Consider the following 143,994-nt stretch of genomic DNA (forward strand, 5'->3'; position numbering starts at 1 on the left):
TACCAGTGTTGACTGGAATTGTGCATTTTCGGTGGTGAATTGAAGCACTCTTCCAGAATCGGAAACACTCGGTGCTATAAAGCGACCAAATATTATCTTTTGATCGAATCTGTGCGTGATCTATCCAGACAGGATAGAATAACATTTATTTGTTGTGATTGGTAATTTTCTTGCATCCTTTATCAACTCCCTTATTTATTGTAATTTAGATTTGATTAATTAAACAATTATTGGTTGGATAGTTGAGTGGTTATATTTATTTAGGTAACAATCTACATTTAAATTTATGATGAATTATAGAACCGTCATTTTACCCAATTACTTCGTTTTGGTTTCAAACGGGCAATGGCGCGTATCTAACCCACCGAATCAGCCGTCCATCAGTCCAAACCTTATTTTGGGTCTTACATATTGTGCAAGCATGCCGCCACCGAAAAACTCTTTTCAATTTTCTAAAGTTCAAAACCCAGAAGAAAGTAATCCCGATGTAGGTGGTGTCTAACCTCCTAAGATTGTTGACTTAGATTCAACCCAAAGTAGTTTTCTGATGACGAATGGGATAACACAGTCCAAATCCCTGTTTTTGCAACACCCAGTTACAGTAACTATGCAACGAACAACAGGAAAACTAATCATAACATTTATATAACTGACCACGCACTTAACGTTGATATATTCGAACCTTGCAAACCATCGCAAGTATGTTTAACAGCACACAATTCTCCCCGAATTATGAAGAAGCCGAAATTAACCACAAACCTTGGAAATAAACGTCTGAAAATGTTACCCATACGTCAGGTACAAATAGTAATCTGAATTGTAGATGGTCACTTGGTCGCACACATAGACCTGATAGCCTTCTTGGTCCGGCTCCCAATATGTTCAATATGCTTTAATCAGATGTTATATCCAATAGCAAGGAGAAGACATTTTTTGTAATTCCGTCGGCTATTATGCCGGCCACAGCAAACATTTCAGATTGTGACAAAGTTGTTGAATCTATTTCCCTTCATAACACAACTCTTACCTTAGCCAATCCTACGAGTATTCATGGAACTACCAATTGCGATTTATACTCTAACCTGCTTCACCATGATAACTCTGAGTTTCTTATTCTTTCGTTCAATTTCCGTTCTCTGTCCAATAAAACTACTCATCTTAGAATCCTTTTACTCCTTGTAAGTCCAACCAATGTGCTTATTACGGAAACGTGGTGCAATTCATCTATATCCGATCACTCCTTGAATGAAGATGATTATGTTTTCTTTAGAACCGGTCGATGTTATGGAATAGGAGGCAGTACAATTATCTATGTCACTTCAGACACTCAAGCGTGCAAATTTGAGGACAAATCCCTTGATGCTATAGACGACTTCACGTGGGTTACTGTAAACTGTGGATCCCAAAATTATTTACTGGTGGGATGCATATATAGACCACGTCGTGCGGATACTAAGTTTGACAGATTACTAACAAACATCTTTTCCATTGCTTCTCAACAGCCACATACTTTTAAAATCATCGGAGGTGACTTTAATCTGCCAAAAGTTACATGGGGTTCGACTCCGATACCAGGTCAATATAACAAGCTACTTGAAACACTAGAAATTTGTGGTTGGGTTCAACAGATCCGAAAACCGACCAGGGGAATAATGTACTTGATATATTGTTTGCAATCAAGACAGAATCTATTTCAGTGCATACCAATCATGAGTATTTTATGAGTGATCATAGAGTTGTATTGAGTTTTATCCATTATTTAAGCACTATACAGTTGAACTCTCAAGCTGAAATAATGTACCAAAGAACACAGTTTTGTCAAAAAGCCTCGAAACGAACTGGAACTTCCGTTCGATGTTTACCATGTGAAACTTATTTCACCACAAATAATGTTGACATTGCGCTTTCTGATTTATACCACAACCTGATATATTGCCTTGACTGCACTGCTCCAGTTATTGGCCATGTGGCTTATAATGCTAATAGGGGCCAGAATACTTCCAAAACTTTTAAAAGAAAGCTGAAGAAATTAAAACGCCTCAACCACGAGCACAATGACGTGTATGCACTTCAGAGTATACTTAAATTAATAGACAGAAATGCTTCATCTAAACGCAAAAGGCCTACGTATTAAAAGCCCAGAATTATCAATACTTCTGCCTTTTAAATCCCGTGTGAAGTCAAATTTTCTCGGCACGACTAAATTCTTCATAGTTAACGGAAGCATTGTTGATGACCCTAATATTTTAAGCGAACAATTCAGTAGGCACTTCTCGCAATGCTACAAAACTAGAGCTTACAGCTCTATCATTACATTTCCAATGCTGACATCCAGACACCTATGGAAAATTGATTTTATACCCTCCAATATTAAGCAGGCCATAACTGCCCAGAAAACGTTTTATGATGGTGGACCTGACGGGATCCCTTCACCGTTTGTGTAATATGGGAGTAAAGAAATCCCACTATTTCGGTTGAAAGTTTTCAACCTATCCATGGAATATCGAACCTATCCATGTGTATGGAAAACATCTCTTATCACCCGTAACTTCAGAACGGGATCACGTACTGATATTATTAACTATAGGCCAATTAATTTGACATCCGTCCTCTCAAGAACCATGGAAAAAATCATCCACAAACAGCTATTATCATTTTTACTTTCAGCTAGTCTGATTAGCCCATCCCAACACGGGTTTATGAATAAACACTAATGCTTTATATCGTACACGATATTTTCTGATCAAATTACCCAGAGAAGAGATGTTGGTCAGTCAGTGATAATTCTGTACTTCGATTTTAGTAAGGCTTTAGACAGACTCACACAAACTTCTTCTAAATCTTTCTTCATTTGGTATACAGGATCCCCATTTATTTTGGCTCAACTCTTTTTTAGAAGAACGTAGCCAAATCGTTCGCTTTGGATCTTGCTACTCTAAACCTGTGAATGTAACATATGGGGTTATACAAGGAAGTGTGATTGGTCCATTACTCTTTCTCCTTTTCATTATTGATGCCTCTCCCCTCTTTCAGTATCATAAGTTTTTCCTTTTTACCGATGACTTAAAAGCGGTTCATTCATTCTCTTCTCCCACGAAAGAAAGCTATATTTCAGCGGTAATCCAAGAAGGAATAAACACGTTTTACGAGGGTATTGCCCCGCAGAATTCGCCACTTAATGTTGACAAAAGTGGATTTATTCACATTGACCGCTGCCTTTACTTAAATCTGACTATACATAAACATACACTCAAACCCCTCAACACTGTTCGTGACTTGGGTTTAAGATATAGCATTAGTTTGAACTTTTCCGTGCCCATCGCATCTCAAGTATCCAAAGTTAGAAAGTTCAGTAGAATCATAATGATAAACTTCAATAATATCGAGTCGTGATTATTATTATTATTATTATACAGAAAATGTATCCCACCCATTCTTCAATATGGTGTTTTAGTTTACAGTAATTGCAGGCATAATGACCTAACTAAAATTGAAGGTGTTCGAAGAAGGTTCATCAAAGCTGTTTTGGGATATTCCGACAACAAGGACTATGACCAAAGATGTCAAGAACTGAAATCAGAACCTCTCTGTATCAGGTGTATCAAATTAAACTGTTTCTTTATGTACTAGCTTATTAACGATATTAACTACTCTTCGGTATCCACCCCTTCATACCCTATGATATCATTCCACAATCTACTCAGTAAGAAAAATATTTTAGCGATTCCAAGAACCTACACAAACTTACGTCAGAATGTTTTCGTTATTCGCTACTCAACCACGTGGAACAGACTGTCAGTGAACCTCCAATGTAGTGAAACTACAACCCTGTTCAGAAGTCTACTTGATGATTTTCTTTCCGAAAGTGGATTGTGTCACCAATTGAGTATCAATGTGCTCAGTAATGATTCGTACAAACAATGTCCGACATCTATCTAATTGACTGAATAGCAAAGTGTAGCCTTTAAACCTTCCACGTCTATTTTTTTGTTTACTTTTTATTTATCTCAATATATGAAGTCTTCTTATATTCTTGCTTATAATTACTACGGTTGCAAATATAATCATTGGTCCCTCAACACAATAGCTATTTCATGTAATGAGTACCCGATATGAATTTAAATAAAGCAAGAACAAATATTGATGCAGAATAGTATTAATTCACAGTATCTTGAGGTTTCTCGTCAGCTGCTTGCAAACAAATATGTATTAGAATTTTACATTTATATAACAGATAGTGTGAAACAATTGACATAAATGAATGTAAATAATTGGGATGAAAAAGGTTCACAATAATAATTATATATATAAATATATAAGAACAGGTCAGAGGCGAATTGGTGCTAGAATTAAGGAAACAATTCAGGATGGGTGGTAGATAACCCTAAAAGCTTTATTCAGTTCAACTTGATGACCTGTGTTTGCCATATCCCATCAAATTTGCCACATGGTTTACGAGTGCACCTTTTGCACATTGCGAAGCCATCGCAATCCATGTTTACAAACCTAACCTTCGCATTCAAAAGAAATTTGAGCAACCACTTTCGCTGCCTTGGCCATCGGTATAAGATTTCCTTCAACAAAACTATTTTTCATACTTCTTCTATTTTGTTTTTTCGCTATTGTTTCTGTTGTTTTTGAACTTTGTAATTTCTCAACATTCATCTCTTGATTCTTACGTAACTACTATTCTACTGACCAACCATTAAAAACTTTGTTCCTTATTTTTTCTTATATTATGCAACGTAGCAACTTTTTGACTTAGTAATTACTTTGAATATCAATAATCCTCTTTCTTCCAATTACTCAATGTTAATTTAAATGTCATTATGTAATTACCACGTAACGTATCCACTCGATGAGTATTATATCATTATTGTAAATCATATATATATTAGTGTAGAGCCATGATAAAAAACTAATTGAAAAGAAATTTCTTCGCTCAATTCGTTCCTTCTGCTTTATTTTCATTCCCTTATTTTCTCCCTTTTCTTCTTTGAAGTCAACTCACTATTTTTCTCAGTTACACAGAATCTAGTTTATTATTATTATTCTGTTGTCATTATTATCTTCCTTTTTTCCTCATTTTCAAATAGGCGAATTTCATGCTTACATTACTGAGACTTGTGTATTATCTCATTTTTGAGGTGAGGTGATATATATGGCTTCGTAAAAGAAACTTAAACAGCTGCAAACGACAAATCTCGATAATATAATGTGGTTTAGAAATTTGAAGCAGAAGACATGTTCTCACCTTCTACGAAACCAGTACATCTACGCGTTTTGTGAAGAAGCCTTACAAATGCATGTCATATATTTGTCTCGGGCATTTTCGAGGTGAGACCAACCTACTCTGTCGTAAACTTGACAAAGAAAACGTTCATCCGAATTTTTGCCATACGTATTTTAATTTTAACTGTAAATACTTCACTGTAAACTTTACATATATATGAATCTTCACTAAAGGCTATATTAGTTTGTGCAGTTGTAGTGGCATTGAACCCCACCCACACGACCCTTGAACCCGAGCATATAACTACTGAAAAGATTTATGTTCAACAATTGAAACGAATAGAAGGTTAATAGTGGAGAACGCGCGAATATTCATCCCAATCGGATGGCATGGCTCAGCCTCACAGACGTGATCATTCAGTATAGTTGGTTCTGGCTCACAATGAATATATTATACCATTATAAACTTAAATAAGTTCTTTAGAAACTCAAGATGTCATGTTGTTAATTGTTTAGATGCGATGAGCCAATGTAAACAATGATGTCACTTCTACTTAAGATCTTACGGATTAGGCAGTCGTATCATGACACATCTATAATTTTAAGGTTAGGTCTGTTATCATAGTAATGCTAGTAACGAAGTGGATCATAATCCAGCTGTCTTAAGCTTGACTTGATCTGCTAAAACATGGTATTTAAGAAAAAGATTCAAATGCTCTTATCGTCTGAGACAAGTGAAAAAAATAAGATAATGTAATAATTTTCACGACTGTTGAAATCTTTGACGATAGATGGATCAGTTTCTACTGTCATGTGGTTTCAAGACAGTTCTTGGACTGGTTCCATGAAACAACCTATCGTATAGTCATCGAAGCGTACAGTTATGGTTATAATTTTGTGTTCATAATTGTTAGAACGTGCTGGCGCTTTACAGGAGATGACAACAGCACGATAGGGATTTTGGTTATTAAAAGGTGATGTAGCCATGTTGTACAATTAACAACAGACTCAATACAGACTATCTTGTATGTTGCCGTTGAGAGAAAAGTTGACAGAACTCACTTATGCTCCATCAGAAAACAGGCATTCTAAAAAAGTGAGGAAATCGATAGTTAATTTGATAAATCAGTAACAACGCAATTTTAAAGCTTCGGCATAGTTTATACACTCAGCTTCTTTTGAATCAACTGCACCTATACAGTTCTTTGTCCATTCATACCATATTTACACCTTTCTTTGTCCTGCTAGAATGCTCGCGCTTAAAACAAACTTTAATAATAGAAAGTTAGACCAAGTGGTCGTACTTTCACTATTTTACCGCAAATGACACAATTTCAGTGGGCATGAACATTGTCTAATTTACTTCTCGTCCTCTATTTCTCTTATCCTCTTTTCCAGCTCTCATGATATGCCATTAATAACACATATGGAACATGTGACTTTGCCTTGAGCAATCAACAATGCCTGAGATGTTCCATAGGAGTATTAGGTTACGGTTTATAATTCTCAAATTTAAGTGAATTTATAAGGGACTGAGTTGCACTTCGCAACGCCATCTCCATATAGCGCGCCAAATGTCATATTGACAGTACGGATCTTATTAAAATCATTTACATTCATATGTGAGATGTGTTTTCCCCCATATTTTTCCCTCATACCTTATGAAACATCAAACTGAGTAACCCACCACAATGAAGACTGTATCTTTTGTAACAATTTGATCTTGCCCGTAAACTGGCATGCCTCATATGACAGACTGTTATTTCGGAATAAATTATTATTGTTATGATTATAAACATGTCAAAAAGCAGTTAAAAGAAATTGTTTTCACATTGAATATTTGCAGTAAGTTAGCTGACTGGGATCGTCATTTTCCAGCCACAGTTATGATGTACTTAACTAGGACACAATAACATTATTGTCAAGAAGACAAGATGTGATTGAGTTGAATCGTGCGCTAAGTTCTAGATTTGATCCAATGCCGTTATCTGCCACAAGGCGTAGAAGGATTAAGCTGACTGAGCAGTTTACTTCTAAAAGATGGTTTTTTCTGTTACAGCAAGTAGATTTTAAATAATGACGTTAACTCTGATGTCGTATACCAAATAAACAAAACACTTGTGTTGATAAAATTAAACAGAGTCTCTAGGATGTAACATACTATAGCCTTCTGAAGAGATGTTAAGCAAATCGCAGCTTCCGGGGTTATGTAGTATAGGAAGATGTCAGCCTGGTTCACGTTTTTGGTATGTCATACTTAGCAAACAACTAGGATAGTGATGGTAGATCCGAAAAGCCAATCTGAATCTTCTGAAGCGTTTCCAATAAACCTAAGACAAGGTAAACTTGATTTGGTGAATAGTTAAGGGGGTATAACGAGGCCACCTCATTATATCTATTGGGTCGTATACTATATACTAGATGTTGGTAAACAGATACACTGCACTCTGGTAGCCCAGTCTTCTGAAGTTCGAGAAGACCGAAAATGAATATGATGACAATAAAGTGTATTATTCAGGGGTCACAAAGTTAATTGGATATAAGACGATTGGCATTGCAATGATTAAACGGTTAGCACCAGGTGGCACAAGATTATCCAGTGTATTTTTAGGGTGAGCCGTTGGTGAGTGCCGAGGTCGTTTTAAGTTCACGGCCTTCATTTCGGGCGTGATTGTTGCCTACGGCTGATGACGTGGGTGAACTTACAGAGGGACTGCATGAAGTTAACCCTATTACGGAAATATCGACCCAAAAAAGACATAAGATAATTAATTCGTAATTAAAATGTTTAGTTTGGGGTAAGGGCTTGTTTTTGGTTATGGTTAAGACTTAGGTTTTAGTGTTTGATTGAGCGTTATAACTTAAGGGAAATTTAAAAGCAATTTTTAGTTACTAAACCATAAATCATAGTATTCAGATCTTTATCATAACTCTAAAACTTATACGATGTATTCTAATCGTAATTCCAAATTATTAGGCACAAATACTAAATCTAGTTAACAAACCTGAATCATGATCATCGTAATTCGCCCGACCATATTTGCCGTGTGCTGAATGGCGGACTGTATCGATAACCTACCAGATCTCTCTAAATATTTTCTGTAACTAGCTCTTGTAGCTCATTTATACAACATGTACAAGTACTACGAGTTCATTAGTAGGCATATGTTCAGCGTTTCTGACCTGAATGCATGGCTATTTTAAACCTGCTACCAACAGACTTGACTAAGCTGAGCAGGAATTTCAAGCGTCAGATGAGTACAAATTGAAGCTGTCTAGTTACCCTGACTGTGGTAGATCATAACAAACTTTTTTTCATGGAAAAACGAATGATATGGTCATACAAATGTATATTTATCATGATTCGGCTACCTAATCTATAACATCTTGCGTGGAAGCCAAACCATCATCTATACTGACATCAATATGATGTTTAGCGCTTCCGAAGAACACATTCATGCTAGAGACCGTATCGTATATTGGATGTGAATAGGGGTGAGTTACACAAAATGACCACACCTGTAATAGTGAGCCATGACATACCGATCTGTTATTTTCTGTATTCATTATCTCTGACCTTTCCGTGTTAAATGTTGCTGCACAGTGCTAATCACGCCACAGCCTGCAACATTGTGGAGTAGTCAAATCATTTTCCACAAAGATCTTGGAATTTCACACGAAGTATGAATTAGATGTCTCAGTACTGCTTACCGTCAGAATACCGTATTACTTCCTATTTATATCGAGAAACGTTTCGACGTTGGAAATGATCATTTGACGTTTTCACCCTGTCTGATGACAGAAAAAATCCGTATGGCGACTGTAGACTACTAATCTCGGTGATCAGTGTTGATGATGGCGGTTGAATAGATTTGGATGAATACGGTATGACTCCCTAGCCTTCATCAAAGTTACACCTCTACGTTTTTACATGATGAAAATTGCCTTTCTGTAGTATCCAGGTACCGTGAGTGCGTTTATGATCGCACAACATAAATAACGTTATCACAGAATATATTAGTATGAGTAGGTACAAGTAAATGATTGAGACCACTGATGCATGGCCCAGTTCATGGCGTGCAACCAACTGATACGCATTAGTTGTCCCCGACGTTGAAGAAGACCGATGAACTGTTCAACATTCTGAGACTCGACTGTTAGATGATTAGGCTATGGTCCAGAGACATCACTCCGCCCGTACACATGTGCATTTCCTTGCAGTAGCCCAGCATATATTCAGCGAGAAGTATGATACTATCCGCGGATTTCATTTCAAAAGGAGAGTAACTTATATTACGCGTTATTGCAAAACTTAAATAAGTTTAGGAGACATAAACCAACAGTATATTAGTACCCAACTGATTATCCAAAAGTGGAAGTGTCACAATTGTTCCCCATTAGTATCTGTCGACAAACTATCACTGCAGAAAAAACATCATAAATGAATGGACATTCGATTAAGTTGGAGAGGATACAAGGTTACTATAGCACATAAATCCTCCCGGACAATTTCAAACATGCCTTGTACAATTGAATTATTGGCGCTTAAACCCATTTTTGCGTTGTAGTAAATGGTTGGGCGGTATTATTTTGTTATTTGTGGGCCTCATGATGAGGCATTATTTGATTTAGATTATAATTCACCAGGCAAATCAACAGGAGAAAAGGTAGTCTGATTGTTTGCAAACAGCCGCTAAGTGTAGGCAGATGAATGTCTTCATCTAAATCAGTTTATTGCACATGCTGCATTGGATATGGTTGATGATCACCTGTGGTCGAAAGCAGACACATATTTAAAAGTCGTAGACAAATTCAATGAATGGCTGGTTTCTGCCTTCATAACCCCTGGAAGTATCCTTTACAAATACAGTTTTTAAACGTCCGGCGTCGGACGTTTGCACAATTATAGTACTGAATAGCTGTCAGAATATTATCTTATTTAGTCTCTTATGTCACCAAGAGAATCGCAAGGACTAGGGTCCTCATTCAGGTACCAATTTAAATTTCCACGAATTATGAAGTAATGCACTACTGTTAATTACCCATATGTATATAAGATGCAGTTTCCCTGGAATTTAGGTGAAACTATAATTTATGGACGACTTTTGAAAAACGCTAAAATCACATTGAAAATGTTCATTTACCCACTGTGACTAAATGAGGGTTATAAAGCAGTGTGAGAAATTAGAATGATGATTTGCTGTTGATTATTAGGGTTAGGAATTAGCTTTAGAGTTTTCATAACAAAATTACATTAGCTACAATGCTGAAATAATATTTAGCCAAACTAGTAGATGAATTTCGCGCCACAATCCAAGACCTGTTATCCTAAATTCGATTGATCTGTTAATAAATTATGGTCCTGCCGAAACATGTTATCAAAGTAGTAAGAGATTAACAATTGTTTCCCTTTGAATACGTAAGTTTTCTTTGAACTTTTTTTTAGCGAAACGACTTCAATTTAATATAGTGAATTCAGGGCTGTTAGGGTATTGATTGTGTTGGACGATTGTATGATACCAACAACGCGTGACCGGCAATAGCACTTTAAAATACGGCATTGTAATCTGCTCTGAACTGACCTATAGCCTTTACGATGGTATTTCGTCTTCCAAAAAATAATTTTTATCACTAGGCGCATCCGAAAAGTCCCAGATGTTCCTTTCGGGTTAAAGTATTTTCCGAAATCCATGGTTTAATGTTACTTACATCCAGTCTTCTATTTGTTTCCATGTCAGTCAACAGTCTGCGACTCCAACGTATAAAGTAGCTAATTGACTATGCTGAAAGTCATATATGTTAGTGACTAGTTTCTTGTAGAACACTCAGTCGACTTCAGGACAGTTTATTTGAGATCTGGGTTTCAGTAAACCAGAGAATTAGTTCTCTTGAGTGTAGTCAAAATGTTGGAGGTAATCATAGCAAAGATTTTGATCACATGTTCTCTCGCTTCTTTTGTTTATTCCACCTAGTTTCAAGAAATCGACTCAGGGGGGGCTGAATACGGGTCCTTGTTCTTGACTTAAGGTCACACTTCGTGTGTGAAAGCTAGTGATATTATATGATTGCTTGGATCAAAACGGTGTTTAAATATCTGCACCAGTTTTTGAAAACTGAATCCTCTAACCGCTCAGGCATTACTCAACCTAGTTATTGTTGGCTCATCAAATGAGAATACGGTATGTGGAACCATACCTTACGGGTTCAATCACTTATCGGAAATCAGTTTAACGTAGCTAATTGAACTCAGTTCTACCATATTTACCTTGAAAATCATTGAGATATTATTATCAAGTAACCTTATCTTACTCCATAAAGTAGGCTGTTCGCAGGACCTCTACTAGATTTAATCAAAAATAGCAGAAGTAAAGCAGTTGGTAACAATCATTCGGATAGCTGTTGTAGTAATTATGTCTCACTGAAATAAACAGATAACATAATCATTTTCGGCCCAAAGACTACCGTCAAACCATCAATTCTTAACGTTGTATGACTTCAGAGCCACATATTGTCGCATTATTTAGACGTGGCGTATTGTTTCGTTCACATATTTTACAAGTGTCATTTAAACGTTGCAAACCTCAAAGAACAAAGCAGCTTTTATATCAAACAACTTTTTGTCGTTTCCATAATAGTAAAAAAGACATTTGATTTCACAAAGAAAGCATAAGCTTTGTATTCCAAATTTTCGTCATTTTTTATCAATAAAAATTGATTACCCCAGTTATTTGTCATTTACCGTAACTCAAATTAATGTTCAGGACTTCGATTCATTTTACTTCATGATGAGTCGAATGAGAATCGTATAAAGTACTTTTTTCAAGACACATATGAAGCCTACATCAAGGTGAGAATATAATTGTTTAAACTTTCGATTTTGATTTAGTTGGCACTAAATCCATTTTTTAAACGTGAAAAGCCAATAACCTCATCCAGCTTCTCAAAGCGAGTCCAACGGATTGCAAATAAACATTTTGGTTGATATGATTGATAATTTTTCAGTTCATTCTAAGTACATTTTCGTGAGTTCTTATATGTCTGTAGTTCTAAAATTTCTCGGTTAACTACTTATTTCGTACTGTGTCGAAGTTTTTAGATAATGTATGATGTGTGCAGTACAAAGTATGCGAATAATACACTAATAACAATCTTAGTTGCCTTAATTATGCGCTAAATCACTTTTGTGTTGATTCATTTAGTTTTCATGAAGAGCTTGTAAGTCTAATCGTCAACCTTTGGCTTGATAATTTTGAATATATTGAGTATTAGGTAGATTGTAATAACAGAAATATTGATATATTTGCGAAATCTCAGTGAATAGAAGATTGAATTTCTGATGTATCGTGACTTAGTGTATGCCACTTCACAGAATGAATAAATAAATAAACGAGTTAAATTGACACAAGTTCAAATAGTACGAAGGGAGCAAAGCAGAATATCCCTTTTCAAACCAAAATAGGTCTGATCAAGTTAATTTCATGTAGTCTCAATCTGGGTGATTGTGTTGAAGCCACCTGTGTTTACGCTAGTGGGTGTGGGAAATGTGGTGTTTGTAATTTAGAAGAAAAGGGTATTTAAGCATGGATCATGTCAATGAGCAGCCCATAATCTCAAATTTTCCTTAGTCAAAATTTGTAAGACAGCAATGATACGAATGTAAGCAGCGCTTATTTGTGCTTATACCGTTTTAACATTATCATCACATAAGACTCCCTTTTGTGAAAGTATCTAAGGATCATAATTTCCTTTAATGAGATCATCATTTTGTGGCGCTCTAATTAGTCTCTTTGTATGTGGTTGAACTTAGTATGACAATGAACAGTGCTCAGTTGTTTGACTCTTCGATTCCAAATTTTGCTGTCGGTACGAACTGTAGACATAAACTAAGTATTACGTGGAAAAAATGTGTATCTGTCCATTGATCGTAATGACTTCAGGACAACAAGCGAAGATTATTATGAGGAGACTGGTGCACTAGATATTCTATATATAATTTCGAAAAAAGAAGACGTTTTTATGATTATTCGTCGTCGTTGCATAAATGGCTTTGCCACAATTCCATGTGCTATCACGGCTAACTTAGCACTGCATATTATGTCTGCTAATAAACTTGTCACCGGCTACCATGGGACTACATCTCCTTACGATGCTCCACCGCCTTGTGGATCAAACGTTTAGGTCGACGGCTCCGGGTGTGATCCCCTAAGGAAATCACCTGCTTCGGTTTGGCCACCCAGGAAGTATCACAGCCCTCACACACATCAAATTAGATTTGTGTGGCGCACATGTATCTGGTGCCACCTTGTACCAGTATTACTTATTTAGGCCTATTACTCCTCGTGAAGGAGCATAGGCTGCTCACCAGCATTCACCATCCAACCCCGTCCTGGGCAATCCTTACCAGCTCCTTCCAGTTGTTATTCATCTTTTTCACATCTGCTTCTATTTCCCGACGTAATGTGTTCTTGGTCTTCCTCTTTTCCGCTTCCCTCCAGGATTCCAAGTTAGGGCTTGCCTCGTGATGCAGTTTGACGATTTGCGTAGTATATGTCCTATCCATTTCCATCGTCTTTTCCTAATTTCTTCATCATCTGGAAGCTGGTTTGTTCTCTCCCAGAGAAGGCTGTTGCTGATGTTGAGTATCCTGCGTAGACAGCTATTTATAAATACTTGTATCTTCTTGATGATGGTTGTTGTAGTTCTCCAAGTTTCAGCTCCGTACAGTAGAACTGACTGCCTTGACGTTTGTATTGATGATTCTGACTTTGATATTGGTTGAAAGTTGTTTTGAGTTCTATATGTTCTTCAATTGTAGGAATGTGGCCTTTTCTGTGCCAATCCTTGCCTTTACGTCTGCATCTGAACCTCCTTGTTCATCGATGATGCTTCCCAGGTATGTGAAGGGTTCTACATCTTCCAGAGTTTTGCCATCAAGAGTGATTGGATTGTTGTTCTCCGTGTTGAATTTGAGGACCTTGGTTTTCTCCTTGTGTATGTGTATGTTGAGGCCTACTGATGTAGGGACTGCTGCTACACTGGCTGTCTTTATCTGCATTTGTTCATGTGTATGCGATAGGAGGGCTAGGTCATCTGCGAAGTCCAAATCGTCTAATTGATTCTGAGCTGTTCATTGTATTCCGTGTCTTCCCTCAGATGTCGAGGTCCAATGGACCACCGGAAGAAAGAGGAAGGGAGAGAGTAGTCAGCCTTGTCTGACTCCGGTCCATACTTGGAATGCATCTGTCAGCTGTCCTCCATGCACGACCTTGCACTGTAGTCCGTCATATGAGTTCCGGATGATGTTGACAATCTTCTCAGGAACTCCGCAGTATCGAAGAAGTTTCCATAACGCTCTCCTATCTACACTGTCAAATGCCTTTTCATAATCAATGAAGTTGATGTACAGTGACGAGTTCCACTCAATTGATTGTTCGACGATGATCCGTAGTTTCGCAATTTGGTCTGTGCACGATCGATCCTCACGGAATCCAGCTTGTTGATCTCGAAGTTGGGCGTCTACTACGTCTTTCACCCGGTTCGGCAAAACTCTGTTAAAGACTTTCCCTAGTACTCACAGTAGTGTGATGCCTCTGTAGTTTTCACATTTGCTCAGGTCTCCTTTCTTTGGAATCTTGATGAGGTATCCTTCTTTCCAGTCCATCGGCACTTGTTCCTCCTCCCAAATCTTTTTGAATAGAAGGTGGAGTATGTTTGTAGTTACGTCGATGTCTGACTTCAGTGCTTCGGCTGGTATGCTGTCAGGTCCTGCTGCTTTCCCGCTCTTGATTTGTCTGATGGCCATTCTGATTTCTTCCGTCGGTGGTGGACTGACATTTATAAGAAGATCTGTGTGTGGTGCTTCGATGTCCGGTGGATTCATTGGAGCCGGCCTATTCAGGAGTTCCTCGAAGTATTCTACCCATCTGTTCCGCTGTTGATAAATTTCAGTGATCGACCTGCCTTCCTCGTCTTTAACCGGTCTCTCTGGTTTACTATATTTTCCTGCTAGTTTCTTCGTTGTGTCGTAAAGCTGTTTCATATTTCCTTCTCTTGCAGCTTTTTCCGCCGTCGTTGCTAGTTCTTCCACGTACTTCCTATTGTCGGCTCTAATGCTCTTCTTCACTTGCTTGTTTGCTTCTATGTATTCAGCTTGTGCTTGGACTTTCTCTGGTCGTGTTCGGCTGTTGTTAATTGCTGCCTTCCTGTTCTTCCTTTCTTTGATCATGTCCAGTGTTTCTATAGAGATCCACTCCTTATGATGGTGCTTCTTTAGACCCAGAACCTTTTGACACGTTGAAGTTAATCCTTCTTTGATACCTTTCCAGTTGTCCTCCATAGTAGTTTCTTCTTCCTTCAGTAGATCCTGTAAGGCTTGGAACCTGTTGTTGAGAGCCATCTTGAATTCATTGAGTTTGTCAGTGTCTCGAAGGAAGGCTGTATTGAACCTTTGTAGTGCTGTTTGTCCAGTTTTTCTTTAGCTTCAGTTTCAAATTGGCCACAACTAGATGGTGATCTGAAGCTATATCAGCTCCCCTCCTACTTCTCACATCTTCCATTGTCCTTCGGAATTTTTATTGATGCAGATATGATCTATCTGGTTCTCTGTAGTGTGGTCCGGTGAGATCTATGTAGCTTTGTGTATATGTTTGTGTGGAAATATTGTGCCTCCTATGACCAATTTGTTGAATGCACACAGATTTGCAAATCTTTCTCCATTTTCGTTTCTCTCACCCAGTCCATGTCGTCCCATGATATCTTCATATCCGGTGTTGTCTATTCCGACTTTGGCATTTAGATCTCCCATCAGAATGATGAGGTCCTTTCTTGGGCACTTCTCTATGATTGACTGCAGCCGCTCGTAGAATTGACCTTTAATGTCGTCGTTGCTATCATTGGTGGGTGCATAACATTGAATAATATTCATTGTGATCCCCTCCTTCTTTGTTTTGAATGATGCTTTGATGATTCTGGATCCATGAGATTCCCATCCTACAAGTGCATTTCGTGCTACCTTGGACAGCATAAGAGCAACTCCCTGAGTGTGTGGAGCATTTTCCTTTTCGTGACCGGAGTATAGCAGCATCTCCCCCGTATTTAGTCTTTGTTGTCCAGCTTGGGTCCAATGAGTTTCGTTGATTCCCAGTACTGCCAAGTTGTATGTCCCCATTTCCGTTGCTATTTGACTGGTCTTCCCGGTCTCCCACATTGTTCGGACGTTCCATGTACCTATAAAAATTGTTGCTCTGGTTGTTAGAACGGGCATCGGCCTCGTGGCTTTCGAAGGAACTCGGCTTTCACCATGAAGCGTCATAACTCTTCTAAATGAAGACCTTCTAACTTTCAGGGCAGAGTTTAAATGGTTCGAATAATTTTTTTGGTAAGCGTTTTTTAGCGAGTTAGTTTTCTACGGGATGGGGTCGCTAATACCATGCCCAACCCTCCTCCTTTACCCGGGCTTGGCATCGGCAGTAACTCTAGAAGAGCTACAGGCGGAGTTTTGTACCAGTATATATGTGTTCAAATAAATAAATAAAATAAAATTATGAGGAAGGAAAAATTAATATGAACACCGATTTCTAGGCCAAATAGAGATTTTCTGGAGAAAAGTAAACTTAGCACGGAGAACGAGTAAAATCACAGTTTTGATAGCGAAAATCTGCTTCACTGCGACTGATTTCAAACCATTGCAGTGATTGTCTAAGTCCACTGATCATTTTTGTCTCATCCATTTTAAGTAGGAGACTTGAGTCTCACTCATCTTAGGTGGTTATAGCACTACTGGTATGTGTTAGTGAAGGTAAATATGATTAGTCACAAATTGTAACAAACAGGCACTCGGCTTACTGACGGCTAAGTTTGTGATTTCCTTCCAACTTATCTATTTCTGCCTCATGCTCTCCAAAAGTGGTTGCTTGTAATTGTATGGAATAAAGTATGGTCTTGTGTTACTCTGGTTCCCTATTTTTGGTTGTGAATCGGGTATTTGGTACGACGTAATCTAGTTAATTTGTAGCGTATCGTTCGAGTATTCAATCTAACGATGATATAAACTTGGTCAACAGTTTTATTATCGTCGTAATATCTCCTGTGATGGAGAAAAGTATTTTAATTCTCCCGTTACAACAAATTGACGTTGGGATTTTTTAAATGAACCTACCCACTACATTATATTTTTTCATTGTATATGCTCTATCTGTCGAAAGTGGATTCTTTGGAAAAAATGCTAGATCGATTAGGGCTAACTCAAATAAGAATCATTAGTATCCCGGAGAAAACTGGCCTCAATATTGTTAACATCGGGCGAGATTCAAATGTTTCTATATCAGATTCCTATATGTCTAATGATTTAACCATGTCGATTGAAATCCTAAGTCGTTGTGAGAATAATATTTCAAAGGAATCAAATCATGAGCTGATTTTTGATGTTTTTTTTACTAGGTTTTGGGTTCTAATGACTCATTCATGCTTGGTGAAATCCTTTATAGATATAAGGGGAATGTGTCAAGTGAATCAAATTCTAATCAGAACTCATCCTATTTTACTGAATGCCGTTTGTTGTAACGATGCATTTGTTTCTAGTAAAACCGTAATTAAATGTGAGGAACAAGTTCTGAACGAGTTTAAATCTAATTACTGTTCTATCGATTTATTTCCATTGAAGTTTATGATCAGTGTGACAAATATATCCTAAATGAGTCGAATCCTGATCACATATCTAATGTTATTATATCAGATATTGGGTATTCTCACAACCCATGTATGTCGAGTAAAATCCTCAATACTATGATGAACCACAAGGCATATAAAGTGTTTCCTAAGCATTCATAGAACTATTATGCCCGGATGTAATCTTTGAAAAGGCGAAAAAATTAAGTCTAGTTCAAAATTACCTTAACGAGTATGAAGTGAATATACATGTTCCATTTAAATGTCTTGCAGGTCAATCAAACCATGATGAGTCACATAGTGTTATTTAGAGATATAAATGCTAAGTGCTTATCCATGTTATAACTCAAATGATGCTCTAGCGTTTTCTCAGACGAAAGAGAAATATGTATCACATTATGGAATGCCTCGATATCTACGTTCACTACTAAAAACTCACATACAATCGAATTATGAGAAAACAATTTAATATTATCTTTAAGTTGTTTGCTTGCTGATAGTAAATATACAAATCTCATTTGATGATTTAACTTCAATTTTATAAAACTTTTACAAAATACGTAGGATGTTAGTTTGGTCAAAACTTCATTTGTATGTCAAGTTAACAAAGCAGTGATACTATAGCACCTCTCCTACAATTAAGTTTGTCAAGTTCTTCAATTAACTTATTTAACAGACAGTGTTATTCAAACAGTAACAATTTGTCTGTGTCTTTGCATAATTATAGTAATGGTAATAATAATTATTATGTCTGTATGAACATGTGTGTTTGATCACATGTGACAACTTACTCATGTATCCCTCTGTCTAGCTTAAATGTTAGTTACTTTAATCGCTCGATGAGTCGTTAGCTCTCCCAAATATATTTGTGCTTGAATCTTATTAATTAACTTGACTGTTTATTGAACTCTTTTCTGCTCGATCTCGCTTGGTGTGCTTGCGCATTAGTGATATGTGTTATTCAGTAATAAACTAGTCGGCGCTTCGTGCTGCCTTCTGAATCCATACACCGCTGGGATTTATTTAATAACGTTTTCCAGGGTGATTGATATACGTAGCCTAAGAAATTAACTAGAAGCTAATCCACTACAATACAAACTATTTATAGATTTTAGGTATCATTGCTAAGGTTTGGTCTGATAATTTTGAATAAATTGAACATTGGGTAGATTGTTATGAATAAAATTAATATATTTATAATATCTCAATGAGTAGAAAGTTTGGATTTTCTGACGTTTCGTGACTCAATACAAGCCACTTCTTCAGAGAATAAATATGCAAATCAAAATTAATCCAAGAATAAATAGTACAAAGGAACAGTGCAAGAATATTATGTGCGACCAATCAGAAACTGGTCTGAACAAGTTTTATTTTTTCCGTACATTATCGTATAGTGCTTTTTTAATAGTAAGTTTTCCAGTTTTAAAGTAGCCGTTTAAAAATGTAAGTTTTACGTTGCGTGGCGGTCCGAGTGTAATACTTATATGTAAGCCTCCGTATCCGTGCTCAAAATAGATTGTTAAGTGATGAAACAGTGTGATTTGAAAGTTTTCATGGTCCGACTGAACCGTGTATACATTCATGACTCATAAACATAGATGTGTCCTTCAGAAAATGAAACTACATTTCCAACTAACAGCGTACACTCATTTATTAAAATAGAGCCGAATTATGAACATTAGCTTGCCCCGATTAATAATTTACACTTGCCACTTGACTGGTGTCTGATTGGCCCGGTATTTCAGTAATCACTATGCTTCAGAATTTTATTTCATACTCAAAGATTAAAATACAGTATTCATAGAAAGTTTGTAAATTGCAATGACAAACTGTTGAGCTACAGGAATAATATTATCACGATGTAATATACAAATGAAATCAGTGTTTCGTTTGGGATATCTGTTTGCTTTTGTAGGAAGCTGATCACCAGTTAACTCCGCCTGTAGCTCTTCTAGAGTTACTGCCGATGCCAAGCCCGGGTAAAGGAGGAGGGTTGGGCATGGTATTAGCGACCTCATAAGGCATCTTCCCAGTTATATAGAACTTGTTAAGCAATCTGCATATTAAAACCATTTTAATATCACTGGTACTTTTGTATATAATTAGAGACAAAATGAAGACCGAAATTGTTTCTTCACAACACTTATCCATGAATAAGTTATCTATAAGTGGCAATAATACTTTCTCTCTAAGATCTCTCAACTAGTGGGTAAGACATTTAGCCGTGTATCTTATCAGTGCTTTGGATTATAAGCATTTCAGCGAGGCTCTAACTACGTAGGAAAAGTATTAAGGGTCTGTCGCCACAGGACAGAATTCCCGCAATTAATCTATACTTTGAAAGAAACCTTTATTACTGAATACCGTACAAAAATATGTTAACATTCAGAAGTGTCGTCGTCATTCATTCATTACTTACTTACTTACGCCTGTTGCTCCCAATAGAGCATAGGCCGCCGACCACCATTCTCCAACCCACTCTGTCCTGGGCCTTCTTTTCTAGTTCCATCCAATTCTTGTTCATTTTTCTCATGTCTATCTCCATTTCCCGGCGTAATGTGTTCTTTGGTCTTCCTCTTTCCCTTTGACCTTCAGGATTCCATGTGAGGGCTTGTCTTGTGACACAGTTGGGTGCTTTCCTCAATGTGTGTCCTATCCACTTCCAGCGCTTCTTCCTGATTTCTTCCTCCACTGGGATCTGGTTTGTTCTCTCCCACAGTACGTTGTTGCTAATAGTGTCCGGCCAATGGATCTGAAGTATTTTGCGTAGACAATTGTTAATAAACACCTGTATCTTCTGGATGATGGCTTTTGTAGTTCTCCAGGTTTCTGCCCCATACAGTAGAACTGTCTTGACATTTGTATTGAAAATCCTGACCTTGGTGTTGGTTGACAGTTGCTTTGAGTTCCAGATGTTCCTCAGTTGTAAATATGCTGCTCTTGCTTTGCCGATCCGCGCCTTCACATCTGCATCAGATCCACCCTGTTCATCAATGATGCTGCCCAAATATGTAAAGGTTTTTACATCTTCCAAATCTTCTCCGTCAATTGTGATTGGATTAGTGCATTCTGTGTTGTATCGAAGAATCCTGCTTTTCCTTTTGTGTATATTGAGACCTACTGCTGCTGAGGCTGCTGCCACACTGTTCGTCTTCTGCATCTGTTGTTGCGTTTGGGGTAGAAAAGCCAGATCATCCAACTGCATCTTAGATTTCCATTGTATCCCGCGCTTCCCTTCAGGCGTTGACGTCTTCATGATCCAGTCGATCACCAGGAGAAAGAGAAAGGGTGAGAGTAGGCAACCTTGCCTAACACTGGTCTTCACTTCGAACGACTTTGTCAACTGTCCTCCATGCACGATTTTACAGTGTAGTCCATCATAGGAATTCCGTATGATATTGACTATCTTCTGAGGCACGCCGTAGTGTCGAAGAAGTTTCCATAGTGTTGTTCTGTCCACGCTGTCAAATGCCTTTTCGTAGTCAATGAAGTTGATGTAGAGTGATGAATTCCATTCAATTGATTGTTCCACAATTATCCGTAGAGTTGCGATTTGGTCTGTACACGATCTATCCTTACGGAATCCTGCCTGTTGGTCACGAAGTTGGGCGTCTACGTAGTCCTTCATCCTGTTTACCAATACCTTGTTGAAGACTTTTCCCGGTATTGAGAGAAGAGTGATGCCCCTGTAGTTATCACACTTGCTGAGATCGCCTTTCTTCGGTATTTTGATCAGAAGCCCTTCTTTCCAATCTGTTGGTACTTGTTCCTCATCCTATATCTTGCTGGATAGAATGTGGAGTATCCTTGCAGTTGCCGCTACGTCTGCTCTTAATGCCTCTGCTGGGATGTTGTCCGGTCCTGCTGCTTTGCCACTCTTGATTTGTCTGGTGTCCATGCTGATTTCTTCAATTGTTGGTGGGCCAACATTGATTGGGAGGTCCGTGGTTGCTGCTTCGATGTTGGGTGGGTTCAGTGAGGCTGGTCGATTCAAGAGTTCTTTGAAGTGCTCTACCCACCTGTTTCGTTGTTCTTCAATGTTGGTGATTACCTCGCCTTCCTTGCTTTTCACTGGTCGCTCCGGTTTGCGGCGATTTCCAGAGAGTTTCTTTGTCGTGTCATACAATTGTCTCATGTTTCCTTCTCTTGCAGCCTTTTCCGCCGTCGTTGCTAAATCTTCCACATATTTACGTTTGTCGGTTCTGATGCTCCTCTTCACTTGTTTGTTTACTTCTGTGTATTCAGTTTGTGCCTTGGCTTTTTCTGCTCTTGTTCGACTGGTATTGATTGCTGCCTTCTTGTTCCTTCTTTCTTGAATCTTATCCAGTGTACCAACAGTGATCCATTCCTTGTGATGGTGCTTCTTGTGACCCAGGACCTCATGACATGTTGGAGTGATTGCCTCTTTGATCCCCTTCCAGTTGCTCTCCACAGTAGTTCCTTCTCCATTGAGTAGATCATGAAAGGCCTGGAACTTATTGCTGAGGACTATCTTGAATTTGTTGAGTTTGTCAGTATCCTGGAGAAAGGCCGTATTGAACTTTTGTGATACTGTCTGCCCCGTTGTCCAGTGCTTCTTGAGTTTCAATTTCATCTTGGCGACCAGTAAGTGATGATCTGATGCTATATCAGCTCCTCTCTTGGTTCTCACATCTTCCATCGTCCTCCTGAACTTCTTGTTGATGCAAATATGGTCGATTTGGTTCTGCGTAGTGTGATCTGGTGAAGTCCATGTGGTTTTGTGTATGCGTTTATATGGGAATATGGTGCCGCCTATGACCAGCTTATTGAAGGCACATAGGTTTGCAAATCTCTCACCATTTTCGTTTCTTTCTCCCAGTCCGTGTCGTCCCATGATGTCTTCATATCCAGTGTTGTCCGTTCCAACCTTGGCGTTGAAATCTCCCATCAGAATGGTCAGGTCCTTTGTTGGGCACTTCTCGACTATTGACTGCAGCCTATTGTAGAATTGATCTTTAGCGTCTTCATTGTAGTCGTTGGTAGGCGCATAGCATTGGATGATGTTCATTGAAATACCCTGTTTCTTTGTTTTGAACGAGGCTTTGATGATCCTTGGTCCATGAGATTCCCATCCTATAAGCGCATTTTGCGCTTGTTTGGACAGCATCAATGCAACTCCTTGTGTATGTGGTGCATCTTCTTCTTCATGGCCGGAGTATAACAGGAGCTCTCCTGTAGTTAGTCGTTGTTGTCCAACTTGTGTCCAATGTGTTTCACTGATCCCAAGTACCTCTAGGTTGTATCTTCTCATTTCTGCAGCAATCTGGAAGGCTCTTCCGGTGTCCCACATTGTACGAACATTCCATGTACCTAAATAAATGGTCGCTCTGGTTGTCAGAAGGGGCATCGGCCTCGTAACTTCCGAAGGAATTCGGCTTTCATCATGAGGCGTCATAATTCTTCTAAATGAAGATCTTCTGACTCCCAGGGCAGAGTTTAAAAGGTTTGAATAATTTTTTCTGGTTAGCGTTTTTTTAGCGAGTTAGTTTTCTACGGGATGGGGACGCTAATACCATGCCCAACCCTCCTCCTTTATCCGAGCTTAGGACCGGCAGTAGCCCCCGGAGGGACTCCAGGCGGAGTTGTCGTCATTCATACTTGACTAATTTTTGGCTGAAGATGATTTAATTTCATTTCATAATTGATATCTGTTTCTTATTTAATCAGTTGAGCTGGAGACCCTCGATTCACGTAATTTATACGGGTTTCTCAAGTTTCAAAAAGAAGTTGAATAAACATAATTAATAAATATCGGTCTATCGTAACCAAAAGCAATTACAACAGTTTGGCTCGGGATCTCTCAACCGAAGATCTTGCAAATCACAATGACTTCGGATTCAAATATACCAAATAATTAAGATTATCGGTTCAGTACAACTTATAACATTGTTTCATCACTTACTCAGAAATAAATGCATACGTAAAACAGTTGTTAAGGAATGCCTTTAAACATATGTTTGATTACGATTATATATGGAAAGCCGCTATATCTTCTTACCGGAGTAAACAGAATCCATACCCATCAAGTGATAGTGAGTGGTAATTTTGCTCTACAATGTTAATAACTTTCATTCTTACAGTTGCATTCCTATTTGTCATCAAAATAAAAGCCTGTCGAAAAATATCTCGGAAGATTTCACTGTAGTGAAAATTCTCATTTACATATTTAGTAAAAAGACAAATGGAACAAAGAATTTTCTACGTCGATAAGAAGCGTAGATAAACATCCCATAAATCCAATTTTCATCTAAGCCAGCTTAATACCTACAGAATCTTTTCAGTGTTAATTGAGTTATAAGTTCTATCACTAAGTCGTGTACTCTACTTACACCTGTTACTCCCAATGTAGTATAGGCTGCCAACCAGCATTCTCCAACCCATTCTGTCCTGGGCCTTCTTTTCTAGTTTTATCCAATTGTTGTTTATTCTTCCCATGTCTGTCTCCATTCCTCGATGTACTGTGTTCTTTGGTCTTCCTCTTTTCCTTTGGCCTTGAGGACTCCATGTGAGGGCTTGTCTTGTGACGCAGTTGAGTGCTTTCCCCAATGTGTCTTATCCACTTCCAGCGCTTCTTCCTGATTTCTTCCTCCTTCGGGATCTGGTTTGTCCTCTCCCACAATAAGTTGTTTCTGGTAGTGTCTGGCAAACGGATCCGAAGTATTTTGCTTAGACAGCTGTTAATAAACACTTGTATCTTCTGCATGACAGCTTTCGTAGTTCTCCAGGTTTCCGCCCCATACAGTATAACTGTCTTGACATTTGTATTTAAAACTTCGACTTTGTTATTGGTTGATAGTTGTTTTGAGTTCCAGATGTTCTTCATTTGTAAATATCATGCTCTTGCTTTACCGATCCGCGCCTTCACATCTGCATCAGATCCACCGTGTTCACCAACGATGCTGCCTAGATATGTAAAAGCTTTAAAATCTTCCAAATCGTCTCCGTCAAGTTTGGTTTGATTGGTGCATGCTGTATTGCATTGGAGAGTCTTGCTTTTTCCTTTGTGTGTGTTGAGACCTACTGCTACACTGGTCGTCTTCTGAATTTATTGTTGCTTGTGCGATAAAAGAGCCAGATCATCTACGAAGTCTGAGTCGTCCATTTGCATCCTAGTTGTCCACTGTATCCCATGCTTCCCACAGATGTTGACGTCTTCACGATCCAGTCGATCACCAGGAGAAAGAGAAAGGGTGAGAGTAAGCAACCTTGCCTGACACCGGTTTTTACTTCGAACGAGTCCGTCAGCTGTCGTCCATACACGATTTTGCAGTTTAATCCATCATAGGAATTCTGTATGATGTTTACTATCTTCTTAGGCACGCCATAGAGTTGAAGAAGCTTCCATAATGTTGTCCTGTCCACGCTATCAAAAGCTTTTTCGTAGTCAATGAAGTTTATGTAGAGTGATGAATTCCATTCAATTGATTGATCCAGGCGGAGTTACTAAGTCTTGTAACATTCAGCAAATAGTTAATCATATTTACTTTGGAATTCAATTTTCAAAAGTATACAAAAGTGGCAGAGTTGTACGTGTAATAAAAGATGATTTTGAAAGATTTCAATCAACACTAGTTAACTGCTGCTTTGGGTTGTAGCGGCTTCTCTACTGGTACATGCTTACGTGGTTAGAATGTTTAATACAGGCACAATAAATCCACATAGTTGTATACTCATTCTGAATTATGATATAGGACTGAGTATATGACTGTCAAGTGCATTAGTTCAACTCTATTGGTTAACTCGTGCTAAGTTATGTGATTAATTCGAATACCGTACATGTGAATCCTAATATTTATCTGTTTAATTGCCTATCTATCTGTTGATCGTACTCTACCATAACATAACGGTGTGTAAATAATGAAGACATACTGGCTAAGTGATACTCTGGATAGCCTTTATTCATATCGTTACAATGCATATTAGACCAGTCTAATGCAGTGCTGGATTTGTTTTGCCGTAACATACTGAGTATTCTATTGCCCGTGTTATTTCTATTATAATACAGTGCTGACGATTCTAAGTGCCGATGTCAATATAAATCAAATTCGACTTCAAAGATTTGTTAATCCTTTATTATTTCAGTCCAGTTGTGTCCACTCGGTCCTATTATACTTTGATTATTTCATACCACTGTGTTTGCTAGGTAATCCAAACATTTAAATATACACTCACAATCCCTTATATTCTAGTTCTTGTTTATTTCATTTGTCTTCAGTCATCGAGTATGAAGATAACGAAATTAACAGTTGTTTGTTCTAATCTTTGGACAGATAAATAGAAGCAATTTCTTGCGTCATTTTGTATGCATATGTTTTCTCTTTTACCAATTATTCACTGGTAACCTTGATTGATTTTACATGAGTATATATGTGCGTATTTTCTCTTATCACTCACTCTGTTCGTTGCATGTCTTTATTTTGCTTTTTCTGTTTGACTATAAATGTTGAGTCATGTTTGATGTAACCCAGTCGGTTATTCCTGCTACTTTACTCAACATGCATTTCTCTTCATCTCTTGACGTTCACTCACATTATTAAATGTCTGAAATATATGTTCCTCAAATACTTTGTTATTCGACTTTTTACCTCTACGATGTTGATAACCTGAATTGTCGACAGAATAGATACGAAGCAAAAAAAGACATATTTCACTGACATGAATACTGTTCGTACAATAGTGTCAAGAACCTGCGCTGAAGGGTACCTGAATGGATGAAACAAGTAAAAATGGAGCTAAGCGAAGGAACTAGGAACTGGTGACATTTTGACATGGTCCCTAAATGCCCTGGTTCGATCTAAGATGAGGAAATTCAGCTCACCCTCTCGAAATGTTCTCACATGAACACGCGTATACAGCCACTGTCAGGAAAATCTTAACTGACTTTTCGCAGTGAAGGTGTTACTTACAAATTTGTGCGGACAAAAAGCGAATATCCGGCGCTTTAACCGGGTCCGCTAATATGGAGAATCCATCTACGGGAGGGAGAAAACAAGAGAGAGAGCAAGAACAAAAATTGGTGCAGAATAATATGAATTCATTTTATTTCGTCAGGTTCTCATCAGCTGCTTACAACCTAAATTATTTGAAATTCAAAATTATTACAGACATTGACATACTTATACATAAGAGGGTGATTAAGGATGAATAAATGTATCATGGTGTAGCGAAGATTTCGATAGAGTTAATGAGGTCATAAAATTTTGTCTCGAATAAATAGAGTTTGAGAGGGAAAGTTCCGGAACATTGAAATAGTGATTAGAACTCATGAAAATAGATTAATGGTTATAAAGAAAATATGAATTGAAATCAGTCAGTTATGTATGGTGTAATTAAAGAGAGTTGTAGTAATGACGCAACAAATAAATAGAGAAATAAATGAATAAAAAGGGAGGTTATTGTTACCAGGGTAAAAAAAGATTTATAACTGTCTCTTTTTGTATACATATATCTAGTTTTAAACGTTTGATTGCTATTGCTTCGGCAAATTTCAAAAGGTTGGAGTTTGATTGCTTGCTAATCACCTTGAAGGACTTCAGTATATCAACTTCATGTCCTGTGTCGAGGAGATGTCTTGCGATGGCACTGCTGGATGCTTTTAATCCATTTAATCTTAAACTTTTCGGAATATGTTCTTTGAATCGGACGTGGGCTCTCCTTTCTGTTCTACCAATGTAACTGCTTTGGGAGATACATGTAAATTTGTATACACAGTTGGTGGTAACATGAAAAGGATACCTGTCGACCTTCGATTGTGTCAAAGAACATGTTGTTTTGGACAGGACAATAAAGGGAACTATGTGTACGAAATTTCTCAAAATGCGTCTCCCTGCACAGTCATTCAAGTCACTGAATCGCCTGGTAACAATACACTGCAGAATATCGAGAGAAATAATTCGACTTAAGTTTTTTGGTGAATGTCTCAAGTCGTGCCGTTTCCTACGTCAATTCTTAAAGTCTTTACGCTCATTTAAACTTCCGCCTTCTCCTAAAAATCTTCGACGCATCACAAAATCTCACACTGAATCAACAAAGTTACTGATTGAACGTTTGAGGGCAGAAACTAATGCCTTTGATGTATTAATCAACAATCTAAGTATCCGATGTCGCATAAAATTTATCAACTTTTTACAAGATCTGCAGAGCAAAATATGCAAGAAGTTACACGTAACTTTGTCAAAGACTCTGTCAAATGAACACTTATGTTTTGGCTTTCCGGAAAACCCCGAAAAGTTTCTCTATAATCTATCAAAAATGAAGTTGAATGAGATAGAAACAGAAGCCTTGTCACTTGGATTTAAATTTCATATCCCCAAAACACATGCTGACAGAATCGACACAGAAACTCAATTTGAGAATTTATTTGATCAAATTAAAGAGCTGCATCCAGTTAGTGAAGAAAAGAAAGGCTGGTTTAAATTTGAACTAGTCGATATTGCAAACCAATATCTTGTTTTACCTACACTACAGTCTTAGCTTTTATCCAAAGACCACCAAACAGCATTACGAAATATTAAACGAAACGATGATATAATGAAATTACGTTCAGACAAAGGCTCAAGTGTTGTTCTAATGAAGAAAACAGATTATGTCTCTAAGATGAAGTCCATCTTGAATGACCATATGAGATTCAAATTAGAAAAATGTAACAAAGACTTATTTGATTCCATTGAGAAAAGAATCACCAAAGTACTCAGAGATCTTCTGAAAAAGAAGATGATCGACAACTCTACTTACAATAATTCACGAACTCGTGGGTCTCGTTTGCATGTATGGATTACCAAAAATACATAAACAAGGTTATCCTCTTAGACCTATTTTGTCAGTGATCAATTCACCATACCACAATGTTGCACAATGTTTGGCGTCAATGATTAGCCACCTATACACTAAAGGATTCATTTGTATTTGCTGACAGCATGAATCACATAAATGTTGCTGGTAAGTTTATGGTTTCTTTTGATGTAACACCATTGTTTACAAAAATACCACTTCTTGAAACCATAGACATAATTTGTCAACATTCTGACATCCTGGCTATACCAGCACCAGAATTCAAACGACTATTACTCATTTGTACAAAAGATGTTCAGTTCCAGTTCAACGATATCATATACAAACAAACCGACGGTGTAGCAACGGGAAGTCCGTTAGGTCTTGTCCTAGCAGATATTTTCATGGCTAACCTCGAAAGAACCAAACTCAAACGGGCGACTGATGAAATGACGTATTATTCGAGGTATGTTGATGATACCTTCATCGTATGTAATAATCAACAACATGCAATAAATCTGCTAAAGTTTTTCAACGAAGCCCATCCAAATATCCATTTCACTATGGAACATGAAAAAGAAAACAAGTTCCATTTTCTCGATATCGCGTTGAAAAGAAGAAAGGATGGTACAGTTCAACGTTCAGTTTATAAGACATTGAATGGTAGTTATCTCAATTTCAATAGCTTTTGTCCAATCAGCTACAAAAAGACACTGGTCAAAACACTGTTTCACAGAAAAGAAAGAATATGTACTTCCGATACACTAGAAGAGGAAGTAATGAATGTTAAAAAATGTTAAAAGAATAACGGATACCCATTGAAATTTATTGAGAAATATGGCAAACATGAAGATAAAAAACCCAAAGACATTACGGCAAATAAAAAGCCTATTTTTAACCAACTACAATTCAAAGATGACGATGTCAAAGGAGAAAACAATGAGACTAATAACTGCACTGACAAGAACTTATCCTGCAGTAAAATTAATTGTCCTGTCCAAAACAACATGTTCTTTGACACAATCGAAGGTCGACAGGTATCCTTTTCATGTTACCACCAACTGTGTATACAAATTTACATGTATCTCCCAAAGCAGTTACATTGGTAGAACAGAAAGGAGAGCCCACGTCCGATTCAAAGAACATATTCCGAAAAGTTTAAGATTAAATGGATTAAAAGCATCCAGCAGTGCCATCGCAAGACATCTCCTCGACACAGGACATGAAGTTGATATACTGAAGTCCTTCAAGGTGATTAGCAAGCAATCAAACTCCAACCTTTTGAAATTTGCCGAAGCAATAGCAATCAAACGTTTAAAACTAGATATATGTATACAAAAAGAGACAGTTATAAATCTTTTTTTACCCTGGTAACAATAACCTCCCTTTTTATTCATTTATTTCTCTATTTATTTGTTGCGTCATTACTACAACTCTCTTTAATTACACCATACATAACTGACTGATTTCAATTCATATTTTCTTTATAACCATTAATCTATTTTCATGAGTTCTAATCACTATTTCAATGTTCCGGAACTTTCCCTCTCAAACTCTATTTATTCGAGACAAAATTTTATGACCTCATTAACTCTATCGAAATCTTCGCTACACCATGATACATTTATTCATCCTTAATCACCCTCTTATGTATAAGTATGTCAATGTCTGTAATAATTTTGAATTTCAAATAATTTAGGTTGTAAGCAGCTGATGAGAACCTGACGAAATAAAATGAATTCATATTATTCTGCACCAATTTTTGTTCTTGTTCTCTTTCAGATATTAATGGGAACTGTGTGTATGTAATAACGTGTAATCACCAAGGCTGTTCAAAGTGTATCCTGTATAAGATCTATTTGTGTATGTTACTGTATGCATATATTTGCTTGTTTGTGAGAACTTCTACGTGTATTCTTTTTATGCGTCTAAAACGAATAACAAGCATCACAAATTTAGATTTGATAGGAATGAATGAATACCGGAGGTTTCAACGCTCCAGCTTCATTAAAATTCGTTGCTTCTAAAACTCTTAACTGTTGATCATTGAACTGAATTTAAGTGAAATGTTTATCGTGGGTATATATACGCTTCTTACTTGTTAGAAAAACACTTCTTTCTATTTAATAGCTAAATAGTATTAACTTCATAATTACACAGCTTGATACATTAGAGTTTGACTGTACAAATTCCCTGAAGTATCAAATCTTTCAGTATGAGTTTGCTTTTACATGTGGTTTTATATGAGCAAAAGTCTTTCACCATATATGTTCTCTGCTTCAGGATTTTATTGTATGGATTTTAAATGTAAAACTCATACTACATTCCGTATCTACATACAACATTTTCACCCTTTAGTTTGCTTATACTTATTACTATAGTGTCTACGTATTCCAAGTCGTCACCGACTTGTTTATTTCATTGAGGTCTGTGGTAACTCCTTCACCTTTATTTTATATAACATTACATTCTAGCGCTTGTCATATTGTTCCTAATATCTATAATCAAATCTACATACGTTTTGTGAAATAAAACAGTTCAGGTTTCATCACACAATTGTTTCAACAATGTTCATAATATTTTCACTGACTCCATAAAGTGTCGGATATTGATTTCTCGTCAAAAATTATGCGCCGATGTTTTCGTAAATATGAACTAGAATAAGAATAAACAGTTATATATGTTTTGCAAACAGAATCCAAAATAAATCATGGTTGTAGCCTACACAAACAGTTATAAAAGTGAATATATGAAAGAAGGAATTTGCAGTTGATAGAAACTTAGACGTAAGTGAAGCATATTTTGAGTAAGAGAGCATATGTAAACAATTGTGTAGGTGGTACCAAGTTAGTAGCCGATCATCATCTTCAGATGAACCCAGTATGACATTTTGATAAAACAATGAATCTAAGTATTCGGATGAAAATATATGTATTTATGTAGTAAGATAAAAAACAGTTGGTAATGGAATATGCATTAGATCAGAAACATCTAAGAGTAGTGTGATAATATATTTGTAACCAATCATTTACATGGCATTCTTACCGGTATGGTCAGAAGTATGCAACAACGGTTTACATCTGATTTGCAAGACCACTGATTTGTCAAGAAATATTTATAACAGAAACTGCATAAGAATTTACTAACTTTGTATTTGTATGATATATCCGTCTATTAACTTTATAGATGTTGTAAAGTGACAATTGAAATCCGCTTAGTATAATCTCCGACCCTGAACTTCGCATACGTTACGTCTGTATTTAAGATATGTAAGACGATCCATGACTGTACACTGCAAACGTGCTGCTAGAAGAAAGAGAAAGAACTGTGAGTTGTTTGATATAAAAACCGAACAGTTTCTTATCGTTTTCAGTTGGACTGACAAAACATGACAAATGACAAGACAAAACGTGTACCACATGTTGTCAAAGGAATCTGTTGTAGTTAAAATGTCTTCAAGCAAAAGTGCTGCAGTAAATATATAACAAAATGGGATGCGTTTGAATAATGGCTTCCAATTCGATGTAGGAGGCGAGGATGCTTGTTGGGTTCCAAAACGTAATAAAAGAACGTTGTGTTTAAAAACGCTAATAAATTTAAAATTCATCACTAATTATTTTCTACCATTTTTTAATCAAATGCCAGCTGCTTAACCATAGTACAAGAGTATGAGTCAGCAATATAATGGGTTATTTTAACGGAATAGAGAAGCAAGAATAAGATTGGAAGCGTCAGCCTAAATAGTAGCTAGCATAGGAGAAGAACCTTGTAGCGGTAAATGAATCCCCAAAATAAATAGCTCTTTGGGTTTTCGACATTGGATGCTGACCACATGTTTTAATGGACTCACCTAGCTGAAGGCGCTCGGTCATGCATCCGCGCCAGATCACGAGTGGGAACGCCGTGCTCAACATCTACTGCAGTGGCTAGCCAGATTAGATCAGACGATTCTCGAAATATTGATATCACATCAAATATATTTTCCTATCTCCTCGGTTCTGTCTTTTGATTTCTCCTGGTGGGTACGCTTCATATTAGGTGTTACTGGTTAAAGCGTTGTCAAACACTGAGTACCTGTGCCATCTTCATTGATGATCTGGTACACCAAATCCTAAATTGTATCTTCCTTTTTGGGATTCTGTATATCATCGCCTTATCTTAATTCTTTATACATTGTTATATATATATTTTTTCGTGTTTTTGGATATATATATATATATATTTTTCCCTCGTTTATTATCGTACTTCATATTTCATCACGACTGAACAGACACTCAAAGTACTTAAGCTTAGGACTTTGTCCCCACCTTCATTTCAACTAATGCCCTTCTGGCCAGACAACATCAAATCCAGGCTCTGATACGCAGAATCCGACTTCTCCGAGCACGGCGTGATCGAAGCGCGTGCACAAATCCTCGTAGTCAAGGCACTACCGCGCAAATTCAACAAGCATGTAACACCTAGTATGCTTACTAGTGATGTTTCAGGTCCTTATGAAACAACTAAACCACCTATCCTTAAACGCGGAGGTCTAACCGGTTAAACCGACTCCTTAATAACATCGAACTGCAAAACATTTCTGCAACAGACATGGCTCTACCGTAAACATTCAGAAATGCCAAATCGGAACAGACTCTTTAGACTTCCTATGACACTATAGATGCCCAAGGCGTTCGACCCCTTACAACCAAAGTGGTGGCCATTCTGGGTTACCCAAAACCGGTCACCATCAAGCAATTACGCACATTTAAAGGCCTGGTAAGTTTTTATAGACGGTTCGTACTGAAATGTGCGTCACTTATGAAACCGCTAACGGACCAACGTCGTGGAAATGAGCAATCCAGCAATCTGGACGACACCGCGCGAAAAGCGTTCTCCAAAGTTAAGGGACTTATCGCTAAAGCAACAATGCTTGCACATCAGGACACTGAAGCACCCATTAGTATCTCAGTGGACGCATCCGACTCAGCAATCGGAGGAGTCCTACAACAACGGGTTAAACACTCCTGGCAACCATTGGCTTTTTTCTCTAGACGATTGATAGACACTGAATCGAGGTACAGCACATTCGGAAGGGAACTCCTAGCTATGTATTGTGCTGTACGACATTTTCAACACTATATCGAAGGCCGTGAAATCACCCTTTTCACTGACCATAAACCGCTTACCTTCTGTTTAAGCTCTTCTTCAGACAAGTACTCACCTAGTGAGTCTCGACAACTAGACTACATTTCGCAGTTTACTTCAGATATCCAACACATTTCTGGAGCAAACAATGTAGTCACAGACGCCTTGTCTCGAATAACTTCCTTGAACAGTTTCCAAGGAATCGACCTTCTTAAACTCGCCCAGCTGCAAAAAGAAGACTCTAATCTTCAGCACGAGTTATCGTCTACAACACTCAAGCTAGCACCAAACATATGGTAACAGGTAAGGAAACCTTACTTTGTGACACATCTATAGGTAGGGGTCGCCCAATCGTGCCGAAACACTATCGACGCAACGTCTTCAATACGTTGCATAGACTTCCTCATCCAGGTGTTCGTGCAACCATCAAGCTTATAGAATAACGGTTTGCAAACCTGGCATGAATAAAGACGTAAGGGAGTGGGCACGCTGCCAAAAATCTAAGGTTATCAGACACAATAGATGTCCCTTAGGCTCATTCGTTTCGACAATATTCATTTGGATTTGGTAGGACCGTTACCAGATTCAAACGCTTACTATTATAAACACACAATTGTATGGACGAAGAATATTCTTTTCAATAATTTCTCATCAGGTTCTACAATTATAAATCCAGAATAATAATCCATAAAATTGGCCAGATTTAAGGCAAAATACATCATTTGGAAATTGTAATATGTGAATCAGGAATTGTTTGTTATATAAATAAAATCGTTAATGTTGGGATAACTAATATGAAGTGTTAACTTGAATCAGTTTATAAGTGAAATGAAATTGTGAGATAAATTATCAGAATAAATATGGTCAACATCGGGTAGGAGATATATATATATATATATATATATATATATATATATATATATATATATATATATATATATATATATAGAGAGAGAGAGAGAGAGAGAGAGAGAGAATATTGTGATTACAAATCGGAAATTGCGTAATATGTAAAATAATTGGGTCAAATGTAGTAGATTTAGGGGTGTATATTGAATAAATTCCTCAAAAAAGGTTATCAAGTGTAAAGACAATAATAGTAATAATAGGAGTAGTAATAATAATAATAATAATAAGTTTGGGACATAAAATGAACATTAGTCAGATTACGTCACCACATTATAAGATTGATTATAAGCTAGTTGGCCAGGGTAAAAGTAGTGGCTGAACATACTTCTTTTGGATACAAAGCTCTGGCTTTTGATCCGAATAGCAATTGCTTCAGCCGTCTGTAGGATTCGCAGTCTGACGGAATTAGGTAGACTGCTGTTGACACGATAGACTATTGCAAAAGATTGCTCCATGTTGGCTGTATGTCCTGTTTGGACTAAATGGTCTAAGATGGAGCTGTTAACAGTTTTGACAACACCTTTGCTTAATCACACGGGTAGGTGCTCACGAGCCCGAATGTACAAGTTCATAGAACATCTGCCAATATAACTTGCTCCACAGGAGTAGTTGAATTGATAGGTACAGAAGGAGGTGGCTAGTCTAGGTAATTTATCTTTCAACCTCGGAGTGATTATTGGTCGTGTGGAGAATACTAGTTGTAGTTTCGCTGCGTTAAAAGTTCTTTGAATTGATCTACTTAACTTAAGTCTTAACATTTCACTCGGCGCGTCGCCTCTGAATTGTAAGCGTATATATAGAGGCTTTTTATTTACCGTTGGGCATTCTCTACACTGTCTTTTATTGGCTAAGTTTTTATTTATAAATTTCTCTGGATATCCATTTTCTTTCAGGGTTGTAAACAATGTCTTTGTTTCATCTTCAATCGTATCCATAGTGCATATAGTCTTGATAAGGTTCCATTTTTGTTGTAGAGGAACGAAACTGAAAGAGTTAGTATATTGACCCGTCCAGGTCATTTTCCTGTTTATGTTTCTTTTTAGCGATCCATCTTTTCTCCTTGTAAGCAGAACATCTAGGAAGGCTATTTTACCCCCATTTTCTTTCTCACATGTGAATTTTATGGACGGGTGAGCTGTATTGAATTGCTCGAGTGTTCTTATCAAGTCCGTATGCTCGTTACAAAGGATAAATGTATCATCCATATATCGACAGTACAATGAAAACTTATCGATCTCTTGTGCCAGTGGGCCGTTTTCTAGTTTAGAAAGGAAAATGTCTGCCAATATGGGACCCAGGGGTGAACTTAATCTGACTAATGTTCATTTTATGTCCCAAACTTATTATTATTATTATTATTACTACTCCTATTATTTCTATTATTGTCTTTGCACTTGATAACCTTTTTTGAGGAATTTATTCAATATACACCCCTAAATCTACTACATTTGACCCAATTATTTTACATATTACGCAATTTCCGATTTGTAATCACAATATTCTCTCTCTCTCTCTCTCTCTCTATATATATATATATATATATATATATATATATATATATCCTACCCGATGTTGACCATATTTATTCTGATAATTTATCTCACAATTTCATTTCACTTATAAACTGATTCAAGTTAACACTTCATATTAGTTATCCCAACATTAACGATTTTATTTATATAACAAACAATTCCTGATTCACATATTACAATTTCCAAATGATGTATTTTGCCTTAAATCTGGCCAATTTTATGGATTATTATTCTGGATTTATAATTGTAGAATCTGATGAGAAATTATTGAAAAGAATATTCTTCGTTCATACAATTGTGTTTTTAATGTGATGCGAATTTTTCAGCGGATACTGTTATCTTTTATTCCGCGTATACCTTTTCACTCGATGGCCGGACGAATTATCTATCAAAGACATCACTGCTGAGCCAGTTGCTGTCGCCTTCGTCGAATGATTGGTAGCGAACTTGGGCTGCCCTTCAACCATCACTACAGATCATGGACGTCAGTTAGAATCTGAACTTTTCGATTGTCTACCACACTTTTAGGAATCACTCGCTTCCGAACGACCGCCTACCATCCACGAGCAAACGAGTTGGTAGAACGCTTTCACCGACAACTAAAAGCTTCACTATCAGCTGCAAACGTTTCACAGTGGACTGACGCTCTTCCACTCGTCTTACTAGGTGTTCGCAATGCAGTGAATGCTGACATTGGATGCACTGCGGCTCAACTCGTTTATGGAACGACACTTCGACTCCTAGGAGAATTCGTGGATCCTTCATCCTCTTCAATGAACATGGATCTAACATCCTACGCGAACAAGCTTACAAACGCAATGCGTTCAGTTAAACCTGCTTCCACTCGACCTCAATCAACTGATGTTTTCGTTCAACCCGACTTATGATATAGTACACACGTCTTTGTACGTCGAGACTCGCATCGACGACCATTCGAATCAGCATACGAAGGACCTTTCAAAGCTGTTCAACGCGAACCTTAGTACTATATAATCGATAAAAACGGAACCAACGATAGCATCCGACAACCAACACGCTCGATGATACTTCGACAGTATCTGAAAATGAAATTAAAAAAACGCGTTCTGGAAGAAGAGTATGAGTTCCAGAACATTTAAACGACTATTGCACGTAAGACACTAGTTAACATTTTGTTTCATCTCGATTTCCTATGGTATAATATAATATTTAAAAAAATCAATTTTTATAAGTTTATATATATTGTTATTTGGCTAATATGTATATTTTTTTGATTGAGATCATGAACCGATTAATGTTAGACCATCACAATTGAAAACCTGGAAGCACTGGACGGCCGTTTTGTCCTATTGTGGGACTCCTCAGCAGTGCGCATCCACGATCCCGCGAGCGGGATTCGAACCCATGGTCTTCGGTCTCGCGCGCGAACGCTTAACCAACTGGACCACTGAGCCGGCATCCAATGGTGATAGTTTCTAACATCAACCAATCCACGAAATTGCGCGACCAACTTCCAGTGCTTCCAGGTTTTCAATTGTGATGGTCTAACATTAATCGGTTCATGATCTCAATCAAAAACTTAATAATCTCCACAATCCCTATACTAGTAATATGTATATTATAAAAACAATTGTTTTTCAAAAAAATTTCGTAAAAATCGCTTTTACTTTATTTATACTTTTTCGCCCGTTTTGTGTCTTAAAGCGCGTAAGAGTTTATTTCGACATGCACTTACACATTTTTTTCTCTTCCAGGACGGCTGGAAAAGACGATAAAAAGAACGATGAGGTTTACGAGGAACCAAAATTTTGATTGTACATTATTTTCTTACTATATTGTATTTCATGGTCCCTTACAGTGAGGAAAGACGACCAGACGCTGCTAAACCTAGCAAGCTGCCAGAAGAGTGTTTACCAAGGACAAAACTCGTTGGGTTTAAAATTCTGACTGGCTACGTCTTAGGGTCATCACTACACTATTAGGGGGGTGATCTGTAGCGGTAAATAAACCCCCAAAATAAATAGCTCTGTAAGTTTCCAACATTGGATGCTGATCACATTTCAATGGACTAACTTGACTGAAGGAGCTCGGTCATGCATCCGCACCAGATCACGAGTGGGAACGCCGTGCTCAACATCTACTGCAGTGGCTAGCCAGATTAGATCAGACGATTTTCGATATATTGATAGCCTATCAAATATATCCTCGAACCTCCTTGCTTCTGTCTTTTGATATCTCTTCGTGGGTACGATTCATATTAGGTGTTACTGGTTAAAGCGTTGTCAAACACTGAGTACCTGTGCCATCTTCAACCTCATTATGACTGCATGTTTGCCTAATCCTCATTTACAAAGAAATCGAGATGAATCGACTGTTCTGTCACACGAACACGCGCGGATTGAAACTGTTCTCCCTCATTTAATCATGTGACTGGTCTAATCGAATGCTTTATAACAATCTGAAGGGCATAGATGAAACGGAAGACTATGCTTTACTGAAATAATTCAACTATTACGCCTAATGGGTTTGATTTGCATAATTATCTTGAGGTAAACACATGTTGGCTTCCAGGCAAAACTGAGTAATTTATACGAGTTTCTGATCGATGCACCATCAATTCTTTAGTGCAGCCCACAGGATTGGAATCGATTGATAATTATTGACTCACAGTTTTTTTCCTTTGGTGTATGTATATAGGCACACTCCTTCTCGAGCAAGAAAATGGTGATGGCTATCAATGTAGGTGATTTGTGTGGTTTGGTCGAGAACAACTCGAGTTGGGCGAGAAAGACGTGATTTCTTAGCCTTCGTTGAGAACATATCTCGCGGTTTATACTTTACCTGTTTTACAACACTGTTTTGCAAAACAACATTGACATTTTAATTTACTGGTTCGAATAAACACTCTCGATCGACGAAACCACATACTATCATGAATAGGGCGAAACCACCAATCGAATAATACACGTTACTCACTCTCGACCTCGGAGATACTATTTGGAAATTTCAAAAGATCAGCGATCCGCAGGAATGTTTTGACCTGATTGGTGATTTATTTAGGGCTCAGCGACGCTTCACTAGGTCTATAATACTTCTTCATCGGATTCAACTTAAGTTTTAATTTGTAGCACTACTTGCTTTACAAGTAAAGTTGTTAAATAAATGAAATCGATGAAAAGAAACCACGTTTGTGAGGATGTCACAGAAAGTCATTGATTAGGTCTATGTTTTATTATTGCACTGAGTGAGGTTTTTAGTCTTTTCAAACATTTCATCGCATTCACTTTGTTCACCAAGTCCTAACTCGGTTTTGTTGTGTTAGAATTCTGATTAGGCAAAGAAGCGATAAAAACTACATATTTTATTGTCTGTTCTTTAATTCCCTTGTTTTTGTCTGATACCAGGTGCTAGGTCATAATTTAAAAGTTTAATTTAGCGTTTTATAGGTTATCTCAGTACAATGATGAATTCCACCAAGAATTTGAATAGTGAATTTGGAAGAACAACCCCAGCATTGGTGACTGCTTTCCTCGTCCCTAAGCATAAGGAGCCTGGTACGTTAAAAATGCTCTACCCAATAAACATTGATGGATTAAGGTCATCGCCCTCACCATCAATGCCTAATGATCAGTAACTCCACCATCTCCCCTTCTGTTATGTTGGGCTCATTTACGCTCATTTCTGGAAAAAATATTACACCTCACACAATGATCTGTGTTCCACATCCTTTTGAAAAACATTATTTCTATAAGTACCATATTGCAAGCTTATCCGGCATTTACAATTTATGGAGTGTAGGTAAGGCATCGATGAAATGCTATAAATGAATATAATTTAAAGTATGGTATGTCAATCAAAGTATGAGCAATAAGACTGAGAATAACGCACGTTAAATGTTTACCGAAACCGGCGATAAAGTGTGGTAATACAACAGTTTTAATTACAGTAATGGCTGATGAAAATCCGCCTGCAGCTCATCTGGAGTTATTGACGATGCCAAGCCCGGGTAAAGGAGGAGGGTTGGGCATGGGGTTAGCGTCCCCATCCCGTAGAAAACTAACTCGCTAAAAAAACGCTTACCAGAAAAAATAATCCAAACCATTTTAACTCTGCCCTAGGACTTAGAAGGTCTTCATTTAGAAGAATTATGACGCTTCATGGTGAAAGCCGAGTTCCTTCGAAAGCCACGAGGCCGATGCCCGTTCTAACAACCAGAGCAACAATTTTTATAGGTACATGGAACGTCCGAACAATGTGGGAAACCGGGAAGACCAGTCAAATAGCAACGGAAATGGGGACATACAACTTGGCAGTACTGGGAATCAACGAAACTCATTGGACCCAAGCTGGACAACAAAGACTAAATACGGGGGAGATGCTGCTATACTCCGGTCACGAAAAGGAAAATGCTCCACACACTCAGGGAGTTGCTCTTATGCTGTCCAAGGTAGCACGAAATGCACTTGTAGGATGGGAATCTCACGGATCCAGAATCATCAAAGCATCATTCAAAACAAAGAAGGAGGGGATCACAATGAATATTATTCAATGTTATGCACCCACCAATGATAGCAACGACGACATTAAAGGTCAATTCTACGAGCGGCTGCAGTCAATCATAGAGAAGTGCCCAAGAAAGGACCTCATCATTCTGATGGGAGATCTAAATGCCAAAGTCGGAATAGACAACACCGGATATGAAGATATCATGGGACGACATGGACTGGGTGAGAGAAACGAAAATGGAGAAAGATTTGCAAATCTGTGTGCATTCAACAAATTGGTCATAGGAGGCACAATATTTCCACACAAACATATACACAAAGCTACATAGATCTCACCGGACCACACTACAGAGAACCAGATAGATCATATCTGCATCAATAAAAAATTCCGAAGGACAATGGAAGATGTGAGAAGTAGGAGGGGAGCTGATATAGCTTCAGATCACCATCTAGTTGTGGCCAATTTGAAACTGAAGCTAAAGAAAAACTGGACAAACAGCACTACAAAGGTTCAATACAGCCTTCCTTCGAGACACTGACAAACTCAATGAATTCAAGATGGCTCTCAACAACAGGTTCCAAGCCTTACAGGATCTACTGAAGGAAGAAGAAACTACTATGGAGGACAACTGGAAAGGTATCAAAGAAGGATTAACTTCAACGTGTCAAAAGGTTCTGGGTCTAAAGAAGCACCATCATAAGGAGTGGATCTCTATAGAAACACTGGACATGATCAAAGAAAGGAAGAACAGGAAGGCAGCAATTAACAACAGCCGAACACGACCAGAGAAAGTCCAAGCACAAGCTGAATACATAGAAGCAAACAAGCAAGTGAAGAAGAGCATTAGAGCCGACAATAGGAAGTACGTGGAAGAACTAGCAACGACGGCGGAAAAAGCTGCAAGAGAAGGAAATATGAAACAGCTTTACGACACAACGAAGAAACTAGCAGGAAAATATAGTAAACCAGAGAGACCGGTTAAAGACGAGGAAGGCAGGTCGATCACTGAAATTTATCAACAGCGGAACAGATGGGTAGAATACTTCGAGGAACTCCTGAATAGGCCGGCTCCAATGAATCCACCGGACATCGAAGCACCACACACAGATCTTCTTATAAATGTCAGTCCACCACCGACGGAAGAAATCAGAATGGCCATCAGACAAATCAAGAGCGGGAAAGCGGAAAAGAGGAAGGCCAAGAACACCCAGGATGGGGTTGGATGGTGAATGCTGGTGAGCGGCCTATGCTCCTTCACGAGGAGTAACAAGCGTGAGTAAGTAATGGTTAATGAAGTAAAATTATTGGTAAGTTGATATAGTGTACGTAAGTGTAGAAAGCTGATGAGAAACAGATAAGAAGGAACTCATATTGAATTTATGTTCGTGGTACTTTTCTCTCTGTCCCAATCGGTTGATGGGTTGCAAGCGCGGTTATGACTTTTGCTTTGCCACTTATCACGTGTGTTAATCACCAGTCAGAACACGTTTTATATGAATCTAGTACCATGCCGAACCAAAAGCGCGTATACCGGTACGAGCATATTAGATTCAACTCTGAGCCCTTATTGATTCCTCCCGCTCCGTTCTTTCCGTTTGAGGTCAGAACACAATCTCACTCCCCACCGTATGAGTCGTGTATCTCAAACATACGCAGTTTATATACAAGCAAGCCAGACCGCCATACACCATAAAATAGAAAATAAAAAAAACTGTGATTGTGATGGTTTGTAGCTAATAGAATGAAAATAACTCGAGAATAGTAAATCCTGTAATAGTAGCCAATAGGTCAAGTGGAAGTTTATGATAAGAAAAATATAAGTGTAACGGAAAGAGAACGATGAAAACCCCTCTGCAGCTTCTTCGTTGAACAGTATTGTCATTTATTTGTTCCTTCTCCCTGTCGTGTATTTTAACCTTTGTTCCGATCTCGTTTAACCACATCTTTAGTTCTTCAGTCTTCCTCGTCTGAGCCTCTATTATGTGACTTGATTAAAGACTTATCTTTTGTTACCTAAGTTTCTATTGCATGTTGCCGGATTATTGACAGTAAGGTCGTGTTTGACTAAGCTCAAGGTCAAAGCGTGGTACAGTGTGTGACTGTTAACCTTTTGACTGCCTGCTTGCGAGGATTGCTGGAATCCCTGCGGATAGATATTTGATCCCATCTTGTTGGGAATATTTTTATTGATTCTCAGGTATCGAACCCTTCAGTATTAACTGTTTCTTTTATTGTTTAGTGCGTTACTTTGCGTTAGAGAAACTTCTGACTGTCTAGTACAGGCTGTACCGTTCGAGGTATTTTGTACTTTTGATATACTTTGTTCTGTTTTCTAAATTAGAACCGTTTACGTTGAGCACAGAGTTTGTGTTTTGACATAATGTAATACGAGTATCTCAGAAACGCGTTGTTGCTATACAGGGTAACGTAGTCTGGTCTAGTCAAATAAATTTTGGTTAGTCAGTCCGGCTTTCCAACCGAATACTGATTGTTCGATTGCTACAATAATTATAGATAATCTTGCCACCTAATGGTTATGCAGTAAGAATATATGTTTGGTGTTAGTTCATAAATTATTCCTAGGCGTTACCATTCATTTGTTTTTCGTTAGGATACAACGAACTCCATAGGTACAAAGCCATATGTAGTAGGTATTAGTTTGTGAGGTTCTCTTGACAACTCTTCAGGATAGTAATGAGAATCTTTTATAACTAACTGAGCAGTATTGATAGGTTCAGTGGGATATCTGCCTACTTCAAGTGACCATTAATTAGGGGCTTACAGCTTAGAAGACAGATAACTATGCTGTCATTCTCTTGAAACAGAAAACCAGCCAGTATTATTGAACATTTTCTGTTGGAAATGAATGAGTCTGAAATATATCTACATTTGACATGCCAAATAAGGTACAGCAATAAGGGAGGAAACTGAGGACTTTAACTCATGAAGTGACTGATCGTGAACTCAAGCACTAAATCGTCGATAAGAACGGAACCATGGATAATGTCAACCTCGACCAGCTAATATGTACCTACTAAGACGGCGTCCCGTTCTTTGTGAATATTATGCTAAACATCAAAACAATAAAATCCTTGCAACCATGATGCAATCTCGACATTTGCTGACCAAAACGCAATTCTGTTGGTATCTTATAATCGGCCCAAAAGAACTCTCTCTAAAGTATTCTTGGTATTGTGATGTCAGTTGCTATGTCAATCCCACACAATCTGTTCTAGCTTCCGGACAGACCGATTTATTCATCTTCTTGAGTCAAATTTTTACCTCGTCACTTCCCTTACAAACCCTGATTGTTTTTGTGTAAACGTATGTGTACATTTTTCATCTTATTCAACACGTGTCTTTAACTTATTTTTGTCTGACTACAAATATCGATTCACGCTTGGTTAAATCGAGTTGGCTCAGCCGACTTCTCCGACACGCGTCATTTTGCCTTGCTTCGCTCTCCAGTCAATGATTATACGAAATATACATATCCAAAAATCCATTCTCGTATTCGACTTATTTAATTCAGTTATTAAACAACGCGATTGAAGTCGATGATTATATACGAGAATTGGCAACATGTATATTTCGATAACAAGAAGAAAATAATCTATCTATAGTCAGATCTCGGTCTACTAAAATGTTCCCAGAGAACTCCAATGACTACTACAATACATTTTTCAGTTTATTCTTTTGTATCTAGGTTACTGTGTTCAACAGTTGATTGATTGTGTCGTTCTGTTTCATTGCATCGCAAACAAAACAGGACAAAAAATTATTCATTTTACATACGTCCACTTTTGTTAATACACAAAACGAAATCTGTGTATCTTTAAATGCTTGTGTGTAAATTCATACATGTTTTTATAAAAGTCCTTGGTGGGGACGATAGTTCCCCAGGACTCATATTTTGTAATTTTATCTTATCGAATAACTTATCGATTAAATATTTGAATGCCTGTCGATTGATGAACTTATCGACAAAATATTTGAATGCTTGCCGATCGATGAACTTATTGATTAATGTTTAAAAACATTTTACTATGACAATATCGATTGTAAATATCTGTATAAACACGCTTGACTTGTGTACTTGACCTGACTTGATATGTGCTGTTTGTCTGTAGAACACACTTTCTACGCCTCACCCAGACTTCTTGATCGCGTTAGCTGAGTCGGGTACAACAGACCAGAATAGTCTATTGGGATTCTGAATCCCTTGATCCGATCGATAAGTCAGTGTCCTATAATCGGCGGCCTTTGAGTTACAACAGTCATGTAGAGCAACTTTTGCTGTAGGTATCAATATTAAGAATGAACTAAATAGTTTCAGACAAATCAAGCATTGGGTGGAAAGTTATTCATAAAATAATCATATTTCTGCGATATACCAACTAGTAGAATTCTATTATTGTGATATGTCAACGAGCAAGAATTTGCATTCCTGACGTTTCGTTACTTTTGAAAGTCACTTCTGTTCGTTTTTATTTGTCTACCTTGAGGAAGTGATTAACATCAGGTCACGAAACGTCAGAAATTCAAATTCTTGCCCACTGATATATCACATGGGTAGAATTATTTTGCTGTTACTAACCTATGCTGTCTCATGTTACATGGGATATTTGCGCGTCCATACCGGTTGTTTTTTTACACATTTCGCTTGATTACTTGGACAAAAATATATTCAATGAATCCCTTCATTTACTTTTCCTTTTTTTTGAGACTACTGGAAACGAAAAACCGAAATTGGATACCGAACTTTTGATTGCGTTTTTCTATTGTGCACCCCTCGACTACTTAGAGTAGGAAAACACGATCAGACACTAATGGATGATATAAGCTAATAACAGTGTTTACGAACATCAAGCTTCTTGGGTTCAAACCTCTGGTGCGTCAATTCTTGGGTTTTCGCTTATACACTGTAGTGATTGATAAATTCTAAAAACAAAGGACTTTGCAAGCCTCTTACATTAGCTGTGACCTAATTGATCATACTACGTTCTCTCCTAACTTAAGGCTCTTGAGCAGCCACTCTCATTAGATCGGGTTTGCTCAAGACATACTGAAAATCTTCCAGAACAACCACTATGCGTAGGTTGCAACAATGATGATAACCATAAATAACAGTAAGTTACACGGGACAAAACAACTCATAGGCATATGAGAAACACTGTCCTCCGTGGCGTTATTGTATTTGAGAAGCGTCTCCATTTAGGTTACCGCGGTTAGCGTACATTGATTAATCGCTACAGTAGCTTGCTCTTGATACAAGGTTTCCTGATGCAGGAAATTTGGCGAATTGGTTTACATCTTTGCACGATCACCTTGTCTTACCTCTTATGTATGTGGATACTTTGCTTATCAAGGTCGGACTGCAAATAACCAACCTAATTCCGGCTAGTGAGATAGCTGCTGGTTCCGAAGAACTTACTGTCCTGGGCCAAAACTTCTCATTCAAATGACAAATTACCTAAACCCAAAAATACCTTCCAAAGTGACTAGAACTGCCACAGTCGGGTAGCCAGGCCAACGGATACTGTTAATGATAAGTGATGCGAGACTGTACTGAAACAACACAAAGGAAACGTAAAGAAATCGATCAGTTTGTGCAAGCTCAATAAAAGGGTGTGAAATACGAAATATGCAAATCTGTGATTTAGGTTTTAAACGTGTGTATTGTGAACAAAGTGCTTGAAGCCTGTGTTAGCCCTTTTTTAGTAAGCTTCTGAGTGTCTAGTCTTCTCTCGAATATGTCAGCTGAAGGTTCGGAGGCCACTGATCCAGATAGTAGGTTCCATGAATTGATGACTAGGTGTTAAAACTGCACGCCACGAGTACTTAATTAATTCTTGACTTTTGTACTAACTTGATACGTACTCTGCTTTGTCCTGATCTGTTAGGAGGAAAAGTAGGAAAATTCATCTGGTCCGAAACAATTTCTCTGGTCAGCACCTTAAAATCTATGGTGAGACAGTAAGCGAGTTTAGCTCCCCAAACTGCTCTGTATATAGTAGACCCCGGAGTCCTGTAATTGCACCAGTAGATGTTCTCTATATGTTTTCCACGGTAACCGAATCATCTTTTAAGTGGAGGCTTGGTAGCCTGAACTCACTTTTTAAAACTTGGGTTTTTCCAATATTGTGTATAATGTGGCTAACTTATTAGTACCTAACTTGTCAGTGTCCATCATAGGGCCCAATAGTACTCGAACTACTTAGCTGTGACCGCGCCGCAGTTGACAGTAAGCTTAGGACTGTGGCTCATTATTACCCCCAAAGATCATCATGTGGCCGAACATCATGCGTCGAATCCTCTAGGCTGTACCTGTTTACTTTTGTATCCCCCAATGTGCATGTAGACATACATGGCCCCACCGATAGGCATCAGTTGGTTTTTAGACTACCTAGCCAGAGTATCCATGTTCGTTAGATACAAGTTCACTGGCCTACAGGTTAAATGTTAACGCGAGGCCAAACAACCTGGGTTCGAATCTCAAGTGCGGGATGACGAACGGGCTCTGTCTAAGAATCCCACAACAGCACGAAACAACCATCCAGTGCTTCCAGGTTTTTAAAGATGTTCTAACATTGACTGGTTCATGATTTCGGTGGAATATCTAAGTCCGTTTGAAGTTTATATGATATGCGAAAAAACCAGAATACGTATACAGAACATGACTCCAAATTACTCTTTACTTCTTACTCCCGGCCGAACGTCATTCTGAAATAAAGGACATCCTATTAGCTGTCTGGAGATCGGTAACATGGAAACAAAAATACATACATTTTTTCTGTTTCGCAAACTGTATGACACTCGAATTGCATTGTACCAATAGTTCATCCTTATAACACAGAATCCATGTGACACTTCGTCTTCTATGCTGTACCAAACTGCAATCGTATCCTCTCAGTTCATAGATAACTCACCTTGACCAAGTGCCTTACCGACAACCGTGGTGCGATTCGTCTCGAGATTTTAGGGTGTAGTCCATCCGGCCCTGCTGATTTTCCCGTGTCTTAAATGCTACGAGCCTTCAGTTCATCGTCTTGATCAAAGTCCAAGTTAAACAGGCGATTAAGTGACTTTTTGTTTGGGCATAGCTTTTAATTCATAAGAGGTTCTTTGGTGTAATCTGTCCCGAATTATTTCGACATTATTTCTGTTTGGGGATGCACTCCCTGTTGTAACTAGTTTGGTAATTCAGTAGTGAGTAATTGCCCTGCGATTTATTTGCAATAACAGTCTCCGGGTGCTTGCTTGCAGATTAAGCCAACTGCCTTCACATTTTTTCTGATTGTGCTTGCGTACCTGCAGCGCTATATCTTATTTGCTGTGACAGGAATGATGGCGGCTTTTCAACATCTTTCTTAGCATACATCGAGTCTCTCGGTCTATCAAAAGATAGACTTGCTCCTTCTTCTTCTTTGGAACTATAAATGGTTGAGCTACTTGGTTGTATAACTGATGGAAATGAGCCCATGCCTCTCCTATTGACGAACTGGAGTAGACTTCCGAGTTTTTAGTCAAGGCTGCAAGCCAACTGCCTTAGTTTCCATCTTCCATATGTTGGGACGACTCGATGCAACTGCTTGAGGGACCATATAAACCACGAAGCTGAATAAGGTTATCTCATGATACTTCTCCCTATCAGTGGGTTCATCGCCGAATCAGATTATCTGTGTCGATGATTCGGGGCCTACTCGACGTAGACGGTGATGGTCTGCCCAACGTGCTAACGTTGAAATCACGCCTCACGGTCTGTTACAAACTTGGATAACCCATCCGTCGCATTCAGGTACTACGTCTTCTTCGATGACCGCACAGAACAAACGACGTTAATACTGGAACAAATGAGTAAGAGTAGGTAGAGTAGGTAGTGAGAACACTGTTGAACGGTCCAGTACATGGCATGCAATTAACTAGCTTGAATTGTTTGCCTTTGACCTCGAAGGGGACTGGTGGAGTTTTCGACACTCAGAGACTCGGCTGCTGGATGTTTTGGCTGGGGCCCAGTGACCTTTCAGTGCCTCTGCAGGCGGAAGGAACTTGAACTGACTGACTCCGTCACCGTATATGAAGATTAAGTTAAATACAGATGAAGAGTTTCGTGAATTATGCCTGATGATATCTCTAATGTGCTAGAATAGAGGTAGGGCGATTATGGTTTTTAACAATTTTTAAAGGTTTTGTCAATTGTATTTACATATGTTTAGGTATGGCGAAGTCTGGTGGCAATTCAGACGTTGCGCTACTGTCTTATTACAATGAATGACTCCCGTGTGCAGGTTGGGGTAAAGAAACTCCCTATGCACCTACAAGTAACGTCAAAATCACATATTTAATCATTAAAAAGAGTTCCCAAAATCGTTTGCTCATTAAAGGAGGAAAAGTAGTCAATGATGATCGTATGTTTACTGCTGATATATATATTGAAGATGGGGTTATTAGGTATGTTGTCATGTACCTTAATTTTGTGTAGACAAGTAGGTAATCAGCTTTCGATTCCAGGGGGAGTCAGAATCATTGATGCATCAGGAAAGATGGTCATCCCAGGTCTTTCAAATCTTTAAGTATAGTTTATTGTCTCGTTTTTAGGTGGTGTTGATCCTCATACATGCTTTGACTCCTCTTGTTTTGGTTTGAATACATCAGATGATTTTTATTCTGGCACGAGAGCAGCACTTGCTGGTGGAACTACTACAATAAGTCTGTTTGTTTGAAATCATTTATGTTTCAGTCAATTGTATTGTACCTACAAAAATTTCACTTTTGGATATGTATGAAAAGTCCCGTCAAACAGCAGATTCCAAAGCGTGTTGTGACTATGCGATGCACTTTATCTTATCCCAGTTCGACCCCAAAATATCCAAGGAAATGGAACTACTAGTCAAAGAAAAGGGAGTGAATTCTTTTAGGGTTTTTTTGTCAAATACAAACGATATGTTAGTAGACGACGGTGATTTCTTCGAAATCGCTAAGCGGTGTAGAGATCTTGGTGCTGTTCTCCAAGTTCATGCAGAGAATGGAAAATTAGTTAGGATACTAGAGTCGAAAATATACAATGACGGTATTACTGGCCCAGAGGGTTACTTGTATTCACACCCAGAAATGGTTAGTTACGGTCCTGAAATAATTTTATTGTCTTTGTTTAAAATATTTTCGAATAAGAACTCATTGATTATTATTACTCTCTGCTGGGTTTGGCCTTCTATTACCTCTAACATCCTAGCAGCGATATTCTTTTGCCCTCAAATGTCTTGGTACAGCTGATGGCGGGAAAGTCCAATTTCCCTTTCAAATTGCCTAACATGGGCACGCGTATACAACCCCTGCCAGGGAAGTCCTATTCACTGCCTTCTCGTGGCGGAGGTATTGTTTACGAAATTGAAAGAACGAAAAGCAAATGTTCGGTGCACTAACCGGGTGAGTGGATATCGATGATCCATCTAGTTTTCAGTCTTCAGTAATAAGGATAGTAGGTTGATAAACCTGTATTAATCCTGACACACTGCTTTCCATTGAAGGTCCAGCTTCTCCTTGAAAGTATTCACTGATGGGGCTGATACCACTTGTTCGGGTAAGGCGTTCCAATGATTGACTACTTGATGAGAAAAACGGGACCCCACTTTAAGTTTATTAGATCTTGGCTTAAGAACCTTCTCGCTATGACCGCGGAGATTATTAGTGCTGGAGGGAGCAAAAAGATAAGACATATTAACCTTGATTCCAAAACAGTGGTGCTCATAGGTTCCAGGATTCTAGGGAGAAAGTGGTGTGTGAACCTACTGTCGATCATCAGCTACCATGGGACTGCACCTTCTCACGTCGATCCACTACCTTGTGGATTATACCTTTGGGTCTAAGACTCTGGGTGTGGCCCCTTAAGAAAACCACCTGCTTCGGTTTGGGAGACCGGGAAGTATTCCAGCACACGCAAACCGAATGCCGAAGTGTGGCGTATATATATTTGGTGTATCATTGCATCAATATTTATGTGTTTTAGTAAATCAATAAGTGATAAATAACCTTTAATATGCGTTCTGTAACATTGTTTTTTACCGAATTCTCTATGGTTATTTTGCTTAAACACTTCAAAGACAGATTCTTCTTGCCAGTTGTACCAAAACATTTTGGAATGTTTAATTATTTAGCTTTAAGGGGTCGGTAACGTAAGTATTGTGTCGCAATTTATGAACCATAAAGTCGATTTTAGTGTTTATTGAATTATATATAGCAGTCCTGCAAATACTATTGTTGGAAATTTAAAGAAAGAGAATAATTTCGGAGTTTTGTAGAAGTAGTAGGTAACTCTACCATAAAAGAATAATTTAAATTTGTTGATAGGATCTATTGCATTGTAAAGGTGTTTTTGTTTATGTTAGATGGACATGAATGTAGGCTTTACTAGCACTTGATGACGTGTGATAAGTGATAGGCAGCAGCCTTAAAAGTGAGGTCCGCTTGATCCTAAGTATGGTAAATGATGTATTTGAATTAAAGTACTTTCGGGAGCTAGGCTCTTGGTGGTTATTTCACTGTTCCATGCAAAAACACTGCCGTTCGTATTCTGCTAGTAAATTAGTGACTTACTGATTTGTTATATTGTCTAAAACCTTGGTGACTGATGAATAGTATTCTTTCATCCCTTTAGTCATTGCTTTGTTTTTTATTAAACAACAATGTACTTAGATTGTGTTTTAACTATATGTTACAATTAGTTCATTCTGATTCTCAGCTCATCATTTTTATATTATAATGACCAAGCCTAAAAATCGACTGAGTTGTCAAACTTCTGTATACGTTTGACTGATTATATATCTTCTATATAAGCGTTAAATATTTAGACTGGTTTTATCTCTCTTGGAAGGGATTTTGTGTTTAAGAGTTGTAATGTATCTGAGACAAGATTGTCAATCCTTCTGCTTGAGTGATTAGTTTTTCTGCTCGTGATATTTACAAAAATAAACATCTCTTCACTAATATTGCAGAATGCCAACGTTGACCACACCATGCTTTGCAGTATTAACAAAAGATTCGTATGATTATTGATCGTTCATCCGATGACAACTTTCTCTTGACCTATGAGAAATCAGAAGACATAAATCATCAATAAGTATTTGATTTATTTGCTGTGTTTTTGAAGCATATAGGACTATGGAATTGATGTTATTGCTAAAAGATATTTTAGAGCGTTTATTATTTATTTGAACACATAAATATTGGTACAAGAGTGCGCCAAATATATACGCGCCACACAAAACAATGAGAATTCGAAGAGAAAAAAGGTAAGGAGCGTAAAAAAAAGAGAACAATAACGAAGAGATTGGTGTAAGGTAGTGTAGTAATAATAATAGTAATAATGAGGGGACGGAAAGGTACAATCAGAAGAAATCTTTCAGTTAAGGGAGACACAACCACTTTTTATGAAGAAAGTAAAAGAAGGTTACAACAGGATCGCTACTGGCTTCTATTCTGAGCCATATCTGATAACGTCTCTAGCCACTGTGTCGCACCATCTCTCGGACCCCAACCAGGGAGTCGTGAAGGACCGACAGAAGCCAGTCCTTTGCAGCTTTCTTTCATACCACGACACCATGTCATGCACTGACCACCTCTCCGCTTTTTCCAACCAGTCCCAGAGTCGGCAAATAATGCACGACGTGGAATTCTCTGGGACGATATTCGTAGAACATGTCCAAGCCACCGAAGTCGGTGTTTCAAGATGGTGACATCGATTGCATTATCATCTCTGTGCCAGAACACACGATGCCGAACCTCTGCATTACCGACATGCTGTTGCCACTGGATGTCAGCAATCCTTCAGAGACAACGATGATCGAACATAGAGAGTCTTCTAACGTCCTCGACTCGGAGAAGCCAGGTTTCACAAGCATAGAGCAGAACTGCTCTCGCCGACGCGTTGTAGATCCGACATTTTACAGCCAGACTAACATCACGAAGGCGCCAAAGATGGCCCAGATTGGCATAAGCCGCCCTGGCTTTCACTATTCGTGCATTGATCTCATCACTCACACCCCCACCAGCACTTATGCAGCTACCTAGATACACGAACTTCTTGACTACTTCTATCTGCTCACCATCCAGGGTGAGTACAGGATTAGAATGCTGTCAGTCTTGTAGAAGTACTTTGCACTTCGAAGGTGCAAAGCACATGCCATACCTACGGACACTGATTTCCAACTGATTAAGTGCGGATTGCATGTCTTGGGCATTATCGCACAGTAAGACAATATCATCCGCATACTCAAGGTCGAGAATTCTTTCTCCAGGCAACAGATCCACACCACCATTACTTACATCCATCAGAGCTGTTTCCAGAATGTCATCGATGGCAAAGTTGAAGAGGAATGATGAGATTGGGCAACCCTGTCGAACCCCACTGCTCGAATGGAACAATGGAGAGAGGTGGTTGTATGCCCTCACTCTGCCTGAGGTGTTTGTATGTAGGGCTATTACGATGCTAATAAACTTCCAGGCACACCGTTCTTCAATAGACAATCCCACAGAACAGTCCTGTCCAACGAATCGAAGGCAGCCCTGATGTCAAGGAACACTACGATTGTTGGCCTTTGATAAGTATGACGGTGTTCTAACATTTGGCGGAGGGTGAAGATATGATCAATACATCCTCGACCAGAACGAAACCCAGCCTGCTCCTCGCGAGTCAATCTTTCTCGGGTTTTAAACAACCTACGAAGTATGACGGAAGCCAATAGCTTGGACGCAATCGGAAGTAGACTTATCCCACGATAGTTGTTACAGAGACGACGTGAACCCTTTTTAAAGATAGGGACAACTATCAACTCATTCCATAACGTTGGTACACTCTCTAGTTCCCAAATCTTTGTAAACAACGTCGTCAGTTCCTTAGTCAGAAAGTCACCACCATCTTTAAAAAGAGCCGGAGGTAAGTCATCTGGGCCAGGTGATTTGTAGCGCTTGAAGAGTTGGAGTTCCTTGCGGACTTCCGCCTCATTTGGTGGATCAGTCGTCACAAGCCATGGAGGACAGGACAGTCTGACCGATGTTGCCGGAGCAGCAGGCCAGTTGAACTGCCCTTTGAAAAATTCTGCCCATCGTCCAAGACGTCGATGGATGTTAGTGATTGGCATCCCATCATCCTCGTAGATTGTTTCTCTCACACCAGACTTCTTGCTGCCAGTGGCTTGGATGAGTTGGAAGAGCTTCCGGTAATTACCAGATGCAGCTGCTGCTTCCAACTCATTAGCGCGCTCCGACCACTAGGCTTCTCGGTCGTTACGCAAGCTTTGCCCAACTTCATTACGTAACATCCTTCGTTTGTGGTCAAACTCACGGTCACCCGGAGTAGACCGACGGGCTTCAATGAGTTGTAAGGAGCCTGAGGAAGGCCAGTGCTTATAAGCGGGACGTTTCGCGAACCCACAACTGATTGTACCCGCCATTTTCATGGCGTCATGCAATTGCAACCAATGCTCATCTATACTTTTCGGTGGAATGGTAGCTAGCCTAGAAACTAGCTCGGTTCGATACTTACTTGCAACAGAAGTTGCAACCAGCTTGCTAACATCAATCCGTTGGTGGCGGTCACTTCGTTGTCCACTGAAAAGTAAGGTAAGATTGGCGCAGACCAAGGCATGGTCAGAGTCCAGATAGGTACTCCAAAAGGAGCTGCATTCTTGTACACAACCACGCCAGCGGTAGCTGATCGCGATGTGATCAATCTGAGTCCAGGCTTGGGATGCAGAGGGAGGACGCCAGGTGGCACATCGGCGATGACTGTGCCGAAAGTTAGTGCTAGCCAGAAACAGGTTGTGGTCTGTGCACAGTTGCAGTAGACGGTCCTCGTTAACTGACCTGCGACCAACGAGTCCCCATCAGCCACCTAAACGACTCTCTTCTGTGCCTAGACGTCCGACCTGAGCATTCAAGTCTCCGGCTAGTACTACAATATCTGTCGAACGCACTTTCTGGAGAAGAACAGATAACTGGTGGTAAAACTCATCCTTGATTGCATCCGAACTGCAATCTGTCGGGGCATAGGCGGAGATGACGAAAAGACATCGTTTCTCTCGCCGATTTCTTCTCACTTTGATGGAACTTTCTAATCTAACAGAACATAATCGACTGTTAATGGGGATCCAATCGGTTAGTGCTGCCTCACCTCTAGCGCTTAGTGCGACACCAACGCCAGCAAGACCAGACGAAAATGCCACAGGGTCCCTGGATAAACGCACGTAAAACAAGCTTTTCGAAGCGACAGATGGAGAGCGAATTTGTAGTACTTCACCAGAGTCTTGAATACGAGTCTCGGATAGACAGCAAACATCGATATTAAGACTTTCTAAAGACATAGCCAGACCTATCTGTTGTCCAACCTGCATAGGTGTGCGAACGTTGAAGGCAGCCAGTTTGATTGGTGCACGTGGTTTCAGAAAAACTGCTTCAGTACTCATATTCAGTGGTAACATACAATTTTCAACCGGACAGTGACTCGAGAACGTTTAGATAGAGTCGAATTTCCAACAAAGACGAGCCGCTGTATAAGTATAAAAGAGGGTGAATAGTGTGGTAAATAATAATAGTAATAATAATCATTTGATTGTTAGTTGAAGCAAGTAAAGTAGTTTCCATAATTATGGGCAGTTCATCATATTTGTGTGTGGGCTGTGATACTGCCCGGGTGCCTAGACCGAAGCAGGTGGTTATCTTAGGGGGCCACACCCCGAGCCTTTGACCTAAAGGTCTGACCCACAAGGCAGTGGAGCATCGTAAGGAGATGCAGTTCCATGGTAGCCGGTGACCAACGATTGGTTCATACGCCGTTTGTTCCCGCAGGATACTGGAGCCAGCCCATGTGCACTATTGGTTCGGGATCCGGTTAAAGGACCGGACATTCGCTTTTCGTCCTCTCATTTTCGTAAACAACACCCCCGCCACGAGAAGGCAATGAGTAGGACTTCCTTGGCAGAGGCTGTATACGCGTGGCCGTGTGAGAGTATTTCGAGAGGGAGAGCGGACTCTCCCCACTCTCGGCCGTACCAGGGCATTTGGGGGCTTAGAGCGTTTGAATTATTATCATACCACAGTTTTATTTGCTGTTTGTTTCAAACTTAAATCATCGGCTTTATCAAATGAAATGTTTCTATTTATTTTCACAGGCGGAGATTGAAGCTACACATAGAGCGCTTTCTTTAGCTGATGCTGCTGGTTGTCCTCTATATATTCTACAAGTCACTAGTCCGAAAGCAGCAGATCAAATATCAGAAGCTCGTTGGAATGGAAATGTTGTTGTAGGTGAAACACTAGCCGCTGCACTGGGTGCTGATGGTACTCATTATAAGAATAGTTGCTGGCGTCATGCTGCGGGATATATTCTGTCTCCTCCACTAAGAGTTAGTCCGAATACTTCAGATAAGTTGGTGCGTTACGTCTCCACTGGGGTTCTAGAATGTACTGCTAGTGGCCATTGTGCTTTTAAAACTGAACAGAAAGCTTTGGGAAAGGACGATTTTCGAAAAATCCCTCCTGGAGTCAATGGAGTAGAAGATCGAATGTCAGTTGTTTGGGAGAAAGGAGTGGTAATTTGCTGCTATAATTTTATGGAAACCGCTATTAAATTTATCTTCATTTGTTAGATGTCTGGTTTTATAGACCCATGCAAGTTTGTTGCTGTGACTAGTACGAATGCCGCTAAAGTCTTTAATCTCTATCCACAAAAGGGAAGGATCGATGTTGGAAGTGATGCTGATTTGGTTATCTGGGATGGTGATGCAACTCGCACAATATCAGCAAAAAATAACCACGAAAATGTTGACTTCAACATATTTGAAGGTCTCCAGTGCCATGGCGTACCTGTAGTCGTGGTCGCTGCTGGTCGGGTTGTTCTGGAGGACGGAGAACTTAGAGTAACTCAGGGTGCAGGTCGTTTTGTACCGGCTTTACCGTTTTCACCGTATATTTTTGAGCGAACAAAAAGACTGGTGCTGGTTAGTTGTAAATGATTGTAATATATATTTAATTGTTATTAATGTTAGATGCCATCATTAGTATCTTTGGTGAATCCTATCTCATTATGGTTAGGGCTATGTGCAATTTGTTGAGTGGTATTTATGGTTTCGTATGCTGCACACTTTTACATAAGTTTCGGTCAGTTGGTCACAAATCACAGTAGTCCAAGGACATGATATGCCATGATTACGCAGGGCTATCAAATCAAGTGGTCTATCCATGTTGTGGTATTTTTTTCTGGTTGTAGCCATGACTACTCACTGAAAAAGCCAGTATTTTTTAAATTGTCTTGATATAAAATCCTTCGACTGTCATTGGTAAAATCTTTTCAACAAATGTTCCACATCATTAATTCTTATGCTCAAGTAGTTATTTGGTGTATGTAGTGGTTTGTTAACCAACAATTCTGAGCATTTCCTCATTATTATAAGGGTAATTTACTCACTACTATTTTGATAAAACTAAATTTTGTACTCATATGTGAAGCTGTGTATTCGTTTCTTATCATCATGAGAAGCTGATTTGAAAGAATATTTCTTCACTTAAGTCGTATCTCGAATGTCTGAATGAAAATATACAAGTTATTACATTACAACAATCTTTTATTAAGAAGTATTAATTCCATTGTTAAGAAAACCATACACCTTCGGTAATGTTTTAGAATGCAGCATACAGATGTCATATTAAAATGTCTCATGGATTCCTGATACATTATATCTTAGTTTCATCTTTAGTAGATCTACTGTTTTTGTCGGAATCACTTCCATTCAAAGAATTATCTTAACAAAAGACATCTGAATACATAAAGGCTGTGACTGAAAACCGAATATCCAAACATTTACGTCGTTATTAGGTCATAAAAAGATTTGGAAAGTCAATCTTCGCAATTAAGAACTTTCGTCTAAATTTGATCGAATAGTTTCACAGTGTTTGGGCTCCGAGTTAACGCAAGACATTAAAGAGGAAGAATGTACTTGTAAAATCTCAGCGAAAGAATCTGAAATAAATCCAACGTTTCGCTTGGCAATCTGGTCCAGGCTTTTTCAATAGCTTATTGTTGTCCCTTATAAGTTATCCACGGATTATCACGGGTTCCCGTCTCCGGCAGTAAGGCCGTTTGAAGAACAGAGCTAACTTCCCACAAAGGGGCCGTGCGTGACCGGCTTCAAGCAGTTGTCCCTTCGGCTCTGCGGTCATGCTTCCAGGTCGTTAAGACCAAAACTAATCCAACTTCCCTTTTAGGTTTCTCAAGAAATACCCTTCCGCGGTGTGGGCAGCCGGGAAGTGATATCAGCCCTCATACCCGTAACAGCACACGAGACCAAGTTGGTCACAATCAAATCCTTTCTACACCTAATAACTCTGTTATCTCCACGACTGATCCTTCTCACATTTCTTTATCACCTCACGCTGCTAATGCAAACGATTCGAGTACGCGGAACGTTATTCCTGGTCTCCTGAAACCACGCTCTGCACTACATGTAGGAGCTTTTAACGTCCGAACACTGTGCCAAATAGGACAACAGGCTTCCTTAGCTAAGACTTTAGAATCGATGTGCGCTGGGTCTCCGAAACGCAAATAAAGTAACGTCATTCATTTGACCTTACCATATCAAAATAAAGAAATATCTTTATTCACTCTTCGTTTATCTGGAAGCCTTAATGCTGCTTCCCGTAGCCTCGTTGGTGTAGGTATAGCAGTGAGTCCTAGGGCAGAACTAGCTCTCTTAGACTGGATCCCAGTAGACCGTCGTTTATGCGCTCTCCGACTGAACGGAACAATAATGACTCGGGAAGATAGGGACACATCGTTGCCTCTTCATCGTTTCTTCCTTCTCTCCCGTTGACTGCAGCTCAGATGATGTAAAAGATGAGTTCTACAGAAAGCTTTGTGACCTCCTCCAAAAAGTTAGGCGCACTGAAGTAATAGTGGCTGGGGACTTTAATGCTCAAGTAGGTAAACTAAGCGACACCTGGGTGGATCTTATAGCATCGTAACTCAAAGAACAGATAATGGAGACTGTCTCTTACAGCTACGCTCAGATAATCGCCTGTTTCTTGCAAACATTAACTTTAAGCATAAGGAAAAACATCTTTTGACATGGCAACCCCCGAATTAGTCCCAACGTTGGACCCAAATAGATCACATCGCTATCAGCCACCGATGGAGGGGCTCGATAGAAGACTGTCGCTTGTTCTGTAGCACATGCTTAGATTCAGACCATGCTCAAGCGCCTATTTGTTTGTGTCTTACTGGACGTAGGAAAGACGCTGCAAGGAAACCTATTAGGGTTCTACTTAATGGTAGTCAAGCTAAGAATATATTTCAGGAACAAATAGAAAAACAGTTAGGCAGCCATGTAAGTGTTGCTTACCCCGGGGCAGCGTGGAATGACATCCGAAAAGCTGGATCTCAGCAGCATCTACCGCACTAATAGATGCTTGAAAACTCATTCCATATGGCTCTGAACATAACGAAGAGCGGACTCAGCTTAAGCGCAAGCTGACAAGAAGCCTACGCAATGATCGTGAACAGTGGTGGGTAGCGAAAGCAAGAGAGATGGAAAAGGCAGCGGCAATAGGTAATAGCAGACAATTGTTCAGACTCGTTAAGGAAACCGGTACTAGGAACCCGACTGTCAGCGAAACACTCTCAGAGAATGATGGACATATTATACATTCTCAATCCAGGAGATTGGATCGATGGACAGAACACTTTAGGGATCAGTTCAACTGGCTTTCAGCCACACTTCGGTTTCTCACGATCTCCAGTCAACCTGAATGGCAAGTTAATTTAGGTCCTCCGACTCTTTACGAAGTTGGAAAAGCTACAGGAAATCTGAAGCGAGGGAGAGCAGCAGGCCCTGACAGGTTTACTCCTGAGATTTAAGGATGGTGGTCCAATATTAGCAGTGAGATTAACTGAGGTCTTAGGTAGAATTTGGGAACTGGACGCAATCCCATCTGACTGGTCTCAATCACTGATTGTGCCAGTCTATAAGAAAGGACAAAATCCTCTTGTGGCAATCACAGAGGAATCAGTTTGACTAATATAGTGTCTAAAATATTAGCTTTAATAATACATCGATGCCTAACCAAAGCAGACTAGAGAAAACCAGGCTGGTTTCCGACCTGAACGTGGTTGCATAGATCAGATACTAGAACATAGACACACATTCAGATGACTCAAAATCGTAGTATTTCTCGACCTTAAGGCGGCATTCGACTCTGTTGATCGTAAGGTACTATGGCAGTGTTTGTCACTGAAAGGAGTACCAAAGAAGTACATTAACTTATAAAGGCTCTCTACTCGAACACAACTGGTAGAGTGAGAGCTTATTGCGAACTGTCATCAGAATTGATTACCTCAAGTGGTGTTCGTCGGGGCTGTCCACTCTCTCCATTCTTGTTCAACTTTGTCGTCAACGTACTTTTAGAGGCAACACTTTCCTCATCTAAATTTCCAGGGGTTGAACTTCTACCAGAAGATTCACTTGTTGACTTGGAATATGCCGATGACATAGTTCTATTTGGTGAAGATGCCGATAAAATGCAGAGTCTTCTGACCACTCTAAGCAACAATGCAAGCATGTTCGGGATGCGATTCTCGCCCTCGAAATGTAAAATGTTGCTTTAGGATTGGTTTGCTTCGACACCCAAACTAATGATAGGTAGTGAAGTAGTTGAGCATGTCGACCGCTGCAGTTATTCTGGGAGTCTCATCAACCCTTGTGGTCTGGTGTGTGACGAAGTCTCAGCACGGATATAGGAGGCTGAACTAGCTTTTGCCAACTTGCGTCATATATGGCGTAGGCGAGATATCCGTCTATCAACCAAAGGACGGGTTTACTGCGCAGCAGTTCTTTCCGTCCTACTTTATGGCAGTGAAACATGGCCGGTAAGAATAGAGGATATCCGTAGGTTACTAGTATTTGACCATAGGTGTCTTCGAAATATTGCTCGTATATCCTGGGACCATCGAGTAAGTAACGCAGTTGTTAGGAAACTGGTACTAGGTAAGGATGGCAAACCAATTGATGAAGTGGTGAAACTTCATCAGTTGAGATGGCTGGGACACGTGTTACGTATGCCCAACCACCGAGTGTCTCGACGATGTTCAGTGGTATAGGAGTAAGTTGGAAGAAAGCTAGGGGCGGCCAGACCAAAACATGGCACAAGTCCATGAAGTCACTGACAAGTGGACTGAGCCATTTTGGTAGGTGTAGACTACCTGGTTGGGATCCGCGAGACGATAGCAACCGATGTTTAGAGACCATAAATGACATGGCTCAAAATTGTTTGCAATGGTGCAGGTGCATCTACTCTTTGTGTTCTCCCAAATTCTAATCTTCTGAATTCTTCATGTCCTTTTTTCTCTTTCCAAATTTATTTTACTGGATTATACTCCTTGAATAACACCTTCAAACTCTAATGTTTCCCATTACTACTTAAACTTTTACTGCCTCTACCACTGTGGGATTTTAATCGACAATTGTATCTTTGTGTTAATATGGTAAGGCAACTGGAACTGATGTACGTACGTATGAAGTTCTACGTTGTTGACTGACTATCCACTGATTATTTTTTACTAATATTTTCTCTAGATGCGTTCAGTCAAACCTATAATTCGTGATTCGTATACTGGTCCTGTGTCCACAGAATTCACTATTCCAATGAAAGATTCCATCGTCAATAATGGTACAGAAAAAGTCTCAGTGGGGTCTGATGCTGATGGCTTGCGCCCTCGTTCACCTACACGTTCGGGTGGTCGGAATATGCAGGAATCCAGTTTCTCTCTGAGTGGTAGGTTTATTTAGAAAACATTCCACTCATAGAATTATCCTTAAACGTTATTCGTTTCAGTTTTATAACAGGCAAGGAAGTGTAACATTTATGTTGAGCTATTCATGAAACAACTAAAAGTGATTAGGCTGATTGATGGGAGTAAAATTAAAATTTATAGTAATAATTACGAACGGTAAACTACTTAAGAAAGTAATATTTTAAGACTCAGACGGCAAGTTCATGTCGTATTTGGGTATCTCCTTGGCCCAAAAGATTATGATCTAGAACATAGAGTCAGAGATTAGGAAATTCGCAGAATGAACAACTGCGATTCGCTGTTATCTTGATATTGTTCATTCGGGGTGTGAAATTTTATAAGCAGTAAACCGAATATGGTCCATAAATCACTGGGTTATTTGTTGATCTGATGAATAAACTGATCAAGTCCTATGCATATATCCGATTCTAAAAGCTACAATGTAGTCCCATATTAATATGACTCACACGTTAAGTGAATTAATGCTTGATGATCATACAAATCACTAAAATTAGAGTAAGGAACAGTCAAGTAGTTATCTAAAAGCCTGAATACAAAGCTCTTTAACGTGTAATATCGTTGTCACGCATACTATTACTTAGCCTGAAAAGTCTAGCATAAATCCAAATCCTTGACTTGATGGTCGAAATATCAAATACAAACCATCAAGTCACAAATAATTGTTGTAAAGCGTCAATTTATGTTAATACACTATGAAATGTGTGATCAGTCTATCTGCAAACCTTTGAAAAATTACTTGATTCAACTCTATCAATCATAATTTACCATTGTAACTGCAAGGTCCAGTTTGTGACTGACGCCATTGTGTCTAGTAGCACCTTCAAAGAATTAGTGTTATAGGCTGTAATAGTGGGATAGTGAAGTGCATGATGTGATGCTGTTGGCTGAGTTAAACAATTAAGAGCTAGAGATAGCCATGTGAACCGCGTTAGAAACAAGATTCAACTCAGGTTTGTAAAATTTCAATTTCAGTTGAACTAGTGAAATAGCCAAATAAAACCATTAGTCACATATTTAGTGGAATACTATATTACATGCACATATACGACGATTAGAAAGATTGCATTGTAATATCTCTAGTGTTATATATTTTCTAGTCTTTATGGATCAAGTATCGAGTATAAATTATATAGTAGTCTTACAGATGAGAACGTTTCACCATTGGTGATAACTTTGTTGCATGACGTAACAACTCTATTTTATTGTGTAAAACTAAATATAAACATAATTGTACAAAACTAATAGATAACATCTTCGAAAGGAGTTTCTTTGCTGAACCGTCTTCATTTTGTTTAAATAAATATTGGTTACATGGATAATACCATAATGTCAAGACGTTTGAACGGAGAAAATTTTCCTCGACGATTTCGTTTACTACGAACAATTATGTTGTGGTGTGTGCTACTAATGTCGACAGACACAAGTAGTATGTATCATCTATCAAAAGTGATGATTTTAGATTTGGTTGTCCCGCCTGGTGTACTCGTTTACTACAATGTAGCTAACTGAAATATCGAAACTACAAAGATTTAAGACCCATCTACTTTTAGCATACTCACGTTAATGTATGACTAACAAAATATATATGGAAGACTATTGAATAGAGAAAAAGTCTATTTATATTAACTTAAAACTTCAGGCACTAAAATTATGGTTTATTGTCAGTTGATTCAATAAGGAAAATACTCTTTTTTGCTTACATCTGCGACTGCGTATTTAAAGTTGGTGAGGTAACGTTCTGGCTACTTTATTGGTTTTTGGACTTTTCATTTCTTGTGAGGTGTTATATTCGACTTTTGACATCTTTTTAGGCGCTCAGTACGACGACAGTCGTCCGATTCGCACGGGGATTCGAACCAAACAACCTCCGGGTGGGGCGTCAAACGCCTTATGGTAGATATTCATTAATAAGTCCTGTATATCAAAAGTTTGGAGCTCAACATCAGCGACACTACATAATCAACATGTATTTACTGAAATTGTTTAAGATACACCTGGTTCTTTATTATATGTGCTCACAGCCCAAGTTATATGTAGCTTCGTTGAAAAACTTGATCGTTATCCTAGTTATGGTTGTTTATCAATCCAAATATAATACGCTACTTCATAAAAATATTAATTACTAAAGATTTTCTTTTTTTTTCTCCGTGCACTGTTACGAATGTCTTGGTATGATCTGACAAGAAGATACATGCATCGGATTGCATTTACTGAGGCGTCCGTTTAAAATCTGAATAATGTGTCTATTTAGGTGGGTACCAGTCGTGCAACCTCACTCTTGCACGCAAACTAAACTACTTATTTTAAATTCCATCTTAAGACATAATAGGTGCTGACAAAACTATTGTTTATTGTAGACCTAATAAGTTTACAAGCTCCAATGTAAGTGGCGAATAATTTTGTAACTAATATTACAATGAAGCTTCCAAGCCTTGTTCTATACATTTGCGTTTCAAATGGGATTGCAGAAATATTGTCAATGCATATGATAACGTAGACACTTAAAAAGAACAATATATTGGAAATTTCAACCATTCAAAATATCATTATTGTACATAAAATCGGTGGTTCATGTCAGTATTCACATTGATCAGCTAATTAACGGGTAATTGTTCAACATTCATAATATGTATTTAGCGACTATTTTTTAAATGCCGCCATACGACCTTAAAATGCAAAAAGTTGTTTGGCAAAACAATTTCGCTGTCGCTTGTTGATAAGTTTCTCAACTAGATGAAGTAGTCGGAATTTGCAACGTTGAATTGAGACCAACTGAATTTCTTCTGGATTGTGGTGTATTCATTCGAAGGAATACTTCAACATTTGTTATGCAATTATATTCAGATCTACTAATACCTCTAGTTTTAATATCATCATGTTCCACAAGCTAGAAACGGAAAAAGAATACAATAATTTACGAACCATTATTTACGGTTTAGAGCCGTTGTCGGGGGTTAAAAAAAAATTGCCAATGTTATCTGCCAACAATTGGATTAGAACGTATTGAATATTTGATTCACTTCACCAGCCGAATTCAAAAAACTTAATAGCTCTACATCGCTACAGATTCTGATCGTTCTAGTGGTTAAAATTCTCCAGTTTATTCACTAAGTGTAAACCGCCCTGGTTCTTTGCATTGACAAGGTGAAGTCAAGTGACTGACTGTGTTTGGATTGTGAATTCGCGTTTCGGAGACGTAGTATAAATGGTTGGTGCGAGATTCGAGAGCGTTGACTAAGGAAGCGTGACGTCGTATCTGACACAATATTCGAACATTGAAAGCCAGTATATGGTTTGACGCGTGCTGATAGAGATGTATGAGGAGCATTCGTTGTGGGGGTAGGAGGACTAATAAGAGAGAGAGAGAGGATTTATGGTACCTTCAAAAGGTATCACTGCCACCGTGACTTTTCCCGGTTGCGCATACCGTGGAAAGTGTGAGTAATCCTGATGAAGTTGTAATCCTCTCCGATTAGGGCGAGCATGCGTCACTACTTGAAGGTAGGATCGGGTTTAAATGGTAGAACTGTTACAGAAAAGGTCACAGACTATTGATCTGGAGTCGTAAGCGTATACTCCGTCGATAAAAGTAATTGAAGTATAAAAGTAGAGATGACTTGGGAAGTCGATAATTGTAGACGTACAACCTTTGTTTTCTAAATTCCGAATACATAACCTATCAATTATTTAATTCCGCGAACTTGTGTTTGTTTAGTTTAGTTTTTCTACTACTTTTGTTTATTTCTTCTATATATGCTGTTATAAAGTATCGTAACTTAGATACTTTTGAATGCGGTTTTCCATTGAACATATGTCTATGTTCATGTGATTAATTTCATTTTCTCATGTGTACAACTTTCTAATAAATATAATACTAATTAATTAGTAATGTGATTTATATGAGTACAAACTGGTCACCGAAATAAATCTACTGCTTTTGTATATACTCATAAATAGTAGATACAGAACAGAACATTTTGAGTCAATAAAATTATGAAAATTCTATATTGCGTTGATAGATCGTCAAGAAGTGCTTTCCAGTTTTCCGTTATAAAAAAGGCGAATCATATAGAAATAACAATTTAACATTGTACACCCCTTTGAATATTGAAAAATATCATTATGTACAGAAAATAGAATAGAACTTACAGATTCATATGACGGTCTTATTGGATAAACATCAGGTTGAATAATAAGATTTGAAGCTATAAGATTTAACGGTTCAGAGTGAACATCGGTACTCTGCTCTCCATCAGAATGATCTAACTCCATATGGTGTACATCCATTACAGCAGCTATCATGAAAAAATGAGATAAACGTCAAATTATATAAGGAAGTTTAAAAACACCGGAGAACTGATATCAAACTTTCAAATATCTAGTTTATAAAGAACTAAGGTCTTAAGAAAACGCATAGAATACTGCTTGTGAGCATAAAGTTGGTGAGTAGTCTTTGAGAAAATTGAGGTATCTTATGAAAGACATACTCTAAGTATATCCCGATAACACGTCTGAAAATTCCCTTTTCGAATTTTGTCATCTTCAAGAAAATATCATTAGAAATAGGATGAGCCAGTCAGCTACAACGTAGGACCAGGCACATATGTGCATCGGTCCAAGATGCCACAACTCAATAGCACATGATGAACACCGGATTCATAATGTAGCTAATTCAATGGTGGTAATATATAAAAGGATTGTATATGAGGATATAGTACAGGAAAGAAGAATTAGTTCATAGAAAGAAAGGTATAAAGTAATTTTAATCTCATAGTTTAAGGGAAGATAAAGGGCGAATACATCTACACCATTATGATGAATTCTAAGCCATGTCACCCAGTCTCTAGCCATTGTTTACGATAGTCACGCGGACCCCAACCAAGTAGTCTGCATCTAACAACATGCCTCAGACTAGAAGTTGGTGACTTCAAGCACTGGTGCCACGTTTTGGTTTGGCCGCCCCTAACTTTCTTCCAACCATTTCGGACACCAGACAGCATTGCGCGTCGTGATAATCAGTGTTCAGGCATAAGAAACACGTGGCCCAACCATCTCAGTCGATGAAGATTCACAACCTCATCAACTGATTTACTATCATTCCCTAATATCCTGCGTCTAACCTCACCATAACTTACCCGATGATCCCAGCAGATGCGAGCAATATTTCCAAGATATGCGTCGTCAAAAACTAGTAGCCTATGAGTATCTTCTACTCTTAATGGCCACGTTTCACAGCCGTAAAGTAGAACACAACGAACTGCCGCGCAGAAACTGGAATTAATAAGTCAAATGTGAGAAAGACGACACTCTTATCAGCCGAGACGTTTAGAACGATGGACGGAACAGTTTAGCTGGCCTACAGCTACTCTACATCTACCCACAATTCCCAGACAGCGTGAATGGAATATTGAAGTAGGTCCCCCAACTCTGTCTGAAGTTTAAAAGGTATTGTGAATCGCGAGTTGGCTACTCTAAATTCTACTGATTGACAAGCTTCAGATATCCCAGTTCGACCCCAATACTGTTCCCAATCTCCAATATATCAGAACACGAACCGTAGATGAAAAATCGTTTATGGGGTCAGGAGCAGCAGAATAATGATTTACAAACAAATGCATATTTATACAGTTAGGATTACTATAAATATTGACCAACAGAAAGATGACACGTTAAATAATATTGACCAATAGGAAAATGACACGCGAAATAAATATTGATCAGTAGGGAAATGACACCATTTAACGTTCAAGGGTAGAGTTAGACTTAACCGGATAATTGTTTTTGGGATATTTTTCTGAGTATCCCAAAAAAGGTTATAGCTATTCTGAAACGAGAAAGAGCAGCTGGTCCAGATGGAATAGCTCCAGAGGTCTTTAGGGACGGTGGTCCAATTTATCGATTAGGTTGACTAATTTTTTAGCTAAAATCTGGGAGTTGAAATAAAAGACTATTGTATTCATACCTCTAACAGCACTCAAGGAATAGGATGAAGAAAATAGGGAGTTAATATTTCACAAATGATTTATAAATAAAATTAAAAACAGCGGGATGATTCAGCAATTCCTTATAGGTAGACGAGCATAACAAGAAACGAGCGGGAAATATCTGTGATGACGCTTTTAGAAAGATGAATTACTTTTCAGAAAATTATTACCATAAATAGTAGTAAGATTCAACGCTCAAGTAACCAATAAAAAATATTATAGCTTAACTTTCTGTATAAATACATCAACCGTGCACCGAAAGATTACCCATTCAATTTGCAAACTGTAAACTATTAAACACCAAACAAAGATTTTACTTCATGGTAAGTTTTACATTGTCACAGACTGCTAGGTTTGAAGCTATTACGAGTTTACTAAGTATGCGAACGGAACAAAGACTTGTGAACGTAGACCAATAAGCTAGCTATTTGATGCGTCCGAGCCCCGCTAACTAGAGGAAGAAGTCCAAGCCTGGAACGGGAAAGTATATTACGTAGACCAGAAGCACGAGTGGATAGTAACAGACACAAATCAAACGTATATATACAGCATAAAACTATCCTTGGGAAGCGTTGCAAAAATACCATACTAAAAATACATAACGGACCAATAGCGTTAAACAGACAACACAAAAATCATGGAATGTCTCAAAACTTGCTGAAATTAGTGACAGTTTATATTGGTCTATTAACGTTGGAGAAGAGGGAATGTAATATACACTGAGGAATCTTTTTGAATCTATAAGTACTTTGAAAACTTTGCCGAGGTCAATAATACCCTACGAGGAAATATTGGTTTTATTTTATTTTTGTCAATAATAAAGTAGGCATTTCTGAGGAAGGAATAATTCCAATCTTTCTTTGGACTCAGATACATACGTTATAAAAGGTGGAAGTAAAAGCATACTAACTTATGGGTGGACACAATATGTAAAAAATGGCATGATAATATAAATTTGGTCATTTTTATAAACCTATGGTTGAATAAAAATGTCCTAATAAAAATCTGTAGATATTTAAATGAACTAAGACGACAAATGAGGGCGAGATTAGCTACTTGGTTTGAAGTAACAAATGTGTATAATATTACAGTTAATATGGGACTTGCAGTAATCAGAAATAGGTTTCATATTGCTCAGAAGTTAACATAGATATAAGTTGAAGATAATACATTTACAGTTGCAATAAAACATGAGTATTCAAATTTTCATAATGTTTACAAACAAATAAAGAACCTTAACGAAATTAAAAGATATTCAGAGACGTTTTTTATATATATATATATATATATATATATATATATATATATATATATATATATATATATACCAATATTCAAAAAAAGATAATTTCTTAATGAATAAGTAAAATTTAGTCCATATTCCTTCACTATATCAATTAGGACATGGTGCAATGATTTTGAACTTATATCAGGAAACTGAATGGCAAGTAAAAAAAACTAAGCATAATTATTTTAGCCAGTAATCAACTTTACAGGGACTTTCATGAAAATAAATAGTAAAATGAACAACCACAACTTTGTTAGGGCGTTCACAACATTTATAATAGTCACTTGAAGACATGAAGGTAGGAACTAGTCAAGATTGTAAAATCATCGCATCACGTAAACCAGAAAAATCACCGATGAAATTGTACAAATGAAAGGATTCTATCGATAACATTCAATAAAATAATCTAGACATACTTGCTTCATACAAGTACATAGATATAAATATATTTTATAGTAATAGGTTATTAATCTATAAGAAAAAATTTAATTAGTTGAAATGACAGAATCATTCTCTACATAATCACAGTGAAATATATCCAGTAGTTGTTCTATTTTTCGATCTAATTCATTTACGAAGTACGGATTTACGTATTTAGCTTTGGACAAGATATTCTATAGGAGGGCTAGTGATACTACTCAACTTATCAAATCAAAGTAGGTGTCACATAGTTTAACTCTGTAAGCCAATGACATAAAACCGAACCCTATAACCACTTATATTAAGGATATCTAGTAAACTTTATCAAATAAAGGATTATTTACTGACAGGAATATATAAACTTGGTAATTCAGTCATAGAAGTTTTGATTTTTGTCATAACTATATCGTTAATTTGTATGGCACTACTTTACAAACATAGCAAATATGAGTGAACTTTCACTTACCAGCCATTGAATCAGTAAATGAAATATCACCAATTGATGGAGAAACTGGTGGATAACTACAAACAGAATCAATTGTTCTAAAGTCGAATGATTTTTCAGCATTCTCTTCTATTTTAAGTGAAACATTTACATCATTAGTTGTAGGTGTAGAGAATGTTGTTTTATGTAAATCTGGCGTTGATAATTCATTTAATGGAGATAGAGTACTATCAGTAGGTCGAGCAGATGATTCAGTTAATATATTTTGATTATCATGAGTAGAAGATAAAGGACAACGTGGACATAATGTATTTAACAGGGATGCCAGTGTATCATTACTGAACGATGATGATGACATAGAGCATTGATTTGTCTCTGTTGAGACTAACAATAGATCATTCATATTAACATCTGTATTAAAAGAATTTTTAGATAATGAAATAAAAGACATTACATTATTAGATTGTAATGATGATAAATTTGGTGAAGATGATAATAAGCTCGATATGCTATGAACTTGAGGTAACTGATCATTGAAAACAATTGATGTTGTTACCATCGGTTCATTATTCGATACATTAATGGATGACCATAAATTATTAGAATTTGATGGTGTTGAAAGTGTTATTGATTTAGAATGTAGATTATTAACAGATGCTTCATCACCTTTGATTGTTGTCAAAGTTTGATTATCGATTACCTGTAAATTTGATCATATATGTACATATAGATGAATACAGTAAAAATTATTTACCAGTATAGGGTTGTGAAGTTTGTTGAATTTCATTGAAATCATGAATCGATTAATGTTAGATCACAATTGAAAACCTAGAAGCACTGCAGAGCCGTTTCGTTCTAGTATGAGACTCTTTGGTAGTGCATATCCACAATCCCGCACGCGGGACTCGGACCAAGTACCTCCAGTCTCGCGTGGACGCTCAACCTCTAGAACACTGAGCCGGGATCCAATAATTTTAATGTCATATTTCAACAAGTCCACGATATTGAGCAACCAACTTCACGTTCGCACGAAACCGAAGGTACTGAGTTTGAGTCCCGCGTGTGGGATTGTGAATACGCACTACCAAAGAGTCTCATACTAGGATGAAATGGCTGTGCAGTGCTTCTGCGTTTTCAATGGTGGTCTAACATTCATAGGTTCATGACTTCAATGAAATTCAACAATCTACACAATCCTATAATGATAATTATCATGTGCTTAATGGTGGCTGGCTTCGAGAGGTAATTTTCAGTTCTAGTGAGAAGCTATGACCAGTGGAGATCAACTGTGTGAGGTATGACGCAGTTACCCACCGAGGATAATGATCACTTATCAATGTATCTACTGAACAGTTTCTTACTATAAACTGTAATAATACATGATTAGTTAAATGGTACACAGACAACTCAGAAGTTACGAATGGGATGTGCATTTTAAATATCAGCCTCAGTCGTTATTCGAGATATCATACTATCAAACAAGTTAACGATGTCTAATAGTGATTAATCTAAGGCGTAATAATCGATATACAGTTGTCTTACAACTAAAACAGTTCGTGATCAAAATTATATCAAAGTTACTAGTCACTTTCGTGGAACCGAAAACTTCAATATAACATAAAATTCACTTTAAAAGGAACGCTTACCTGAAGTGATTGAACTGACGATTTAGTCGTACAAGGATTTGCTGAAGTATTGTATGATGGAGGTAAATTATTTGAAATAGATGTAATTGTTGATGGTTTTGATTGTAATTCTTTAGTTAGAATCGAATTTTCAGTTAAACGTTTGTTGACTTGTGATATAATACTAGTTCGACGTCGTGCATTAAATGCCTTTAACGATTCTAACGATGAAGTTACAGGTGAATTATTTTCATTCTCAATCATACATGTGGACGTTGAAGGAATAGAACTAGACGATACAAAAGTGCCTGTTAATGGTGTCGATGTTTTTACACTGACTTGAATGGGTACAGTTGATTGTTTCGGTAGTAATGGGATATATGGTCCTTGACTTATTGCTACAGTTGAAGTTACTTGTCGTTCATGGTCTAATTGTCGTTCAACAATAGGAACTTGTATCTAAATACATTAGAAAAAGAAAATATTAGTGCACAAATAGTGAAATCAGGAAGAATTCGAGGGAAACTTAGTGTCTGTGACAATAATACTGCACACAGATCACTATGATTGAAATAAACCCCAAAATTGGAAGTACAGTTCATATACATATGTATAGTGTAAGAATATTTTGGTCATAAATATCAATTTACAAGATAAATACAAATTTCTTCAATGGCTGATTGTTCTGTTTCCTAATATCCATTTATTCGGGTTTGGCGTAAAACCTAGAATTTCGTGAACGGTCATCACTGGATCACAAATTCATGTGATCGATCACACATCATTATAAAAACAGTGAATATGGAATTGACATTGTATGAATTTTAATCTTTGCTGTTAAGTATTTACAGCTTAGTTAAGTTATACAACAATTATATGTAAACATAATGGACTGTTACAAAAGGCATAATAAAACAATGCAATCTTCTGTTACTAGCAGTATCGATCGATGTTAGTAATTCGTGCAGATCGTATTGAATCTAGTGAAGTCCGAACTAAGAACAGATGGATGCCTAATTTACTAGGTAAGTCCAACATGTTGATAGTTTATTGAGTAGTCAATCAGTCAAGTACAACGTAAGACCAGGCATATATATGCATCGGTTCAAGTTGTCACACCTCATTATCACAACAAGGTGAACACAAAATTTATGGAAGCAGTTACTTCAACGGTAGTATTATATATAAATAAAGATTGCATATACGGATACAGGGATAAAGAATTAGTTCGTAGAAAGAAAGGAATAAATTGATTTTAATCTCATGGTTTAATAGAAAACAAAGAGTTTATACACCTACGCCATTGATTCTGAACCATGTCACCCAGACTCAAACCACTGGTTAGGATAGTTGCGTGGACCCCAACCATGTAGTCTGCATCTACCAACATGACTAAGACTAAAAGTTAGTGACTTGAAGGACTGATGCCGCGTTTCGGTTTGACCGTCCATAACTTCCTGTCATTCGTCTCTAATACTAGTCAAAACTTCATTGATAAAACAAGGATTCAAATTGTGTTGTAAAAATCTGCTTATATAATTTGTGGCTTCTGTCAGTTAAGCTTTCACATTAAAAAAACAAGCTTCATACTTAAACTAACTTTTTGTCCAACTGGTTGTTGTAATAAGACTAATTTTGGACTTTGAACTGAAGCTATTGGAGGCTTCATTAAACTATTTGTTGTTAATAATGAAGAAATAATTGGATTTGAAGCTGAAAAGGTGGAATTCAGTTGGAAAATGGATGGCTGTCCATTAATAAGAACCTGTATAGTATTTGGCTGAGAATACATCATAACTGTCGGTTGCTTTGCTGAAATACTGGTAGTCACTGTTGAAGGTTGTTGAGCTGTAACCATAATAGGTAATTCGGATATCTGTGAAAGATGACTTCCAGTTAATGTTTTTGGTAATAATGTTGATGTGCAGCTTTGAGTTGCCGCGACTGTAGCAACTGTTGAGATGTTAACGCTAGGAATAGCTTGAGAAGAATGAAAAGATGTAGGGACTGGCGTGTTGCTTCGAATAGGATGACGAGACTGAAATTGAAGATTACGTTATTTAAATATAACTGAATTACATAAACAAACGAATTAAATTAGATGATGAAATAGGTTAAAACATATCTAAGATTATAATCTAAATCAATTCATACGAAAGTTTGTTGGAGGATGAGTAACTAACTAAAAAAGTTTATTATTAATAAGTTTATTGATGACAGCCGACCATTCAACCAAAACCAGGAGTTAACTTAAGCATTCGTTTTCAAAATCTGAACATTGTGAAGAAATGAAATAATTAATTCTTTTCCACACGTTACTTCATTTTACAAAATAATTCAAAAAGAAAGAGCAGTAACATTATCTTACTACGCTAAATAAATATGGTTTTGCTGGCTTAAATGGACAATCTATTCGTAAAAACTATATAAAACAAGTCAGATATATATGATAATATTTAAAAACATCATTAAGGGCATGGAAATAAGTCAACTTACAACCCAATCACGATGAAGTAAATAATCACTGGCATTCAAATGTAAAAGACGCCTTAAACCATTACTTATACCGTCTCCATCTGGATCTAATGGTGGACATATTAGTAAGTCGGAGTAAGATGAATTCAATTGTTTCTGTAATCCTTTATCTTTAGTGCAGAAAAATTGATATTCAAAACGTATACGGTCTGGACAACCCAAAGACAAATAAATAGTTACCAGTTTAATTTCACGTGCCATCTAACATAATTGAGAAAAAAAGAACTGTATCGCATCTGCAAAACCGAGTCAAATTAGTCAATCAGTGAACAAAATTCATTAAAAAAAAAATAAAAATATTTTAGCATTATCCAAATTACCCATTAAATAACTACACGCATCAATGTTCTAGACCGAGTATTGATGGAAATTTGCTGAATAAGTCGTAAAGAGCGTGTGAACTGAAAACTTGTTATTTTTATTCAGTGTTTTACTCAACGACAAATATAAGTTTTTTAAGTAAAAATGGTCGTTGGATAGCAGTGGAATCCAGGACGCACGTTTCGTCCTATTCGGGACTCGTCAGCTGGATGTGCCTGCATCTCAGAATTGATTTTCACTCCGGGACTCAAAACAATACCAAATGAATCTATGTTTTTAAAATACTGAAATTGGCCAGTGACGTTGTACCTTGAAAATTATGCAACATGAAATCAAATATGCATTTGAAAAGTATTCCGTCTGGTATCATGGTGAGAAAAATTAACTTGGCTTCTTCAAATGAATGAACAAGTTGATCACGTAAAGTGGGGAAGCAATGCAATGTTTAATGCCATATTTTTATGATCGTATATATATTTAAATAAAAGTACTTAGCTATACCAATGACTTATCAAGCAAGTTTACATAGTTTTCTTCTGAATTTAGAATAGTTACTACAACGCCCCCAAATGCCCTGGTACGGCCGAGAGTGGGGAGAGTCCGCTCTCCCTCTCGAAATACTCACACACGGCTACGCGTATACAGCCTCTGCCAAGGAAGTCCTACTCATTGCCTTCTCGTGGCGGGGGTGTTGTTTACAAAAATGAGAGGACGAAAAGCGAATGTCCGGTCCTTTAACCGGATCCCGAACCAATAGTGCACATGGGCTGGCTCCAGTATCCTGCGGGAACAAACGGCGTATGAACCAATCGTTGGTCACCGGCTACCATGGAACTGCATCTCCTTACGATGCTCCACTGCCTTGTGGGTCAGACCTTTAGGTCAAAGGCTCGGGGTGTGGCCCCCTAATATAACCACCAGCTTCGGTCTAGGCACCCGGGCAGTATCACAGCCCACACACAAATATGATGAACTGCCCATAATTATGGAAACTACTTTACTTGCTTCAACTAACAATCAAATGATTATTATTACTATTATTATTTACCACACTATTCACCCTCTTTTATACTTATACAGCGGCTCGTCTTTGTTGGAAATTCGACTCTATCTAAACGTTCTCGAGTCACTGTCCGGTTGAAAATTGTATGTTACCACTGAATATGAGTACTGAAGCAGTTTTTCTGAAACCACGTGCACCAATCAAACTGGCTGCCTTCAACGTTCGCACACCTATGCAGGTTGGACAACAGATAGGTCTGGCTATGTCTTTAGAAAGTCTTAATATCGATGTTTGCTGTCTATCCGAGACTCGTATTCAAGACTCTGGTGAAGTACTACAAATTCGCTCTCCATCTGTCGCTTCGAAAAGCTTGTTTTACGTGCGTTTATCCAGGGACCCTGTGGCATTTTCGTCTGGTCTTGCTGGCGTTGGTGTCGCACTAAGCGCTAGAGGTGAGGCAGCACTAACCGATTGGATCCCCATTAACAGTCGATTATGTTCTGTTAGATTAGAAAGTTCCATCAAAGTGAGAAGAAATCGGCGAGAGAAACGATGTCTTTTCGTCATCTCCGCCTATGCCCCGACAGATTGCAGTTCGGATGCAATCAAGGATGAGTTTTACCACCAGTTATCTGTTCTTCTCCAGAAAGTGCGTTCGACAGATATTGTAGTACTAGCCGGAGACTTGAATGCTCAGGTCGGACGTCTAGGCACAGAAGAGAGTCGTTTAGGTGGCTGATGGGGACTCGTTGGTCGCAGGTCAGTTAACGAGGACCGTCTACTGCAACTGTGCACAGACCACAACCTGTTTCTGGCTAGCACTAACTTTCGGCACAGTCATCGCCGATGTGCCACCTGGCGTCCTCCCTCTGCATCCCAAGCCTGGACTCAGATTGATCACATCGCGATCAGCTACCGCTGGCGTGGTTGTGTACAAGAATGCAGCTCCTTTTGGAGTACCTATCTGGACTCTGACCATGCCTTGGTCTGCGCCAATCTTACCTTACTTTTCAGTGGACAACGAAGTGACCGCCACCAACGGATTGATGTTAGCAAGCTGGTTGTAACTTCTGTTGCTAGTAAGTATCGAACCGAGCTAGTTTCTAGGCTAGCTACCATTCCACCGAAAAGTATAGATGAGCATTGGTTGCAATTGCATGACGCCATGAAAATGGCGGGTACAATCAGTTGTGGGTTCGCGAAACGTCCCGCTTATAAGCACTGGCCTTCCTCAGGCTCCTTACAACTCATTGAAGCCCGTCGGTCTACTCCGGGTGACCGTGAGTTTGACCACAAACGAAGGATGTTACGTAATGAAGTTGGGCAAAGCTTGCGTAACGACCGAGAAGCCTAGTGGTCGGAGCGCGCTAATGAGTTGGAAGCAGTAGCTGCATCTGGTAATTACCGGAAGCTCTTCCAACTCATCCAAGCCACTGGCAGCAAGAAGTCTGGTGTGAGAGAAACAATCTACGAGGATGATGGGATGACAATCACTAACATCCATCGACGTCTTGGACGATGGGCAGAATTTTCAAAGGGCAGTTCAACTGGCCTGCTGCTCCGGCAACATCGGTCAGACTGTCCTGTCCTCCATGGCTTGTGACGACTGATCCACCAAATGAGGCGGAAGTCCGCAAGGAACTCCAACTCTTCAAGCGCTACAAATCACCTGGCCCAGATGACTTACCTCCGGCTCTTTTTAAAGATGGTGGTGACTTTCTGACTAAGGAACTGACGACGTTGTTTACAAAGATTTGGGAACTAGAGAGTGTACCAACGTTATGGAATGAGTTGATAGTTGTCCCTATCTTTAAAAAGGGTTCACGTCGTCTCTGTAACAACTATCGTGGGATAAGTCTACTTCCGATTGCGTCCAAGCTATTGGCTTCCGTCATACTTCGTAGGTTGTTTAAAACCCGAGAAAGATTGACTCGCGAGGAGCAGGCTGGGTTTCGTTCTGGTCGAGGATGTATTGATCATATCTTCACCCTCCGCCAAATGTTAGAACACCGTCATACTTATCAAAGGCCAACAATCGTAGTGTTTCTTGACATCAGGGCTGCCTTCGATTCGTTGGACAGGACTGTTCTGTGGGATTGTCTATTGAAGAACGGTGTGTCCGGGAAGTTTATTAGCATCGTAATAGCCCTACATACAAACGCCTCAGGCAGAGTGAGGACATACAACCACCTATCTCCATTGTTCCATCCGAGCAGTGGGGTTCGACAGGGTTGTCCAATCTCATCATTCCTCTTCAACTTTGCCATCGATGACATTCTGGAAACAGCTCTGATGGATGTAAGTAATGGTGGTGTGGATCTGTTGCCTGGAGAAAGAATTCTCGACCTTGAGTATGCGGATGATATTGTCTTACTGTGCGATAATGCCCAAGACATGCAATCCGCACTTAATCAGTTGGAAATCAGTGTCCGTAGGTATGGCATGTGCTTTGCACCTTCGAAGTGCAAAGTACTTCTACAAGACTGACAGCATTCTAATCCTGTACTCACCCTGGATGGTGAGCAGATAGAAGTAGTCGAGAAGTTCGTGTATCTAGGTAGCTGCATAAGTGCTGGTGGGGGTGTGAGTGATGAGATCAATGCACGAATAGTGAAAGCCAGAGCGGCTTATGCCAATCTGGGCCATCTTTGGCGCAGAGATGATAATGCAATCGATGTCACCATCTTGAAACACCGACTTCGGTGGCTTGGACATGTTCTACGAATATCGTCCCAGAGAATTCCACGTCGTGCATTATTTGCCGACTCTGGGACTGGTTGGAAAAAGCGGAGAGGTGGTCAGTGCATGACATGGTGTCGTGGTATGAAAGAAAGCTGCAAAGGACTGGCTTCTGTCGGTCCTTCACGACTCCCTGGTTGGGGTCCGAGAGATGGTGCGACACAGTGGCTAGAGACGTTATCAGATATGGCTCAGAATAGAAGCCAGTAGCGATCCTGTTGTAACCTTCTTTTACTTTCTTCATAAAAAGTGGTTGTGTCTCCCTTAACTGAAAGATTTCTTCTGATTGTACCTTTCCGTCCCCTCATTATTACTATTATTATTACTACACTACCTTACACCAATCTCTTCGTTATTGTTCTCTTTTTTTTACGCTCCTTACCTTTTTTCTCTTCGAATTCTCATTGTTTTGTGTGGCGCGTATATATTTGGCGCACTCTTGTACCAATATTTATGTGTTCAAATAAATAAATAAATAAATAATAGTTACTTTAACAGACGTTCTTTGCCAATATATCACATCAATCAACTTATTATAACTAACAATTTATATCAAGTAAATTCGTATACTATGTTGATTTTAGTCATTCAATGACAAAATACTGTGGCATTTATACTGCCTAAATGTTAAGATCAAAATGTACAAAACAAGTGAAAAAATATCAAGTATGTATTAGTTAGATTCAGTACTACGCCACTAGAATACTAACTTTAATTCAAATAATTTCTGATAATAATGTGTTAGTGTACAGCAACGGGATTGAAAATAAGCAGACAGTTTTACCTGGGGAACGTTAAATAGATATGTAGTGCGAAATAAAAAAAATACACAAGTGAAGTATTTACAATAAAATTTATTTAAGATAATAATTATTATATGTTGTATAAACAGTGTTGGTCCCAAGTACTAATGATTTTGTGATTTACCCTAATAACTACATATGGATCCTTAATATAGAAATTTATTCTGTAACAATATTCAGATATTATATAATTTATCATTCATTTACTTTACCTTCACTGTGATTAAACAATCCATTATTAATTAAAGGAAATCAAAAAACAAGAAAATATTACAATTTATATTTTAGTGTTATATAAAACTGAAGCTTCTCCAAAAAAATTAATCTACAAATCCTCCCTGCTAAAACAAATTTAAATAATAGATGAAATTGGATTTGTGGTAAATAAATTTATACATTATTCGGTCCATTGTCAAAAGGGAATGAGCGCGAAAGTTACATGTTATTATGATTCAGTATAAATCAATCAGGTACTAAGAGATAAATAAAGTTATGACATAGTAGTCATAAATTAAGCTTTACATTTAGATACTGTAGCTTTTCATGGTCTTTTGATTTATAACTGGTTATTTACTAAATAACTTTTAAATATGTTTATTTTATATAACATTGAAATACGTGTGCAATTGAGTTTGTAAGTAGTAGGAGACCCTTTGATATTGGTTCGGTAAAAATTTATGAGTTATCAATTAACGGTTTATACCAGCATAGACTGATTCATCAATTCATTATCTTATAACAATAAGTAATGGATAGCTATTTGTTATTAGTGGTAATTAATCACAGCAAAGTAGTCCGAAATTACAAGATATTAAATTTGATACTTTACGATCTACTAAAGACGTGTTACATTAATTATCACTGAATTTCCCATCTAATAACACGATAACCGAACAATTAATACTATGAATCTTGATCACTAAGTATATGTTCATTAGTTGAATGACAGGAGCCCACTACCGGTGTTGGGGCTTTTTATCCCCTACTTATATTGAAGAGGGCTTTGTGAATATAGTTTATTCAACTATTTCTCTCTTTGAGAATATGGTTTTATTTTTTATTTGTTTATTCTTTTGTATTTCAATTATTTTGACACACTATGGTATAAGGTGCATTACATGATACTTTAACCAATCAACTAGTTGTAAACAAAGTAGCATCTGACTCCAATCGCCACAGGGCCAAATAACGAGATGAAATTAACAGGATTTGCAGCAAAGAAGTCGAAGTAATAATATCATCTAAGATAGTGAAAAAGGACTACACATACAGTGTACAGTTTGAGTAGAAGGAATGAATTAGTGGGATAAAATACGTACAAAAAGAAATTGAAACTTAAGGCAAATAGTGTAAACAATTAGGTCAATGACACTGATTTTGAACCATATCACGACACTTCTTCATTCATTACGATCATCATGTAGATACTAACTAGGAAGTTTTCACCTACTAATCAACGATTTCATGGGATGATACCATGCCTTGGATTGGAATTAAACATTACCCACCCAGCGGTTTCCCAATATCAGGGCAATGCAGAAATACTGCTAACGTATGTATGTACTGTATGTTCAAAAACCATGTTACTCGATGCTTACACTGAACTCACCTTAAGCTAAATGTACAAAAAATATTGCTTAGCCGATTGTGATTCACGATTACTGCATTATTTTAAATCTAACAATTCGCATGACTAAACCACCGAACGACAGTTGCAAATTAAAATAATAGGTAGGATTCTATAATTCTGGGGAACTAGCTAGATAGAACAAGAATTCCTGAGAGAACAAACAAATACCATTTACAACAAAACCCTAAATAAGCATAATTATACTACCCCACACACCCACCTCACGTGTAACACCAATTGATAATTGTTTCCCAAGATCTCTTAGATCTAACTCAGCATTTGACGTTGATGTAGTAACTGACAAGCCATTAATTGATTCTGAATTTCTGAGATCTGACGTGCGCAATGATGACGATGTTAAGTTTGTTGTCGAATTCGAAGTAACTAAATCTGGAGATTCCACAGGATCGTCATGAACTGCATCTTGTTTTTCTGATAATCAGAGTAAAAATAAAATTAGCTAATGGACAGTTTTAGACACCTATCATCCTGGAAACGTAACCCGGTAAAAATTGGGAAACATGATAAAAATATCTTACTTATGTAAATAAGCGTAGACTTAATGAATTTGAATTTGGTTTGGCGAAAATACAAACTAAATGATAGCCTTATTCAAAGTTATATTTTTGGTACAATGTGGGATTCTCAGTGTAAAATACATTGATCTTAAACAATGGTAAATATTTGAGTGAAAATATTGCGGTAGTGAAGGACACTGAGAAGTCGTACTACCTATATATTGGTCTCATCTAAAGCACTACTGAGAACGAAGGAGCACTAAACAGATGTTATGGAACTCTTCAAATGTATGGATCCACGTTCGAACTGTAGACCTTCAGGTCCCACAGAGAACACTTGAAATTTACATGGATATTTAATTTCCGACATGGTTTGATCGTAAGAATAATGAACAGGGATTAAACATCAAACAAATAAGTCAATACTAACTATCAGGGATTCCCTATTTTTTGCGTAACGGTACGTTTATTATTATGACAGCTAATATTTTATGTGAATATATTACGTTATATAGTTCACTACCAATATTTCTCTAACACACAACTGAGCTATTTCTCTCATGCGGTAGCAATCTTAAGTTCTGTTATTAGAAAGAACAGTTTCGTTATATTAACAGTACTGTTATGAGAAGTCTCTTGGGTAAAAATGCATGAAAAGCACCTTTAAATATCTAGAATTATGTTTTTGATTCGGATACGCATTACAATGTACGACTGAGAGACAGGATTATCAAGAAAGCCATGCGGAAAATTTAGATTTTCTTAACATAGAGGTGACCGGAGACAGATGGTTGAATATTTCAGAAGATCACTTATTATGTACATACAATTATGTGTTCATTCAATAGCTTATTGAAGGTTATTAAATTACAACCTGGTATTAAAATAGAGAATCAGAATCCCAGCCAATGACAATCAAGTTATTATTTAGTGTTGACAAAGTGTAAACTATAATTGATTAAAGAGATTCATCGAAGTTTCATACACACTCTGCCATTTTATCTTAAAGTGTGTTGTGCTGGGACGTTTACGAGAATAGATCACTGCAGACTGAACAACATGTAATCGACCACAACGGAAGAGATAAATCTATTTTTATCATCGTGTCTACCACATGCATATCATTTTATCAGATATTATTCCAAATTATAAATCCAACCACTCAGCTAGTGAGTTAGTGAATGGATGTGCAACAATTCACTTACATCTTAACTAATACAAAACACAGAAAAAGAAACAAAATTCATCGAAATAACAAAGAAAAAATCCCTAGTTTACATAGTTTGTTGTTAGAGATCAACTATCTACAACACAAGAAAATGAAGTCACACAGTTATTGCACACAACACAGTATCCAAGGTTATAATTTACGAAAAGTCTATATATTCTACATACTATTATAATTACCGACAAATTCAATGCTTTAGGTTTAAAAAAATATGTATTTATTTCTTGGAAGGAACGATTAAATTCAGTCTAACTGATGATGGTCGATAAAATGATCAAATTACAATGATAGGGTCCATAATCCAGTATACGTAAAAATTTCTTTTTACCAAGAAGAAAAACAATCATAATTCTAAGATCTTAACACAAGAAATAGCTACCTAATGTTAACATAACTGAGCTGACAAGTCATTGATGCATCACTGTAAAGTATATTAAATTCTTTCAGTTCCGGTTGTTGATGATGATTTGTATTACTATAATCAATTTACATATTACATATTATATCCAAGATAATATTTGAACATTCAAAAATATTTGAAGATTAACTTTCTTAGACTAACACCTAAAAGTACCATAAGACTTACCAATCAGATGGGTCATACAGATCTGACTACAATATTTCAAGCGATCAACAGAAAGAACAATAGATTAGATATTTAATTTGATATTAGTTGACATTTAAAATTTGTTTAAATTTTGAATTATTGAATATATAAGTATGGCTTGCTGATTGCTGCAAATGCCTTATAATGATAATATCAAAGTATTCTAGTCATTTTAACATCAATCATTTAATTATAGATACAAAAATCCTTTAATCTAACTTCATGATGAGCAACTGAGTTGTAGCAATTGCAATGAAACAATGGATATGATTTACAAGTAAATACAATGGTAGATGTTTCAATAGAATTAAAAACTGGATTTATTAGATGAAAATATTTGATACATACAAATCAGGGTTACTCAAAAAAATAGGTATTTCAGTATATACATAATTACGACTTTCAAGAGTAAAACTTGAAAGACAGAAAACCGTAAAAATCAGAATAACTAAATATTTTGAAAATAGTATGGATTATTCTTTCTATGCCAATAAGTTTTTTAAAAACTTGACAACCTTGAATGATTTTCGCACCATAAACTAGAGATAGTATCATTGAATGAAGCAGTGGAAACCGAAGGCCTGAATGAGGATTCAGGAAAATTTTGAAATTCATTGAAAGCAACCTTATAAAGAAAATGCTAATATGAGAAAATAATACTGTATGGTATATGACCAATTCTATGAGAAAATTTCGGAGATTCATTTATGTATTGTTGTATCTGAACTACTTACTTCTACCGAAATGCAAATGTTCCTCAGGTTGATTTTAATCAAAAGCAGATATCACCACGATTAACATTTAAAATAAAGTAACATTGAACTAATGTTTTAACGTATTTTAGCACTATTTACTTGCTAGTACTCATAAAACGTTATTTTTTGACAACGAATTTAAAAGAATTCTGCATTGTAGAGTTGTGTAATGATGATGTGCTATTAGCTCTAATCATTGAGTCTTAGACTAGAACTCTGCTTTATTTACTTCGGTTTAGATAGCTGCATAGTGTCTCTTATTCTCAGATAATTTTGCTCGATTACTCAGAAGTAGCATCTTACCATATCTTGTAACTTAACCAATTATACTTTTTTCTTACCAAAAATGTTTTCTTGAAAGGATTTCACCATCTGTTGGATGACTATATATATATATTAAACAGGTACATTTTTACAAGATCCAAAAGCTTCATTTTTACGATGACTGAATTGGAGCCTACGAGTTAAACTTAAAGTTGTTTTTAAGAATATTCAAATAAAAAGAATTTCTAGAACTAGACAGGACTGGATATATATCTTATTCTATCATGACAATAATAATCCTTTAACATCTGTTACTTGAAATAAAGGATAGACAGATTGATAATATAGAATAATATTAAGTTGAGGACAAGACAAGAAGTTGTTAATACCAATTTCGAATCATTTCACGTAAATTTGGTGATCATATTCTAGCATTTTCGTGATGCGAGGTGAACAGGATTGATAAGGTTACATAAAATTTCCTATATACAAGCCTTCGGACGGTTACTGAGCGAGAAGTTCATTGGGTTAGAAGATGAATTAAAATGCATAAGAACTTTATATATATATATACTATCCGTGAAGAGATTTCATCACCCAACTTCATAAGATTGGTGAGACACTTTGGCTACGTAACTCCTAACCCTTTTAATAATTTATTCTCTAGCTTCACACTCAAAATAATTATAAACCAGTTCTTAAGTCGCATTATGCAACTAAAAAACGAGAAACTTATTTCAAACATTTTAACATTATCAAGGAACGTATTTATTTAACATCATTGCCAGAGTTCTTACCACACACAAAGATAATATCTGTGGATCCTTATTCGATGAGAAAATTCCAAGATGACGAATTACATTCATGGGAAATCAGACGAATAAAATGATATATGTAGGATTAATATCCATAAAGAAGAAAAAATTGTTAAGTGACAACAATTATATAGGTAATTCAGATGAATGGCTATAAGCCGTGACTAGAAAAAACCATCGAAATCAGCTATCTGTAGTGTACTAAGGTAATTTAATTGAATTATCAGAAGACTTTAAAGTCAATTAAGTAGATTGTTGCTTATCGGTTACTGTTTGTCACTACAGTCATACATCAGTAAGTATATTTGCGTGGAGAACAACTACAATCATAATCAAAAAAGTAAAGGTATTTATAAACAATTGTCTAAGCGAGATACTTAATATTTGTTGGACGGATACCATCAGCAACAACCGATTATTGACAGAGAACAAACGAACTTCCAAATGAAGAGGAAATTAGAAAAGACGCTGGATGTAGGTAGGACATATATTGAGGAGATATCATTAAGCTGGATCACGAGGCAAGCCTTAACTAGGAATTCAGAAGAAAAGAGGCAGATCAAGGGACATATTGCGTCGGGGATTGGAGGTAGACATCGAAGGAATGAATAACATTTGGTAATAACTGGAGAGGGAAGCTGAAGACTGAATTTGTTGGAGTCCTAGTCGGGGGCTTATGCTCCACTATGGGTAGCAGGCGTAAGTAAGATATACTAGTGTTTCATAGTCTGAAAACGTGTAGAGGCATGTTACATAGACTCAACTTTATAAAGGCGCCAGGTCCAGTTTTCCTGAATTCTACTGCTACAAACTACATCTAGGTCCTACCAAATTAAGGAAGCAAGGATCTTTGAACCTATGTGGCATGAGCTGATTTACATTTAGTAAGTGTTGGACGAAGACAATGATAAGGCATTACACAGAAAGCAGTAAGTTTACCGAGTATTTAGCAAACTCAACTAACGTAGTTACAACAGTCAAGCATTTGTTTGCCATTACAAAACTACCGCTGTACAAACATTTATGATGACCTTGGAAAAAATCAAATGAAGCTAGAGATTCAGCTTTAATTAAAGATTATGTTGACGTTATTTGATAATCCGTGTACACCATATTACTACAACTGATTCATTTCAATTTTCTGGTTTCATAAAATCTTTTGAGACTATTTAACGTGCCTAGGAACAATAAAATTTAATTTCCATGAAAGCATTATATTTTAGCTTTTTGTTACATAAATTAAAAAACCTAATACCCTGAAACACAAAATCTAGACCTGACGAATCCTAACTGATTTTCTTTGAAAAACTAATTTTAAAACCACCCTTATCACCGTGAATTTAATTAGTACATATCTCAATCACATTTACGTTGTGAATGAATTAATTTTGTTAAGTTTTTTTTAAAAAGTGTGACTGATTTATGCAAATCAAAATATTTCACTTCTTTTCAATACCTTGTTCAACTGTCAGAATGAAATGATTGAATGAATTGTTGAGTGATTATGAAAATCAATAGATAATTTGGTCTCATAATACTTAATTTCAGCTAAATTATTCATGTCTTCAAGAACAAACTATTGATAATTGAGACACAATATTGTTTCGGTGTTTTATTGTTTTATAAGAAATATTCATTTTACTAAATACGTACGTAGTTTATAAAAATGTTAATCAATTTTTGATTAAAGTTTAAAGCAATACATACGGTCCATTAATCACGCTCAAACACTACTACACATGGTAGATTTATTAGCCAAATTCAAGGAAGGTCTTTGAAAGTAATCAACTAGATCCTACAAACTTTACACACTTTAAATGTCATATACTATTAAAATTAGGGTCAAATTTGATTAATTTATGTCAGCTTTTTGTAGTTCAAAAATAAACGGATGATTGTCATCTACAAGTTAAATGAATTACTTTTCAGAAATCCCGACCGTTGTTGCCACCTTAACGTGGTGGTCGGGCTTGCCTATCGTGATGAAGCAACCGAGCTATACTGGCTGGAACAACCGTTCTTCAAGGTCCTACCATGTCAGACAGGTCGGTTGAAGATCGGTAAGAAAAAAAGCAACAAACCTAAGGTCCGAAGGCGAAGTCGTGCTGCTGACTGTACAGAGGTGTGACAGCAGTAAGGTGTTTCCTTCAGACAACCAGCAGCGTGACAGCGATGCTGCCTTCCCACAAGGACGGGTGGGGTTAGAAAAGGTCAACCCTAAAAATGCACACCCCGCATTATCTCACGGATATCCGTCTCCGGCGGTAAGGTCTCAACAAGTACGGAGCTAACACAAAAATTACCCATAAAAAGGTCGTGTGTGACCGACCTCAAGCAGTTGTCCCTTGGGTACTGCGGTCACGCTCCCAGGTCACTAAGGCCACCTCTAATCAAATTTCCTTTTCAGGTACCTCCAGAACAACCCTTCCACGGTGTGGGCAACCGGGAAGTGATAACCGCCCTCATACCTCTAACAGCACTCAAGACCAATGTATTCATAATCAACCTCCCTCTTCAATTCCTATTATTTCTCCTACATCGACTTTCAACACTGAACTTCCTCTTTTGGCTTCCTCCTCAAGTGTCACCATAACCAACGATTCTAGTGCTCAAAATACTGTCTCAGGTCTACTGAAACCTCGCTCCAAACTACACATTGGAGCCTTCAGCGTACGCACTCTATGTCAAATCGGTCAGCAGGCTTCCTTGGCTAGAACCCTAGAATCTCGTACCATTGATGTATGCTGTGTCTCTGAAGCACGCATACAGGATCCCAGTGTGGTCATTCACTTGACCTCACCTCGGCAAAACGGAGAGCAAACGAGATACACCCTCCGTGTATCTGGTGCCCTGACGGCCAGCTCTCGTGAACTGGCAGGAGTAGTCATAGCACTAAGCATGAGGGCGAAACAAGCACTGTTAAAGTGGATCCCCATTAACAGTTGTTTATGTGCTGTTCGGCTAAACGGCTCCGTAAGAACTCGGAAGGATAGGGACACACGTCGTTGCCTTTTCGTCGTTCTTGCCTACGCTCCCACTGACTGCAGCTCAGATGATGTGAAAGATGAATTTTACAGAAAGCTTTCTGAACTTCTTCAGAAAGCTAAACCTTCAGACATAGTACTCGAAGCAGGTAACTTCAATGCCAAGATAGGTAGTTTAAACCGAACAGAAAGGCATTTAGGTGGGTATATTAGTATTCCGGCACAACGAACAGATAATGGTGATCGTCTGCTGCAACTATGCTCAGACAATCGTTTTTTTTAGCAAACACAAATTTTAAGCATAAGGAGAGACATCGTCTAACAAATAGACCATATTGCCATCAGTCATCGTTGGAGAGGGTCGGTACAAGATTGTCGCTCATTCAGGAGTACCTGCTTGGACTCCGACCATGCCCTAATACGGGCACGCATCTGCTTGCGCCTCATTGGACGCAAAAAAGCCACATTAAAAAGACCCATTAGAACTGAATTGAGTTGCGAGAAAACCAAAAGTAGGTTCCACGAACAACTGAGGTCACACTTAGGTAGTTCTGAAAACGAGGCTGACCCAGATGTTGTTTGGAAAGATATACAAACAGCTGTGGAAACAGCAGTGACATTTATCAGTGATTTAAACCACAGGGTTACAAAGAACCAATGAATTTTTTCAAGGTCTATTGCACTGATAGATTCTCGTAAACTCATCCCATCAGGTTCCGAACATAATGAAGAGCGACAACAAATCAGATCTAGGTTAAGCAAAAGTCTAAGAAACGACCGTGAGCAGTGGTGGGCAACGAAAGAAAAAGAAATGGAAAAGGCAGTGGCTATAGGGAACACAAGACAGCTCTATAGACTAATAAAAGAAACTGGAATTAATAAGTCAAGTGTAAGTCAGACTATTTCGGAAAAAGACGACACTCTCATCTGCTCCCAGTCCAGACGTTTAGAACGATGGGTGAAACATTTCAGAGAACAGTTCAGCTGGCCTTCAGCTACTCTACAACTACCCTCCATTCTCAGACAGTGTGAATGGAACATTGAAGTAGGTCCTCCAACTCTAGCAGAAGTTCAAAAGGCTATAGTTAATCTGAAACGAGGAAGGGCAGCTGGTCCAGATGGACTGGCTCCAGAGGTCTTTAAGGATGGTGGTCCAATTTTAGCGATTAGGTTGACTAATATTTTAGCTAAGATCTGGGAGTTAGACGTTATCCCATCTAACTGGTCACAATCACTTATCGTCCCAATATATAAGAAAGGGTTAAAATCATACTTTGACAACCATAGAGGGATTAGTTTAACTAATATACTATCTAAAATACTAGCCTCGATAATTATCAGACGCCTAACTAAGACTCGTGAACTGCAAACACGAGAGAACCAAGCTGGCTTCAGACCTAGTCGTGGCTGCATCGACCACATATTCACCATTCGTCAGGTTCTAGAACATAGGCATACTTATCGGCGTCCGACAATGGTGGTCTTTCTCGACTTGAAAGCAGCATTTGACTCGGTAGACCGCGAGATTCTGTGGCAGTGTCTGTCATTGAAAGGCATACCTCGGAAGTACATAAACCTTGTGAAGGCTCTTTACCCGAACACTACCAAGCGAGTCAGAGCTTATGGCGAACTGTCATCTGCTTTTGCAACCTCAAGTGGTGTCCGTCATGGCTGTCCACTTTCTCCCATTTTTGTTTAACTTGAACATAGACCAATTGATGGAAATAACATTCACGTCTACTGAATTCTCGGGTATTGATCTCCTTCCAGGAGGTCCACTTATCGACTTAGAATACGCAGATGATATAGTCCTGTTTGGTGGAGACGCTGATAAAATACAGAGTTTTTTGGTAGCACTAAGCAACAATGCCAGAATGTTCGGAATGCGCTTCTCTCCTTCTAAATGCAAGCTGCTGCTTCAGGACTGGTCTGCATCAACACATGAACTAAGGATAGGGAGTGAAGTAGTCGAACGCGTTGACAACTTCACTTATCTTGGAAGTCTGATCAGTCCTAATGGGTTGGTGTCTGACAAAATCTCAGCACGGATTCGAAAAGCTCGCTTGGCTTTTGCCAACCTACGTCACCTGTGGCGAAGACGAGATATTCGTCTATCAACAAAGGACGAGTATACTGCGCGGCAGTCCATTCTGTTTTAATTTACGGTAGCGAAACATGGCCATTAATAGTGGAAGACACTCATAAGCTACTAGTATTTGGCCACAGATGCCTTAGAAATATTGCTGGGATCACCGGGTAAGTAATAGTGAGGTTAGAGGCAGGATATTAGGGAATGATGGTAAATCAATTGATGAGGTTGTGAATCTTCATCGACTGAGATGGTTGGGCCACGTGTTACGTATGTCTGAACACCGATTACCACGAAGTTCAATGCTAACCGGTGTTGGAGATGGTTGGAAGAAAGTTAGGGGCGGCCAAACCAAAACGTGGCATCAGTGCTTGAAGTCACTAAATTCTAATCTGATCCATGTTGGTAGATGCAGACTACTTGGTTGGGGTCCGCGTGACTTTCGTAACCAATGGTTGAAGACTCTTGGCGACATGGCTCAGAATCGATCACTATGGCGTAGGTGTATACACTCTCTGTCTTCCCTTAAACTAAGAGATTAAAATCACTTCATATCTTTCTTTCTACTAACTAATTCTTTCTTCCTATAATATATTCTTATATGCAATCTTTCTCCTATATATTACCACCTTTGACCTAACTACTCCTATGAGTCCGGTGTTCATCTTGCTGTGCTAATGAGGTATGGCAACTTGGACCGATGCATGTATGTGCCTGGTCCTACGTTGTAGCTGACTGACTGACTTTTCAAAAATGGTGTACAGTCTAGTTTTCCAATAGCTTTCTCAGACAGTGTATATTACAAGATTCTGTATTCGTTATCTTTCTCCTAAAAACACCTGAAAAACTATGAAGTTACAAAGCAAAGTCAAGTTGAAGTCATATCTAGTCTATGTCAGTGATATATAACAACAGTTTGTATGATTTAACACATTCCTTTAAAAGAAACATATATTTCACTAGCCATTCATAATCTAATAATATTTGAGTGGAATTACCTTTGAAATTTCACAGTAGGCTTGACAAATAAAAAGTTAAAATTCTAAGAAAAAAGATGATACACAGTTTAGTTACTTTAGAATATACCTGTGGGGCATACATTTGACTGCATCCTAGATTTATGGAGTTTGGTATCCATTCGATCTAAATAAGCACGTAATCCAATGTCTCCTGAACGAATTCGCGCCACTTCTTGTATGCGAATGGCACCATCGATAGCTTGACTATAGCATAAGTTGAGCATAACCGATGGGACTGTGGATTCGTGGACGGCTGGGAAACCAAGAAGTGTTCTCTAAAAGGGGTAAATACAATCACCGAACTTTTACATCCAACAAAGAAAGAATTCCATGTTTTAAAATCCCTTATCTCATGCAGTACGTTGTCACAATTGGTGCGTTTACAAACACTAAAGCGTGGTTTGAATCCAGACATAATATTAGAAGGTAGAGTATATATATATATATATATATATATATATATATATATATATATATATATATATATATATATATATATATATATATATTATTGGTAAATAATCACGTTAAGGTCAATTCGAATTCATGGTTGAATAAACGAATGAGAATTTTAAATGGTAAGATTGTTAGCTACACAAAATTGAAGGTGATACTCGACAGTCAATATAGGATCAACGATTTTCAACTGAGGCTCTAAATTATCTTTCGCGACTAAGTCAGTCAGTCACAACGTAGGACCAGGCACAAATATACATCAGTCCAAGTCACCACACCACATTAGCAGAACAAAATGAACATCAAATTCACAAAAACAGCTGCTTTATATCGATATTTCTACCATCTAATTCTTTCTTCCTGTACTATATCCTTATATGCAATATTTTTTTGTTATATTACCAACATTGAATTAACTACTTCTATGAATTCGGCGTTCATCTTGTTCTGCTAATGAGGTATGGCAACTTGGACCGATGTATATATGTTTCTGGCCCTACGTTGTAGCTGAGCTGAGTAATATATAAACGAAATATTGTGTATAAGGATATAATACAGGAAGAATGTGTTAGTTCGTAGAACTAAATGTATAAAGCAATTTGAATCTCACTGTTTAAGGGAAGACAGAGAGTGTATACACCTACGCCATAGTGATCGATTCTGAGCCATGTCGCCAAGAGTCTTCAACCATTGGTTACGAAAGTCACGCGGACCCCAACCAAGTAGTCTGCATCTACCAACATGGATCAGATTAGAATTTAGTGACTTCAAGCACTGATGCCACGTTTTGGTTTGGCCGCCCCTAACTTTCTTCCAACCATCTCCAACACCGGTTAGCATTGAACTTCGTGGTAATCGGTGTTCAGACATACGTAACACGTGGCCCAACCATCTCAGTCGATGAAGATTCACAACCTCATCAATTGATTTACCATCATTCCCTAATATCCTGCCTCTAACCTCACTATTACTTACCCGGTGATCCCAGCAATATTTCTAAGGCATCTGTGGCCAAATACTAGTAGCTTATGAGTGTCTTCCACTATTAATGGTCACGTTTCACAGCCGTAAAGTAGAACAGAACGAAGTACCGCACAGTATGCTCGTCTCTTTATGGATAGACGAATATCTCGCCTTCGCCATAGGTCACGTAAATTGGCTAAAAACTAAATGAGCTTTCCGAATTCATGCAGAAATTTCGTCAGACGCCAATCCGTTAGGGCTGATCAGACTTTCAAGGTAAGTGAAGTTGTCAACGCGTTCGACTACTTCACTCCCTATCCTAAGTTCAGGTGTTGACATAGGCGACTAAATCTTATTAATTATCATGAAATATATAAAATGTCTTTGAAATTTATACTCTTAAGGTGAGACTTAGCGTCAATCAGTACAGAGTACTTCTATGTGACCCGCTGACGTTTATCGATAACGCAAAAGTTTTTGTGTTGAACTCTTCAATAGGTCGTTTCACTACTTATAAGTAGCTCAAATAAAGCACCAGAATTGCCCATTACGAAAAAACACATCTCATTAAAACATCTCAGAATTGTAGAAGTACAATTATTTTGTAATCCACATTAATCAGTTTACAATGGTTCTAAAACTCAATATTTATATTGCAGACTAAACTAAAAGTTCAATCAGATGAGTATTAATCATTCAAAATCATGTTTACAATTATTATCTTGTGGATTGAATATTTCATGATCACCATAGGTTGTACGAACTTTGATTATAGTCTGTGAAGGTATACATCTAAAGTATATGGTTAAAATAAATTAGCACTTGACAAAGAACAACCATTATAATTTGCTACATAATATCTACCATACGCTCAGCAGCCAATTGCCATTTGTTTTCCACTAGAAAAATAACATCTGAAAGTTGACGATTAATATCAACGCGTAGTCTTAAACGGGGATTTTGCTCTGCCTCTATTACTCTCCATGCATCTGTTTGTGTCCGTGGAACTAATTCAATCCATACATCTTCAGGAAGTAGGAATTCATGTGTAGGTGCTAAAATTTGATTTGAATGAGAACTGCATTATTTTAGTTGAAAAATTTTAAAAGTATTTGTTAAATGAATCCTCTACAGGACTAAGTACCTAAATATCAAACCTAATGTTCTATAGATGGCAATGTTATTTAAAATAAAAATACATGAGCTATTAAAGACGGGGAATTAAAAAACCGATAAATCAAGAAGAGCGCGTGTAACCCATATCCGAAAATACCGGTCAGTGAACATCCACAACAGAGTAAACCAATCCACTATCTGGATATAGTAATCTGAACTTCACCTTAATATCACTTACTTGGAATCTTACCATGAAATAGCAACATTTAAAAGACAATTTTTATCGAATACACGTAACACATATATTTTTTCTACATTCAAGAGTGATACGGAGCAGATTAGTGAGTTAATTGACTTTGAATTCTGCCCAATGTGTATGGGCTGGAAAAACGCAAGTAACACATGAGTTATATATAAGTAATGAACCTTCGGTTAGCTCCTTACTTTTTAATTCTTATGGCTCAAAAAGGAAATTTGTAGAGAGCTATGAAATTGTTAAGGATAATTTTTTTCTGATCACTCGTCTGAGAGAACTCAGAATAGCTTAAATGATAGTTGACGGTCACGTCGCTATATAATCAGTCGTACAACTTTGCTTTAGAGACAAATATTTATTGCTTCTGACTATATCACTTCCTAACAATCAATTTGATGAAGTGTGGCTTTGTCATGACGTAATCAGTTAGCTGAAATCAATGCTACGACTTGCAGTAAATCCAGAACTAAGTATCAAGAACACAAATATTAATCTGAGTCAAATCAAATAGGATCATGAATTACCGTGTTGTCCGTTCAGATAAAATAAGAAGCGTAGTTAGCCTGAAACACTCAAATATAATAAAAAAGCTAGGAACAAAGATGCCATAAAAATGCTTTTTAATAATTACAGGTCTATTAAATTAAAAATCTTATGTATGTATAATTATGAAGTACCACCATACCAGAGATGTTATTCAATTGCTTCAAAGCAGGACAAACAGGAGTACGTAACAAAAAACGCCGCCCATTGTGTTTGATTACAGTGGTACTGAAACAAAGAAACATATGAAAAGACGAAAAATACTATTTATTGGAGAAATATAAATATTTACAATAAGTACAAGTATTATTATTTAAATTCATTGTCTCCTTACTACGCGTTTAAACTTACGAATAACTTCTTGCGATAAACAATATAAATATTAGAGTACACAATTCCATACTTACAAAGACTAAACCAACCACTCACAAATTAAACAAAATAATGTAATAAAAATAATAGAATGAAGTGTTGCCAAGATCCTTACAAGTGGTGAGCGTAATGACTTATATTCAAGGTCTACTTATTTATGAAAAACTAACAAGAATAGTTTATCAAAAACGATCAAGTTTCAACCATCAAGTAGTGAACAGAATCAGACACCATATTTCATACCAAAAAAAGTAAAGCCAAAGTACTCATACACGGAAAATTTATTCGTCTTATTAAGAGCATCAAAATGATAAAACTATATCATGTTTGTAATAAATCGACTGAAATCTTTCTCTATTTCAAAATAAGTCAGAAATAATAACACACAGGAAATATGATAAAAATGAAAAACAGCAGTCAAAATTTGTATAGATTCAAGTAACATCTTACCACAAGTTCAAGCAACCAAACGAATTCACATACAAGGCCTTCAGCAATATCCGTTTATTGATAAGCACTGCTGAGAACGTTCTAGTAAGGTATAATTTCACATTGGCCTTAAAACAAAGCACATTAACCATTTTGAAATTGTGGTATTACTGAGGTCCAAATTTAAGATGGATTAAATATTTTTTAAGCAAACCTCATATAAATACACCAGTTAGGATAGTGTTATGCCCAAACAATAATTAGTGGGTTTTTATAACATCTAAATTTGGAACGTTTACTGATGTCCAAAATTTATGAATTCCTAATAGGTTGATCTATTCTTTTAGAAGAATTCATAAGAGCAAAAGTTGATCTTTTGCTAGAATGTGTTCAGGTTGCCACTCGAAAGAGTCACGCTGAGTCGTAGACACCATCTTTCTCGATAGCATGTTTCAAGAATTAGTTATACAAAAGAAAACAACAGTTGTAAGTCCGCTAAACTTGCGGCTAAAATGGTTCCAACTGAATCTAATTTAATGAAAAGCACTGCAAATGCCACTTCAGTTTTTCACTAAAATCAAATTCCCGAGCTGGATTCCAAATAACATCTTCGCGAGAGAGGATATTCTTTTCAAAGCTTGACTTTGTAACTGAGGCTACAGTCTATCGTGTTTGGGAGATTTGTGATACCTTAATCATATTATCTCAATCAACAGATACAACAACTTGCTATGTAGCGTTGTTCTGGAAACCATCTCTATGATGACCTTTCTGTTTTACTACCGGGGATAATTCGAACGTAGTCTTAACGAATTTCAGGAAATAAGTAGCACCTGAATGTCTCAAGTGAACCTCACGTGGACCTGGCTCAGACATCTGGACCAAATTAAACCATATTTTTTAATGTGAAGGTAAGAACGACAGAAAAGGATAGATAACAAATCATTTAAATACACTAATAAAGCTCATATATTTGTAAGGAGGATATATTATTTACTCTTAAATTCAGACAGGATATCTCATTCAACAGATGACAAGGTAAGGAACTGTGAGATTACGCCACACCAGCTGTGGATAAAAATAAGCTAAGTTCAAAATAATACAAACAAATTGTTTTTTATTACAAAGCAGTGAGCAAAAATCACACACCCACAATGAACCAATTCGTTTAATTTTTCTCCCAATCGGTGGTCCAATGCTAAAATGACAAATGGAAAAAAAATTAGAAACTGGGGTGAAAATGAACCTGGTATTGTTAGAGGGAGAGAATGGAAAAGCAACTTAATGTAAGTTGCTTCTGCCGAGAAGTGAATAAATAACCAAATTAAATTAGCAAGTTTAAATAGCACGCAGGAATGGAACGGAATATAAAGTATGATCGAAAACAGATCTGATTACAGTAATATCAAATTATTTCGGTTCAAGTGATACTGTGTGAAATAAACTCGTGTATTTGAGTGTATTCTAGTAGATGTGAAGAATGTGAAATTTTTAATGTGGAAAAAATAGTTAAACTTATGTGTTAATAGTCTAAATGGAATTAAATGTGATTGTTTGAATAAACGGTTCAAGCTGGATGAACAGTCGACTCTTCAGAGAGCAGAGTTTACAACTATATGAAAAGCTTCAGCTACTTGCCTTTATTCATAGTTGGAGAAACCTTTTGAATCCATTTAATACTTTGATACCGATTTGATGGTTGTTGCAAATGGTATGTACTTCAACTGCTGGCTTGATTTGAAGATCTTTCAGTTATACATGATTGGCAAGAGTCAGGATTTCGCGAGAACACTCTAATATACAAGACATCACAACTGACACAACCTAATCTGTAGGCATAATTCTGGTGAGGCGTTAAAAAGGATCTCTTCCTTTATTAGAAATAAATAAATTCAAAGTCTTAGTTGTTTCATAAAACGCTTCAATTCTGTGTAATTTAAAGGTCTGTCGAATTTTTTGTTGTACCGTGGTATAGTGAAACTAAAGTACCAAATCATAATAGTCCGATTAACATATTATTATAATTCAATAACATCTTTTCGTTTTAGTATAGTTTTAATAATATTCACAGGAAAATTATTAGATTATGAGACAGTTCTATTTCTTTATTCTGCGTTTGGTAGCTCTTCTGAGTAAATTCAGATTCAGAAAAAATTTGCACTAAATGGATGAATATAGTTGAATTCATTGTACCAGTTTCAATGTGTTGGTTTTCAGAAGACGGGTAAATCTGCACTCATATTAGAATCCTTTTTAATCAGACGGTTTAAAAACGATAGTTCGTTAGGTTCATTTTCCCTTTAGAAAGTAAATTCAACGTGATGTGGGGAAGCAATTATCGGTTTAGGGAATTTTTAAAAGGTATTTTTAATGATGACAAATGTGTCAACCTATTTGTTGATGACGATACTGTTATACTATATTTATCAGCTTTGGTAACTACTATTGCTCAGTAAACTGCAGCCTTGAGTAGATTATAACCTGTTTATGGCTGATCCCAACTAAGGCATAATCATTGCCGAAGTACTAACTGACGCCTACCCTCTGGAACTCAAGCTTGGACTTAGATTGACCACATCACGACTAGCTACCGTTGTAGTTGTATACAGCACTATCATTACCCTTAAAGTTCCTGTCTAGATTCTGACCAAGCCCCTTTGTTTACGTCAATCTTGTCCTACGTTTTAGTGTCCAACACATTTGTCGTCCTAAACTCATTGATATCAACAAATTGACTGCAACTTCCGTTGCAGCCAAATATCACACCAAAATGGGTTAATGACTAACCGTCAAAATGTTGAAAAGTACAGATGACAACTGGGTGCATTACCATATCATGGGAACGGAAAGTAAATTCGCTTGAGGTTTACGAAACGTCCCAATTATAAGTGATGGGTTTTTACAAAGTTACGTCAGTTTGCTCTGGGCAGCTGCAAGTTTAGTGGTCAATGTAGGTTCTTGCCTAAACAGGACTGAGAAACTTGATAACTGATCTATCCAACGAGGTGAAAGTCTGTAGGAAGCTCCAACTCCCAAAGAACCACAAATCACTAGTTTCTTTGATCAGTTGGACACTATTGTACTCCGGGACTGTCTACTGAACAAGACTGTGCCTGGGAAGCTTATTAACAAGTTGGAGTCTCTAGAAAAACACCTCAGGCAGAATGAGGGCATGCAGACCCCTCTCTACATCGTTCCCTTTAAGTAAATGCCCTGGTATGGCCGAGAGTAGGGTGGGCCCGCCCTCCCTCTCGAAATACTCTCACATGACCACGCGTATACAGCCTCTGCCAAGGAAGTCCTACTCATTGCCTTCTCGTGGCGGGGGTGTTGTTTACGAAAATGAGAGGACGAAAAGCGAATGTCCGGTCCTTTAACCGGATCCCAAACCAATGGTGCACATGGGCTGGCTCCAGTATCTTGCGGGAACAAATGGCGTATGAACCAATCGTTGGTCACCGGCTACCATGGGACTGCATCTCCTCACGATGTCCCACTGTCTTGTGGGTCAGACCCTTAGGTCAGAGGCTCGGGGTGTGGCCCCCTAATAAAACCGCCTGCTTCGGTCTGGGCACCCTGGCAGTATCACAACCCACACACACATATGATTAAATGTCGATACTTATGGAGAATACTTGTATTGCTTCGATTAACAATCAAACTATTCACATTATTATTTTTTTTACGTCATTTATTCAGTGTGGCGCATATATATTTGGTGCCCTCTTGTACCAATATTTATGTGTTCAAATAAAATAAAAATAAATGGGTTGCAAAGAGTCACCCAGTCTTACCATTCCTAATCTGAACCTGTAACCTGAAGAAAGACATGTCGATCTTGAGTATGGGAATGACAGTCCTATTGTACGATGGTACAGAAGTTATCCGATTCGTACTCAACAAGTTGGCACGTACTTTTCATCTTCTAAATCCAATGCACTTTTACAAGAATGGAAGGAACCTGCGCCTAAACGCACTCTTAATAGTAAGTAGCTAGAAGTAGTAGGAAAGTTTGTGTATTTAGGAAGGTTTATAAGTGCTGGTAGTGGTGATGGTGGCGTGACCAATAAAACCAATTTATGCACAGTAATAGCTAGAGTGGATCGTCTTTGGTATTGTTGTGCTATTATTCTGGCTGTAAAAGTTCCAGTTTATGACACGTCAGTGAGAGTGGTTTTGCTCCGTACTTGTAAAACCTGGCCTTCCTGAGTTGAGATGTTAGGCTACTCTCCGAGTTCCATCATCGTTGTCGCCCGAGGATTGCTGAGATTCAGAGTCAACACCATCTTACCAATATGGAGGTTCGGTAACGTGTGTTTGGGCAGTGAAGATAACTCGGTTGGTGTCACATTCTTGAAATACTGACTGGTCGCTTGGATATATGATACGAATGTCACCCAAGAGGATTGCACACCATGAATTGTTTGCCGATAATAATAATATCTAGAGAGGTGATTAGTATTTGACATGGTGTCGGGGTATGAAAGAATTATGAGCAGGGCTGGCTTCTGTCGATCTTTCATGAGTTTTTGGTTGAGGTCCTAAAAATAGTGCAACACAGTGGCTTGAGACGCTATCAGACATGGTTCAGAATAGAATCCAGTGGTGGTATCACTATACTTTTCTTATACATAAACTTCACTAAATTGAAAAGTTCTTCTTTGCCCTATTTTTCAACAGAACTACTGCTTTCTTGTTTTCTTAATCTCATTCACATACTTTCATTAACTTTTTCTATCCCATTCACTTCCCTCCTCCTGTATCTTTAAAATTTCACTTTTTTATTATGTGGCGTATATTTATTTTGATACCTCTTGATATGACGGGATTAAAAACAAAATTACACTCATTTACTCATTCTGATTTCTGTCCGACATTGCTTCCGTTTCAATTCAGTGTAATGATTACTCAGCGTAGTATTTATTTTGTTTTCCAGTGTGATACTTCATTCGGTAAAACATTAATTTATTTCAGTGTGCCGTTTATCCAAAATATGATATTCGTGTATTTGTTGAAGTTAGAGATTAGCACCGTTGGATGTCCGCCCAGTGGTCTAGGGGTTAAGCATTCGCACGTCAGACCGAATGTCCTGGGATCAACTCCCGCGTGCGGGATCGTGGGTGCGCACTGTTGAGGAATCCCATACTAAGAAGAAACGGCCGTTCACTGCTTCCAGGTTTTCTATGGTAGTCTAGCTTTAATCGACTCATGAATTCAACAATTAAATGATATTCTTGTGTTGAATTAATATGAAATATGTTCAGCAAGACACGTAGCATGTGATTTGTTTTAAATGGGTATTTTTCATAAATGTGATTTCATCTTAATGAATGATCAAAACGGTGTACAATCAATATATAAATTAGTGTATTTTAGACTACATTAGTCGTGTTTTGGGGTTAATAAATATCCAGTCTTGATATTCCTACTTCGCGTTGTGAAAAATGCAGAGTTTCTCGCTTTACAAGTATGAGTAATATGCGATTCCGACATAACAATTACCGACGACCAGACATAACACCCCTTCGCACTAACATTTACTTTTAAACAAATGGATGAAAATGTCCTTTCGTAAAGAACGTAGGGTTCTTAATTCCTCTTTCGAAAGATCTTAAGGAAGGCATTTTTGCGGAAATGCAAGGTTTTTTAAATACCCTAGATGAGCCGCTTTCCATGTAGTTGTTCGAGAATGGTTTTGTAGTTGGAGCGACTTCTATAACATTGAGAGTCTTTCTACGTAAATTAAAAGTTAATCCATGGTTATCTAAAATTTCATCTGGAATATTATGAGCAACTCTTAGATAAGTAGGACTAATTTTTGTTGTTGGGTTTCTCTTTTTCGTCTTTCCTTATTCCACTTTAACCTATTATCCAGTTTGCCAGGAGTTCGACAAATCTAAATAATAATTCCCCCTTTCATTGAAAAGACCAAAAATAAAATTCTGTAATTTTGTAAAAATCAAATAGTTTATTAGATTCACTGTATATAATCCATTAATATAGTAGCTAACCTAATTAATAAATGTATGAACTTATGACACACCTTGATAACTAATAACGAACACATTAGAAGTGGCGAATTCTGCTGATGGCGAATGACTAATAACTTCATTTTCTCTTAGCTTATTATTATTATTATTATTATTATTATTATTATTATTATTATTCTGAGTCAGAAGCCCAATTCTTGAGTGAGAAATCTGTGAGATTTTTAAGAGGACAGTGATCATGAGTAAACGTGGCTCTTTTCTTTAGAGAAAGCGTAATAACTTAGTAAACGTAAACAGAGAGATATGCAAATGGAGACGTTAAAACGAAGGAAAATGATGAGAAGGAAACTGAAATCTGAATTCACACATCCAAGAACCAAATTAATTAAAGCAATTATGATCACATGAAGTGGCAAACTATCTAAAATCTGTTTGTTAGATGGAGTTAAGGACAAGAAATATTAAGGCTGATAAGAAAAACAATCCAACTAAAGCACTAAACCTAAGTTTTATATAGAATTACTGAATTTATCAGTCAGTCATCAACGTAGAGGCTGTCAGAGTTGTGTGTTGGCCCGAGTAACTATAACACATTAGGAATACGAGATGAAAGTAACAAGACAAACTAAAAAGGATCGCAGTAATGAAGTAACAATGACAATGAGAATCGCCAACTTTATAATTGGGATCAAATGAATAGTATAAATTGTGGCTGTGGACGTTAAGTGATATGGTCCTAACCACTGATAACGGTACAAATCCATTCAGTTTTTATTTTACCCTAAATATTGAACATGGTTTTTACTTTATGGCGTTTCATATGCCTTCTTTTAAACATAATAATATGTCACTCGTTTTGTTGATCGACAAACTTTAGTGTAACTTGAAATGACTAACTAATATATAATATTATTTGTTGTTATTTATTTAAACACATAAAAATTGGTACTAGGAGGCACCAAATATATATGCGCCACACAAATCATTCGATTTGTGTGAGGGCCGGGATACTGCCAGGGTGCACAGACCGAAGCAGGCGGTTTTATTAGGGGCCACACCCCGAGCCTCTGACCTAAGGGTCTGACCCACAAGACAGTGGGACATCGTGAGGAGATGCAGTCCCATGGTAGCCGGTGACCAACGATTGGTTCATACGCCATTTGTTCCCGCAAGATACTGGAGCCAGCCCATGTGCACCATTGGTTTGGGATCCGGTTAAAGGACCGGACATTCGCTTTTCGTCCTCTCATTTTCGTAAACAACACCCCCGCCACGAGAAGGCAATGAGTAGGACTTCCTTGGCAGAGGCTGTATACGCGTAGCCGTGTGAGAGCATTTCGAGAGGGAGGGCGGGCCCACCCCACTCTCAGCCATACCAGGGCATTTGGGGGTGGGGCCTTTACATTGGTTTTGTAACATTGTGATTCGATGATGTATTCAAAGTTATTAACATGACCCTAAGATTTATCCAATTTTCGGATCGATGTCTCATTGTTTTGCACTTTTAAACACAGTAGGGAGCTATATTCCTTACTTATTAGAGCAACAAAAACCGAAAATGAAAAAACATAACCATGATTAAATCCAAACCAAAGTTATTCATTACCGTAAGTAGAGATAAAAAGAGACGAAAGCATATTATTGCTACAAACTTATTACTTACGTTTCTTAATGCGTGTACGCAGCACAGAATAATTGACAATTGCATAAACTTCCCTAACATGTTGTGGGACCTCTTCGGGAAATTTAGTGTAACGACGTACTTTATGCCAAGTTTGTTGATAAAAGAAACGAACTTGTTCACGAGTCCGACCACCACAAGGTGTATTTAAATCAGAACTACCGGTACAGGGTGTGCTCATTCCAACACTAGGTTGAGTAATGTTGCTTGGGCACGGAGCGCTTAAATTAGATGGGATGAGGGCAGATGATAAACTGTTTGAAGAGACAAAATTATTTCCAGAGTGCAAACTATTCAAAGTTAGTTCAATATTGCCACTTGATGACCCAGTTTGGTGATCGATTGATGTACGATGTCCACGAGACCGAACGAAACGTGTGATTTCACTGAAGTTACGCCCGTACTATATGTTAAGGAACGAATAGGAAATATTATCACACAATATTCAAGGTAAACATGAAGAGTAATTAGTTACGAAAATATTAACCATGATACATAAAATGGTAAACAGGAAAAACGAGAAGACAAAGTGTAAAACAATTAACGTACCATTCTCACGGCCTGGAAAAATAGACGTCTATCATCAGGTGACCAAGTTCCGCGTAACAATCTCGGAGCATTTTCTAAATGCAAGAAGTGTTAGCAAACCACCGAAAAACTAACCAGAACGAGTTTTGTGTGGTTTATCGTCTACTGAGATCTTTACATAATCGCATAGTGTCTGACCACTTGTTCCAGATGCACTATAAAAGTTGTTTACATTACAACCGCCCTCAGCAGATTCATATATTCCAGGAGAAATTAACTGGTTTGGTGTGTTTCCTACTAAATGTCCACTCGAAGGGCAAAGTACACGCGCATGATGTCGAGCTTTAACAATCGCAGCAATATTTGGAGCTTCCATTTCTGCACTACGCGTCTTCATACCGTTCCAATGGTTCTGGATGGAATAGAAGCTTTTGCTTAACGGGCCTCCATATCTAGTAGCGAAGGATCACTGATGACGCTGGATAGGAACCTAGGAATATTAACGACAAAAGAGGAAAGAGAAATTGGTAAATCACAGTAAGATATGATCCTTAGTCCTTAAGAACATGTCAAGTATCCTCTCAAAGGACTCCTGGTAAGTCACTTGGACTATCTCAGCCGGCAGCAAATTCTAGTATCTGACTACTCTTAATGAACAGAAAATGTGTCTACAGTCCCTTCTGCTGAGTTGTGTCTACGGTTTCTGAGTATTACCCCTTAGGTTTGTGTTGGAGTTAAACTTAGGTAGGTATTTAAGGGGATGCCTAGAGGCGTTAAGGATGCTATGAGCCATTAGGTCACCTGTAAGACGCCTGCACTCTAACGGGTAAAGGTTTAATGATTGGAAGCGCTCTTCATAAGACCTTAATTTGAGCCCCCGAACTGATTTCGTGGATATGCTCTAGAATGTCTTTATCCTTTTGGAGTGAGGGAGAAAATACTACGTTTCCGTACTCTACATGGGGACGAATGAAACCGTTGAAGACTATGTGGAAAGTTCTTGCGTCGAACTGGCCGAAAATGCGCTTAAACGTTACCAGTGCAAGGTTTACTCGAAAGGTATTTTTGTCAAAGTTGGCGTAAGACTTCAAATGGTAGGGTACCAGTACTCCTAAATCTTTTCCAACTTGTGATACCTTTAGAGGGCAACCGCCTAAGTTGTAGCTGTAGTCTGCAATATGTCTCAGGTGGACTACTTTACACTTTGAAGTGTTAACGATAAGTCCGTTATCATCTGCCAACCCCGAAGTCCAGTCAGATCCTTCTGAAGTTCCGGTTTATCCACCAATTCAGCGCTCAGGTCCACTTCTGAATGTTTTATGGAGTTGCTGGTGAGGCTTTCATCAATATAGTTGGCGTGGGCCGGTTGAAATGTTTGAGGGTACTGTACTGCCAGAAAGTCAGTGGCGTCACTGTCTTTGGTGGTCGGGCTATTAGGACCTCGCATTTGGGAAACTCCAGTTCCAACTGCATGACGGAATAAGCTTTTCGAATTGGAGACAAATTCATCGATAAGCTTTATCTGGTACTGAAATCTGTCTTCTTTTATTGCCATTGTGCATATATTGCTTACCTGTTTGAATTGCCTGTATGCGCTGTTGTTATCAGTTTGTTTGTATTCCGCCCAGCAGTACCTTTCGCGGCTTAGAAAACGAAGAGTGCGGTTCTTGATGATTGTAGGTTGCTTGTAGATTTTGGTGACCATTTGCGGAACAGACTGCTTTGTAGCACATAAGATCGTGTGCAGTAAGAAATCCCAATGAGCATCCACATCAAGTTGGTGAACTTCACAGCCCACCTGCTGTAAATTGTCCTGTAAGGCTGACACATTCAACCGTTTGAAATTCCAGTGCCTGTTGTCGGTAGGATGTCTTAGCTCAGTTTTGCTGATAAAACTGAAGGCTATGATGGCATGATCGCTTTTCCCCAAAAGAGCCAGGATTGAGAGGTTGTCAATTAGGAATTCTTCGTTTGTAAATACCCAGTCTAAGCGTGACAGTCTCTGGCTGTTTCTTCAACGAATTGCCGACTTCACATTTTCGAATAATCCCAGATCTTAAATGAGGTTGAAAAACCGAGCTTCAGTAGAGTTTGCACCTCCAACGTACGTATGTTCCACTGAGTGGTAAACAATTTTTCTGAGCACCATGCGGATTCATCAAGATTGATAAACTCTTAGTTGTGCACTTGATGCACCTCCAGGCAAGATTGCAGGTAAAAGGCTACTCCACCCCCAACTCCTGTTTTTTTTGTCAATGGGAAACATCCTGGGTATTACTAGCTCCTGAACCGTGAATTGGGGAGATATCCATGTTTCATATATTCCTATCAGATGAGTATCATTGGCATTACTGAGTTCACGCAGCTCATTCATTTTACTCAGTAAACTCGCGGTGTTCATATATAAGCAGTTTATGCTCTCAATTTGAAACGCGTGAGCTTCCTCGCCCTGTTTACCTGCATGAGCCTTATATGAATGGACAGGTAACCTACCTACACAGGGCTTTTCGAGCTGGCAGCTCCTGTCCTTTCCACTTTTTTTTTCGTGGTCATGACAGTCTACAAGTGGAATAGTCAGCTCCAATTTGCTTTTGTGTTTGATCCTGGCATCTTGTGACTTGTCTGGATGCATATGGATTCCAGTTGGCAACCGGCGCATAAGCACGAAGTGCTTCAAGAGTTGCAGCCGCCATATAGGAGGATGGGAAGGTTATCTTCATTATCAAGGGTCTAGAACCCTTGTCCCTCTTCTCTAGTCTTACCACTTGTTGAGTCAATATGTTTTTAAGCTTCAAGGACTGCTTGATTAATCTCCATTCCCAAACAGCAGAGTTCCTATTTCCTGACACTCCTTGTACAATCGCGAAAAAACGTCTCGCGATATTCCTTAGGAATGTTCCTGATGAGATTGCGCTCAGGCAGTATTCTTAAATTCCCATTTGATTTCAGTAAGTGACTAGCCAGTAAGACATCCTCTAAGTCGGCAGCGTTAGAGAGCGTTACACGAAATAGTCTTGGGTGATTTATGATGCTTGGAGTTCTTTCCCAAAGTGAGCCATGTGACCGTCGGAGGCTCTATTTTGGGACGTTCGGGCTTCCTGTTTAACTCTTCCCAAAGCATCCTGTCATTTTCGTCTTTCAGACTGAAGGGAAGGTCAGAGCTGTCTTTACAATTCATGATTATGAGATAATCGACGCGAATTGTGATCGTTTTCCAGGTTTTCGAATAAGCGTGTTAGTTAAAGCACGTTTCATATTCATATGCTCCTTCCTGACTAGATGGACAGTCTTAGGGGTAGACTCCACGGTCATATCACCAGTTGATTCCAGCACAATGCCTGAGATGTTCTGCCTTATGGACAGTGACACATGGGCCTTATTAACTAAGTTAACGGGGTTCTAATCACCTGCAGAGTTTTTGGGACAACCGTCGAATTCAGGGATCCTATGCTGGGAGACCCAAGTTTGCTGAGGGAGTCTAGTGCCGTTGATTTTACGATGGTGATGATCTTCAGCATGTCCGAAGAGACTATAATTTGTGGACGAACCAATCACGGATGAGATGACAAGCCTCAGATTTTGGCACGAAATTCATTCATCCATTTGGCTGAATAGCGTTTTGGCACTATAGTTGATGTCAGTTCGTGATGAAAAACCTACGTCTAGCTCCTAACTTTGACTATCAACTGTAAATCATAATTCTAATTCTTCACACTGGTTTATAACTATAATTAGGTAGACATTCAAAGTCACTGTAACGTCGATCAAAGGTCGTCCATAAATTATGGTTTCACCCAATTGTTTAATAGATCCTAGAAAAAGTCTACAACCGTAAAGTAAAAACAGTATGCTTAAAACGGACAAAAACGGGTGGTACAAAAGATCAGGATTTACTAAGACGAGCCTCGACGTGTAAAACCGAAGCAAAACCACAGACAACTATTAACTTGGACAAAACTCAAAAAGAAGAGTAGTCTACCGAACATTGAGCTCAGGACAGATTCTTTGAATCAAACTTTGTACTTCTGTTGCGTAAGGACAGCAAACCTTTGGGAAATGCAAATAATTATAGACTTCTCGTTAATAAAGCGCGCGCGTCACGATCCAATTCGAATAGTTTAAATAGTTCTGGATGGATTGGAAGATTTTGCTTAACAGGCCTCCGTATCTAGTGGCGAAGGTTCACGGATGCCGCCGGGTAGGAGCCTAGGAATATTAACGACAAAACAGGAAGGAGGTATTGATAAATCATAATGTAGCGGTAAATAGATCCCCGAAATAAATAGCTCTGTAAGTCTTCGACATCGGGTGCTGACCACATTAGTTGTAATGGACTCACCTAGCTGAAGGCTCTTGGTCATGCATCCGCACCAGATCACGAGTGAGAATGCCGTGCTCAACAACCCCTGCAGTCGCTAGCCAGTCTAGATTAGCCGATCCTCGATATATTGATAGCCTATCAAATATATCTTCGAACCTCCTCTCCTCTGTCTTTTGATTTCACTTGATAGGTACGATTCATATTAGGTGTTACTGGTTAAAGCGTTCTCGAACTCGGAATACCTGTGGCATCTTCATTGGTGAGCCCAACGTTATCTGGTACACTAAATTGCAAACTATGAGTCTGTTCCTTTTTGAGATTTTATATATCATTGCATTAGTTTAATTTTTTATACATCGTGATATCTTTTATCTGTGTTTTTGACATATATATATTTTTCACTCGTTCATTCTCGTACTTGATATTTCACCATGACTGAACAGACACCCAAGGTACTTAAGTTAAAGACTATGTCCCCACCTTCGTTCCAACTAATGCCCTTCTGGCCAGACAACATCGAAACCAGTTTCTGATACGCAGAAGCCGACCTCTCCGAGCACTATGTGAATGGCACACGTGCACAATTCCTCGCTGTAGTCAAGGCACTACCACGCAAATTCAACAGGTACGTAATACCTAGTATGCTTACTAGTGATGTTTCAGATCCTTACGAAACAATTAAACGACCTATCCTTAAACGCGGAGGTCTAACCGGTCGACAAGGGTTAAACCGACTCCTTAATAACATCGAACTGCAACACATTTCTGCGACAGACATGTTGCAAAGAACGAGAGAGGTTATCGGTCAAATAACTCTCGATGATGGCCTATTCAAACAACTTTTCTTATCCAAACTTCCTCAACAAATGCAAGCTGTGCTGGTATCGTTTCAAAACAACGCCGTAGACGAGCTGGCTGCATCTGCCGGTCGCATCTTAGAAATCACCAAATCTTCTAACGTCGAGGTTTTTTCAGTCAAAGAAAAGCCTCAAGCGACCCCGAATGACATTACGGAACTATGTCAAACACTGACACGTTATCTGCGATTTTGTAATGACCGTAAACGGCCACACACCCCGCGAAGCATTTCACGTAGGCGATCTGTCTCTAGACCACGAGAGACAAATAACCTGACTGTTGCCGGTATCATAACCAGTATGGAAAGTCTTCCAGAAGTTGCAGAAAACCGTGCAATTTTTCAAAGTCAAAATCAACCAACGCGAAAAACAATTCGGGAAACTTCCAAGTCGGCACGCGTCAACGGCAAAAGTAGCCGGCGAACATAGCCGTCTGCTATGCGTCATAGATGTGATAACGAAAGTTCGCTACTTCGTCGATACTGGCGCAGAAGTTAGAGTTCTTCCAGAGAATTCTAACAACCGGCTTTACGAATCGGATTTAAACCTTTAATCGGCAAACGGAAAGCCTATCGCTACGTATGACGAAAGGTACATTTACCTTAACGTGTGTTTACGCAAACCCACTCACAGGATTTTTGTTGTTACAGATGTTTCTGTGTCAATCATTGGCATGGACCTTCTACAACACTACAATCTAGTCATCGATACGAGCAAACGGAGGCTAGTATACCAAACACCAATTTATCTGTTCGCGTAACTTATTTTCCCGGTTGCAGTTGTCTCCAATCACAATTAAGCACATGATAGACCCATTCTATCAGCCACTACTCGATAAGTATTCTGAGATATACTAACCACAATCGGAATTGCCATGCGTAACCAGCAATGTCACACATCACATCACGACTCAAGGACCACCTGTATTCTCTAAAGCACGCCGACTGGCTCCCGAAAAGCTAAGGTTAGCGACAAACGGACTTGACCACATGATAGACTGAAGTATCATAAGACCGTCAAACAGCTCATGGGCATCTCCTTTTCACATGGTCCCCAAAAAGGACAGCAGCGATTGGCGTCCAACTGGTGACTATCGGCGATTGAATGTGAAAACCATTGTCGATCGTTACCCATTGCTTCACATTCACGATTTGACAGCTACCTTGAAAGGTACAACTGTCTTTTCGAAAATCGACTTGGTAAAAGCGCATAACCAAATCTTTATGGCTACTGACGATATTCTGAAAAGAGCTATCATAACTCCCTTCAGACTACAAATTTTTGTGAATGCCCTTCGGTCTAAGAAACGCTGCACAAACTTTCCAAAGGTTCATAGATGACGTTTTTCGAGGTCTCAACTTCGTACACACGTATGTCGATGACTGTCTAATAGCAAGTCCGGACAGAGAATCGCATCTCCAGCATCTGGATCTTGTTTTCGAACGACTACGAAAACATGGCACTACCGTAAACACTCAGAAATGCCAAATCGGAACAGACTCTTTAGACTTCCTAGGACACTATAGATGCGCAAGGCGTTCGACCCCTTACAACCAAAGTGGTGGCCATTCTGGGTTACCCAAAACCAGTCACCATCAAGCAATTACGCACATTTAAAGGCCTGGTAAGTTTTTATAGACGGTTCGTACCGAAATGCGCGTCACTTATGAAACCGCTAACGGACCAACGTCGTGGAAATGCGCAATCCAGCAATCTGGACGACACCGCGCGAAAAGCGTTCTCCAAAGTTAAGGGACTTTCTCATCCAGGTGTTTATGCAACCATCAAGCTTATAGCAGAACGGTTTGCTGGCCTGGTATGTATTATAACGTGAGGGAGTGTGCATGCTTCTATGTAAGCTGCCAAAAAATCTAAGGCTACTAGAGACAACAAATGTCCCTTAGGCTCATTTAAAACTCCCGATGCTTGTTTCGACCATGTTCATTTGGATTTGGTAGGACCTTCACCAGATTCAAATGGATACTGTTATATTTTAACCCGCGTATACCGTTTCACTCGATGGCCAGAAGCAGTACCTATCAAGGAGATCACTGTTGAAACAGTGGCTCGCACCTTCGTCGAACGATGGTTAGCAAACTTCGGCTGCCCTTCAACCATCACTACAGATCGTGGACGTCAGTTAGAATCTGAACTTTTCCATTGTGTGACCACACTTTTAGGAATCACTCACTTCTGAACGACCGCTTACCACCCACAAGCAAATGGGTTGGTAGAACGTTTTCACCGACAACTAAAAGCTTCACTATCAGCTGCAAACGTTTCACAGTGGTCCGACGCTCTTCCACTCGTCTTACTAGGTGTTCGCAATGCAGTGAAAGCTGACATTGGATACACTGCGGCTCAACTCGTTTATGGAACGACACTTCGACTCCTAGGAGAATTCGTGGATCCTTCATCCCCTTCAATGAACATGGATCTAACATCCTACACGAACAGGCTTACAAACGCAATGCGTTCAGTTAAGCCTGCTTCCACTCGACCACAATCAGAAGTTGTGTCTACAGTCCCTTCTATTGAGTTGTGTCTACGGTTTCTGAGTATTACCCCTTAGGTTTGTGTTGGAGTTAAACCTAGGTAGGTATTTAAGGGGATGCCTAGAGGCGTTAAGGATGCTTCCATTTCTGCACTACGCGTCTTCATACCGTTCCAATGGTTCTGGATGGAATAGAAGCTTTTGCTTAACGGGCCTCCATATCTAGTAGCGAAGGATCACTGATGACGCTGGATAGGAACCTAGGAATATTAACGACAAAAGAGGAAAGAGAAATTGGTAAATCACAGTAAGATATGATCCTTAGTCCTTAAGAACATGTCAAGTATCCTCTCAAAGGACTCCTGGTAAGTCACTTGGACTATCTCAGCCGGCAGCAAATTCTAGTATCTGACTACTCTTAATGAACAGAAAATGTGTCTACAGTCCCTTCTGCTGAGTTGTGTCTACGGTTTCTGAGTATTACCCCTTAGGTTTGTGTTGGAGTTAAACTTAGGTAGGTATTTAAGGGGATGCCTAGAGGCGTTAAGGATGCTATGAGCCATTAGGTCACCTGTAAGACGCCTGCACTCTAACGGGTAAAGGTTTAATGATTGGAAGCGCTCTTCATAAGACCTTAATTTGAGCCCCCGAACTGATTTCGTGGATATGCTCTAGAATGTCTTTATCCTTTTGGAGTGAGGGAGAAAATACTACGTTTCCGTACTCTACATGGGGACGAATGAAACCGTTGAAGACTATGTGGAAAGTTCTTGCGTCGAACTGGCCGAAAATGCGCTTAAACGTTACCAGTGCAAGGTTTACTCGAAAGGTATTTTTGTCAAAGTTGGCGTAAGACTTCAAATGGTAGGGTACCAGTACTCCCAAATCTTTTTCAACTTGGGTTAAGCACAGAGTGTCATGTTGGTCAAAAAATTACTGTGTACTGCAACTGTGCGCAATCTCCAATATGTTACTAACTACCGACCAACAGATTAATCAATGTCAGCAAATTAAATGAAGCTTCTGTTGCATTTAAATAACAAACTGAGCTAAGTTCAAGGTTAGCTATCAACCCACCATTAATTGCAGTTGGTCATTGATTGCTGTTGCACGACGGCATTAATATGACGAGTCAAGTCGCTCATGTCTTCACGAAGCATACCGCTTATATGTACTGGGTTTTATCACTCTCCCTACAACTCATTGAAACCAGTCGTCCTACTTCCGATGACCATGAGTTTGACCACAAATGAAGACTGTCACGCAATTAAACTGAGAATGGCTTGCGTAATAATCGATAAGCCTAGTGTTCGAAGGGTGCTAATGAGTTGAAAGCAGCAACTGCTTGTGGATACTGCAGAAAGCTTTTTCAACTCATCCGAGCCACGGGCAGCAAGAAGTCTAGTCTGAGTGAAATAACCTGTGAAGATGACGGAATGCTAATCACTAACATTTATCGAGTTTTTTGGGGAGCAGTTCAAATGGTCTGTTGCTCCGGCCACATTGATCTGACTGTTCTGCCCTCCATGACCTGTGACGACTGATCCACTTAACAAAACGGAAGTCCACAAGGAACTGCAATACTTGGGGCTCAACAAGTCACCAGGCCCAGATGACTTACCTCTGGTCTCTTACAAAAATGGTGTTGACTTTCTGGCCAAAGAACTGAACGAGTTGTTTCCACAGGTCTGACAATTTGTGAGTACTCCAACATTATGAAATGAGTCGATAGGTTGTTCGAAACTCGAAAAAGATTGACTTTTGAGGAGCCGGATGGTTTTCCTTCTGGTCGAGGATATGTTGATTATGTCTTCAAATTTGAGAACACTACTGTACTTATTATAGGCCAACAATCGTAGTGTCTCTTGACACTAGGGTCGTTTTCAAAATCAAAACGATCACATATTATTATTATTAACAAACATCTTATAGGTACATAAGCGTTGTATAGAAACCATTTCGGGTTTCTTCAAAAATGCAATAATATGCCATTTTCAATAATGTTAGCATAGTATTTGTCATATTTGAAAATGAGAGTAATAAAAATAGAATGCTAATAATTGTTATGTTTGAAACTTCACGAGTTCACTTAAACCGCGAACGAGAACAATACTCAGTGACCAATGACCAGTGATCTATCTATTGACGCATCCCATCCCCGTCGCCAAATTGTTATGTTTGAAACTTTACGAGTTCACTTAAACCGCGAACGAGGATCTATCGTCCCCAACAATAATAAATCAGGTTCTGTGTGACTGAGAAGAATATTGAATTGATTTCAAAGAAAGAAAGGGAGAAAATAAGGGAATAGAAATAAAGGAGACGTGAAATACGCAAATAGTTTAGTAGGCGTGTTTACGAACACAGAGCGAGAATAAACGACTATGTATGTATCGTCAAATTAGTAACAAAAATAAAATAGAAAATAATCAAGGAAAAATAACTTATGATTGCAGTAAGATATGACGATAGAATAAATGTTTGTGCAGTCATAGTTTGAAGTGATGCTATGAAAGTCTCAATCAAGTTGAAAATAATAACCAAATGTCACTATGTATGAGTCATATATGCATAGTGAAGATAAGACGAGTCTGAGAAGTCAGTTTAAGTGTAACACAATTTATTATCTTAATTACAAACTTCGTAGTCTTAAGAACAATATTTAATTGGAAGGAAAATGGAGAAAAGAAATGGGCACCTAGTGAAAGGGTTCAGCCATGATAATAACAGTAATTATGTGATGAATATCGACCTCTGAAGTGAACCAACAATTTAGAAAAATAGAAAAATGAATAAAATAAATCCTTTTGTGCACTCAAATGCATGTAGATTTATGTAATAGTATACAGAATGAAACCGGATATTAGTATAAACATTTGTGCAATAATCATTAGGAACTGTGCTATGAATGTCACAAATAATTGCAATAAATAATCAAATGTAAATTTCGATGTGTTACATATATGTGGTGAATATAAAATGAGTATGAGAAGTTAACTTATTTAAGCGTACCATGAGATAATTTGTTTTTAGTTATAGACTTTGAATGTTTAAGAATAATATATGTTTGGAAGGATAAGAAGAGATGAAAAGAATATCTGATGTGTCAAGGGACCAATAATGATATTATTAACAGTAATAAGTATAGATACGAACATAAGCAGATTTCATATATTAAGATGAATAGACATGAACTAAAAAAGGCTTGAAGAGTTTCAAAGGTTAAATTTTGCTTTTCAGTCGACTAGATGGATGACGGACGCTGTTTGTGCGAATCATTATTGAACACAATGATACTCAATCGGTGACACAATCTACTTTCGGAAAGAAAATCATCAAGGAGACTTCTGAACAGGGTTGTAGTTTCACTGCAACGGAGGTTCACTGACAGTCTGTTCCACTTGGTTGAGTAGCAAATAACAAAAAAATTCTGACGTAAGTTTGTGTAGGTTCTCAGAATTGCTAAAATATTTTCCTTACTGCGTAGATTGTGGAATGATATCATGGGGTATGAAGGGGTGAATACCAAAGAGTAGTAAACACCGTTAATAAGCTGGCAGATAAAGACAAGGTTTAATTTGATACTTCTGGTCCAGAAAGGTTTTAATTTGATTTTCTGACATCTTTGGTGATAGTGAAGAATTCGAAATGTCGACAGAAGACATGAGAACCAGTAGAGGAGTTGACATAGCTTCAGATCACCGCCTGAATGTGACCGAGATGAAACTGAAGCTAACGAAACACTGGACCGCTGGGGAAACAGTATTATTAAGGTTCAGTACGGACGTCCTACGAGATAACTATAAACTCAGCGGATTCTAGATAACTCTTAACAGCAGGTTGCAATCCTTACAGGGTCTACTGAAAGAATAAACTACCAAAGGAGCCGACTGGAAGGGTAGGAGGTGCTGGTCCGTGAAAAGAGTCATCACAAGGAATGGATCGCTATCTAAACCATGGACAAGGTTCAATAAATTAAGAAGAAGATGAAAATTAACAACAGCCGAACAAGAACAGGGAAAACCAAGGCACAAGCTGAATAAACCGAAACAAACAAGCAAGTAAAGTAGGGCATCAGAGCTATCAAGCAGAGATATGTAGAAGAGCAGGCAACGACAGCGAAAAAAGCTGCAACAGTAGGAAATATGAAAACATTTTATGGAAGAACGAGGAAACTAGCAGGAAAATACAGTGAACCACAGAAACCGGTCAAGGACAAAGAAGGTAAAATATTGGCCGAGATTCAAGAACAGAGGAACAGGTGAAAAGAGCACTTTGAGGAACTCTTGAATAGGTCATCAACTGGACATTGGCACGGCACATACAGACCAACCTATACATTTCACTCCATCAACGATCGAATAAATCAGGATAAGGCAGCGGGGTCCGACAATACACCAGATAAGGCAGTGATGTCAGACACAGAGATAGAGTTTATGTTGGGTGAATTCGCAGCCTTCGATACAGTGTTGAAAATGTCGTACAGCACAATACATAGCTAGGAGTTCCCTCCCAAATGTGCTGTACCTCGATTCGGTGTCTAGCAACCGTCTAGAGAAAAAAGCCAATGGTTGCCAGGTGTGTTTCACCCGTTGTTGTAGGACTCCTCCGATTGCTGAGTCGGAAGCGTCCACTGAGATACTAATGGGTGCTTCAGTGTCCTGATGTGCAAGCATTGTTGCTTTAGCGATAAGTTCCTTAACTGTGGAGAACGCTTTTCGCGCGGTGTCGTCCAGATTGCTGGATTGCGCATTTCCACGACGTTGGTCCGTTAGCGGTTTCATAAGTGACGCGCATTTCGGTACGAACCGTCTATAAAAACTTACCAGGCCTTTAAATGTGCGTAATTGCTTGATGGTGACTGGTTTTGGGTAACCCAGAATGGCCACCACTTTGGTTGTAAGGGGTCGAACGCCTTGCGCATCTATAGTGTCCTAGGAAGTCTAAAGAGTCTGTTCCGATTTGGCATTTCTGAGTGTTTACGGTAGTGCCATGTTTTCGTAGTCGTTCGAAAACAAGATCCAGATGCTGGAGATGCGATTCTCTGTCCGGACTTGCTATTAGACAGTCATCGACATACGTGTGTACGAAGTTGAGACCTCGAAAAACGTCATCTATGAACCTTTGGAAAGTTTGTGCAGCGTTTCTTAGACCGAAGGGCATTCACAAAAATTTGTAGTCTGAAGGGAGTTATGATAGCTCTTTTCAGAATATCGTCAGTAGCCATAAAGATTTGGTTATGCGCTTTTACCAAGTCGATTTTCGAAAAGACAGTTGTACCTTTCAAGGTAGCTGTCAAATCGTGAATGTGAAGCAATGGGTAACGATCGACAATGGTTTTCACATTCAATCGCCGATAGTCACCAGTTGGACGCCAATCGCTGCTGTCCTTTTTGGGGACCATGTGAAAAGGAGATGCCCATGAGCTGTTTGACGGTCTTATGATACTTCAGTCTATCATGTGGTCAAGTCCGTTTGTCGCTAACCTTAGCTTTTCGGGAGCCAGTCGGCGTGCTTTAGAGAATACAGGTGGTCCTTGAGTCGTGATGTGATGTGTGACATTGCTGGTTACGCATGGCAATTCCGATTGTGGTTAGTATATCTCAGAATACTTATCGAGTAGTGGCTGATAGAATGGGTCTATCATGTGCTTAATTGTGATTGGAGACAACTGCAACCGGGAAAATAAGTTACGCGAACAGATAAATTGGTGTTTGGTATACTAGCCTCCGTTTGCTCGTATCGATGACTAGATTGTAGTGTTGTAGAAGGTCCATGCCAATGATTGACACAGAAACATCTGTAACAACAAAAATCCTGTGAGTGGGTTTGCGTAAACACACGTTAAGGTAAATGTACCTTTCGTCATACGTAGCGATAGGCTTTCCGTTTGCCGATTAAAGGTTTAAATCCGATTCGTAAAGCCGGTTGTTAGAATTCTCTGGAAGAACTCTAACTTCTGCGCCAGTATCGACGAAGTAGCGAACTTTCGTTATCACATCTATGACGCATAGCAGACGGCTATGTTCGCCGGCTACTTTTGCCGTTGACGCGTGCCGACTTGGAAGTTTCCCGAATTGTTTTTCGCGTTGGTTGATTTTGACTTTGAAAAATTGCACGGTTTTCTGCAACTTCTGGAAGACTTTCCATACTGGTTATGATACCGGCAACAGTCAGGTTATTTGTCTCTCGTGGTCTAGAGACAGATCGCCTACGTGAAATGCTTCGCGGGGTGTGTGGCCGTTTACGGTCATTACAAAATCGCAGATAACGTGTCAGTGTTTGACATAGTTCCGTAATGTCATTCGGGGTCGCTTGAGGCTTTTCTTTGACTGAAAAACCTCGACGTTAGAAGATTTGGTGATTTCTAAGATGCGACCGGCAGATGCAGCCAGCTCGTCTACGGCGTTGTTTTGAAACGATACCAGCACAGCTTGCATTTGTTGAGGAAGTTTGGATAAGAAAAGTTGTTTGAATAGGCCATCATCGAGAGTTATTTGACCGATAACCTCTCTCGTTCTTTGCAACATGTCTGTCGCAGAAATGTGTTGCAGTTCGATGTTATTAAGGAGTCGGTTTAACCCTTGTCGACCGGTTAGACCTCCGCGTTTAAGGATAGGTCGTTTAATTGTTTCGTAAGGATCTGAAACATCACTAGTAAGCATACTAGGTATTACGTACCTGTTGAATTTGCGTGGTAGTGCCTTGACTACAGCGAGGAATTGTGCACGTGTGCCATTCACATAGTGCTCGGAGAGGTCGGCTTCTGCGTATCAGAAACTGGTTTCGATGTTGTCTGGCCAGAAGGGCATTAGTTGGAACGAAGGTGGGGACATAGTCTTTAACTTAAGTACCTTGGGTGTCTGTTCAGTCATGGTGAAATATCAAGTACGAGAATGAACGAGTGAAAAATATATATATGTCAAAAACACAGATAAAAGATATCACGATGTATAAAAAATTAAACTAATGCAATGATATATAAAATCTCAAAAAGGAACAGACTCATAGTTTGCAATTTAGTGTACCAGATAACGTTGGGCTCACCAATGAAGATGCCACAGGTATTCCGAGTTCGAGAACGCTTTAACCAGTAACACCTAATATGAATCGTACCTATCAAGTGAAATCAAAAGACAGAGGAGAGGAGGTTCGAAGATATATTTGATAGGCTATCAATATATCGAGGATCGGCTAATCTAGACTGGCTAGCGACTGCAGGGGTTGTTGAGCACGGCATTCTCACTCGTGATCTGGTGCGGATGCATGACCAAGAGCCTTCAGCTAGGTGAGTCCATTACAACTAATGTGGTCAGCACCCGATGTCGAAGACTTACAGAGCTATTTATTTCGGGGATCTATTTACCGCTACATTATGATTTATCAATACCTCCTTCCTGTTTTGTCGTTAATATTCCTAGGCTCCTACCCGGCGGCATCCGTGAACCTTCGCCACTAGATACGGAGGCCTGTTAAGCAAAATCTTCCAATCCATCCAGAACTATTTAAACTATTCGAATTGGATCGTGACGCGCGCGCTTTATTAACGAGAAGTCTATAATTATTTGCATTTCCCAAAGGTTTGCTGTCCTTACGCAACAGAAGTACAAAGTTTGATTCAAAGAATCTGTCCTGAGCTCAATGTTCGGTAGACTACTCTTCTTTTTGAGTTTTGTCCAAGTTAATAGTTGTCTGTGGTTTTGCTTCGGTTTTACACGTCGAGGCTCGTCTTAGTAAATCCTGATCTTTTGTACCACCCGTTTTTGTCCGTTTTAAGCATACTGTTTTTACTTTACGGTTGTAGACTTTTTCTAGGATCTATTAAACAATTGGGTGAAACCATAATTTATGGACGACCTTTGATCGACGTTACAGTGACTTTGAATGTCTACCTAATTATAGTTATAAACCAGTGTGAAGAATTAGAATTATGATTTACAGTTGATAGTCAAAGTTAGGAGCTAGACGTAGGTTTTTCATCACGAACTGACATCAACTATAGTGCCAAAACGCTATTCAGCCAAATGGATGAATGAATTTCGTGCCAAAATCTGAGGCTTGTCATCTCATCCGTGATTGGTTCGTCCACAAATTATAGTCTCTTCGGACATGCTGAAGATCATCACCATCGTAAAATCAACGGCACTAGACTCCCTCAGCAAACTTGGGTCTCCCAGCATAGGATCCCTGAATTCGACGGTTGTCCCAAAAACTCTGCAGGTGATTAGAACCCCGTTAACTTAGCTAATAAGGACCGAGTGTCAAATCCGATTACATCTAGTCAGATCTCAGGCACATTTCTTTGTTCTCGTTGACTTGTAGGTGAAGCTCTCGTAAATGAAGTTATTATGGTATGATTGAATATTCTGAAAATACTGTTTGCCACAAGGTGTGCTTCGTCACTATTTTGTTGTTGGGGCTGTTAAAACCTACCTATCCAGAAGTCAGATTGTGGAAATTTATGCACAAACAGGTAGACAACTAAATCGACGGGAGATCCAACGAAAACGAAGAAGTAAACAATGACAGGTTCAAGGTCAACAAGCACCAGTCAACATCGAGTTCTAGAAGACAATCTTTGGTGAAATCCAAACGCCTCACTTCTATCTGAAGTTTGTGCTGATGATTTCGTTGAGGAGAACGATGAAAACTCCACGACACATCCACTCAGGAATTATAGACTTTACGTATATAGAAAAAATTGCTCTATTTTCCTACTCTGTAGATGTACCACAAACGTTTTCCTCCTTATTTTTTTATTTGTAAAAGACAGGTAACTCACTGAGCCTATCGATACTCGGTGGCTGTGAGACGCTCACTATGACCCAAAAAAATCAAGCAAACCTCACAATCCACTGCCTACTACTACCAGTAGTCTTGCATCTAAGGAATCTGATACCCATCAACCGGCTACCATAGAATAAAATAACATGAACACCAAGTTAATGTGAGTTCCTTCTTGTCTATTCCTTATCACATTTTTACTCTCCTGTACACTATGTTGACTTGCCATTGATATTATTTCACCACTCGTAACCTTATCAATAAGTCATATATTTCTACACTTTTTCGCCTACATTGGTAAACAATTATCATACAATATACCTTTCTTAAAGCCCATACTCTCATTGATAACCTGTACTTTATACTATAGTCAACTAAAACACTACATCGATGAATTACCCACAGTCCATAATTTGTAACTGTCTGATAAGCTTGTAATATGGTACTTATAGAAATAGTGTTTTCCAACAGGATGTGAGACACAGGGCGTTGTGTGAGGTGTGGTATATATATGTATAAGCCTAAATGAGTCTAACATCACAAAAGGAGGGAGCGTAGAGTTACTGACCAGCATGCATTGGTGGTGAGGGCGGTGACTTCAATCCACCCATGTTTGTGGGACAGAACATTTTGTTGGTATCGGGCTATTTATGTTTAAGAACAAGTTAACCAATCTGTGATATTGAGGTTGGTCTCCTACGCTCACCATTCAGACTTATTTTTCCAATAATTTACTGCATTAGCTATCCCACTAAGACAGCTTGTAACATGCTAACTCGGACTTTTACATTAAGACTCTGTGGTAGGCATCGGATGGAAAAATATCGGACAATAAAACATATAGTTATTAGTTTTCTTAACAATTTACTCTCTATATGCACTTTCTGTTCTAATAAACAGCCTTCCTTATTCCAACCCTGATTTCCCTTCCTTCATTTGAATTTAATCCACCTTGGTAATTATCACAACTCATTGTTCTTACAGCATTCTCTCATCTGGAGCCTCTGATCACATCTCACTCTAGCTTCATGAGCTAGTATAAAGTTATTCTAATAATTTATCACACCTCTGTGTGTTTCACTACAAAATGTTAAGTATTGTTTATCGCCCATACCGTAGTACTTGCTGCTCATCGGTTTCTCTTTCTTTTCAGAGTCTTGATCTGAGGGCACAACTATGGAAATTCTGACGACTGAAACAAACTTGACTTGCATGTCTTCTCAAGGTAATAATTTACACCAAGCGCTCTACAAGTCTAATTTGTAACAACTACAAACTTAAAAATTTGTATAGCTCAAAAAGTTAGCACCACCAGAATTCTAACACAATTATGCCCAATCAGATATAGTGTGTAACGTGAACGCGATGCCACTTTGGAAAATATTTTGGAGACTACTCAGTGTAAAATTAAAGCAGAAACCTGATCATTAACGCTCCAAGACATTTGATATTCAATATCATAGATTATATTCATCTATCAAGCGTATTTGCGATGCAGACTATCAGCCAATAAATGTTGTAATTAGTAGATCATGTCTGTAAAATGGCGTATACTTGTCCTTGCAGAAATATTATTATTAATAATCGCTGGATGAATCATTCTCTTCCTGTATATGTATATATTATTGAAAATTAGCTTTGTTCGGATTAACTCGTTTCATTGTTGAAACATAAATACACTTCTCTTAATTTATAAGGCTTTATAGCTAGAAATATCGATAGGTACGGTATATCGTTTCATAGAACCCCTTGACCTGTTACATGAATTACTTTTCAACGTAGATTATCTAACTTATAGTTCCGATATGACAATTAATAAGCTAACGTCAGTGAACTTGTTTTGCACATAGTTCCCCCTCATTTAAAATGGTTTTCAACTGTACTGTGATAGAAAACGAGGACAAAATTCAAGGCTAGAAACATTTTACGTTAACTGACATATACATTTATATGCTGAGTGTTAAATACAGTGCTGTGAATGCATTGATAATACTTGATTCCAGTTTATATTCATCAAGAAATCATATCGTTTATAGTATCGTAAATTTGTCAGTTGGTGAAGATATTTTCTGTAGGAAAAAATTAAGTCTCAATGTGTGCATTGACACTACTGTCTATTTTTAACGGTCTCAACAAATGCCACCACCCCATATGCAATCCAAGAAAAAAGATGAAGTCAAAGTACAAGGCAAGTTGACATAAAATACACACTACTAGAAATCAGCCCTTATATCCGTATGGAGAAAATGATGAATAAACAATCTCAGTGCTAATTCAAGTGAGTTGTACTATGACGTTCTTCCGTATAGATTTTTAGTTTCCACCAGTCATCGACAGTCAGCGGGCATATGGAAACGCATTTATGTACATAAAACTCCTCCAATCTATTCAGCAATAGTGAGCTATATTGGAGAGGCAAATTACCACAATAATGCATCATGGCTACAACACAGCCAATATATGTGACACAAAATAACTAGTCATACAACAAAATCGCCTACTATATATATTTGCCAAGCATTAAAGAGTTGTAGAGCCAGTGAAATTTCACTGAGCCCTAGCCAAACCAGCTAACAGTCGGGTCACCGCATAATAAATAGCTTACCTATCCTTGACAAGATCAAGGTTAACCAACGCGCATTAGTTAATAGAACTTCGTGGATTGGACCATACGACGGTGGTCACACTCCCTAGTACTTACTCTTACTAATATACTTTGATAATAACTTCGCTTGTCCTATGCAGTTATCGAATTAGCCATAGTACATGAATATGATAGATGGGTAATCCAAGTCAGGTACTAACCGTGAGACACAAATTCAACGTTAGCTGGTTGGTCAGATCATTACCGCCAAACTCGAGTAGGGGCCCAATCGTCGACATAGGTCACCTACGTTTATAATCCACAGAACCAGCAACAATATCTCTAATAAACTGAGTTCAGAATTTTAACTGACCGAACATAAAGTGTTCCAAGAAATCACCGACTCAATCAAAGATCTGATTGCCAACTGTTCAATATCATATAGTTCCGAAGTGAGATAATGAAGAAAATTGCAACCCAAACCAACCAAGTGATGGTCAAAGACTGAAGTATATCATAACGTGGCTACGAAAATCCGAGATAAAAAGCAATGTATGCTAAAAGAAACAGATAAAAGTTAGGGAAAGCATGCGAATCCTGTCAAACAAGACACTTCATAGCTTTAAAGGGTATTCAATCTTCAGCAAATGCTTCTACCTCAGATAGATATCAAGCTCAGGGTGACCTGAAATATATAATTTTACTTCATACTTAACTTAAGACGACGTACACGATGTTGCACAGGTAATGGAAAGATACAGTATTTTGTTGTGATAACAAAATTATTGAATCCGCTTGTTGCTATAAGTCCACTGTGAGCAGTTATGAATATATTACATTGAATTTCAAACCACGTAATTTCAGAGAAAACATCGCAGTTCAGAACTATATCATAACAAAAATTGAGGTGTTGAAATCAAAATAATAATATATTTCTGCAAGGGCAGGTACACGCCATTTTACAGGCATGACCTAGAAATTACAACACTTATCGGCCCACAGTATTACTAATCTAGCTAATGACCTTACAGAGTGAATTACTGAGAACTAATAGGAGTGAAATTATAGACTTACCTATGGTGTTTGAATTAACTAACGATTCTTTTATACTTGTGGAATGCTTGATTTCGAATTGTAAATACAATACATTCGTTCGTGCTTGTCTAGTACTTCTTGATTCAATTGAGTTATTTCTGGGACTCTTAGTTCATACTACAATTCAAATAATTCGAAATATCAAACTTACCACTGAAGTGTTTTCATACGAGTTCGTAGGCATTCAGTATTAGGTAATATTGAATCACGAGGAGGTCTTTAAGTAGTATCCTTGTCTTACTGTTGGTCGTAATAATATGACGAGTCGGTAATTATCATAGACGAAGAGATGAAAAAATATTTGGGTGAATTTATCTCACGCATTCCTTCCTGTCTTTAAAATTCCTAAATTTCGTACCATAGTACATGATAAACTATGGGAAATCATCCGAAACCTTTACGTTGAAGGGTCATAAAACATATGTCAAAACTTTGTTTCTCATCTTTCTTTGCATTTCGATGAAATAATTCATCGCCAGACGATAATTTTTTTCTAATTCAACATTAACAAATGGAAACAACTAGATTTATTAGATGAAGAAAAAACAAAAAAACATATAAATGATCTACATAAAAAATACAACTTTCTTGGGGCTCGTAAAAATAGCGAAGAAGATTCACTTCAGTTTCAGAAGAACCTTGCGACAATAGATGAACAGGCCGAACCTTAACTTGTCCATATGTCATGTCTAAACATTCAGGCTCATTAGACACAAAACACATACGTCCTCCATGGACTTCCTCTCACGGTTGTCTCTTCAGAGCGTGTTCTTGAGCCTCTGACCACGGAGAGCTTAAGCATCAGCTCAAACGACATGGGAAGGTGTAGCCGAGGCAAAGGAAACTTCCCAATTTTTTCGTGAACAATTTGACGCCATTATTTCCTATTTGTTCCTAACACTGTTTGAAAAGTACTCACAGTCACACGTTGACATTTCCACCTAAAATGCTTTCTAAGTCGAAGTGTGCACAGACTTCTTCGGTGAACAGCTTGAAGAGCAGACTTGGTTAACACGTACTCACACATGGACTATCATCTTCTTCTTGGGCCAGCTGTGTCTGGTGTATCTCTTAAGACTTTCTACGTCCACAGTGAATGATTGACAAGTAACTGCTTTTTATCCATCTTATTAACATTTCTGTCTTCCCTCTTAATCTTTCACTGACGTATTCTTACACACAACCAATTAATAAAATTATTTGCAGTTCTTCACTCAGCATTCGTATGTTCACTGAACCATCTAAACATTGCAACCAAAAAACATTCTACCTAATAATAAGACAGGTGATGACATCCATAAAACATCCTACCCCGAGGAAAACGTACTCACTCAACTGCTAGATTTAATAATTCAAAAACAACTAGAACAATGACTAGAATTAGTGCATTCGAGTGACTAGACTACCACTCTTTGGGCATAACCGAATACCAAGAACCGTACCGAACTAACAAGAAGCGAACTCAAAAAATTAGTTGAGTTACACAAAATGATGACAAATATATTGGATATTCGACAACAGTGCTTCGGCGGACTCACCAACTATTTACGCTTCGTTTTCTTCATAGTGGTGAGAGCTTTGAACCTGATGCCGTCTCCCGGTGGTCGGTTAGTAGAAGTGGCAATTTAATTGACTTGTTGCTAAACAGATATGCCTGGTTTCAGTCGGATGGTAATATTTGCATAAATTACTTCAGAAAAAATATGGCATTAACTGATGTTCGAGTAGAAATAGAAAGAAGGAAGGTGAGAACGCAAAATATTAAATTAAGTTTATAAAGACAGGTTTCTTTGTACCTGACTATTCCCACCGGTGACGAGTTGCTCAAGAAATTCCAGTTGCTCCATGAAGTTGTGCCAGAAGATTCATCATACCGTGTCACCGCCACGAAAATCGAAATCAAGTTAAAGAAAGCAGATAAAGTTTGCTGGAGTCATCTGGAATCTCAAGATTGTATCACTGGTTCAGGAATTCGTAAGTTGAAGTTAGTTAGGGTGCAGTTATAGATTTGTCAAACTATTTTTATGACCTAATTAATCTATTGTAATTCTATAAACTCGAGCGCTGTTCGAATACAGAAACATTCAACTTAATTCACTGAGTTTTTTGATTACTGGATAAAAGTTATCTGTCTCTTGATAATTCTGGAATGTGGTTGTGATGAATTATCTTTTCAGTCTCATATTTAGTCTTGTGAAATGTGAACTGCTTACTCCGTGGGCGAAGGTATTTCCAGGAGTTTTGTTACATAAAAAATACAGTACACTTCGTCACGGTTGTACAGTGGAATGCTGGTAATGTGGATAGGACAAGCTTTTAATGATATGGGAGTTAAAAGAGCAACCACACAGTAACAACTGAAGTATTATAGGTTATTACATATATATCATTATTATGTGGTCCCCACTGGTTGTATTTGGTCAGATAGATTAATCCGTCTATTTGCGAGTGTAAACTTTAGATGGTGATTTAGTGGTTTATTGATATGATCTCTATTTGAAAAGATGTCTGAATGTGCCATGTATATAAATCTTCCATTTAACTCCGTGTATTACACCAAGGCTAACCTCATTTGTGTGACACTGGCAATAAGCCAAATATGGCTTAAGTTGAATGAATTTATTTCGGGCACTCGTCTGTTGAGAAATAAACTAATAATAAAAAGCATAGAATACAAGTGTGCCGACCCAACTTGATTAAGCGTGACTCCGTATTTATAGCCGGACAAATAAGCTGAATATGTGATAAGTAGGGTGAGCGATACACACACGTACGCTGATATAAAAACAGTCAAGATTAATAGACGGATTATTGACAAGGTCAGAATGTGACTCTTTAAGCTAGAATAACCTATGTGGGCTTGACATAGTACTAGACACTACAGTGACACTAGTTGGTCGAGTGATATATATATATATATATATATATATATATATATATGCAGAGGTTCGGCATCGTGTGTTCTGGAACAGAGATGATAATGCAATCGATGTCACCATCTTGAAACACCGACTTAGGTGGCTTGGACATGTTCTACAAATGTCGTCCCAGAGACGCTGGGACTGGTTGGGAACAGCGGAGAGGCGGTCAGTGCATGACATGGTGTCGTTGTATGAAAGAAAGCTGTAAAGGACTGGCTTCTGTCGGTCCTTCACGACTCCCTGTTTGGGGTCCGAGAGATGGTGCGACACAGTGGCTAGAGACGTTATCAGATATGGCTCAGAATAGAAGCCAGTGGCGATCCTGCTGTAACCTTCTTTTACTTTCTTCATAAAAAGTGGTTGTGTCTCCCTTAACTGAAAGATTTCTTCTGATTGTACCTTTCCGTCCCCTCATTATTACTATTATTATTACTACACTACTTTACACCAAACTCTTCGTTATTGTTCTCTTTTTTTTCACACTCCTTACCTTTTTTTCTCTTCGAATTCTCATTGTTTTGTGTGGCGCATATATATTGGCGCTCTCTTGTACCAGTATTTATGTGTTCAAATAAATAATTAATTAATACAAGGAGGCACTAAATATATATACGTCACACTCCGACACTCGATTTTTTTGAGGGCTAAAATATTACCCGAGCACGAACCGAAGCAGGAGGCTTTCTTAGGGTGCCACACCTCTAGCCTTTGTCCTAGAGGCCTAATCCACGAGTTGTGGTAACGTTAAGAGGAGAAGACCCATGGTAGCCGGTGATCAGTAAGTTAATACGCCATTTGTTTCCTCAGGATACTCCGCCCTCAAATGCTGTGGTACGGCAGGGGGTGGGGAGACTAAGTCCTCTCTCGAAATGCTTTCGCTTGGTCACGCTTATACAATCACTGCCAGAGAAGTCCTAATCACTGCCTTCTCGTGGCGTCGGTATATTTTACGAAATTGAGAGAACGAAAAGCGAATGTCCGGCCTTTTGACCGGGTTGGTGGACACTGAGAGTCCACCTAGGGGAGTTGAAAAACCCTGATTCCAAACCAATGGTGTACATAAGCTCCAGGATCCTGAAGAAACAAATGGCGTGTGAACCAATCGTTAGTCACCGGCTAACATGGGACTGAATCTCTTTGCGTTGCTCTACTGCCTTGTGGATCAGACCTTTGGGTTTAAGGCTCTAGGTGTGCCCCCCTAAAGAAACCAGCTGCATCGGTCCGGGCAGTCGAGCAGTATCACAGCTCACATACAAATCAAGTGACTTGTTTGTCGCATATGTACTCGGTGCCCCTTAGTACTAATATTTATGTGTCCAAATAAATATATCAGGATACTCCATGTCCACTAACCCGATAAAGCGCTGGATATTCGCTTTTCGTCCTCTCGATTTCGTAAACACCCTTACTGTGAGGAGGCAGTGAATAGAACGTTCCCGGCAGAGGTGTCCATGTGAGAGCATTTTGACAGGGAGAGTGAACCTCCCCCACCTTCGGTCGTACCATGACATTTGGGAGCACCACAGGCAATAGTAAACTAAAACTTTTGGGCTCGAAGTCTCGATTGTCGCTTAAATTTGTTATGTGTTTTAAAAAACTGGCATTCTGGTGTTTTTATACCGACAAACTAGGTAGTCTAAGATGGATAGTCGGTAGCAGTGGAATCGAGAACGGGCCTTTCGTCCTATTTGGGACTCGTCAGCTGGATGTACCTGCATCCTAAAGTTGATGCTCATTCCAGGACTAAAACCCAGTATCATTCGCTTTAAATGCAACCACGTTACCTACTCATCTACTGAATCCTTCTAGCCACCTGCTTGTGTAATGGAGTGAAGTTTAATTCACTTGGTATTGTTTGATTGTATCCTCCCATTGCTGTTTAGGACTGAAACTGATGTTTTTCGTCGGCATATAGGCGAACGGTACTGGGTTCGAATCCCGGGGTGAACATGAACTCTGGGATGCAGGTAAATCCAGCTGACGAGTCCGAAACAGGACGATACCCGCGTCCTGCATTCCACTGCTAGCAACTATCCACCCTTGATTATAAGGCTTGTAACTTAAGGTAATATCGACTCAGTCCGCACAGCATGCATATATGCCAAAGAGAGACTAATCAGTTACAGTCCCAAACAACAATAGAAAGATATAAACAAACAATACCAAATGAATTAGACTGGATAATCTGGTTTACATAAATGAAGCGAACAAATTATCTATTCCTTTCACGTATAGAACATTGACGTGAATAGTAGCGGTAATTTGTCATCAGTTGACAAATATATCTTATCCCATGACTTCATTTCTTGACTAGTCCCGCATAGTTGTTTTTAATCGGATTATCTTATCTTTCACTGTTTACTAACTTAACCAGAGCCGATTTGTGCTTAGACATAAGTAATATATTCGCTTACCACCTTAGTCTATGAATTTACACCGCCTCACTAATTGATTTGCGACCTTTAACGAGTACCCTATGTCCATCCACATGATTGCCCACTCCGTCGACCCATGAAACGCTAACAATTCCTTGAAGAAACCTATGGTCAAACACCTGGGGCTTATGCTTGTCTTCTACCTTCAGATAGCATGTTTCACAGCCATACAGTAGAACAGGACAGGCTGCTGCTCAATACAAACGCGCTTTGTCTGTGAACGGACATTTAGCACACGCCAAAAGTGACGCAAGTTGATTGGGGCTAACCGAGCTTTCTTAGATCCTTTCCGAGACCAACCCACCAGGACTCCTAAGATCAGTGAAGCGATCAAGATACTTAACTACTTTACTCCTTATAATCAGTCCAGGCAACATTTTGCATTTATGGGGAAAGAAACGCATCCCAAACATCTCTAGATTGCTGTTCGAGGTAGCCAAGAAACTGCGTTTCGTCAGCGTTATCATCAAACAGAACTATATCAGTTAGGTATTTTAATTCGATAAGTGAACGTCCTGGTGCGAGACTAACCTCTGGGGAGTTGAGAAGTGTTGTTTGTAAGAGAGCATCTTTGAGCACATTAAATAAGAGGGGGTAGTGGGCAATTCTGATGAAAACCATCTGATACGCTCGTGCACTAAGCTAATGTACTCTCAACTCCGACTTCAATACCGCAAACAAAACTACTATCCTTTCCTTCCCCCTGCCTACTGACCATAGAGAAGTCCAGTTTCGTAATGGGAGTGGTGTTGGTGATGATTCCAGTGGGATTGAAGATACATTTAAGGTTATTCAGTTATGTATCAGTTACAATGATTAGGACTGCGAACTGAGTGGTTTTCAATAAACTGAATTATATCAGTTGATAGAGCAATGTAACGGAAATTTGTTGGAAGTTGACCTTACAATCAGATTACATCGATTTTAGTTTTCTTGTATTTGAAGGTTGAACATCCCCAATACTACTTGAGGCTTAAAGTTCGCCATAAGTGCTGAGTCAGCCAATAGGGTTCGAGTAGAAAACATTAACAAGGTTTGGATGGATATTCGATATGTCTTTCAATGAAACATTTTGCCCTTAAACCTAGGTCGAAAGAATTAGATGCTACTTGTAGGTTAAGAAATATGGGTATAATCGGGCATCGATAACTATGTTTATGTTCACGTGCAAGTATGAAACCAGGAGTGTAGTTTTACAAGAGCTTTTTTGCGACTCCCGTGGCTGGTAATGACCATTAACTGATAAGAAATTTATGAGAAATGCCTTGATATTGCATGTGTTCCCTTACCATAACACTTCTGCACCAATCATAGTCAAAGTCTCACAACATTATTGGTTCATTTACTTTTCTTGTCTGAACCTTAATCACCTGTTTCAAAACTACTTACCAGTGTAGAGGAATACGTCTGTTAATAAAATCTGGTTTAATCCTTGTTTTCTTGTACTATTCTCAATCACTCATCACTGTTCCGTAATTAAAGATAGTAAGGTTTGGAGATCTGATATTCAAATCAATTTCTTAAGATTATGAAGTGGGAATTACGTTTTCATAAGTTGAGACAATTATCGAATAAATTTAAATAGAACTGTCCGTTATACATCTATTTCAACAGAAGCCTAATTGTTATGATGATATGATTGTTGAGCCTGCTGATTCCCACAAGCCTATGAACTACTTTGGATAAAAGGTTACTAAAATTTTTAAAAAAGAAAAACAGTAAACCCTGGTTCTAAGACAAAGGTGTTTTGTTGAATTTATGTAAGGATATCATACGTTTTTGAGGACGTTGATTGATCTTTCCGACACTCAGATGTCAGAGTAAGTTAGTTTTCGAAATTAGTATACCGTTTCTATACTTGACGGATTTCACATGCCATATGTAAGACACGACATCAATCTACGAAGATACTTTTGGATTGAGTTATTTAGGTAAGTGTAGACTACCTGGTTAGGGTCTGGTTGATTATCGTTAAGAATAGTTGGAGAGTTTTTAATATAGGTCGAAATCGTTTGGAATTTCTCAGATGCATTTACTGTTTATCTTTCTGTAGATCCCGATTTTCTAAATTCTTCAGAATTTTTTTTCGTTCAACTGACTTAACGTTTTTCTTGGGTTGTAAAGTTGATGTATTATCTGTTTTATCATAACGAATACTCTTACAACCTCTATTACTCTTGGAATTTTTGTAGTGTTTTCACCTCGATGTTCTAATGGGGTGTGGAAACTTGAACCAATGTACACAAGCACCAGGTTCTACTTGGCATATGTCTGACGAAAGGTTCTCATTCAGGAGCCAACACTATGAAAGTAAATAATTCTGAAGATCTGTGTTAATCCTTAACCAGTTCTCTCTAGGTCTGATCAAAATACGGTATCATTTCCTGAATAGAATGACTGTTTGTCTGAAGTGTTTCGGGAGATGTAGACTATCTACTTCAAGTCTGAGGTACAAACGAGTGCTTTGTTTCTTTACGCTGTCTTACGCAAAATCGCTTTCAATGACCCAGATCCATCGATTTTGATTTGAACAGAAAAAATATTTCCGTAAGGGACTGAACGCATTCTATTTGAAGGCTCTTCGTCAGCCGAAAATATACAAACATTTCAGAGAGTGATATACTTAAAAACTAAACTTAAATGTATTTTGGTCAGCGAACGTTACCTGGAGTTCTTTATTTCTAATGTTAGTATTATTTATTACACATCTCAAGTTATCGTTTTTCTCCCCGTTTGGGAGTTTAGACAGATATATGTCCCAGATCCTAAATTATTGTCCATGTGAATAATAGTTGTGGACAGCGGCTTTAAAGGCAAATGAAGGTAGAACTTCAAAAGTTACCTTTTGAGACCTGAGGTTTCCAAATGCTCCCAAAATTGATTATTCAGTCTTTTCTGCAACTTAAGCTATTAGAGTTACTCTTGAAAGTCCTCCGCTTGTCTCCTTTCACTTTTAGTGAATTTACAAATGAAATTCATAAATTCTATTGTCATCACTTACCTTTGCCTATCGTCCCGTCTCCTAAATACCTTCAATCCAGTAGACTGTTAACTATCATCGAAGTCCGTTTTGTTTTGAAGTGGTCCGAGATTTCAATTATCTTTTAATATTTGAATTCTGGGATCAATTGGTGATGTAATCTGTTATTCTCTCGTAGACTATCACTTCTACTTATACTGTCTATCTTGTAAACTATCAGTCTAAATTTCAGCAGCTTATCCTACTCACTGTCGTCAGAAAAAGTTTCTTTTTCCACTTCCAAAGTTAGTATTATCTGGAAGCATATGAATTTGTTACAACTAATCACCGTTATCGTTTTGTTGAAATGGAATTCACAAGGCTTTTTATTGGTGTTTTCCTGTTTAATTTCACTCTTATGTGCAAAATGAAGTGAATGATTGCCGTGTATATCAATAAAACCTGTCCTCTATACAGTGAAAACTCCAGTTATATAGCTCGGAAACCAGAAAATACTAATATATATCCTATTCCTTCAGCGTCTTCGCTTAGCCGTTATATCAAATAGGTGATGCGAAGCAGAGCGTACGACTGAAAGTAATTATTTTTATGCTCCTGTAAAATTGTGGTAACTGTTTGTCAAACCTTGTATCAAAGATCCAATGCCTTAACTCCCTAAAATCTGATAATATCAGTTATCGAGGTGGAAAAAAGTTTAAGACGAATTAAAGTGGTTTTTTACATGTAAAAACGGGATATCCTTTAGAAGCCTACATAACATCTGTGTACGGCTGGTCGCACATAACCACTTTCATTTTTACTTTGAAAATCGTACTTGTATTAACATATTTTCTTAGATACTGCAGTCCAAATTAGTGCAGTATTGTCCGACCCTTGGATTTTCATTTTTTGAAAGCTTTCATTTATCCCAGCTCCGTAATAAAACCGCCTGCTTCCGTCTGGGCACTCGGGCAGTATCGCAGCCCTCATGCATATTATGAACTCTCCATATCTATGGAAACTACTTTTCTCGCTTCGCATAACAACCAAATAATTCAAATTGTTATCATTACTATTACTATTATTATTATTATTTACTACGATATTATTCACCCTCTTTTATTCCTACTCTGTCTATACTCACTTTTTCGACTTATACAGCAGCTCGTCGTTGGTGGAAATTCGACTCTAACTAAATGTTCTGGAGTCACTGTCCGGTTGAAAATTGTATGTTACCACTGAATATGAGTACTGAAGCAGTTTTTCTGAAACCACGTGCACCAATCAAACTGGCCGCCTTCAACGTTCGCACACTTATGCAGGTTGGACAACAGATAGGGCTGGCTATATCTTTAGAAGCTACCGCTGGCGTGGTTGTGTACAAGAATGCAGCTCCTTTTGGAGTACCTATCTGGACTCTGACCATGCCTTGGTCTGCACCAATCTTACCTTACTTTTCAGTGGACAACGTGCACCAATCAAACTGGCTGCCTTCAACGTTCGCACACCTATGCAGTTTGGACAACAGATAGGTCTGGCTATGTCTTTGCAAAGACTTAATTTCGATGTTTGCTGTCTATCCGAGACCCGTATTCAAGACTCTGGTGAAGTACTACAAATTCGCTCTCCATCTGTCGCTTCGAAAAGCTTGTTTTACGTGCGTTTATCCGGGGACCCTGTGGCATCTTCGTCTGGTTTTGTTGGCGTTGGTGTCGCACTAAGCGCTAGAGCTGAGGCATCACTAATCTGCGCCAATCTTACCTTTTCAGTGGACAACGAAGTGACCGCCACCAACGGATTGATGCAAGCAAGCTGGTTGCAACTTCTGTTGCTAGTAAGTATCGAACCGAGCTAGTTTCTAGGCTAGCTACCATTCCACCGAAAAGTATAGATGAGCATTGGTTGCAATTGCATGACCCCATCAAAATGGCGGGTACAGTCAGTTGTGGGTTCGCGAAACGTCCCGCTTATAAGCACTGGCCTTCCTCAGGCTCCTTACAACTCATTGAAGCCCGTCGGTCTACTCCGGGTGACCGTGAGTTTGACCACAAACGAAGGATGTTACGTAATGAAGTTGGGCAAAGCTTGCGTAACGACCGAGAAGCCTAGTGGTCGGAGCGCGCTAATGAGTTGGAAGCAGTAGCTGCATCTGGTAATTACCGGAAGCTCTTCCAACTCATCCAAGCCACTGGCAGCAAGAAGTCTGGTGTGAGCGAAACAATCTACGAGGGTGACGGGATGCCAATCACTAACATCCATCGACGTCTTGGACGATGGGCAGAATTTTTCAAAGGGCAGTTCAACTGGCCTGCTGCTCCGGCAACATCGGTCAGACTGTCCTGTCCTCCATGGCTTGTGACGACTGATCCACCAAATGAGGCGGAAGTCCGCAAGGAACTCCAACTCTTCAAGCGCTACAAATCACCTGGCCCAGATGACTTACCTCCGGCTCTTTTTAAAGATGGTGGTGACTTTCTGACTAAGGAACTGACGACGTTGTTTACAAAGATTTGGGAACTAGAGAGTGTACCAACGTTATGGAATGAGTTGATAGTTGTCCCTATCTTTAAAAAGGGTTCACGTCGTCTCTGTAACAACTATCGTGGGATAAGTCTACTTCCGATTGCCTCCAAGCTATTGGCTTCCGTCATACTTCGTAGGTTGTTTAAAACCCGAGAAAGATTGACTCGCGAGGAGCAGGCTGGGTTTCGTTCTGGTCGAGGATGTATTGATCATATCTTCACCCTCCGCCAAATGTTAGAACACCGTCATACTTATCAAAGACCAACAATCGTAGTATTTCTTGACATCACGTCTGCCTTCGATTCGTTGGACAGGACTGTTCTCTGGGGTTGTCTATTGAAGAAGGGTGTGCCTGAGAAGTTTATTAACATCCTAAAAGCCCTATATACAAACACCTCAGGCAGAGTGAGGGCATACAACCATCTTTCTCCATTGTTCCATTCGAGCAGTGGGGTTAGGCAGGGTTGCCCAATCTTACCATTCCTCTTCAACTTTGCCATCTATGACATTCTGGAAGCAGCTCTGATGAGTGTAAGTAATGGCGGTGTAGACCTGTTGCCTGGAGAAAGAATTCTCGACCTTGAGTATGCGGATGATATTGTCTTACTGTGCGATAATGCCCAAGGCATGCAATCTGCACTTAATCAGTGTCCGTAGGTACGGTATGAGCTTTGCACCTTCGAAGTGCAAAGTACTTCTACAAGACTGGCAGAATTTTAATCCTGTACTCACTCTGGATGGTGAGCAGATAGAAGTAGTCGAAAAGTTCGTGTATCTAGGTAGCTGTATAAGTGCTGGTGGGAGTGTGAGTAATGGCATGAAGTAAAGCTGCAAAGGACTAGCTTGTGTTGGTCCTTCACGACTCCCTGTTTGGGGTCCGAGAGATGGCGCTACACAGTGGCTAGAGACGTTATCAGATATGGCTCAGAATAGAAGCCAGTGGCGATCCTGCTGTAACCTTCTTTTACTTTCTTCATAAAAAGTGGTTGTGTCTCTCTAACTGAAAGATTTCTTCTGATTGTACCTTTCCGTCCCCTCATTATTACTATTATTATTACTACACTACTTTACACCAAACTCTTCGTTATTGTTCTTTTTTTTTTCACACTCCTTACCTTTTTTTCTCTTCGAATTCTCATTGTTTTGTGTGGCGCATATATATTTGGCGCATTCTTTAACGATAATTATGTGTTCAAATAAATAAATAAATAATGTACACGATGTGTTGATTTTACGTGTTAGGAGGAGACTGGGAGGAAACTGTTGCTGTTTATCTATGATAGGATGTCATCAGTTCATGGATTAACGGAGCTTTGAAGATAATTAAATTAATCAACTTATTGAAATGCTTAATTTCATGTTAGTAGATGAAGTGTTGGGATTAACCTATTCTTGAAAAGCATCGTTTTTAAGTGATGTGTAGTAACCCACGTTAAATTGAGTTTGCTCACATTCGAAGGCATTTCCAGATCTAAACTAACCCATTCAAAGTAATGCACATATAGCAGCTAGCGTGAAATTGAGTTTGTTCACATTTAATTCGGTTAAGCCCTTTTTGTTTACTTATTTAACGGACAGAGTCATCCGTACAATAACAGCTTATCTACATCACTGGACCTTAATTATTGCTACACTTGTATCCATATGTATGCTTGAGCATTGCTTACTGCCTACGCATATCTTCGCTCTGCTAGCCTTACTATTAGTTGCTTAATATTGATTCGATCATTCATTCATTTCACAAAATGTTCTGTCCCCACAAACACGGGTGGATTGAAGTTATCGCCCTCACCATCAATGCTTGCTGGTCAGTAACTCCACCCTCCCTCCTTTTGTGATGTTAGGCTCATTTAGGCTTATTTTTGTATATACGTCATACCTCACGAAATCCTCTGTTTCACAACCTGTTGGAAAGCACTATTTCTATAAGTACCATTTTACAAGCTTATCAGGCAGTTACAAGCTATGGACTGTGGGTAAAGCACCGATGCAGTGCCTCTATTGACTATAGTATAAAGTATAGTTTGCCAATCAGAGTATAAGCGTTAAGATGGGTATATTGTAGGATAGTTGTTTATTTAAGCAGGCGGAAAAAGTATAGAAGTATATGAGTTGTGGATAAGGGAACGAGTGGAGAAATAATATTAATTGCTAGTCAACATAGTGTAGAGAAGAGTAAAAAGTTAATACAGGATAAACAGGAAGGAACTCACAGTAACTTGGTTACTTACTTACGCCTGTTACTCCCAATGGTTCATGGGCCACCGACCAGCATTCTCCAACCCACTCTGTCCTGGGCCTTCTTTTCTAGTTCCATCCAATTCTTGTTCATTTTTCTCATGTCTATCTCCATTTCCCGGCGTGATGTGTTCTTTGGTCTTCCTCTTTTCCTTTGACCTTCAGGATTCCATGTGAGGGCTTGTCTTGTGACGCAGTTAGGTGCTTTCCTCAATGTGTGTCCTATCCACTTCCAGCGCTTCTTCCTAATTTCTTCCTCCGCTGGGATCTGGTTTGTTCTCTCCCACAGTACGTTGTTGCTAATAGTGTCCGGCCAATGGATCTGAAGTATTTTGCGTAGACAATTGTTAATAAACACCTGTATTTTCTGGATGATGGCTTTTGTAGTTCTCCAGGTTTCTGCCCCATACAGTAGAACTGTCTTGACATTTGTATTGAAAATCCTGACCTTGGTGTTGGTTGACAGTTGCTTTGAGTTCCAGATGTTCCTCAGTTGTAAATATGCTGCTCTTGCTTTACCGATCCGCGCCTTCACATCCGCATCAGATCCACCCTGTTCATCAATGATGCTGCCCAAATACGTAAAGGTTTTCACATCTTCCAAATCTTCTCCGTCAATTGTGATTGGATTGGTGCATTCTGTGTTGTATCGGAGAATCCTGCTTTTCCCTTTGTGTATATTGAGACCTATTGCTGCTGAGGCTGCTGCCACACTGTTTGTCTTCTCCTGCATCTGTTGTTGCGTTTGGGATAGAAGGGCCAGATCGTCTGCGAAGTCTAGATCATCCAACTGCATCTTAGATTTCCATTGTATCCCGCGCTTCCCTTCAGACGTTGACGTCTTCATGATCCAGTCGATCACCAGGAGAAAGAGAAAGGGTGAGAGTAGGCAACCTTGCCTAACACTGGTCTTCACTTCGAACGACTTTGTCAACTGTCCTCCATGCACGATTTTGCAGTGTAATCCATCATATGAGTTCTGTATGATATTGACTATCTTCTGAGGCACGCCGTAGTGTCGAAGAAGTTTCCAAAGTGTTGTTCTGTCCACGCTATCAAATGCCTTTTCGTAGTCAATGAAGTTGATGTAGAGTGATGAATTCCATTCAATTGATTGTTCCACAATGATCCGTAGAGTTGCGATTTGGTCTGTACACGATCTATCCTTACGGAATCCTGCCTGTTGGTCACGAAGTTGGGCGTCTACGTAGTCCTTCATCCTGTTTACCAATACCTTGTTAAAGACTTTTCCCGGTATTGAGAGAAGAGTGATGCCCCTGTAATTATCACACTTGCTGAGATCGCCTTTCTTCGGTATTTTGATCAGAAGTCCTTCTTTCCAGTCTTTTGGTACTTGCTCCTCATCCCAAATCTTATTGAAGAGAATGTAGAGTATCCTTGCAGTTACTGCTACATCTGCTTTTAATGCCTCTGCTGGGATGTTGTCCGGTCCTGCTGCTTTGCCACTCTTGATTTGTCTGATGTCCATGCTGATTTCTTCAATTGTTGATGGGCCAACATTGATTGGGTGGTCCGTGGTTGCTGCTTCGATGTTGGGTGGGTTCAGTGAGGCTGGTCGATTCAAGAGTTCTTTGAAGTGTTCTACCCACCTGTTTTGTTGCTCTTCAATGTTGGTGATTACCTCGCCTTCCTTGCTTTTCACTGGTCGCTCCGGTTTGCGGCGATTTCCAGAGAGTTTCTTTGTCGTGTCATACAATTGTCTCATGTTTCCTTCTCTTGCAGCCTTTTCCGCCGTCGTTGCTAAATCTTCCACATATTTACGTTTGTCGGTTCTGATGCTCCTCTTCACTTGTTTGTTTACTTCTGTGTATTCAGCTTGTGTCTTGGCTTTTTCTGCTCTTGTTCGACTGGTATTGATTGCTGCTTTCTTGTTCCTCCTTTCTTGAATCTTACCCAGTGTATCAACAGTGATCCATTCCTTGTGATGGTGCTTCTTGTGGCCCAGGACCTCATGACATGTTGAAGTGATTGCCTCTTTGATCCCCTTCCAGTTGCTCTCCGCAGTAGTTCCTTCTCCATGGAGTAGATCATGAAAGGCCTGGATCTTATTGCTGATGGCTATCTTGAATTTGTTGAGTTTGTTAGTACCCTGAAGAAAGGCCGTATTGAACTTCTGTGGTATTGTCCGCCCCATTGTCCAGTGCTTCTTGAGTTTCAATTTCATCTTGGCGACCAGCAAGTGATGATCTGATGCTATATCAGCTCCTCTCTTGGTTTTTATTTTCTCCATCGTCCTCCTTTACTTTTTGTTGATGCAAATATGGTCGATTTGGTTCTGCGTAGTGTGATCCGGTGAAGTCCATGTGGTTTTGTGTATGCGTTTATATGGGAATATGGTGCCGCCTATGACCAGTTTATTGAAGGCACATAGGTTTGCAAATCTCTCACCATTTTCGTTCTTTCTCCCAGTCCGTGTCGTCCCATGATGTCTTCATATCCAGTGTTGTCCGTTCCAACCTTGGCATTGAAATCTCCCATCAGAATATATATATTATTCATGTTCATTGCACTTGCTTACTCGTACCCGTATTTGCTGACTCGCTCGCTCACTTGCCTGCTAGCTTTTCCGTACTACTCTTTAATGCTTGCTTAACGTACCTGTAATTTGGATATCTGTGTGTGGTCCCATAATAACCGTCATCAACACTTCGTATTCGCCTTCTTATTAATACACCGTCAGGGCGTTATCGAGTGACGTTTAATGTCAAGTTAGTGACTGAACAGCTTAGAGTGAAGAACAGTTCATTTAGTGTAAAATGTTTAGGATGAAAGAAAATTATATTCGACAAATTTTTATAACCATTTATTTACCTGATATGTATAGTCACAAAACACAAAGTGCATGTCATCATTGGAGGCAGTAAGTTGTACTTCCTAAAGATATGAATATGTTGTTTGTTAAACAAATGAAAAATCCGTAATTCAGCTGTACCTTACAAATTAATTGATCTGTCATATATTCATTTTCTGCAACAAACGATTTCAATTGCTCATAATAAAGACGATCCTATAAATGAAAATAAACCTGTGATAAATAATTATAATATAATAACAATAATATTCATTGGTTGAAATAGTGGATTATAATACTTGGACTATCAGGTGTTCACGATCGTTCATGTAGTTAATGTTTTAATTACTATTAAAAATGGAATTAGCTGGAGAATCTTAGGGGATAATTTCAACTTTTCTTGAACTTAAGTTGAATAGAATGGCAACAATTGGTGTGAAGAGCTTTAAATTGCAAGGTCAGTAGATTTACGGATTTTGTTTATATTTTGCAAAGACCAGTGAAAATCCGACTTTTGGGAGTAGTTAACTGACTTAGTTATTCACTACAATGGGAAACTATACACGATTGTTGTAGTCTAGTTAAGAATTTCATATTCTCGATACCATATAGAACCAAACTTTGAGCTATTCTATTACTGAGCAATAAAGCACAGGGATATATTGTTCATTATTCATTGACATCACTAAAGCATTAGTCTGCATCATCAACTTGATAAAAGACCAATGTCAAAACCCAGTATTCACCAATTAAACACCTTAAATGGCAAATATTTCTACACAGTTTGGTGTCCTAACCTATCCGGTGAAACTACTAAACTTTGTTTTACCATATTTCATATACAAGTCACCCTATTTTTGAGAGATAAAATAAACTTTTGGGGATCGAAGTATGCCACATTTAAATCGGATTTCAGCGTTTTGATCTTCGAACTCCCACACTGTTTTACGAGAAAGCAAATGAATTGATCAACTGAGATGGTACCATAAACACTTCACAGATTGTAACAGACAATCATTATATGTGTTCTTCTGCACTCGAAAACTGTAAGTCATAGGTAAATCCAACTGTGTTTTAAGCTTTCCACGTCTCTTTAAAATAATTATGAACTACATATTTGGGATGATTACTGCCCATAATCTTGTTACTTTGTACGCGTTATGCGCACAATTATTAAAGATACACAAGTGACGAGTTGAATAGCTTAGCTAAGCGACTTAACTGAGTTCTCTGTATCCTTTAATTCGACAAGACGAGCGCATGTTAGTGACAGAGTACCTTATTGATAAAAAAAACTTAAATTAAAACTTGCTGTAAAATTCCAAAAAAATTACATTTATCACTGTTGGTGATTTGAAGAGATTTTTAGATTTTTTAGTCCTAGTGTGGGATGAAATATCTGTCTGTTCTCAATGGTTCTGTAGCGGTAAATAAATCCCTAAAATAAATTGCTTTAAGTTTTCCACATTGGATGCTGACCATATGTTTTAGTGGACTCATCTAGCTGAAGGCGCTCGGTCAGGCATCCGCACCAGATCACGTGTGGTAACGCCGTGCTCAACATCAACCGCAATCGCTAGCCAGATTAGATCAGAGAATTCCGATATATTGGTCATCGCCAAATATACTCTTCCGATCTCCTCGACTCTGTCTTTTGATTTCTCTGGGTGGGAACGAAATATATTAGAAGGTGTTACTGGTAGAAGCGTTGTCAAACACTGAATACCTGTGACATCATCATTGGTGAGACCGACGTGATCTGGTACACCTAATTGCAACTGTGAGTCTGTTCCTTTTTCGGATTTTTATATATCATTGCCTTATTTTTTTATTTTTTTTTAAACATTGTGATTTTTTCGTGTTTTTTTTTCGGATATATATATATTTTCCCCTCGCTCACTATCGTACTTCATACTTCATCATGACTGAACAGACACCTAAAGTACTCAAGCTTAAGACTTTGTCCCCACCTTCGTTTCAACTGATGCCTTTCTGGCCCGACAACATCGAAGCCTGGTTCTGCTACGCAGAAGCCGACTTCCACGAGCACGGCGTGATCGACACACGTGCACAATTCCTCGCAGTAGTCAAGGCACTACCGCGCGAATTCAACAGGTACGTAACACCTAGTATGTTTACTAGTGATGTTTCCGATCCTTACGAAATCTTAAAACGCTCGATTCTTAAACGAGGAGATCTAACCGATCGACAAAGGTTAGATCAACTCTTCAATAACATCGACCTGCAACACGGTTCTGCTACAGACATGTTGCAACGGATGAGAGAGATTATAGGCCCAAGAACTTTCGACGGAGGTCTATTCAAACAACTCTTCTTGTCAAAACTTCCCTAACAGGTGCAAGCAGTTCTGGTCTCGTTCCAGAACAATGCCTTAGACGAGCTAGCTGCATCTGCCGACCGCATTCTAGAAATTACGAAACCTACTACCGAGGTATTTTCAGTCAAAGAAAAGCCTCACACGACTCAGAATGATATAACCGACTTATGTCACACACTCACGCGTTATCTTAGTCTTCGTACCGACCGTAAGAGATCGCGCACACCACGTAGAAGCATTTCTCGTAAGCGATCTGTCTCTAGACCACGAGAGACAGATAACCCCGACTGGTGCTGGTATCATAACAAGTATGGAAAGTTTTCCAGAAATTGCAGAATACCCTGCAATTTTCCCAACACGAAACCGACTGATTCGAAAAACAACTCGGGAAACTTCCAAGCCGGCACGCGTTAACGGCAACCGTAATCGGCGAACATAGCCGTCTGTTATACGTCACAGATGTGACAACGAGAGTTCGCTACCTCGTCGACACTGGCGCAGAAGTTAGCGTTCTCCCAGCAAATCCTAACGACCGACTTCACGAATCGACCCTAAACTTACAGGCGGCAAACGGAAAACCGATCGCCACGTATGGCAAAAGGTACGTTTACCTTAACGTGGGTTTACGCAAACCCATTCACTGGATTTTCGTTGTTGCAGATGTTTCTATGCCAATCATTGGTATGGACCTTCTACAACATCACAATCTGATCATCGATACGCGCAAACGGAGGCTAGTAGACGGAAACACTAATTTATCCGTTTGCGTAACTTCTTTTACTGGTTGCAAATTATCCCCAGTCACAATTAAACATATGATAGACCCACTCTATCAGCCACTTATCGATAAGTATCCTGGGATACAACAAACGTAACCGAAACTACCGTGTGTAACCAGCAATGTTACACATCACATCACGACTACAGGACCATCTGTATTTTCTAAAGCGCGACGACTAGCTCCCGAAAAGCTAAGGTTAGCGAAAAACGAGTTCGACCATATGATAGGCTTGGGAATCATACGACCGTCAAACAGCCAATATGCATCTCCGTTGCACATGGTCCCTAACAAGGACAGCAACGATTGGCGTCCAACTGGTGACTATCGGCGATTGAACGCGAAAACCATTCCTGATCGTTACCCGTTGCCTCACATTCACGATTTGACAGCTACCTTGAAAGGTACAACTGTCTTTCGAAAATCGACTTGGTTAAAGCGTATAACCAAATCCCTATGGCTACTGACGACATACCGAAAACAGCTATCATAACTCCTTTCGGACTCTATGAATTTTTGCGAATGCCTTTCGGTCTAAGGAATGCTGCTCAAACATTCCAAAGATTCATAGACGACGTTTTTCGAGGTCTCAACTTCGTACACGCGTATGTTGATGACTGTCTAATCGCAAGTCCGGACAGAGAAACACATCTCAAGCATCTGGATCTTGTTTTCGAACGACTTCAAAAACATGGCATTACTGTAAACGTTCAGAAATGCCAATTCGGAACCGACTCATTAGACTTTCTGGGACACACTATCGATGCTCAAGGCATTCGACCTCTTAGGACCAAAGTGGCGGCCATTCTGGATTACCCAGAACCGACCACCGTCAAGCAATTACGCACGTTCAACGGCCTCGTAAGTTTCTATAGACGTTTCATACCCAAATGCGCATTACTCATGAAACCGCTAACCGACCAACTTCGGGGAAATGCGAAATCCATCAATTTGGACGACACCGCACGAAAAGCATTCTCCACAGTTAAGGAACTGATTGCTAAAGCAACAATGCTCGCACATCAGGACACCAAAGCACCCATTAGCATCACAGTAGACGCATCCGACTCAGCAATCGGAGGAGTCTTACAACAATGGGTTAACAATTCCTGGCAACCCTTGGCATTTTTCTCTAGAAGGTTGCTAAACACCGAATCGAGGTACAGCACATTCGGTAGGGAACTCCTAGCTATGTATTGTGCTGTACGGTATTTCCAACACTACATCGAAGGTCGTGAATTCACTCTTTTCACGGACCATAAACCGCTCACTTTCTCGTTAAGCTCTCCTTCTGACAAGTACTCTCCCGTGAGTCTCGACAACTGGACTACATTTCGCAGTTTACTTCAGATATTCAACATATTTCTGGAGCAAACAATGTAGTTGCAGACGCCTTATCTCGCATAACTTCCTTGAACAGTTTTCAAGGAGTCGACCTTCTTAAACTCGCTCAGCTTCAAAAAGAAGACAGTGATCTTCAGCACGAGTTATCATCCACAACACTTAAACTACGCATCAAACAGATAGGAACAGGTAAGGAAACCTTACTTTGTGACACATCTGCAGGTAGGGATCGCCCAATCGTGCCGAAACATTATCGACGCAATGTATTCAATACATTGCACAAACTTTTCATCCAGGCGTCCGTGCAACCATCAAGCTTATAGCAGAAAGGTTTTGCTGGCCTGGAATAAATAAAGACGTGAGGGAGTGGGCACGCTCCTGTGTAAGCTGCCAAAAATCTAAGGTTATCAGACACAATAAATGTCCCTTAGGCTCGTTTAAAACTCCCGATGCTCGTTTCGACCATGTTCATCTGGATTTGGTAGGACCTTTACCAGATTCAAATG

At 38.6% G+C, this 143,994-nt stretch overlaps 3 protein-coding genes across 9 annotated transcripts; 2 read left to right on the forward strand and 1 right to left on the reverse strand.

Annotated features, from left to right (window-relative positions):
* The first annotated feature begins 9,760 nt into the window (after positions 1 to 9,760).
* Positions 9,761 to 26,483, forward strand: TRAPPC2_1 (Trafficking protein particle complex subunit 2). Of its 2 annotated transcripts, none has more exons than XM_051218996.1 (5): positions 9,761 to 9,899; positions 9,936 to 10,083; positions 11,994 to 12,079; positions 12,119 to 12,254; positions 26,135 to 26,483. In XM_051218996.1, the coding sequence occupies exons 1-4, from the start codon at positions 9,804 to 9,806 to the stop codon at positions 12,212 to 12,214; spliced, it is 426 nt and encodes a 141-aa protein (XP_051069301.1). In that variant the 5' UTR covers positions 9,761 to 9,803; the 3' UTR covers positions 12,215 to 12,254; positions 26,135 to 26,483. The 2 variants fall into 2 exon arrangements, with proteins under 2 accessions (XP_051069301.1, XP_012800342.1); XM_012944888.3 differs by having other exon boundaries at positions 9,780 to 9,899; positions 25,925 to 26,483.
* A 21,450-nt stretch (positions 26,484 to 47,933) lies between these two features.
* Positions 47,934 to 63,769, forward strand: DPYSL4_1 (Dihydropyrimidinase- protein 4). 2 transcript variants are annotated; one of them, XM_051213331.1, is made up of 9 exons: positions 47,934 to 49,063; positions 49,099 to 49,193; positions 49,225 to 49,298; positions 49,341 to 49,451; positions 49,483 to 49,856; positions 55,907 to 56,326; positions 56,384 to 56,734; positions 61,361 to 61,559; positions 63,411 to 63,769. In XM_051213331.1, exons 1-9 carry the CDS (start codon positions 49,010 to 49,012, stop codon positions 63,494 to 63,496), a joined length of 1,764 nt encoding a protein of 587 aa, XP_051069302.1. In that variant the 5' UTR covers positions 47,934 to 49,009; the 3' UTR covers positions 63,497 to 63,769. The 2 variants fall into 2 exon arrangements, with proteins under 2 accessions (XP_051069302.1, XP_051069303.1); XM_051213332.1 differs by having other exon boundaries at positions 48,966 to 49,063; positions 49,341 to 49,856.
* A 331-nt stretch (positions 63,770 to 64,100) lies between these two features.
* Positions 64,101 to 107,371, reverse strand: CRAMP1 (Protein cramped-like). Of its 5 annotated transcripts, none has more exons than XM_051213337.1 (15): positions 106,985 to 107,371; positions 103,141 to 103,495; positions 103,027 to 103,100; positions 102,460 to 102,880; positions 95,956 to 96,004; positions 94,148 to 94,233; positions 92,955 to 93,145; positions 90,739 to 90,946; positions 80,613 to 80,824; positions 73,858 to 74,097; positions 72,962 to 73,399; positions 71,383 to 71,820; positions 69,758 to 70,436; positions 65,749 to 65,894; positions 64,101 to 64,486 (listed from the first exon to the last, which is right to left on the reverse strand). In XM_051213337.1, the coding sequence occupies exons 2-15, from the start codon at positions 103,400 to 103,402 to the stop codon at positions 64,325 to 64,327; spliced, it is 3,606 nt and encodes a 1,201-aa protein (XP_051069304.1). In that variant the 5' UTR covers positions 103,403 to 103,495; positions 106,985 to 107,371; the 3' UTR covers positions 64,101 to 64,324. The 5 variants fall into 5 exon arrangements, with proteins under 5 accessions (XP_051069304.1, XP_051069306.1, XP_051069305.1 ...); XM_051213333.1 differs by adding an exon at positions 94,828 to 94,934 and having other exon boundaries at positions 64,128 to 64,486; positions 80,613 to 90,946; XM_051213336.1 differs by lacking the exons at positions 64,101 to 64,486; positions 65,749 to 65,894; positions 69,758 to 70,436; ... (3 more) ...; positions 80,613 to 80,824; positions 90,739 to 90,946 and having other exon boundaries at positions 91,186 to 93,145.
* Between the last annotated feature and the right edge of the window lie 36,623 nt (positions 107,372 to 143,994).

The sequence above is a fragment of the Schistosoma haematobium genome, chromosome 3 (genome assembly GCF_000699445.3).
Source record: "Schistosoma haematobium chromosome 3, whole genome shotgun sequence".
In the NCBI taxonomy this organism is placed as follows: Eukaryota; Metazoa; Platyhelminthes; class Trematoda; order Strigeidida; family Schistosomatidae; genus Schistosoma; species Schistosoma haematobium.

Coding starts and splice junctions, on each gene's coding strand:
- TRAPPC2_1 (XM_051218996.1), top strand. CDS start 9,804: ATGGTTGGGCGGTATTATTTTGTTATTTGTGGGCCTCATGATGAGGCA. Junction 9,900..9,935: donor GCAAATCAACAGGAGAAAAG/GTAGTCTGATTG, acceptor CGCTAAGTGTAG/GCAGATGAATGTCTTCATCT. Junction 12,080..12,118: donor CATATGAAGCCTACATCAAG/GTGAGAATATAA, acceptor ATTTTGATTTAG/TTGGCACTAAATCCATTTTT.
- DPYSL4_1 (XM_051213331.1), top strand. CDS start 49,010: ATGAATGACTCCCGTGTGCAGGTTGGGGTAAAGAAACTCCCTATGCAC. Junction 49,857..55,906: donor TGTATTCACACCCAGAAATG/GTTAGTTACGGT, acceptor TTATTTTCACAG/GCGGAGATTGAAGCTACACA. Junction 56,735..61,360: donor GAACAAAAAGACTGGTGCTG/GTTAGTTGTAAA, acceptor TATTTTCTCTAG/ATGCGTTCAGTCAAACCTAT.
- CRAMP1 (XM_051213337.1), bottom strand. CDS start 103,402: ATGAAGACGCGTAGTGCAGAAATGGAAGCTCCAAATATTGCTGCGATT. Junction 103,101..103,140: donor ACCACACAAAACTCGTTCTG/GTTAGTTTTTCG, acceptor TCTTGCATTTAG/AAAATGCTCCGAGATTGTTA. Junction 64,487..65,748: donor TAAGACCGTCATATGAATCT/GTAAGTTCTATT, acceptor TTCCGTTTCTAG/CTTGTGGAACATGATGATAT.